Source organism: Mytilus galloprovincialis, chromosome 7 (assembly GCF_965363235.1).
Source record: "Mytilus galloprovincialis chromosome 7, xbMytGall1.hap1.1, whole genome shotgun sequence".
Classification (NCBI taxonomy): Eukaryota; Metazoa; Mollusca; class Bivalvia; order Mytilida; family Mytilidae; genus Mytilus; species Mytilus galloprovincialis.
The window spans coordinates 26,364,264-26,508,442 of NC_134844.1; the positions used below are offsets into that span (position 1 = coordinate 26,364,264).

At 31.6% G+C, this 144,179-nt stretch overlaps 2 protein-coding genes and 2 long non-coding RNA genes across 12 annotated transcripts; 1 reads left to right on the top strand and 3 right to left on the bottom strand.

Annotated features, from left to right (window-relative positions):
- Nucleotides 1-4,814: 4,814 nt before the first annotated feature.
- On the bottom strand, nt 4,815-8,472 carry LOC143081597 (uncharacterized). The gene is made up of 3 exons (XR_012979981.1): nt 8,323-8,472; nt 6,009-6,071; nt 4,815-5,539 (listed from the first exon to the last, which is right to left on the bottom strand). It is a non-coding gene; the product is annotated as an uncharacterized LOC143081597 (long non-coding RNA).
- Nucleotides 8,473-38,561: 30,089 nt separating this feature from the next.
- LOC143082646 (putative 4-coumarate--CoA ligase 1) lies at nt 38,562-66,953 on the bottom strand. Of its 3 annotated transcripts, none has more exons than XM_076258442.1 (12): nt 66,861-66,953; nt 63,538-63,836; nt 62,841-63,048; nt 62,287-62,405; nt 61,030-61,235; nt 58,756-58,930; nt 58,081-58,249; nt 49,710-49,807; nt 46,251-46,392; nt 45,517-45,599; nt 43,783-43,951; nt 38,562-43,121 (listed from the first exon to the last, which is right to left on the bottom strand). In XM_076258442.1, exons 2-12 carry the CDS (start codon nt 63,811-63,813, stop codon nt 43,015-43,017), a joined length of 1,752 nt encoding a protein of 583 aa, XP_076114557.1. In that variant the 5' UTR covers nt 63,814-63,836; nt 66,861-66,953; the 3' UTR covers nt 38,562-43,014. The 3 variants fall into 3 exon arrangements, with proteins under 3 accessions (XP_076114557.1, XP_076114556.1, XP_076114555.1); XM_076258441.1 differs by lacking the exon at nt 49,710-49,807 and adding an exon at nt 51,976-52,073; XM_076258440.1 differs by lacking the exon at nt 49,710-49,807 and adding an exon at nt 56,620-56,717.
- Nucleotides 66,954-67,189: 236 nt separating this feature from the next.
- LOC143082648 (mediator of RNA polymerase II transcription subunit 25-like) lies at nt 67,190-106,062 on the top strand. Of its 7 annotated transcripts, XM_076258443.1 has the most exons (24): nt 67,190-67,342; nt 75,883-75,928; nt 78,186-78,310; nt 79,974-80,078; nt 81,214-81,334; nt 81,549-81,614; nt 82,530-82,620; nt 83,683-83,736; nt 84,369-84,530; nt 85,594-85,937; nt 88,148-88,231; nt 89,317-89,463; nt 91,511-91,535; nt 91,867-92,085; nt 92,580-92,685; nt 93,619-93,790; nt 94,362-94,520; nt 95,011-95,112; nt 95,631-95,696; nt 97,252-97,299; nt 97,805-97,862; nt 99,123-99,161; nt 103,140-103,261; nt 103,950-106,062. In XM_076258443.1, the coding sequence occupies exons 1-24, from the start codon at nt 67,224-67,226 to the stop codon at nt 104,148-104,150; spliced, it is 2,781 nt and encodes a 926-aa protein (XP_076114558.1). In that variant the 5' UTR covers nt 67,190-67,223; the 3' UTR covers nt 104,151-106,062. The 7 variants fall into 7 exon arrangements, with proteins under 7 accessions (XP_076114558.1, XP_076114559.1, XP_076114562.1 ...); XM_076258444.1 differs by lacking the exon at nt 99,123-99,161; XM_076258447.1 differs by lacking the exon at nt 89,317-89,463.
- A 4,482-nt stretch (nt 106,063-110,544) lies between these two features.
- On the bottom strand, nt 110,545-116,805 carry LOC143082647 (uncharacterized). The gene is made up of 3 exons (XR_012980427.1): nt 116,636-116,805; nt 115,001-115,135; nt 110,545-111,459 (listed from the first exon to the last, which is right to left on the bottom strand). It is a non-coding gene; the product is annotated as an uncharacterized LOC143082647 (long non-coding RNA).
- Between the last annotated feature and the right edge of the window lie 27,374 nt (nt 116,806-144,179).

Below are 144,179 nucleotides of genomic sequence, written 5' to 3' on the forward strand. Positions count from 1 at the left end.
ACGTTATGTAATACGTTGTTTGTAATATCATTATTGGCGCCGTGTAACAACACTAGAGGTGCATTCAGACAATTGATGTCTCTACATCGATGATCGATGTCAAAACATCTGATTGTTTAAAAGGAAAAATATAAATATAAATTAACCTGAAATATTTAAAGTTATCCTATGTAATTTCATGTTCAAAGTGTTTTGATATAGAATTGATGCGGGACATGAAAAAAGAATCCATAGTTAGTGCATTATGTTCCGCATTCCTTCTCCTACAAAAAATTTTTTTTTTTACCTAATTTTCTATTACGATAAAGAACTTTTTTGGATAAACACCTCAGAAAATAGATAACTAGAGGCTCTAAAGAGCCTGTGTCGCTCACCTTGGTGTTTGTCCATATTAAACAAAGGACACAGATGGATTAATGACAAAATTGTATTTTGGTGTCAGATGGTGATGTGTTTGAAGTTCTTACTTTACTGAACGTTCTTGCTACTTACAATTATCTCTATCTACAATGAACTTGGCCCATTAGTAACAGAGGGAAATATTTTGTAAATTGACTATAAAGGGCAATAACTCCTTAAGGAGTCAACTGACAATTTTGGTCATGTTGATTTATTAGTAAATCTTACTTTGCTGAACATTATCGCTGTTTACAGTTTATCTCTATCTATAATAATATTCAAGATAATAAGCAAAAACTGAAAAATTTCCTTAAAATTACTAATTCAGGGGCAGCAACCAAACAACGGGTTGTCCGATTTGTCTGAAAATTTCAGGGCAGATAGATCTTGACCTAATAGATAATTTTACCCTTTGTCAGATTTGCTCTTAATGCTTTGGTTTTACAGTTATAAGCCAAATCTACATTTTACACCTCTGTTCTATTTTTAGCCATGGCGGCCATCTTGGTTGGTTAGCAAGGTGACGCCACACATTTTTTAAACTAAATATCCCAATGATAATGGTGGCCAAGTTTGGATTAATTTGGGCCAGTAGTTTCAGAGGAGAAGCTTTTTGTAAAAGAATACTAAGATTTACGAAAAATGTTTAAAAATTGACTATGAAGGCTAATAACTCCTAAAGAGGTCAACTGACCATTTCGGTCATGTTGACTTATTTGTAAATCTTACTTTGCTGAACATTATTGCTGTTTACAGTTTATCTCTATCTATAATAATATTCAAGATAATAACCATAAACAGTAACATTTCCTTAAAATTACCAATTTAGGGGCAGCAACCCAACAACGAGTTGTCTGATTCATCTGAAAAGGGCAGATAGATCTTTACCTGTTTAACAATTTTACCCAAGTCAGATTTGCTCTAAATGCTTTGGTTTTGGAGTTAAAAGCCAAAAACTGCATTTTACCCCTATGTTCTATTTTTAGCCATGGCAGCCATTTTGGTTGGTTGGCCGGGTCACCGGACACATTTTTTAAACTAGATACCCCAATGATAGTTCTGGCCAAGTTTGGTTTAATTTGGCCACGTAGTTTCAGATGAGAAGATTTTTGTAAAAGTTAACGACGACAGACGACGGACGACGGACGCAAAGTGATGGGAAAGGCTCACTTGGCCCTGTGGGCCAGGTGAGCTTAAAATGAGATTTTTTTTAAGGTGGTACCTTACACTACAGGGAGATAACTCTGTAAAATCAGCTGAACGTTTTAATTACGTTGTGTTGTTAAAGGAATATTAAGCTTCTCAATGATCAAAAGTAGTGTTTGTCAAACTGCTTTTTTACCAGTGTTATTTTTCTGATAAAATGGTTGGTTCAAATTTTTGGAAATTTTTATATTTTTGTCATAGGGTCAAAGTGAATCATTTGTCAAAATTTTAAGAAAATTAAACGAGCCAAATAAATTTCAGTGAATGTGTTGGGTACCACCTTAAATGAACAGTTCGAGAGTTATATTAGTACCATGTTACATCTTCTTTTTTTTAATGAAAATCAGCCCATTGCCAAATACAATTATGACGAATAGACACTAAACAGTACACAACTTATTTAAAAAAAAGGCAATAAGAACACCACAAAACCAGAGGTAAAATCTTAAATCACAAAAAACTTAAAAATGATAGTACCTTATCAAATGGCAAAATCAAAAGCTCAAACACATCAAACGAATGGATAACAACTCGCGTGTAATAGATATAAATGTAGTTTCTTCTCCACAAGTTACATCTCTCGTTTAAATCCTAATAAAAGTCAATGATGAGTCAAATCAAGTGGTTATGCATCATATATTAACATTGGTGAATGGTTTTTTTTTCCAAAAGAAAATATCATTAAATTGATGAATAATCAGTTATGATATTTTCTTTCCCTAAAACATAATGTAAATGTTTGCTGAACATAGGATAGAAAACGCAAAAAAATTCAAGAACCCAGTATGCAGGACGAGAAAATATAATGAAATCAGACACAAAAAATACAACCGAAATCCATTTGCAATTCTAAACAGAGAGTGTGTAATGTAGCACCAACACCGGTGAGGATCCTACTTCTTGCTAATCACATACAAATACTTGAAGTACAACAATCCTATGGCACTCATTAATGTATCTTTTTTGGTTCCGAATTGGTTTGACCCGCATTATTGTACGGATGTGAAACATGGAAACTCACAAACCTTTAAGAAAAGAAACTTAATACTGTACAACATCAATGCCTAAGAAAGATCCTTAAAATAAGATGAGAAAATAAAACATCAAACAAATCAGTAAATGACATTGCTAGCACCACTCGAAACATCAGTTGTGCCGGAGACAACAACAGTTATGTAGCACTACAAAGGGCCCCGAAAGGGAAGAGATCTAGAGGAAGGTAAAAAAAACTATATGGAAAAGAACAACAGAGAGAAAAAGTTGGAACGTGGCCAGAACAGCGGAAAAAGATATAAAAGGGTGGAATAGCAGCGTGGAGGCCTTATGAGACTTCTGACGTGGGAAGCATTAAGGTTACGGTAAAAATTAGTTAGTACTGGTTTCTCAAGATTCATATGTGGAAAGATTATTTATTATTGTAAAAGTGCGTCTATTTTTACACCGTTGTGGATTAACTATTAGTCCCATTTGGTATCATTAACTCAGTTGTCAGTGTTGCAGACAATTCCTGCAGGATTTATATATTTCACCGTTGACTTAACTAATATTTCAGCTCCTCAGAAAAAGTTGAGCTTACATGAATTTGGCTACTTAATTTTTAGGTCTCTTTTAGTAATATATGTTATTTGTCTTATACATCCGTGGTTTTTAATGTTTGCGTTTGGGCATTCATAGGAAAGTCCTTCTGACGCACAAAGATCTTAAAGGGGCACTAGCTACGAGATATATAAAAAAAACTAAAGTAAGATTTTTTTTTGTTCAATCAATAATGAAAGTGAAATAGTGAAATAATAATTCACTTTTAGCAGCCAAAATGGTTCAATTTTGTCAAATAAAACGAAGAAACATTGATAATTACTCATTCACTTGCAAGTTAATAAGTCGACCTCATTAAATCCGTATTCATGTGAACTTCAATTTAACCCCTTGCTAGAGATTGACAACACATGCATTGTACGTGTACTTGATATTTAAGAAAAAGAATGTTAACAATGAAAGTGAAACTACGGTAAATCATTTGATTACTGATTCGATCCATATAAAAATCATTCTTATACGGTTAAAAACAATGAGAAACATATATTTTTAATCTATAAAATAAACTCAAACAAACCAAAAAAATCCAATTACACGTGTTGGTTTAATCTATTCATAGCTTTATTAGTGTTTACATCGCTTATATGGTCATCTGAGGTAAAATCGATAGTAAATTAGATGGCGTCTGGACTAAAATACACACGAAACGAACCTACATATTATCTACCCCATGCTCTGTAAACTGTTTATTTTAGACTTTTGGTAGTTTGGATAAATGTTTTACATTATTATAAATCAAATATGAGAATTTGAGTCAAATCGGTGACCACGAATTTGACAGCTAGTGCCCCTTTAAGAGTTTAATATTTTTTTCATAAGTCTAGAATACCAATCACACATAAAACTTCTAAAAAAATGATCAAAATAGAATTTGGAAAATATTTAAAGGAATGTTAATTATAAGGAATTCAATACAAACAGATACATTTTTTTCGGGTGTTTTTGTGAGTATATAAATAAGGATACTACAAATGGTCTTCCAATTGAAGACCTACTGCTAATGCAATCTGTAAGTTACAAATACAGATAATTTTATTAACCCATCAAGGTGCCTTTTGAAGGGCCAATTAATTACAATGTAAATATTCATAACACAATAATCAAACTAAACAATAGAATACATAATAATCGTATTGTTTGTTAACAATCTTGTATCTTAATCATAAAATAGAAATGTCAACATTGATGTATATTTTTTTCATATTGAGTATATCCAGCTAGATTTGGACAAAGAGAGATAAGTTCATACTCATATTTAAGATTTGGGTTTGATTTAGTTATGCAACCCTATTTATGTTAATTGAGATACCATATTTAGTACAAGTTATGTTAGTATGTCAGTTGTGTTTTAATTGTTCCGTTGACATATGGCGTTTGATTTGGTCGGTTTTCTGGACTTCTCCTTTGAGGATTTGCTTTGAAGTTCGGTATTTGTGTAATTAACTTTCATTAGTCTTTAACAATTACAATTTATTCTCTGGAGAAAGGTTGATTGTATACTTTAAATTCGGATCATTGAATAATGGCTTTCAATTGTTTTTAAGAACAGGACAGTCTCATAAAAATACTTCTCGTCATCTACTGAATCGTTACATAATTTATATTTTGCGTCAAATTTCGGTATTTACCCCTTTGTATATTTAGGTTATGATCATTTAATTTTGGCAAAAATTGTTTTCTTTGCTCCTCTGAGCCCATAATTAAGTAAGGTTTTAGTTCATATATACTTTAAAATTTTTGGTAAATTCCAATCTTATTTGCAGTTTCATTACAAATTAATAGGAACTATCAAACTGGTCTACGTTATTGGTCGTTTGGCACTAGTTCTAATTTGATGATTTTAGATTTTCATAAATCACGATTTGTTTTTTAGAAGTGCCAGGTATTTCCTCATAGCCCGTGCTTTCCTGTGCATCCACGGTAGCGTATTCATGCACATCTATTTTACTTTGTACGAAACCATGATACGGATGTAAATAATCTTCTTCGTTGAGGTTTTGAGATCTGGAAGAAAGTGAGGAAGACGACAGACTGGGACTTGTTTTGCTCAATTCACTGTGTTTGTCATCGGAAGTTGTATTCTGCAAGTCTTGTAGAATTTCAGACAACAAATGTAGATTTCTTGATTCTTCATGTACATCTTCTCCATCATAAGATACTTCCTGCATTTCAATGTGTACCGGTGAGTGTCTAACAGCGTCTGTTTGTGTCACTGGGACATCCTTTTGTTTATATTGTATCCGGATATAAGCATGACAAATCAGTGAAACTATAATCAAAACCAAAACTAGAAGCACAACGACCACGCCATAAATGATCTTGTCGCTAGTCAAAAATCCTGTAAAATAATAGGTCATTAGAATTTTTTAATTGCAATCACACATATAATTATTCTTTTAAGAGGAAATGGTTAAAAGTATTTCGATAATAAAGTTTCAATATTTTAAGAGTTTGTTGTTTCGTTCTTGGTACATCTTTTTGTTTGTTTGTTTTTAAATAAAAGTAGAAATATGTTAATATTATACCTTGATCTTTGTTAATATCATAAGTTTTGATCACAAAATTGAAATCAAAACCGTAAATTTACCCTAAATGTATTTGGATATTATTCTGAGGTTCATTTCGATCATAAAACTCCTGGTGAAGTTAAATCTAGAAAATCAGAAAATAAAATACCCCCAATCTTTGACAAAGTATTAGTGTGTAAAATGAATATAGACACCAATTTCAATTTGGTAGTCTTCCAAACATCTGGTATTCAGAGTGTTCAATAATGTGCCTTAATTACTTAAGAGTAAATATCTTACCTCCTGAGCACTGTGGTATAACAGTTGTTATTGGTTCATTGCTTTTATTTGCGATGGGACGGTCTATTAAATTAAAGAATACAAATGGAGAAAATAAAGTAGTTTATGTTATACGTAAAATATTTTCACAGGTAGTAGCATATGAAGTATTGCGACATAGATCGAACAAGGTTAAAACATGAACGGTAACACTTTTACTAGATGTATTTAACCATTTCTTTATTTGAACCATACTGATGTAAATATTCATGAAAAGTAAAATAAATATAAAACGAACTCCATGAACAGTTCAAAACGGAAAGTTCCTTATCAAACACTTACGCACACCAAAGAAATGGAAAACAATGGTCATATGCATGACTTGATACAGGCATTCCCTTATGTCAAAAATGTTGGATTAAACCTGGTTTTAAAGCAACATGTAGATATAACAGCTCCCGAAACGTGTGAATAATTACTTGAAGTTATTGATTACATATATTTGTACATTATTATCCAGTTTATAGAATACAAAAAAAATATAGTCCGTTTTAAATGGAAAGGTTATAGTATCGTTATAATAATATTTCGAAACGTGTGTCTGGCGCAAAAAAAAATCAATCCTGATATCTTTGATGGGCTAATCTCATCTCTGTCATCTTATAAAAGGAAGAATAGTTATATTGGTATACAAACCACAAAACAAAAACTAAAGAATAAGCAACACGAATCCCAGAAATTAACCTAGGCGATCTCAGAAGCTCAATAATGGTAAGCAAATTAATCACCACATTTGGCCTCTTCGTCTTATTGCTCCTTTCACATCGTCGTATATGGCTTAACGTGGCCTAAAGACATTATAGTATTTGCTTCTCCAAAAGTCGTCATAGGTCAGAGGCAAATATATTAACATGTTTCTGTAGCTTTTGTGCCTCATTTAAGCTCCAGCAGTGTCTCATCAATTTCGAGTTATGATTGTTTTGTAATCGCTGTTGCTTTATTTAGCTTTTCTGTATGACTTACATTTATTCTAACGGTATGTTTCGGGATAAGATAACTACAGTAGTGCACATCAATTAGCGCAAAAGATTATGCATCAGAATTATTGACCACCATTTGATTCACTACTAATACACTGTTTGTTACTGGTAATATTAGGTGCCCAATTGATTTCGGAAATAGTAGTCTTTGTTATTTCCGAACTTTTATTAAAACACTGAAACAATTTGCAATTGGAAAAAAGTATGACTACAATTATTTCAGTCGATGTTTGGCTCGTAGATTATTTTCTCTTTTCTTTTCGGAACCTTCTTGTTATATTACCCCATACGTTATTTTAAATTAATTATAAAAGGTTTTGTTTTTAATATTTCTGATGAAGCGTTCCAGACATTTATTCAAAAAATTCTACGATTATAGGTCAAAGTACTGTCTTCAACACGGAGCCTTGACTCACACAGAACAGCAAGCTATAAGGGCCCTACAAATGACTAGTATAAAACCATCCATATGGGAAAACCAACGGTCCAATCTAAATATATATATATATATATATATATATATTCAACTCGTCTAAACATCAACCCAACAATGTTAGATCTGTAAATTTGCTTTCGCAAATTTTTGGTTCTTCCCTCGCCGGGATTCGAACCCATGCTACTGTGATATCGTGACACCAAATCGCCTGCACTGCAGCCGTCCCGCTAGACCACACGACCACCTGGGCTCTCAAAAAAAGAGCTTTCGCTGGCCATGTGTTACCTTTCCACGTCAGTTTTAATCTAGCGGCGTACTACAGTACATGATATATAAGGCATGAAGATGTTATTGTTACAGATCAGCTAAATTATCTATAGTAAAGGATCCTACAAATTAATGTAAGATATAGTCACAGAAAATAATTTAAAAAAAGTACGTCTGAGTCAGTGACAACCCTACAACAGATGTATCCATCGGATCGCCATCAATGATGGTGATACATGGCTGTGTACATAATGTATATACAACTCGTCTAAACATCAACCCAACAATGTTAGATCTGTAAATTTGCTTTCGCAAATTTTTGGTTCTTCCCTCGCCGGGATTCGAACCCATGCTACTGTGATATCGTGACACCAAATCGCCTGCACTGCATCCGATGGATACATCTGTTGTAGGGTTGTCACTGACTCAGACGTACTTATGAATATATTTATATATATAAAAAAAGAGAAACAAGAAACACTTATGAACCGCATCAACAATGACAACTACTGAACATCAGATTCCTGACTGAGTGCATTAAGTCGAATAAATCTTCTTTCTTTTTTTAAAGCCAATATTATCTGAACTTTACCTTTTATAATAAGACGAAACAGCCACGAAGTTAAATGCTTGTCATGCAAGCACTGGTAGGTTCCATTATCAGCTTTAGTTAAATTCTTTATCGTCAAATTAAATTCTCCTTTTTCCTTATTAACATCGACCGCTTTATTTAGTGGAAAATTGGTGGGTTTTCCTTTAGTTCCTGCATACAGCATTGTTATAGTATTTTTAGACACATTTCTCCTGAACCAACTGATAGTTTTATTAAAACCAGCTGGTGGACATGATAAGGTTACGTCTTCTCCAATACATACGTAAATTGTTGTATTATTTTTGGAAGACAAACATGCTGAAAGTAAATGTTAATTACATTAAGTAATATGCTTGCATCATTGAAAGAAGAAATAGATTAGTGATAGTTCAGTGTATAAACACACTCTTCAAATTTTAATCCTGAAAGTTAAGAACATATGAAAATAAGCAGATACGATAAATTGCCAATAGACAATTGCTACCTGAGAATAAATGTCGTAGAAGTTGTCTAACAGCTTACTTATTTTTTTCGTAAAAAGTAATTATATATATGATATGCAATATTTTATTGGAGTAAGATTTGAGATTGACTCTTGCACATACCTTTGAATACACTTATGATTACAGCTATTTGTAGACATCTGAATTCCATTTCATTCCGCCTCTGCAAGCACAATGTATTTTGTTTGCATAAAGGTTATTTTTAAACCAAAGATTTACAGTTGCAGTTTATAAGAATATATGATATTAGTTATTGTCAAGAACAACGATTTCTTTTTATTCTAAATATGACGTTACGAGCATTGATAGCTCAGACAAACAATTTTAGACCTCGTCTTATCAAATACAGAACTCGATCAGCTTCCTTAATTGAGATCTTGATCATACAATTCGAAGCCTAAATAAAATTTAAAGAGAACTATGTTGAAAATGAATATTCAGTGTTCCTATGGGGCATGCGTATTTCATCATCAATTGATGTGACATCTTTACATTTTAATTATCTGCAGATGGGAAATAATTGTAACTCACAATCAAAAGTCGTACATGAATTCCAATTACATTTGCTAGAATATAAACAATTATAAATTATAAATTATAATTATAAAACACATTATACTTTCCCAAGTTTTATGGTAAGGTTCGTGTTGTTCAGACTTGAGTTTTTTTTATGAAATGTTCAATAGATCGTTACTTCTCTTTTTGTCGTTTTTCATTATTTTTTTTTTCTTGCTGTGATTTTGTTGGTCTTATTCGGCCAATGAGTTGTGATTCTCCAGATAACGACTTTCGAAGATGGTAGCTAACTAAAAATATGCACTTATTTCAATAATAGAAAACAGCATTTCAATGTTTAAAAATTCCCTAACTGTAAAATACAACATTTATATTGCCTAAAAAAGAGCATATGTGTACACAAACCCACAATAGCTTACCTCGTTTAAGAACTAGACAACTAGCTGTAACTGTCATACGTTAAAATTGAAAGTTTGTATATTTCTAAATATACTCATGACCTGATATTAGATTAACAGAATAATTAAGGAAATTGAATTCAATATATTCAAATCAATTCTTTTCCATAAAACTAACGGAACTAGAATAGTTTAGAATAGTAGATAAGTTTATTACTTATATTTACTTCAATACTCAACACTTTCAAAACTATTTAGAAACCTTCATCTTCAGCTTTTTTTTTAACAAAATCTTTTTGTATTTAAATATCTAAGGTATCCATTAGTAATTGATATTTTAAAGCACATAGAAGGTAGAATTCCTAATCAGAATAAAACTATGTACCACTTGTATTTGTTTCTATCAATAGAAAGGTTGATTAACCATTACTATTATTACATACGGATATACGACCTTCTCATAAATAGAAACATGTACCTATATGGTATGTAATTGTCAATATATGTCCTTGACGGTTGAGTAAAAACGACAAATGCACAAAATTTGCTGTCTTATAACAAGCTTCTATGAGACACAAAAATAACACAAACTGACAAAGAAATTGATTTTGCACACCTTTTGGAAAACGTTTTTGTCAACCTTCTTGGTTATTCCGTCCAACTTTTTTTAGATTGTCCTTTCAGCTGCTTGATTCGAGTGCCGATGATCAGTATTTAGACGAAACATAAATCTTTTGTTATAAAACATAACCCTTGAATCCTTCAGGATCTTTGATGAAAATAACATCTAAGAGGGTACAACAACTTTGAAACTCATAAATAACACCAACTATTGTTAAAAGCCATATGATGTCCGATTGTTGCTAATTCCTGCCTTATTTAGTCTCCGGCAAAGAGTTGTCACTAACTTGTTTCATTGTTAATCATACCAGATCTTCTCATTAGCAGTAAAAAAGGAAACAAGACATTTGTGAAAATGAATTTTCGACGTATTACATTCATTCAAGTTTCAGGGTTTTCATAATTGTTTTTATCTCACGATTTGACTAGAATAATTGATTGATCCCTACTGCATGATCTTAAGGCACCACATTTAACTAACGGTACATTTTTGTAACACGATGTGTGTCACTAATGAAGCCGGAACTACTTGCCCTTCCGGATCGCATGATTCCATATCCGGCTTTTGGTAGAATTCGTGTTGCTCAATCTTTGTTTTCAGTGTCATGTTTTAATTCATTGTCTTTTCTTCGCTTGTCGTTCTGCCATATTTAGCATTGTTTGGTTTCCTCGACTTATAATATTTTTTGAAAGATTTGAATTTAATCTAAGAGTAGTTTGCAGCAACTCATTAAATGGAGTATTTGGGGATTTTACAAAATTACAAAATAGATGAATTATCCCCATTAGGAACAAAGGAAATAATTTCTCAAAATTCTGTGTACTGTAAAGAGGGTGCTTCGTTAGTTTTCGATGTTCTTTTATTCAAAGAGGACCTCTTTAACAAACAACAATGTCTAAAATTACTTTAAAAAAATGTGACCTACCGAATTAGACTATTTACTGGATTTGTTATCACATAAGCAACACGACGGATGCCACATGTGGAGCAGGATCTGCTTACCCTTCTGGAGCACCTGAGATCACCCCTAGTTTTTTGTGGGGTTCGTGTTGTTTATTCTTTAGTTTTCTATGTTGTGTCATGTGTAGTATTGTTTGTCTGTTTGTCTTTTTCATTTTTAGCCATGGCGTTGTCAGTTTATTTTCGATTTATGAGTTTGACTGTCCCTTTGGTATCTTTCGTCCCTCTTTCATACATTCATCTGATAAAGACGATGAACTGACGATGAAATAAAATATGCACAGAGGATCGATGTCCTCTGTGTATCGATCATCTGTGTCTATAACATTTTCTGCTTGCTCTTCAACTTCGAACTTTATTTGGCCTTTTGAAAAATATGATTCGAGCGTCATTGATGAGTCTTTTGTAAACGAAACGCGCGTCTGGCGCAAATATAAAATTCTAATCCTGCTGGTATCTATGATGAGTAAATCCTGTATCAAGTCTGAAAAAATCGCAGTTATTATCCTACAGTTCGTTTATTGGTGTGTTTGATTGTTGTTTGTTTTTGTTGCACTTCAGTGATTCTGTTGTTTCGTTGTTTTATGTCAGCACTTCGGTGTTGACATGAATATCAATTATATGGTCATTTTTATAAATTTCCTGTTACAAAACTTTGAATTTTTTGAAAGACTAAGGATGTTCGTATTCCAGGAATAGATTACCTTAGCCCTATTTAGCACAACTTTTGGAATTTTGGGTCATCAATGCTCTTCAACTTTGAACTTGTTTGGCTTTACAACTATTTTGATCTGAGCGTCACTGATGAGTCTTATGTAGACGAAACTTGCGTCTGGCGTATTAAATTATAATCCTGGTACCTTTGAAAACTATTTCCTCTTAAAGTTGATGAGTTTCCCTCGGATTATGTTTGTAACCCGGTTTTGTTTTCTTTCAATCTATTTATGACTTTTGAACAGCGGTATAGAACTGTTGCCTTTGTTTATCTGCAGAAACTATTTTCCCGCGTAATGAGTTTAAATACAAATGCAACAGCATGCGCATGACAGCGTCTAAATGCAAGTCAAGATATGAGGCAGACTTATTTCTATCTGTTGAATCCTTATGTTATGTTCAATGAGTAAAACACGTTTAGCATAGTCACCACCCTTTGAATAGTTTAGTAAAGGGACATCGTCTTCAAAGCGAAACGTGACGCTATGAAAAGTGCTATATTGGTTCATTCCTGTATAAAGTTTGCCTCATACAATATAAAAAAAACAAGTCAGCAAGAAGAGGAGAAAAGTATCGTCTTACAACTTTCTTGTACCTACTCTAGAGTGTATGTTTTGTAGTTGATAACAATGCCGAAAATAAATAAAGCTTTTGTATTAGTATCGTTTTCTATTTTGTGTGTATACTAAGAGATCTTTGGATTTGTTTTTAGTATTCAAATCTGATACCATATTTATATCGGGACTTTCGTTGTTCTTTCAATGTTTCTCGATTGAAATTTTATGAAGATGATTGGACTTTTTTTCTCTTATAAAATCTATCTGTAAATTCTTCTGTAACCATTGTTATAGTTTCATTTGTCTTTAAACTTGTCCAAAATGTGTCTTTTTTTTTTTAACTTTAAAAAAAATACTAGAAACCTTGTCATTTTAATTTGGATACTTTAGTAATCAAATTAGCTTTCGAGTGAATAAAAGTATTTTCTCGTCGCTATTATTTCCTGTTAAATATTAAAACAATCGGCAAACACATCCTGAAAAGTTTATTTAGTTTATGTACATCCTGAATATTATACTTTTCAAATATTAATTTCAATTTTCATTTCCGTATCTCAATGAACCCACCGAACCTCTGACAGATCTAATAAATCACATGTTTGGATATGCGAATGTTCCTTTCTGAGTCAAATAACTATTTAAACTTCATTTATAACATATCAATACTATTTACACACAAACAATTTTAATTTCCTTTATGTTGTATTGCAATACAAAATATTATGAAAGTAATAGAAAATGATGATGATGATGGTTTTTTAACGTAATGTGTCAAATTAAATACATGTTAAGGGCAAGAAAAATATTAATATGAAGTACCAGTAAAATCCCTTTTTCATTGAACGACACGCTTAGACGGATTGCTTGATGCAAATATTTTTCAACCCCAGAGATATGACATCTCTGTATAACAAAACACACGTATAGAACTATACATTGCAGCTGTGTATAACTCGATGAAGCCTCAGAACATGTTAAATTTAAAGCTTGAATATATAGGTAGTAAGTGATGAAATTGAGAGTATAAAATTGCTTGTGTCTGGCGGACTTAGTTTAATTCGTATGTCAGAATTAACAGTATCGTATACTAGTTCAATCAATATAACCAACTTCGTCTGATGAATAATTTGTTACTTTAAGCTATTTTATGTTACAGTATCCTTTCACATTTCCTTGTTCGTGGTATCATTTCCGAATGGGTTTCATTTCGTAATCATATTACTAATAACAATGAAATAAAACCCATGTTATATAATTATCATCTTCCATTCCCACTACAAAAATGCAAACAACAACAACAACAAAGGAAAGCCGAAATCAATTTATAATAGTGCAATTCACGGCCGTACTTTAACCTATAATGGTTTACTTTTTAAATTGTTATTTGTGTGACAGTGGAAAAAGCAGCTTCGTTTATTATTTTGGACTTTAATACAAAATTCTCAATTGTGATATTTTAGACTTTAATTCTCTGTTTTTTATAATTCATTTTATTTTATAATTTCGTTTCTATTTACATTTCGTATCCAGGACTTAAAATCAACATGCTTTTTAATTCTTAGTTTGGACATTGAGTGACATGTTTCAATCTGTTACCTAATTAGTGACATTTTACCTTATTCATAATGTATGTTCTTAATTGTCATAATCAGATTATCATTTAATATCTATTCTTCAAGTTCTAAAAATAGTTTAATCTTTGTCAGTGAACAATATCACTCAAATTAATTGTTATTTGTTATGTCTATTCTTGTCATTTCAATTGTGTATAAATACTTGCTTATTGAAATTATAAGCAAGTATTTATACACAATTGAAATGACAAGAATAGACATAACAAATAACAATTAATTTGAGTGATATTGTTCACTGACAAAGATTAAACTATTTTTAGAACTTGAAGAATAGATATTAGATGATAATCTGATTATGACAATTAAGAACATACATTATGAATAAGGTAAAATGTCACTAATTAGGTAACAGATTGAAACATGTCACTCAATGTCCAAACTAAGAATTAAAAAGCATGTTGATTTTAAGTCCTGGATACGAAATGTAAATAGAAACGAAATTATAAAATAAAATGAATTATAAAAAACAGAGAATTAAAGTCTAAAATATTACAATTGAGAATTTTGTATTAAAGTCCAAAATAATAAACGAAGCTGCTTTTTCCACTGTCACATATTTGTCACCGGGGAAATGAGGGTGACTTGTTAGGATGTGTAACAAGAGCCTGACTGAATGGCCGTGTTACTGAAACTGTGTGATGCACCTGATCACACAACGAATGATTGCTCTGAATAGCAATGAGAACTCTGAGACTGAAACTCTGGTGAAAACTAACTACTGAGACTCTGGAACAAGCGATGCATAAACCAATAATTCAGCATGGAATACTAATACTTTTATTACAGATGGACTGTGTTCAGTGTAAAGTCCTGAGTCCAAATCTTGCTTATTGAAATTATAAGCAAGTATTTATACACAATTGAAAATGACAAGAATAGACATAACAAATAACAATTAATTTGAGTGATATTGTTCACTGACAAAGATTTAACTATTTTTAGAACTTGAAGAATCCACCAATCTGTCACCGGGGAAACTTGGTGACTTGTAAGGTCGTGTAACAAGAGCCTGACTGAATGGACTCTTGTTACTGAAACTGTGTGATACACCTGATCACACAACGAATGATTGCTGTGAATAGCAATGAAAACTCTGAATTCTGAAACTCTGGTGAAAACTAACTTTTGAGACTCTGGAACTAGCGATGAATAAACCAATAATTCAGCATGGAATACTAATACTTTTATTACAGATGGACTGTGTTCAGTGTAAAGTCCTGAGTCCAAATCTTGCTTATTGAAATTATAAGCAAGTATTTATACACAATTGAAATGACAAGAATAGACATAACAAATAACAATTAATTTGAGTGATATTGTTCACTGACAAAGATTAAACTATTTTTAGAACTTGAAGAATAGATATTAAATGATAATCTGATTATGACAATTAAGAACATACATTATGAATAAGGTAAAATGTCACTAATTAGGTAACAGATTGAAACATGTCACTCAATGTCCAAACTAAGAATTAAAAAGCATGTTGATTTTAAGTCCTGGATACGAAATGTAAATAGAAACGAAATTATAAAATAAAATGAATTATAAAAAACAGAGAATTAAAGTCTAAAATATCACAATTGAGAATTTTGTATTAAAGTCCAAAATAATAAACGAAGCTGCTTTTTCCACTGTCACATAGTTTCTATTTACATTTCGTATCCAGGACTTAAAATCAACATGCTTTTTAATTCTTAGTTTGGACATTGAGTGACATGTTTCAATCTGTTACCTAATTAGTGACATTTTACCTTATTCATAATGTATGTTCTTAATTGTCATAATCAGATTATCATTTAATATCTATTCTTCAAGTTCTAAAAATAGTTTAATCTTTGTCAGTGAACAATATCACTCAAATTAATTGTTATTTGTTATGTCTATTCTTGTCATTTCAATTGTGTATAAATACTTGCTTATAATTTCAATAAGCAAGATTTGGACTCAGGACTTTACACTGAACACAGTCCATCTGTAATAAAAGTATTAGTATTCCATGCTGAATTATTGGTTTATTCATCGCTAGTTCCAGAGTCTCAAAAGTTAGTTTTCACCAGAGTTTCAGAATTCAGAGTTTTCATTGCTATTCACAGCAATCATTCGTTGTGTGATCAGGTGTATCACACAGTTTCAGTAACAAGAGTCCATTCAGTCAGGCTCTTGTTACACGACCTTACAAGTCACCAAGTTTCCCCGGTGACATTTGGATGGAGAGTTGTCTCATTGGCACTCACACCACATCTTCCTATATCTATTTTAATTCAAACAATACCTTTCAGGGAACCTTAAACAAATATGTAGGTCTTTGTTTTGACTCCACCGGCAGTTTAACCATTGGCATCCCGCACTCGAGGAGAGCAGCACACTAACACCAAACCACAGAGAAGGTTAAGGGAAAAGATGCTAAAAGGACAATAGAAAATCATAAATCCAAGAAAAATGGTCGACACAATGAAACAAAAACAAAAATGACGAGAAGACAAACAGCAATAACAAAAACATCACAGTGAAAAACTAAAGATTGAGCAACGTCATCCTTAAAAAACACTGGAGATGAACTCTGTGGGTTCTCCAGAAGGAGAACCAGTTCCTGCTCAACATTTAACACCCGTCGTGTTGGTCCTCTGAAAACAAGTCAGCTTATAAGTCGCATTCGATAGTTTCACAATAGAGAAAACAAGAATAAGATTGTGATTATGAAACATGGAAGATATTCGTGGTCTAATGTGACACAAGTATTCCTCAACCCAGATGTCGAAGTCGACAAAGAAAATGATAGCAATGTGTAAAAATTGTTTAGGTAAAACAATTCAAAAAGGATTTTGATCATTGTCAATGGGCTTTACGTTCCGTCCTATCAAAATTCAGATACTAGGATTTTAGCACACACGAAAGAAGAAAAAGGAAAGGAAAGGATGTATAGGCAAGGATAATTGAAATACGGAAATGAAATAACAGAATATTTCAAATGTTCAACCTCACTATATAGTATAAAAAGTAAAATCACAAAAATACCGAACTCAGAAGAAAATTCAAAACGGAAAGTCTAAAATCAAATGGCAAAATCAAAAGCTCAAACATATCAAACGAATGGATAACAACTGTCATATTCCTAAATTGGTACCAGCATTTTTTTATGTGGAAAATGGTGGATTGATCCTGGATTTAGAGCTAGCTAAAACTATCACTTTTTTAAACCATGATATTATTCCTGTTCTATAAAATGGCGTTGTGATGTCATTTGAAATATAAATCATCTTCAATATGTTTAGTTCCAATAAATAGACTAACATAGCTTTGTATTTAATACGTTAAATTAGTATTAATACAAAACGTACTGCCTTTCTTGTCTCTAATGAATAGCCTAGAGTTCAGATCTAAGTTATTTGATTACAGCATGTGTGTTTTAAATCTCCTCATTAAATGAAATGCATGTTCTGCCACTGTTGGAAGGCAGATACAAATTTGCTTCCCTTTTTCGTAATTAGAATATGATATATGTGTCATGCAATAGTTTCTGAAATGACGATTAACGTTAATTTTGAATTCTAAGAGAATCGCATTTGCTTCAAACAGAGCAAGTCCTGATAAGGCGAATAGGTATAAAAGAAAAATAAGTTGTCTTCCAATTATTATAAAGATAATAAGTCAATAGTCAATGCACGTCAGTTATTCGTTATATTATATAAAGAAAATAAGTTAAATACTTCGCACTAGCTGTCAGTAGCTGTACGATTTCTTTAATATAGAATAAGTCGTTTTTATTGTATTTTTTTGTCATCTACTGTTAGTGTTAAAAGTTAATACTGATTCTGTACTGATATTGTATTGTGTTCTATTTGGATAAGCAGCCATTCTGGAAAAATTATACGAAAATTTACAACAGACATTGAAACAAAATACAGACTTTAAATGCGAAAAACAGACATAAAAATGTACACTAAAATCTTAAAACATAGGTCTTAAACACAAACAGACGTCATGGCCGAACACGCACAACAAATTTTACCAAACGTTTAAATCAGAAAAAGAAATAAAAAATCAAACGTGAAAAAGATTAGAAAATTGACCTCATTAAAGTACAACAGAGATCAAACACGAAAACAGACAAAATACAAAAAAATAATAGGTGTCGCCACTGCCTCTGATGAATACCTTGGCGTAAAACATGATATAGCAAACTCTAAGCACAAACAAATAATAGAATGCAGGAATAGTGGAATATTACAAGTTCACATCGGTTCCTCTCATAATCATAAGATATTAACAAAAAGCATAAGAGGTATAAAAAAGAGATGAAAGCAAAGAACGAATCAAAGTGCTTGTAAGCACCACTGAACGATAGAGATTGCTTCAATTTATTAGTGGGAAGTAAAATTAATTATTGCATTGTTGTTACTCCAAATTTTTCAAAGATTTTAACAATGACATCATTCTATTTTTAGAACAGATATAGACTCCTGCACCTTGCAAAAGTTATGTTATTTTCTTGATAAGTGTAGCATCATTGTGTGCCTTGAATATAAGCAAATATATAGTACATTGATAAATTTCTGAAAATGTTGTATAGAATTTTATCATCAATGCACTATCTTTTGTGTATCAAAAAAGGTCGTGATAAGCCTTGGAACATTTAGATATCAAGTCAGTCCCATCGGCGTTTTGCACTTGCGCCGATCTGCATTTCATTTGCGCCGATTTTTTCTTTCATTCGCGCCGATTTTTATTTTCATTTGCGCCGATTTTTTACAGGTAATTTACAGGTTAATTACAGGTGAGTAGATATAAGAAGATGTGGTATGAGTGCAAATGAGACAACTCGCCATCCAGGTCATGTTATTTTTCATTTATCCTTATAGACCTCTTCCGTCATCCAGTTGCACACTTTATTCACATTCTTTAAAATCAAGAAGTAAAAACCTTAGATAAAAGCACTCTGGTTTATACTAAAATGACGAATTGAAAATCTATTTACAGCATTCAAATCCATAAAAACGGATTACATTAAATTCATAAATCTGTTCTTGCTGAGTATTTATAGGCAACACATCTAATATATTCCTTTCTTGTGATTTCGTCTCTTCTATATTTGTTGTAATTGTCATTAACGAAGTCCATCTTTTCTTTGTCTGGCTTACGTACTTATGTGTATGGCCGTCGATGGTTAAAGAATTGACTCCTCGGCTCGTTGCAGTGTGCAATATGTCCATCAATTTACAGCACAGTTCAGAACAATATGAATCAAAATTAACTAAAACCTATGTTTATAACCAGATTTTACCAATATACCTTCACGGTATAGTACATGTACAAGTATTCTCTTACCTGTTAATCCAATTAGGAGCAAATATCAAATCGGCGCAAATGAAAAAATGAAATCGGCGCAAATGAAAGAATGAAAATTTAGAATGTCATACGCCCAGTCCCATAAGGTGTTGATTGCATTTTATGCAATATTTACCTAAAAACTATGAATACATGCTATTTACTGGTGACGATGAATAGTTTAAGTTAATATCACAATCTTTTCGTTGAGATTTAAAGAAATATATATAATGACAAAATACGTGGTACACATGTAAAAATCAGGTCAACAATTCCCCTCATCATAAAATGCGTCTCTGGTACCGCGATAAACAGTAGTTTCGACTATGTCAAGCATACCATTACATGTATGTGTTGTACATGTTTGGCTTTATCAATATTTCAATTTGAGCGTCACTGATGAGTCTTATGTAGACGAAACGCGCGTCTGGCGTACTAAATTATAATCCTGGTACTTTTGATAACTATTTAAACCACTGGGTCGATGCCACTGCTGGTGGACGTTTCGTCCCCGAGGGTATCACCAGCCCAGTAGTCAACATTTCGGTGTTGACATGAATATCAATAATGTGGTCATTTTTATAAATTTCCTGTTTACAAAACTTTGAATTTTTCGAAAAACTAAGGATTTTCTTATTCCAGGCAAAGATTACCTTAGCCGTATTTGGCACAACTTTTTGGAATATTGGATCCTCAATGCTCTTCAACTTTGTACATGTTTGGCTGTATCAATATTTCAATTTGAGCGTCACTGATGAGTCTTATGTAGACGAAACGCGCGTCTGGCGTACTAAATTATAATCCTGGTACTTTTGATAACTATTTAAACCACTGGGTCGATGCCACTGCTGGTGGACGTTTCGTCCCCGAGGGTATCACCAGCCCAGTAATCAACATTTCGGTGTTGACATGAATATCAATAATGTGGTCATTTTTATAAATTTCCTGTTTACAAAACTTTGAATTTTTCGAAAAACTAAGGATTTTCTTATTCCAGGCATAGATTACCTTAGCCGTATTTGGCACAACTTTTTGGAATATTGGATCCTCAATGCTCTTCAACTTTGTACATGTTTGGCTGTATCAATATTTCAATTTGAGCGTCACTGATGAGTCTTATGTAGACGAAACGCGCGTCTGGCGTACTAAATTATAATCCTGGTACTTTTGATAACTAATTAAGATAGGGAACGTTTTATTCTAGGCATTTTAACTCTGCATACACAATGGTATAGCTTTAAATATAAATGGATGTATTTACCAGCATTGCTAATAATCGGAAACACAGCTAAAGACTTATTTCAAAATGGATAGAAAATAATTCTGTAATTGCATGCAAGTGAATTGACGACATAAGATGAAGTCCATATAATTGATTGCTGTTAAGGTAACGTGACATTTATTTCAAAAACGAATCTTCTCCGTTCAATTGCGATAAAGAATTATAAAACAGAATGGGAAATTATTTCACCAAAATAAAGGATGGAAACGTTTATTTCTGAACTATGCTGGGGATTGTATTTAGGCGAGAGAAAAAACACACGTACAGGCACACTTGATCGTCCAGGACGTTTTACAATTCAAATTATAGAATTATATAATAAGTAGTTTCATCCTTACAAATAACATGACACACTTATTCGCAGATAATTTTGGTTAACACTACAAAATTGGCATTCAAAGGCTTGGCATCAACATTTACCAAATAGTTAAACCTTATTATAGGATATTTATCACATTCGTAGGTAGATATTTCCAATGGTATATCCGTACTATGTAATTAGAATTGATTGTAACAATTAACCTCTTGAGAAAGGAACTACTCTAAAAAGCCATCGTTTGTTTAGTTATCTATCAAGTCACGAAAATCATATCAAAGCGGAGTAAAGATGATTTCTATTTTCTTTCCATGTCAGAATTAATCTTTCAAGAACATTGTTCGATTTTTGCTTGATTAATATTTCCGTTATGTGTGATACCGTTGTTTCAGCAGGTGTCCTTTACCTGTTCATTTGTTATTAATTCGTTGCAACTTCTATATTCAACCATGTATCTTTCATTGCCGTGGAGTTTTGTATCTTAGAAAGTATTATCTGAAACAGCAGTGACTTACAGACTTATAATCCAGAAGAAAAAATAAGGAGAATTTTGATTGTGGACTTTCTAATTGAAATTATTTTTAAAAAACTGGACATAGGTTAAATTACATATAAGGAATATGATGGCACAAGAATTATTATCAACATTGTTTTAAATTCGACAGCACCAGAAAAAAATCGACAATAGTAAAAGCAACAGAATTTTTAGATGTAAAGCTGAATGGAAATACTGTTTCGAATTTGAAGGAAAATTGGAAAGAAAATGAGCAGTGAAAATGGAATGACCCCTGCCTTAGTGACCATTGTATCAATGCCATTTATTGTACTGATGTTAGCATTCTGTTTCGCCTGCAGGACGTCCTACAGGACAGAGTCCAGGCCCATACAGGACATAGTAGAATCACTAAGAACCATCAAAATTCAGAAGTTTAATGATCAGCAGCAGAATACCTAAAAGAAGGATTATATTTTATATATTTCTATATTGTGTTTTTATTTTTGTTCCTTCTGTTGTGTTATTAGATTTTGGATTTCGAAAAACACAGAACATAGTTTATATAGAATTGTATAGGTAAGATTTTGCTATAAATTTACATCAAAGTTTTACAATTTAATAACAATGGGTCCTAAGAGAAACATTCCTTCATTAACGTATGTATTGTTGTAGACTTTGTGCTCTTTTTTTTTTATTTTTAGCTGAAAATCATTATTTCATTTAGGTTGATGAAAAAAACAATGTATGATGCCTCTCAAAAAGTACTAGAATCAATATTTTTTGTAATTTTATAAATCGCCATTTCTGCAAAAATCGAATGGAATTCATTCGACTTTTCGAATAGATATAAATTAAACAAGAAGATGCAAGACATAAAATTAGCATATGGCGACTATCATGTTCTGAGTCCTTTTATTTTTTGTAAGTCAAGTTTGAATTGATACGACAGTTTCATTGATTTTAATCGTATAAAAATCCAGCTTTTGTCACCTGTAGATTTTTTTAGACAAATTAAGCGCTTGATTTCAGTTAAAGGTAAATTAGAAATTTGGAAAGATGAGGGATATATCAGAGCCGTTGTTTATTATGAATCTACGGTGACAAGAATAACAATCTACAGATGGTATACTTTACAATTACTCTTCAGAATAGCCAAAACAGTGTGTCAAAGAACGAAACTGTGGTATCGTTGATGTTATTCGGCGCTTTGCATTTGCGCCGATCTGCATTTCATTTAGGGCGATGTTTTCTTTCAATTGCGCATTTTGTGTTCAGCTAAACTACAGGTAAATGTGGTTTTCTATTTATCATTATAAATTTCTTCCGTTAGCCAGTTGTTCATATGTTGTGAATTGTCATTTATAACATGCATATAACTGGTTTCCCCTGCCCAACACGGGGAGGTGGAAGTAGGATTTCGGGCAGGATAAGTAAAAAAAGATAAAAGCAGTTTTCTGTTCACATCCACTAAAACCATAGATTAAAAAGCACAATATTTAAAAAAATAAAAATAATACTGAATACAATAAATTATAGATCAGTTCTTGCCGAGTATTTATATGCTACAAATACCAATGTACTTCTTATTGTATTCCATCTAGTCTATCGATGATCAGAGAAATGACCTCTCGGCTCGTTTCGGTGTGCAATATGTCCATCGTGTAACAACGAAGTTTCCTAACAATATGAACCAAGATTAACTTAAACATAAGTCAACACCGCTTATATCCAGATTTTACCAATATACATTCTAGGTAAAGTACATGTACATGTATTTACTTACCCCTGTTAAAATACAAGTGCAGCAAATATAGAATATCGCTTGTGTAAAAAAAAATTAGATATGCGCTAATAAAAGAATTTAATCGGCGCAAATGAAAGATCGAACATTTTTTAAATCGATGCAAATGTCATTCGCCCATGTCAATAAATTCCAAAATGTTAAAACAGGATGACCTACATTTAAAAATTCATGGGTCATCTTTTTGTGTCAGCATACAATTTTTTTTTAACAAAAGGCCTCGAAGACATATCCTCTTGTCTTTCTTTGGATAAAGTCCTACATATGAAGTTCATAATTCTCATAATAAGAATAAAAATGAATAATCTTTCAGCATTAACATTTTTTATGCTTGCAGAAAATATCTTTTTAATTGTCTTATATTCATTTAAGCACTGTTTGCACTAAGAGGAATTAGTGAAAAAAACGCCTGTATATTTATTTGATATATGTTTTGCAGTACAATTATAGATTTCTCTTCCTTATAATATTGTCTTGTCTTCTTTTGTCTTGTCTTATAGCTGAAAATTAGCAGCGACTAAAGATTTATTTTCAGAAACTGAGAAAATTAATTAAACTTTGAAAGGTTCATTAGTTTTTATCACATAGAATACAATTAATCACAATAGATAAAACTGTATTTAATATTGCGATACACGTGTCATAGGAAGTTATGGTAAGAGCTAATTACGTCTACCTTATCGTGCTAACTCAATCAATTACAAGAGATATGTTTCACAACAATGGCGTTTCAACTATTCGTCCGTATAAAATGAAGCAATAGTTTTAGTTTGAAAAATCTATACAAGATATTTTAGTAATATGCAATATGGTAGTTTGCATGCATATTCCCCTATTGCATGTTCAAATATTTCGCTTGCAGACAATTTAAGAGTTATTTTAATAATAATAAGATTTTGTATGATTGGCAATAGGACAACTCTCCACAGGAGACAAAACGACACAGTAATTAACAACGAAAGGTCACCCCACGGCCTTCAACAATGAATAAAACCCATACGACATTCAACAATGAACAAAACTAATATCATAAATTAAAATGTCTTAAGTTTAGCTCACAACAAAACGACAGCTAGTTTATATTCCTTGTAACAAGTACAAGATACATTTCCATCCGGCGATTTGCATTTGCGCATATCAGCATTTCTGTTCTTTCGATTTGAGACCCAAATATCTCGAAAAGGATCCCAATAACCTTTCAATATTTTAAACTGTTTTTGGTTCCTTAACTAATGATACTTCGACTTATAGTATCAATTTTAATGTCTTACATAAAACGCAAATCAAAAGGAAAACGAGTTCAAACCGGCTTTCACATAAGATGACCGTCATGTGGCAATGTTACAATGACACCGTTTAAATCATTCACGATCACTTGAGGAAATATTTGATGACTAAAAATAATGAGCAAAATAACCACAATGAACACAAAAAGACTTGCTAAATCATTCAGAAGCATCAAACAATGGTCATGTAAACAAAAGAAACGCGTTAAGCTTGAATTCATAGACATATTTGAATTACTTCAGCATTTTAAACAACAAATTTGAAGAAATGTGCAACAAAATTCAACAGATGAATAACATCGACGAGATTTAAAAAGATAATTAAAAAATCCAACTTCACATGACAAAATTGACCTTCAAATAATGTGGGTTCACTTTGGTAATATTGCGCAAGACCCTTTCGTATACAGCACGTAGATAGTTTTTATCACGTGACATCACGTAAAACAGATTAGGGTTTTGTGACCGTGACTGTTATCGACATTATCATACATACATATGTATGAAGGCATCAAAACATATAACTAATAATGTTTTAGGTATAGAAAGCAAAGGAGAGAGGCACGCATTGATGCAACAGAGAAGAAAACCCACAAAACAAAAAAAAAACAACCAACAAACAGATTTTATTGATTGTACTGTACACACACATGAAGTTGTCGGTGTTGTGTTTTTTTTTTTTTTTTAACTAAACACAATTTTAAACTCTTTGTCTTCCTTGTGCTTTTATTTTTTATTTATTATTGGAAATTGTTATCTTATATAATTGTCAAGTACCTATTCTGTACTTTAAAAGTGTACTCCGAGATTTTTATATATATTGGACATGATTTTAACTTGATTTGACTTACAGTTGAAAATCGGTTTATTTCAAATACAATTTTCCACCTTACGTAAGACTGAAACTAACACTGAACAGCATGAACCACAATAAAACCGGTTTAGAACTCAGGCTTTCAATAAAATGCTAAAGTAGTATTCCATAATAAGTTAAATACAGTGGCGGATCCCAGGGTGTGTGTGTTCCGGGGGTTGGAACCCCCCCTTTTTGTTGGACGATCAATGAATTTGAATGGGGACATATAGTTGGAACCCCCCTTTGTCCTGGGTTGGGAACCCCCCTTTTTAAAATTGCTGGATCCGCCCCTGTTGTCAGAAAACATTTATTTCACCATGACTTGTTTTCTATTAGACAAAACAATACAATATCCATATATACTATATAGACCTCAAGATCTGTAACACAAATGTAAAGAAATGTAAAGAAATTCCACGATGTCTCCATAAATCTTTTAGAGTGTTGACATCAATTTTATTAATTACTTAGATTCTTTGGTTAACAAAGCTTCCTTCTTTTACAGAGAAAATATTCTTTTATATCTTAATAATCGTTTTATACCTTCAAATATAATTTGTCTTAGTTGGATATTGCCGTCGTAATGTCATGTGTAAAGGTCTTTAAAAGACATTACGTGCTGTGGTACTCCTATTTTCATGGCAATTGTTTTAACATTTCATTTAAGCTTTAATTTTCTAAAATTCTTTCCTTAAGATTGAAGCGTGATTGTTTTCAGAGAAGAATTCTCATCAATTATGTGCATGGCTTACAGGTAATAACAATATATTGAATTTCATAACCATATAATGTTGATGAATGTGAGAGAAATATAATACAATGTATTGTATATCTCTGGTAATGTATCTAACCGTGCTGATCATTTTGGTATAAAAACACTTCGAAAATAGTTCTTTTTTTCATTTATTAAATACGCGTAGTTAACTGATTAAATTCAAAAGACATTTAACAACAGAACATTCAGTAAAATGCATAGTAACATAGCTAAGAGGAAGAAAGAGCTTCAAAGGAAGCCGCCTTTGATAATGTTTTCTTGGGATAACAATCTACTCTATCAACCTCTAGGCTTTGTGATATTTATATATTTCCATAATAGTGATGATGATGGTGATAATAATAATAATGACAATTTTCAAATTCAGGGTTTATATCACGACATGGTTATAATAATAGCCATTTATGTGAATAATGCTATATGATTGAAACCTAATTAACCCAAGGGAAATATCATGCCAACTTATTCTCATAAACAATTGATTCAGCGACTGGCATTATTTACAGTATGGTTGACAGACCTCTGTAATGTTGTTTTTATTTTCAAATATGTAAATATAAGTAATTGAAGTTTGAAGGTGATATCGAAGAAACAATCATTCGATAGATGCACATCAAAAATGGGAGGAAAAGATAATATAATAAAGGGGGGAAAGATAATATAATAAAGGGGGGGAAAAGATAATATAATAAGGGGGGAATATAATATAATAAAGGGGGAAAAGATAATATAATAAAGGCTCAAATCTATTTGTGCTGTGGTATAAGCAATGCATTTATTTACAACACTGATTTTCAAATTTGTTATTAAATTGTCTTGTTTAGCATCTGTTCTTCGTTAAAAGTAGAATGTTCTCGAACTTGTGAAGCATACCCACATTCTCTTTGTGCGTGTCCAAAGTTAGGAGACTGCAAATCTGTAGAAGTCGTTGGTTTATAATTGTAAATGTCTGACATGTTTGCTTTTCTTTTATTGTTAAAATATAAATTAGGCCGTTGGTTTCTTTTTGGACTGTTTCTAATTTTGTAATGCAGAAACATTTTTAACTTGCTGTACGGTATGATTATAATTGCTCATTGCCAAAGGCCTACAGTGTCGTATAGTTGTTTGTACCCTCGTTATGTGGTAACACTCAATCAAACTACACATCACTTTCCCTATATAGAGGGATCAATAAGGGAAACTGATGTAGAATAATATCTTTGACTTTCATGGCACCGACGACCTCAAAGTCACGAAAATAGTAAAACCTTAGAAACTCGGAAAACACATGCGGAATTTACACTTTAATTTTCTGTGTAGTATAATGTGGACTGTTGCTTGTCTTATTTTAGTATCTATTTAGCCATAATATTGTCTTGTGTTAATACAGCTTATGGTTTTGTTTGCTTTTTGGTATCTTCTCGTTCTTTTCACCACATATTCCTTTGACTATTTCTGAACACTGAACAAGATAGCGATTGGTGTACTGTGTGGGATGTTGCTGTTTATCATTCACACATAACTAATCCAATGCCGTAAAGTAATTGAGTACAACGACATAATTTCAAAAATATATACTCCCATTTTGTTTTAATTCTAAACTGTTATTATAAAGTTGATTGCTTTCCTTGTATTTTTTTTTTATTGTACATTGTTTTATATACCTTTACGGTAGTTAATTTAAGGTAGCACTACAGTCTTACAATGATTTTTTGAAGATAATTTTTTTATCACATAATTTTGAAGTAAGTATTATTCTGCACAGTTTGTAAAAATCCCAAAATCATTATCATATTACAACAGGGAGTAAATTGATAATGAACTTATGTAAATAAAAGCACAAACAAATGGAAGTTTTTAACGACCTTGACTGGCTATACAGCCCTTGCACGGTCGGCCCTGGCTTGCGCCTTTTTGGACATTAAATAATTTAAATTTTACCATGTGGTAATTGACATAATTTAGAATGATAAATAAGTTTAATAAATAATTTAAAAAAGCAAAAATTTGAATAAACAAATGAATAAATTAATGACTAAGTAATTAAATTAAAGAAAAATAAATAAAAGAATATAAAAATAATTTTGTTTAAAAATAAAAAAAAAAATTAAATAAAATAAAATAAATAAATAATTAATAAACACGGTGCCACCAGAAGTAGGAACAGGAGGAAAGCGAGGCCAAGCAAACAGCAGTGAACGGCAGCAACGTTGTCCTGGTACACCAGCAGCCAAGTAAAGAGCGGATAATTTTGATATGCCAAATTGTGTATGGGAATTTATAAGCCAAATATTTTGTATAAACCGAAATAAGCCTAAATTTGTGTATGTGAGTTTTGCAAAAATAATTAGTGAGATGTTTTGTATGTCAAAAAAAAAAAAAGTGAGTAAAAATTAAATAAGATAAAATAAATAAAAAACCAAAGGGTGTATGTAAATTTTGACTGCTTTGTGCTAGCCTACCGTAGTTGCAGGACTTTATAGTGCTAGTACACTGGAACAACTATCCGCAATAAAAGCACATGGTAATTAATCTAAATATATAGGCATTTGGGAGGGGCTAATATGTCAATCATCTGTTGATATCAGTGTCCAGCTGTCCATGACCATGACCACAAGATAAATATTGTAGCCTTATCTCATTGTTTTGCAACAAAAATTATTTATATAACATGGAAGTGAACAGAGAAAAAGAAAAAATCTAAGGAGAAAAAATATATCAAAAATGAAAAACAAATACTATGGAAAAGAGTGGGAAAGTATTTTTGAAAGCCTCTGCATGACTGCCTGTATAAATTTCTTCTCTTTGATCTTCTTCATTTAAATACAGATTTATGCATTTTAATTAATTTTCAGTTGATGTGTAATTTTTCAGTTCCATTAAATTAAAAAATCATGTGGAAAAGTATATTTTCAAGAAGAGGGTGGTCTTCATCTTTTTATGAGCATGTTTTTTTATCCATACGTTTGATGTTCTAGCTAATTTCAGACATAGTTTATTTTTTTTTTAAATTCAAATAAAAATTATTCTTTATATAAAGAGAATAATGATGTTAAACATTGAATTATAATTATATGCAGCTGGTCAATCATGTTATTCTCTTATCTTAGACTGTCTGGAAAGAGGCGGAGCTTTGTCTATATTTAATTACTACATCACAGATGGTGGTCAAATCTGTGACGTCAAATTCCCGCCAAATGCCAAGTTAGTGTTGGACAGTTCAAATATAATGCAAAATTTACAGTATTAGAGCATCAAAGACACAAAGTGTGTGGTTCTACTGATATGGTAATGGTATCAGAACACTCTTGGGGTGTTCCCAGTGGAATATTTGTATTTATATTGACTTTATAGGGGTTCTAAGGGGGAATTCAGTTTTTAGGTCATTTCTCAGAAGAATTTTTCATGAGAATTGTAAGGAAAAAATTAAAATAGAAACTTAATGGGTACCCCCTTTGGCTTGACTTTGATATATATGATTAAAGGGTGTATTTTCTACAATACTGTGTCCCAGATTGGATAATTTGTTTCTAAATGAATTTATAGGTCTCCAAAGATGAAAGGTGAAATGAGGTTTGGCACCCAGCAGTTAAATCAATATATCTTCTTACTGGAGGCATATATCAAAAATCTAAGACACGGTTTTGGAGATTGTATATGGTTGATTAAAGTGATGAAAACAAATTTTCACTACCATTTGATATGAATGTGCCATTATCATCAATGTTGGAAGACCACTTTTTTGGCAAATAATGAGCTATATTTTGAGATTTATCAAACCAAAAATAAATTTATATATAGAATAAAAAAGAGTTATATTTAAGCTTTAAAATGAGTTAAAGATTTTAAAAATCCATTGAGTAGTTTTGGAGAAATTAATCTTTAAAGACTGTCGATTGGAGTCAGAAAATTCTGACTGTAGTGCTACCTTAACTGATCAAAATTGAGCGTGGAGGGTCGAGGCCCCACAAAGTACAACAGATAAGTCGAAAACAAACTGGTACTACAATCTGTCAATACCTATGTTTTGGCATTGCACAATGTCATATATTTGTCTAACTGTCAATGACGTCTTTACACTAAATCGGTTGCATGTTTCATGTGTAATTTTAATGATATTTCAGTCTTAGAAGCATGCCTTTTTCTTTTATTAGTTGTTATTGGCTTTGAACTAGCTGTCAGTAACTGCGAGTACTCACATATCTGTATTTTCTGTTTCTGTTGTTGTTGGGGAAGTATGAATGGATTTATATTTTTGTCTGATGTTTTTGTTTTTTTGAGAATCGTTCTGATGATAGAGTTAAGCCTATTTCAACTGTTTTTTATATGGTGTTGATAGCATTTATAGCATGTTGTGCTGTAACACCACTGTCCCATGTAAGGGGTGGGTTGAGTGCTCACAAACATGTTTAACCTATCACATTTTGTATGTGCTGTCTCAAATCAGGAGCTAATTGTTTGGTGGTTGTCGTTAGTTAACGCCTGTCATGTTTGTTTTTCGTAAATTGTTTTGTTATGAACAGTGCTGTTAGTTTTCTCAATTGATTTGTTTTTCGATATTCATCATGTCGGGGCCTTAAATAGCCGATTTTTTTTCAGTATGGTTTATTCTCATTTTTGAATGCCGTACGGTTTCCTGTAGTTGCGTAAATGCAATTTAGTTTAACTTTGGTGAATAGAAGTCTCATTGGCAATCATATCACATCTTCCTTTTTTTTCATATTCACAATGTCATGGCAAAAAACGAAAACGGATCAAAAGGACAAACAACAGTACACAAAATACAACATAAAAACTTAAAGATTGAGCAATACGAAAACACAAAAAAAACAACCGGTGACTTTTGAATGCTCAGGAAGAGTAAGCAGATCCTACTCCACATGCGAACCCGTTCTTTAAGGCTGACTATGAAAATTTAGAATAGAAACACGTTTTTTTTTCTCAAAACAAAGCCAAATAAGACTGTTTACGAAGAACACCATCCTCGCCTCATGTTCATGTTGCAGTAATAAAACCGTCACCTCGTCATCAGTTGTTTTTTTTAATATCATCTTTTTTAAATTATGGAGATTTTGTGTTGTGGTAGGTATGTGTCGCTTAATTATTTTCTTTTCAGACTCGGGTAAGAAGATTTAAAGGTGAACATATTGTGAAAATACATATTGTTGAAGATCGTATACTTCCTCAGAGGAAAGCTGGGTGTTTTTTGTTTGTTGCTGTTTCATCGACGTAAAGTAACCTCATCTTATATCTATTAGTTCCCAATCTTGCATTAATAGTGTAAAGAGGCATGACTACTTTTCTCTATCTAATTTCGAAATGTGGAACAAACCATGGAATTTGACTCCAAACACAACAATAAGAAGACATTCAAGTAAGGCAATAAATATGGTATTTTACATTTATTTACATCAAAAACAAAATAAATATAACAAGTAAATACATTTTTTAACAAAGCTAAAGCACATATTGTATCAAAAGTTGGATTTCATGTCATCAAGTACTAGTATGTTGTACTGCCTGTGGAAATACACTGCTGAGAAGCTGCTGACTAACCAGAATATACAAATGGTGGCATATGACACATAGACGGTGAGAACACAGGGAATGGTGAGTATGACTGCTGACTAATGTTACTATAGGATTCTGTTGTACTAAACCTTCGGGGACCAGGTTTACCAACACCAACGAACTGTGACAACTCTGGTGAACCGTTATAACTTTTACTTTTGATGTGACGCTTTTCTTTCATTCTTCTATTCTGAAACCACCATTTAATTCTATGTTGACCGAGCTTGAGTTTCTTTGCAAGCACTGGACGGTCTTCTATCTGGAGGTATTTGCTGTTACTGTAGTATCGTTCTAATTCAATCAGTTGTGAGTTTGTGAAGGAATTTCTGGCTCTCTTTGTTAGCTGTTCTGACTTTGCTGAATCATCAGAGGAGGAAACAGGAGAAGGACATTCTCTTAATGTAGAGTCTGTAGAACTGAAACTGTTGTCTTCAGAATGTAACGAGTCTTCGAGTCGTTTCCTTTTGTATTGAGTACGTTGATCTGAGTTAGTAAGTGAAATCATTATAAATGTATCATCTGCTGTACATGACTGGCTGATGTTTGGTAAATATCTGTCGTGGATATTGTTGACAACTGCGTCAGTGCAGCCGGGATCTGGAACTCTGCTGCTCTTTGACAGTTCTTCAATGCTGAAGGACATCTTGGTTTGTGCGTTCTGTCTATAAGCCATTTGTGAATATTAGTAGTTAACTGTTGGAAGACACTTTGACAATGAGCTGCTCTTGTCGTGTTGCCTGTTTTATACTCTCTCGAGTTGATTACTCATTATGAGTCATAACAGTTCTATACAAACAATTCAGTGGCAAGCTTGTGGAATCAGCTTCTATTTCACAAGGCAACACAAGCCTTAATGATTGGAATCTTTTCAATTATCATTAACAATTTCAGGCGCATTTATTTAATCATTGACGCTAATTAATTATGTCAAACAATTAAACGATTTTAAATCATTATATTTGATAGGTGATTATGTCACCCAAGCCAACTTTTTGCTTGATAATAATTCACTTCTGACCTGTCAAGTTTTTATAGACGTGTTTAAAGGCTTTTATTATGGGAATATTTATATGTTTATTTATTCTATTTTATTGTAATTCTGCAATTTGTTTTTTGTTTTGTTTTGGGTTTTTCTTTGGTGGTGGGGTATATCATGAACAGATAAAGCACTTTGGAATTTTGCTTGGGACATTGCACTGTCTCATTTTACGGATTTATAACTCATTAAAAGAGTAATAGGACAATTTCGGCTTTGTGATAATTTATTTGTAGATCGTGTCTTGTTAATTTTTTTCACGGTTTACTGTTTTGTTTAACTTATGTTTCGTAAAAAATGTCAAAAATTGGAAAACGAATTATTTATAGGCAACACATCTAAGAGTTCACAACAATTTGGCCTATGCTGACCTTGTTTGCAGTTATTTTTTAATGAACATTTTTTGACTTCTTTCATTTTTTTCTTTATCTATTTTAGTTTTTGCATAATATTGGGAAAAAGGTAAAATAATAGTCTGATATTTTTGGTCAGAGTTGATATATTTGTAGATCATTTTTGCTGTTAACTTTTTCTTGATCAAATATAGTTTTGGCTAAAAATGCAACAAATATAATTTGAAATCATCGTTTAAGTTCCAATAATGAATTAAGGACTTAAATTCAACTGATGTTTATGTCATATTGATAAACTTGAAGTTACTGTTTTGGTGATCATATTTGCTGTTTCCTGTTTTTTCTTATTAACTATGATTAAGTTGATGTAAAAAAAAACCTAAAAAATAGTCAGAATCATCATATAGGGGCAATAACTCATGTAAGCAGACCAAACAATATTGGTTTTGTAGACACATTTGTAGGGCTCGATCTTCCCTGTTGATATTTTTTTTTCTTTTACAAGTTTCTCTCCATGTATTTATCTTTTCAAAGTACGTTGTTGAAAAAAGTAAAAACCCAAAATATTGGAAAACATTATCTGTTAGGGACAATAACTCTTCTTAAGGAGGCTCGAGGGTATAAAAATTTCAGAAAAAAATAAACATTTGTTTTTCATAACAAATTTTATTTATTACCTTTAGTAGTTGCTACTTTATCATATGGTACAAAAATAATTAAAAAAAATCAATTCGTGTTGGCCCCAGATGAATTTTAAAATGTAGATATCAAATTATCTCCCTTTGGTAGAAAAATGCCAGTGTTTGGCATTAAAATTGAAATATCTTTTTTAACTCATAGGTGACCTATATTTTTTATTATTATTTTCAATTAAGCTATACTAAAACTAAACTATTGTTAAATTTTAGCGATTTCTGTTATTAATTTCTTTTTTTATTCGATATTACCTCTTTTTCTGCTATTAGTTAAATAGAAAAAAAGGTAACTTTACAAAAATGTATGCTTCTTTCGAACGCAGATTGTGAGTGTAAATAAACGGTGACTTCATTTTTTATTTTATTTTTTTATTAAGTTTAAGATAAAGTTCATTTATAGAAAAATATAGCGATATCCTATGTAAAATTTAAAAAAAAAATGATTTAGACCCGCGCGCGAGCCACCTTAAGAGTTGACTGCTGCTATTTTAATCAATTGATATATTGGTTGATACTGTTTTGCTAATCATTTTTCAATTTCTAAAAGTTTCTCATGATTTTTAAGGTAAACAGATTTTCTTTAAATTGATAAAAATCATATTTCTAGGGCAATTGACTCCTAAATGGAGTTGTCCGACAGTTTTTGTGTAAATGTACAAAAGAAAGATTTTGATGTTTTGAATATTTATCTCCTGTTAATTTTCCATAAATCTTGATAGTTTTAAAATAATTACACAAATCATGCATTTTCCACATTGCTCTATTTTTCACCATGCCTGCCATGTTGGTATGCAATCTGGATTATAGTTCACTATTCTTAACTAGATGCTCATTGGCACTCTTACCACATCTTCTAATATATAAATAAAATGAATAAACAGTTAAAAACAACAGTCATCATCACACTCCACAGAAAACTAAAGATGGAACAACAAGACCACCACCAAATAGAAGTGGTGACAACATCAAAACTATGAAACAACAAGACCACCACCAAATAGAAGTGGTGACATCAAAACTATGGAACAACAAGACCACCACCAAATAGAAGTGGTGACATCAAAACTATGAAACTACAAGACCACCACCAAATAGAAGTGGTGACATCAAAACTATGAAACAACAAGACCACCACCAAATAGAAGTGGTGACATATAAAAACTATGAAACAACAAGACCACCACCAAATAGAAGTGGTGACATCAAAACTATGAAACAATAAGACCACCACCAAATAGAAGGCGTGACTTCAAAACTATGGAACAACAAGACCACCACCAAATAGAAGTGGTGACATAAAAAAACTATGAAACAACAAGACCACCACCAAATAGAAGTGGTGACATCAAAACTATGAAACAATAAGACCACCACCAAATAGAAGTGGTGACATCAAAACTATGAAACAATAAGACCACCACCAAATAGAAGGCGTGACATCAAAACTATGGAACAACAAGACCACCACCAAATAGAAGTGGTGAAATCAAAACTATGAAACAACAAGACCACCACCAAATAGAAGTGGTGACATCACAAGAGTGCACACGCTGAAATGTCTCGCCTTCTTTACTTATCATTGATATTATGTTGATAGACCTAAATATAAAGCTTTATTACAACTGTCACATAAACTCAACATTAACCAAAGAAAACGAAACATTGATCAATGAACCATAAAATGAGGTCAAGGTCAGATGAACCATTCCAGGCAGACATGTACAGCTAACAATTCTTCAATACAACAAATATAGTTGACTTATTGCTTATAAATTAAGAAAAACAGACCAAAACACAAACACTTAACACTTAGCAATGGACCGTGAAAATGAGGTCAAGGTCAAATAAAACCTGTGTAACAGACATATAAATCAAGTAGTCACTGAACCATGAAAATGAGGTCAAGGACATTGGACATGTGACTGACCGAAAGTTCGTAACATGAGGAATCTATATACAAAGTATGAAGCATCCAGGTCTTCTACCTTCTAAAATATAAAGCTTTTAAGAAGTTAACTAACGCCGCCGCCGCCGTAGCCGCCGCCGCCTGATCACTATCCCTATGTTGAGCTTTCTGCAACAAAAGTTGCAGGCTCGACAAAAACTATGGAACAACAAGACCACCACCAAATAGAAGTGGGGACATCAAAACTATGAAACAACAAGACCACCACCAAATAGAAGTGGGGACATCAAAACTATGAAACAACAAGACCACCACCAAATAGAAGTGGTGACATCAAAACTATGGAACAACAAGACCACCACCAAATAGAAGTGGTGACATCAAAACTATGAAACAGCAAGACCACCACCAAATAGAAGTGGTGACATCAAAACTATGAAACAGCAAGACCACCACAAAATAGAAGTGGTGACATCAAAACTATGGAACAACAAGACCTCCACCAAATAGAAGTGGTGACATCAAAACTATGAAACAACAAGACCACCACCAAATAGAAGTGGTGACATCAAAACTATGAAACAACAAGACCACCACCAAATAGAAGTAGTGACATATAAAAACTATGAAACAACAAGACCACCACCAAATAGAAGTGGTGACATCAAAACTATGAAACAATAAGACCACCACCAAATAGAAGGCGTGACTTCAAAACTATGGAACAACAAGACCACCACCAAATAGAAGTGGTGACATAAAAAAACTATGAAACAACAAGACCACCACCAAATAGAAGTGGTGACATATAAAAACTATGAAACAACAAGACCACCACCAAATAGAAGTGGTGACATATAAAAACTATGAAACAACAAGACCACCACCAAATAGAAGTGGTGACATCAAAACTATGAAACAATAAGACCACCACCAAATAGAAGTGGTGACATCAAAACTATGAAACAATAAGACCACCACCAAATAGAAGGCGTGACATCAAAACTATGGAACAACAAGACCACCACCAAATAGAAGTGGTGACATCAAAACTATGAAACAATAAGACCACCACCAAATAGAAGGCGTGACATCAAAACTATGAAACAATAAGACCACCACCAAATAGAAGGCGTGACATCAAAACTATGAAACAATAAGACCACCACCAAATAGAAGTGGGGACATCAAAACTATGAAACAACAAGACCACCACCAAATAGAAGTGGTGACATCAAAACTATGAAACAACAAGACCAACACCAAATAGAAGTGGTGACATCAAAACTATGAAACAATAAGACCACCACCAAATAGAAGTGGTGACATCAAAACTATGGAACAACAAGACCACCACCAAATAGAAGTGGGGACATCAAAACTATGAAACAATAAGACCACCACCAAATAGAAGGCGTGACATCAAAACTATGGAACAACAAGACCACCACCAAATAGAAGTGGTGACATCAAAACTATGAAACAACAAGACCACCACCAAATAGAAGTGGTGACATCAAAACTATGAAACAGCAAGACCACCATCAAATAGAAGTGGTGACATCAAAACTATGAAACAGCAAGACCACCACAAAATAGAAGTGGTGACATCAAAACTATGGAACAACAAGACCACCACCAAATAGAAGTGGTGACATCAAAACTATGAAACTACAAGACCACCACCAAATAGAAGTGGTGACATCAAAACTATCAAACAACAAGACCACCACCAAATAGAAGTGGTGACATATAAAAACTATGAAACAACAAGACCACCACCAAATAGAAGTGGTGACATCAAAACTATGAAACAATAAGACCACCACCAAATAGAAGGCGTGACATCAAAACTATGAAACAATAAGACCACCACCAAATAGAAGGCGTGACATCAAAACTTTGGAACAACAAGACCACCACCAAATAGAAGTGGGGACATCAAAACTATGAAACAATAAGACCACCACCAAATAGAAGGCGTGACATCAAAACTATGGAACAACAAGACAACCACCAAATAGAAGTGGTGACATCAAAACTATGAAACAATAAGACCACCACCAAATAGAAGGCGTGACATCAAAACTATGGAACAACAAGACCACCACCAAATAGAAGTGGTGACATCAAAACTATGAAACAATAAGACCACCACCAAATAGAAGGCGTGACTTCAAAACTATGGAACAACAAGACCACCACCAAATAGAAGTGGTGACATATAAAAACTATGAAACAACAAGACCACCACCAAATAGAAGTGGTGACATCAAAACTATGAAACAATAAGACCACCACCAAATAGAAGGCGTGACATCAAAACTATGAAACAATAAGACCACCACCAAATAGAAGGCGTGACATCAAAACTATTGAACAACAAGACCACCACCAAATAGAAGTGGTGACATCAAAACTATGAAACAATAAGACCACCACCAAATAGAAGGCGTGACATCAAAACTATGGAACAACAAGACCACCACCAAATAGAAGTGGGGACATCAAAACCAACCAAGAACATTCAGGGATAACTAGCTTTGCCTGTGCTTGTTGAATGTTTGAACATTTATTTTTTTAGTATAAGTCAACATGCCATTCAAACTTTTGGGAAACCACTATAATCATAGGCATCAATAACTCAACAAATTCCTATCATTATATTTATTGATAAAGTTGGATATACTGTATAGATAACAAAAAAAATCATATACACTAAGTAACAATAACAATACATTATAAAAAGTGTGATAATTTGTGATTGTATAATTAGCATTCTAAGCAGTGATTGAGCTTAGGTCACTATCCAAAATAAAATAATTCAATTGCATTCTTCCCTTTGCAGATTTGTTTTAAGTTTGAACTTTTGGTTTCAGTTTCACTTAATCTACATCTCCTTTTATTCACATGAAACATCCATATTTGTTTGTATTTGTATTTTGATAGTTCTAAAAATCTATCCAGTTCTTGTCCATTCGTTTTTGATGCGTTTTGTTATTTGATTTTGCCATGTGATTATGGACTTTCCGAATTGATTTTCCTCTGAGTTCAGTATTTTTGTGATTTTACTTTTTTCCAATACTCATTCGACTGGGTTGCACTAAAATTTTTGAGGAATTAAAAACTTTTTGTGAAATTTCAAAAAACTGAGGTTGGTTTCACAAAAAGTCTTAGATTAAGATAGATCTTTAGTTATGAACAATTCAGTATACTTAAAATAAATTTTAGTCATAAGATTTTTTGTAAAACCAAGTCCTGGGTTGGAAACAAAACAAGGAGCTCTCTTGTTGACAAAATAAAAATTGTGAACTAAGATATTAGAAACATTTAATTTCTTCCAATACAAAAACTGTTTGATTTCATTTAAGGCACTAAGACAAAAAAAATATTTGAGCAACTCTATAAATAACTCCTGAGAACTTACATATATATCAAATGTAAAATTACACAATTTGTTATTAATTTGAAATGATTGATAACACTTGTCTTTTGAAAGAATATTCTATTTTGGATTTCATATTTCGTATATAAAAATTGTACACATGCTAAATTGTCTTGCATGCTTAACAGATCAGAATTGAATTTATATTCTTTACAATAATTGGTTTCACTATAGATATCACATAAATTTTACATCACCAATTATCCTAATATTATATAAAATCAAGTTCACCTATGGTGTCTGAGAAACAGACATAATAGTGAAAACTTAATGTTGACATAAGAACCATGAAAATGAGGTCAATGTTAAATAAAGTTCCCAAATGTACATGTTCAACTTAATCCACATTTATTACACCAAATATAATTTGACTCATTGTTTATAGTATAAAATGTATGTGAAACAGAACTAAGCACCAAAACATAAAATTGACGACCAAAGAACCATGAAATGGTCAAGGTCAAGATTATACAAAATTAAGTATTCATGATCCTAAAAAAAAAACCGAAAAAATGCTATTTTACTTCATCTAAACATTTTTCTCAAATGCTATACAATTGATTAAATCAAACTTGTTTAACTAAATATATTGCTGGTTATATTTTGAAAAGAAAAAAACATATCTATCAAAAATGTATAAATACATCATAATAAAATATTAATTCAAAGTTTCATGATAAAATACATATTTAACTGTAAACAAAAAAATGTCTATCAAAATATTTATCAATACTGTTATGGGGAAGAGCATTATTTGAAAGAAATTCTTTCCTTCATTTAAATCTCAAGTGAATTTTAATTTCAGAAACTAGAGACAATGTCAGCAACACAAAAGACCATGCATAAAGCATGCAGAGGTTCACATGTTGTGACTTACTGTAAAGTATATGAACTTTTAATAATTGACATCTTATCTTGTTTTTCATACTTATTGTTTGGTTGTTGCATGGCAGTCACAGAGGTGTGCTTCAGCTGGCCCCTAAACAAAAATCTGTACTAACTCAGTACACTGAAAAAGCTGGATAGATTTTGTGACAAATGCATGCTAGTTCTGACAGACAAACAACCTCATTCATATTTATTACTTTTGTATAGCATTTAAAAATGAAATTGTGCTATGAGGACATGAGAAATAAAAATACTGATTAACACCCTAAAAGAGTAGAAAAAAACCTAAGCAACACTGCAAAAACAACCTTTGGTGTCAGTGATAATCATTTTTTTCTTAAATCAATAAAACCACGTTTTAACCTCAATAAAAAAGGTATTATGGTGGTGACAAGGCGGGTATGGAAATTCTACCTTTTCTCGTATAACAGTAATTAACACATATATTTATCAATGTAAGGTAAATATAATATTAAAAAAAAATACACAATACAATTTTGCAATTTCAAATTACAATGTACAGCTATTTGTTGAATATCACCCATCACCCATTTTTCTCAATTGAAACTGTGTCATTTAATTCGGTATTTTGTGACATTAAAATATGTACATTGATTCAAACAAAAAATATACAAATCATCTAGAATACAAATATTAGAGTTTAACTGTAAATTTAGTCTGTAAATTGAAATAAAAGGGTTCAACCCTCTCTTAAATTTCATTTAACTAGAGGCTCTCAAGAGCCTGTGTCGCTCACCTTGGTCTATGTGCATATTAAACAATGGATACAGATAAATTCATAACAAAATTGTGTTTTGGTGATTGTGATGTGTTTGTAGATCTTACTTTACTGAACATTCTTGTTGCTACATTTATTGATAAACAATTTTACACCTTGTCAGATTTGCTCTAAATACTTTAGTTTCAGAGATATAAGCCAAAATCTACATTTTACCCCTATGTACTATTTTTAGCCATGGCAGTCATCTTGGTTGGTAGGCCGGGTAATCAGACACATTTTTAAACTAGATACTCCAATGATGATTGTGGCCAAGTTTGGTTTAATTTGGCCCAGTAGTTTCAGAGCAGAAGATTTTTGTAAAAGCTAACAACGGACTACGGACAACGGACGCAAAGTGATGAGAAAAGCTCACTTGGCCCTTCGAGCCAGGTGAGCTAAAAAAAAACTGCAGCTTGCAAATTTTAAACTTTTTGATAGATTATAATTTTATCACCATTTTTTTTTTAATTTTTTTGTTTTTGATTTTCCATATCAAGCTTGACAACTGGGAATGTTTTTTCTAGGTCAGGAAGGGGGAGAACCATAATGATACCCTTTGATGAGATGAAAGCCTAGATACTCCCTTTCATTTATAAAATCTTAAGATAATAAAAAAATCATAATATATAAATACCATATTAGTTAAGGATAGGTATTATAGGTAGGTTATTCATTTATCAAATGTAGGTGAGAAAAAAAAGAAACCGTATATTGACCCCTAGATGTCTTCTATTTCTGTGTCATTAGGTTTCTACTTCATTAAAGTTTATTCTACACTTTATTTAGTCTAAACTTTGAATTATTAGAATTTTTAAAAAATAAATTCTTTGACTTGCAAACATAACATATATGAAAAGCTGTAGATCTTCCACAGCAGTTTGGTAAATTTCTTATGTTATAAAATGGTTCATCTTAGAAACATATTAATATAGAGAAAATATCAAAATGATAGTTTTCCAAAATAAATCATCTTTCAGTTTTAACTCATTTAAAGTCTACTTTCCCTAAAAATTTACAGACTTCTCTTTACAAAGTAAAAAAAATAAAGATTTCCTTGTAAACTTTTTACTTACAAATAGACTGATTCTAAGGTAAATAAAATCATAAAGTGACAAAAACTATCTCAAAATGTAAGACTCTCTTGCTTACTAACTGTCATGGGAAATATAAGAAATTTGCCTATTCAGAAATGTATAAAAATAATTGTAAAATCAATAAGTTTAATTCATAAAATTATAAGTGCTTCCTTTGACACTGCCTTGATGGAAAAGATCAAAATATCGCAGTAAACAAAACTGACTACATCTTACATATTCAGATAATACAAAATACATAAATAGTGACAGTAAAAAATCTAATCTAATTCATGCAAACACAATATTCACTTACATGTTCGTATTTTCTATTTTGAAATAGTAGTTGGATTTCATGAAGTTCTTTGGTATAATATTAAAATTTGGATGAATAACTACTGCATTTTTGTCATTGTCTTTCAACTCACAAAATTCATGTCTTTTGACATCACTATTTCATTCTCTGTGTGTTTTTTATTTCAAAATGGTACTGACTTAAAAATATGTCATTATAAAAAATGGTTATTTTCAAACCATGAATACATGAATGTATGAAGCATAAAAAAAGTGTTTCATATTTATCCTAATATTTGCCATAGTTTATTATTCAACTGTTATATCCTTCTTAATTTAGAAGTACATCAACTATTATAAAAACAAAATGATTTTTTTTTATAAGAGATGAAAAACAATATATATATAACAAAAATCAAAAAAGAATTTCATCCTGTTCAGTTTCCACAAGCATTTCTTGTGAACAAATTGAAGAAATTTATACAAATTTGGTAATTATTCTTAAACCATACAAATATTGTACATTTAAAATTTTCTAGGAGATCACTTAATGAACAATCTGTATCTTCCATGCAAATTCACTGGGATGTAAAAAATTAACAACCACCTGTATCTTCCATCTGATCACATATTTTTGACTTCCCTCCTGAGAATTTTACCGCTGGCAGTTTTTGGTATGCTATCAATAAGCTTAACACCTCCTCTTAACTTCTTGTATGGTGCCACATTTGCTGTAATAGATAAAATATTTTATATGCATTTTTATATGTACATTTATCATGTATTTTTGTTTACTCGTCCTATATGAAATTTCGTTTGCATGGTTTGTATTTTGTACCAGCCAAAATCTCCTGGAACAATTTAGAGTTTGGCATCTAGGCATCATGATCTTACAGGTTGTCAACACTCATTTCAATCCAATTAAAACCATGAGGAATAGCTACTGACAACATCTATAAGTTTTACATATGTTCAAAGGGACATAACTTGAAAGAATTTCAAATTATCAAATTCCTGACCTCATCCATATATGCTATCAAGATCATACAATGAGTCAACTTTCATGTAATGTTTGCAAAACATTATGAAAAAGATCAAGACAGTGAGCCTGAGTTTTTCGAAAAATTTTAAAGTTGTATTTCTTAGATAAAATCATTAAAGCATAACTTTTAAAGTTTGAAGTCGAAAAAATTAACTATAATTTCTTAAATCAATGTCACTCAACTCTGGTAGATAGCTGTTTCATATGCAATCATACCACATCTCCATTTCTTATACCAGTCTCAGTTTGGATAGACAGATGAACCTGAAGACTTATTCCCAGTCCCTCACAATTTTATGGGGGTTAAAAAATCTAATACAGTAATACATATATTGACACTTGTATCTTACCATCTACAAAGTGTGTTATATCCTCCTCCGTCAGTGTTACCCCAGGTTTAGGTACAACATAAGCCTTGGGTACCTCCCCTACATCCTCTCCAGCCTGGACACCTATCACTGCTACGTCAGCAACAGCAGGGTGGGTACAAATTAAGGCTTCTAGTTCTGCAGGGGCAACCTACAATAAATTTCAATAAAATTAAAAAAACATGCAAAGGGAATGATGATGATGGGAGTTTTAACAACCTTGACTGGCTATACAGCCCTACCACAGTCGTCAAAGAGGCAAAGGAAGGGACATTTATCTCTACTTTTAAGACATTTTCTGTGTAGTTTTTTTCTTTTGGAAATGCTATCAAGCAGGATATTATGAGGGTCTAGATGGGGTTTACAGGTTAGAGAATAATTGTCAAAAAGAGCAGAATAAATGGTAAAAAATACAAAGAATAGAGAAAATAGGCTAAAAAGAAAGAATATAGAAAATTAGGCTAAAAAAAAATAAAGAATAGAGAATCATGGGTTGCTGCAATATAAGAGATAAAAGGGAAAAATAAACTTAGAATAGAGAAAAATGGTCTAAACATTACAGAATAAAGAAAGGAAGGACCCTCATCAAACTCTCGTATCATAACTAAAAATAAACTGGCTTCGAAGAGCCCTCCGGTAGTCGTTAGTGCATCGGACTACTCACACAAAGGTTCCTAGTTGGATTCACGTTTCGGGATGAAAATTTCAGGGACTGAATTTTCGGCTCTTTCTTGACACCATTTGCGAGTATGGTCTTGAGGAAATGATTATAGTCCGTCGGATGGGGACAATAAATGGCTGACCCGTGTTATGAGAGAGCCATATCTCTTGCACATTAAAGACACCCTTGTAGATTTCGAAAAAAGAGCAGACTAATGCCGCTACAAGGCAGAACTCTCACCCGCAAAGTAGAAAGGCATAAATATAAATTGCAAAACTTTGTTTCACAATCCACTATAAATAAATCCATGTTTAAACTAAAATTCAAGCTTGATCAAAATATGTTGTACCTGGGCTCAAATTGAATGATAACTAAGTTGGAGATAGTGAGGCACTGCTCATACTTAAATAAACGTGACAACATATATATTTGTACTTTTTCTAATAAAAGTACTATTTTTCCTTGGTGCTAATAACAACTAACGTCATAGTTAGAGTAATGATAAACAATGTGTGAATTTATTAAAGGCTGATCTGTAAATTCAACACACCTGTTGTTCTAAAACCTGAAATAATTTATATCATATTATCTCCTAAGTTCAAATGTTACTTCAGGAACTGAAAAATTAGATTTTTGTAACAAAGAAATTAAAAAAGTTAAAGATTATAAAAATCTTGGTTAATGTGATTCATAAAATTCTGGTGAAGATTAGTAAATGGTAAAAAGAAAATGTTCTCTTCAACACTTTACAAATTGGTGTTATATATTTCAATAATTAAAGCTTTGAAAGCCAATGATGAAAAGGCATTTTGTGACTTTAATGGACTATCAAATGTATGGATATCAAAGGACTATTTCTGCTCAGATTAAAAATGGTGTAGAACTTAGACTTGAAGATACAAATTTAAGCAAGAATAGTCATTTGAAATTTTTATATCAAATTTCAGGAATGAGTTCTGTTTTGTGCATATTTATACTTCCCTTATATCCGTAATGTATCTTTTTATGTGAATTTATATGAGAATGAAAGAAAAATTGTAGTTATATATATGTACCTGAAATCCTTTATATTTAATTAGCTCCTTTAGTCTATCTGTTATCATAAAATATCCTTCTTCATCAAAATGTCCAATGTCACCTAAATAATAATTTTACAATTATAAAACTTTCAGAAAGTACCATGTACAATATAGTAAACAATGTACTTCATGTACAAATAAAAATATACTTTTCACCCCTTATATTAAGATTAACATCTTCTTTTCTGAAGGCATGTTCTAATAAAGCAGCAATCAGTTACATTTGTCATTTCTGGACCTTTTAAAGCTGACTATGCAGTATAAGCTTTGTTTATTGTTTAAGACTCTACAGTGACATATAGTTGTTAGTTTCTGCTGTCATTTGGTCTCTTGTGAAGAGTTGTCTCACTGGCAATCATACCACATCTTTTTTGACCGTACAATTGCAGATCAATAGCTATCTTACTTGAATCTTACAGAACTGTTAGTCGATTCTAATTCCCAAAATGAATTCAGTAAAGCAGTGGTTTCAACCCAGTAGTACAAAAATAAGGAAATATGGTATGATCAAAATTGACACCACCATCAACCTGAGGGACCAAAGTACAAGGATATTAAACATCTATATGTCACTTTTCACCCTTCAACAATGAGCAAAATACAGAGTATGAGACAGGATATTAGTTCCATAAGTGGAGGGTTACCTAACAGAACTAGTTTTGTAGCTATTCAATCATTTACTTCTACTATAGACATAATATCCCACTTACCACTATGAAGCCATCCATCTCTCACCATGTCATCAGTAGCAGACTGGTTCTTCAGGTAACCTAACATAATTTGTGGTCCTGCTAGGAGCACCTCCCCAGTCTCACCTGCTCCCAGAGTCTTACCAGTGTGCACATCTATAACCTATCAGTATATAATGTATACTTATAAATTAAAAAAGCTACATATAAGAAAACAGAAATTTGAACAACACGTGAGTTAATTAGACAAGCCTTGATTAATTTACATATATTTCCATCTTTGGAATTTTTAAACTGTATAGAATTTCCAAAACGTGCACTAAGAAAACTACAAAGATGAACAACATTTATTATATTTCATGATGCACAAATTGGTCAGGAAAAACCCATGGCAATTGCAAAATTAATTTGATTCCTGGTACATAAAATTCCTCCCAGTGAGCTGTTTAGTATGTTAATTTAACTTGGTCAATGCTAGCAATTTTTAGCCAAAATACTAGAAATATGGTATTGGATGCGACTGTGATACAAGTGAGAGATTTAATCGACCATTTCTACATAAGAAAACGCCTGTACCAAGTCAGGAATAAGGCAGTTGTAACGTTGTTATCCATTATTTAATGTCTTTAAGCTTCTGATTTTGCCGTTTGATTATGGACTTTCCATTTTGAATTTTCCTAGGAGTTCAGTACTTTTGTGATTTTACTTTTTTCTGATGATTTATTGTTGAAAATTTTTATAATATATCATATTTCCATTTCTTACAATTCTGTAAAGTTTTATTCTTTGAAATAGATTTGTTTTGTTGTAAATTAAAAGGCTTATTCTGTCATTACTTAATACACAGACCATTATTTTTCAGTTTTTTTATAACAAATAGCAACAATACACACAATGTATATTACATGTATATGTAATGAGATTAGATATACAAGTGGCGAGAAATTAGTAAGGAAATATTAGTAGTGACTTAGTGAAATAAAAATATTGCATTAATTAGAGAACTTACATCCACTACACAACAAAAAGTAAGAACTACAGTTTTTTTTTTATACTATTGTTATTTGAGCGGTGTCTTCCCGATTGTCCCACTTTTTTAAATTACAGGTAAAAAGGTAGTGGAATTTTGTGGGACAATCGGTAAGATGTTTGTGGGACAATTGTGAAGTTTAATTGTGGGACAATCGGGAATTGTTTTAATTGTAATTAATCTGTTTTTATAGTGTGCAGTAGGTAATTACAGGTAACTAATCATTTTTCTTGTAAAATATGAAAAAAACAAGAACATAAAGTGAGTATTAAATATTTTGCACATATTGATATGAAATACATGTATCATCAAACATAGAATATAATGTAAAGTAAAAATTATCAGATATCAAGCACGGGCCGTCAAGCACTACTCATTTCTTCATTATATGATAAAGGGTTTCAATCAAGCATTTTAGAACACAATTGATTATATAAAGCACACATATTGTAGAAGGTTCAACAATAAAGCATACATAATACATAAGTATATCATTAAAGGATAATCATACATAGCACAAGATATCATAAAATTGCAACAAATCTAGTCCAAACTGTAACAAATAGGTGGCAGTTCATACAAAAAAATAATTACTAAGTTTAATTAGATTATCAAATCAAATTAAATTTATTTATACTCTTCAACTTCGTACTTTATTTGGCCCTTTTAACTTTTTGGATTCGGGCGTCACTGATAAGTCTTTTGTAGACGAAACGCTAGTCTTACGGGGTGCAGAATGGGACTCCGTATCCGTACGTCTGGCGTATATACAAAATTTAGTCCTGGTATCTATGATGAGTTTATATACAACTACTTGGTCGATGCCACTGCTGGTGGAGATTTATTTCCCCGAGGGTATCACAGGCCTAGTAGTCAGCACTTTTATGCTGACATGAATTATCATTGATATGGTTATATTTATAAATTGACTGTTTACAAAATTTTGAATTTTTGAAATACTAAGGCTTTTCTACCTCAGGAATAGATTACCTCAGCTGTAATTGGCAAAACTTTTAGGAATTTTGGTCCTCAATGCTCTTCAACTTTGTACTTTATTTGGCCTTTTTAACTTTTTTGGATTTGAGCGTCACTGATGAGTCTTTTGTAGACGAAACGTGCGTCTGGCGTATATACAAAATTTAGTCCTGGTATCTATGATGAGTTTATATTTAACTAATACTATAATGTAAGCATTATTTTATTACTTATTTAGAATTTAAACAAAAAATATTACTTTTATTTGTACCTTTTTTCTTTTAAATGTAAGCATTATTTTGATATTTATTTTGAATTTAAAAAACCAATATGATCATAAATGTTGGTATTTGTATTTGTTTTATAAATAAAAGTAACATTTTAGATATATTTTTTTAAATACTAAATGTTATATTATTTAATGAAAAGTGCATTCATTTCAACAAAAAAAATCATATTTAATACTTAAAAAAATTGATATAATCCAAAAATAATACTTTGAATAGGTAATAATTAATTCTTGTTATTTTAACAAAATAAACACCAAGTCTACTGTTTATTTAAGAACATTTCACATCAAAAAATAATGTGGGACAATCAGAACTTTTCATGTGGTACAATCAGAACTATAAAATTTTAATAAACAGCTGCGCCATGAGCATATGATATGCCAGGACTGAGTGTCGTCTTGTGTGAAAATTTTATGCAATAATCATAAATAGTTTCTGAGAAAGTTTTAAGGAAGCTGGCTTGTCATGTTTTGGATTTTTTGTCAGATTTTCAAAATCCTCTGTTTTTATCCATTTGAATGCCTTGAAAAAATTTGAATTATTAGGGTTAGTTGTCTCATTGGCAATCATACCAACTCACAAACATGTTTAACCCCGCCGCATTTTTGCGCCTGTCCCAAGTCAGGAGCCTCTGGCCTTTGTTAGTCTTGTATTATTTTAATTTTAGTTTCTTGTGTACAATTTGGAAATTAGTATGGCGTTCATTATCACTGGACTAGTATATATTTGTTTAGGGGCCAGCTGAAGGACGCCTCGGGGTGCGGGAATTTCTCGCTACATTGAAGACCTGTTGGTGACCCTCTGCTGTAGTTTTTTATTTGGTCGGGTTGTTGTCTCTTTGACACATTCCCCATTTCCATTCTCAATTTTATGATACATCTCCTTATTTTTATACTGAAATTGCTACTAGCTAGGCTATACTAGAAAGCTTGGAATATTTCAAAACTTTTATCTAGCTGTAACAACAATCATTGTGTGTGAAAAAAACAACTTCCACTCTAGCAGAGATAAAGGACAACAATGGGCTTTTTCATTATGGTATTTAAAAAAGTATTCACAAATTGACTAAAGTAATAAGTGAAGGTTAAAATTTTTAGATGACAGTGAAGATATTATTGGGATCAAGAAACAAAGATATCGCCCAATTAGAAAGAAGAGGAAGCTATGTCCTAACCAATCACAAACCTTTGATTGTGTGTTAGGAAGAGGATGGCCTACAGTCCCAACTTTTGAGGGATTAGTATCATAATGAGAAACTGGGCTGGTTTCAGTTAATCCATATCCTGGAAAAATAAAAGCAATTGGCAACGCTTAAAACCTATTAATTTCTCTTCTTGTTACCTTTGACCCCTTTAAATAAGTACCAGGTCATTTTAATTAGGCTGAAGATATTTTACAATAACAAGTTACCTGTGTATAGCATTATCACATGTACATATATAATGATCTGAAATGGGTTTACAGAACAGAGACTATAGGGCAAAAAGTGCAGAATTATTTGACAAAAAAAATGAAGAGATTATTATGCCAAAAAATTAGGCAATATATAACTGTAAGAGTATAATGAGGTGCTGAAATATAAAGAATAGAAAATGATGGACAAAAATAAATTAATAATTTTTTATTTATTTAATGATTTAGTCTTACATGTATTGCTATAAACAGTATTAGTTCTCCACACTTGCTCCTCCTTATGATTGGTTGTTTATATGTCACGCTCAGATTGCAAGAAGTCAGAACAGAGTTAATGTCACAGAAAAAGAGTTATTGTTTTGCAGGCATCATAAGATTGGCATAAATGTGAGCTTAAAATTCAGAAACGCTTAAACATAGTTCAGGTGTATTATGCATGCATAGATAAACATATTGATAGATAAAATAAAGATATGCTATCAATAAAAGACCTTTGGTCTGATATAGTGCTTGCTCAAAGGAAAAGGTATTATAAGACCAGTCCTTTGGACCAGATGAAAATGAAAGTAAAAATATTATGATAAATTCATATCAAATAATATTTTTCTGATGTCCACAAAACAGAAATCTGTATCATATCAGTACTTTTAACTTTTGACTACCATTGTTCATGTATAACCATAATCCAAGGCTTATGACAACATGCAATTAGAAATGAGAAAAATATCTTAAACATGATTTTGCTACAAATATATCTGATATGAAATTGTTAATGTGGATATTATCATTAAGCCTTTCCTTTTTAGCGATATGAAAAATACTATTAATTGGCCATTATCAATTTTGACATTTTTATCACTTTAATAACTGTGACATAAAATTTCTGAACTGAGTGCAGATTAAAAAACAGAACTTAAACAAAAGATTGGAAAGATTCAGAAATTTTACTACCTATTTTTGCAATTTGAGTGGAAAAATGATTAGGGCTTACCTCATAACTCTGCCTTTACAAGTACAAACTGACAGACTTAACTAGTGTGTCATCAAAATGAAATAAAACTATTATCAAAATAATTTTTTAACAATCGAACAATATGTCTAGGGTTTTACTAACTACTTAAAGAGTGCATGTTTATAAGTAAATAAAAAGGCGTGTGTTGACCAACCTTTCCTAGAGTGTTAGGAACTAAATGACCAACAGTTCCTATTTTAGGTGGACTTCGGTCATGGTGAGACACTGGGCTTGTCTCTGTTAAACCATAGACTGGAAAATCAAACATTATTTCTAATTTTTTTTTCGTACTCAATCTATGAGAATGTCTGGTAGCGATATATTTGAGTTAGTCAAATACAATACATAAATCTATGTACACATGGGTCAATTCTTTTTATATACTGATATTCTTCTAAACAAACAAACTGCTCTACTCATAAAAAAACAAACTGTCTAAATCATGTCTTCCCTATTTTAAAACAAAGTAATCTCTTTAGATGTTGACAGGTTCAATTTTTTTCATTAGTCATATCATGCTTAGTAACCAAAAAAGCATGCAATGAGATAAGTTAGGTCTCAGATGAATAATTTGATTAAAAAGTTAATTTACATACAGATTGTACAGTCATTAGAACAGAAACAAAACAAGTTTGATGTTGCATCTTTTTAAAAATCTGATTGAAAATACAGATCCTCTGTCCAAGATTTGCTTATAAGATCTGACAACACTTAGTTTGAAATTTCAGCCTTAATATTTTTGAAGGCATACATCAATTTGACAAAATCAGAGCATGCTCAAAGGACTTTAAAAACAGAGAAAGTAGATAAGGGTGTTTTCAAGTAAAAATTGACAGATTTTAAATTGTGCGTCATCCAAATGAAATAAAACTATTATCAAATGATTAATCTTTATAATTTTTTAACAATCAAACAATATATCTAGAGTATTACTAACTACTCAAAGAGTGCATGTTAATAATGGATTTAAGTACATGTTAATTGGTGTTAGGATTTACAAATGCATGTGATCACATATTGACCAACCTTTCCTAGTGTGCTAGGAACTAAATGACCAACAGTTCCTATTTTAGCTGGACTTCGGTCATAGTGAGACACTGGGCTTGTCTCTGTTAAACCATAGGCTGGAAAATTAAACATTATTTCTAAGTTTTTTTCCATCTCAATCTAGAGAACGCCTGGTAGGGATATATTTGAGTTAAATACAATGTATAAATAAATGTACACTGATGATGATGGTCAAATCTTTTTCTTCTAAACACACAAACAACTCAACTCCTTAAAAACAAACTGTCTAAATTATGTCTTCCCTATTTTTAAACAAAGTAATCTCTTTAGCTATTGACAGGTTTCAATTTTCTTTATTGGTCATATCATGCTACTAAAACAAGTGGTTAAAGGCATGCAATGAGATAAGGTAGGTCTCAGATGAATAATTTGATTAAAGAGTTTATTCACATACAGACCGTACAGGTATTAAAACAGAAACAATACAAGTTTGATGTTGCATCTTTTAAAAATCTGATTGAAAATAAAGATCCTGTCAGACCTGTGTCCAAGATTTGCTTACAAGGATCTGACAACACTTAGTTTGAAATTTCAGCCTTTATATTTTTGAAGGTGTGTATCAATTTGACACAAGAGTGCACACACTGAAATGTCTCGCCTTCTTTACTAATCATTGATATTATGTTGGTAGTCCTAAATTAAAGATAAAGCTTAATTGGTACATAAACTTAACATTAACCAAAAAAAATAAACATTGACCAATGAACCATGAAAATGAGGTCACGGTCAGATGAACCATGCCAGGCAGGCATGTACAGCTAACAATTCTTCCATACAACAAATATATTTGACCTATTGGTAATAGTTTAAAGAAAAAAAGAACAAAACACAAAAACTTAACACTGATCAATGAACCGTGAAAATGAGGTCAAGGTAAAATAAAACCTGTGTGACTGAACTATGGTCATAAAATATTTCCACACACAAAATATAGTTCACCTATTGCATATAGTATTAGAAAAAAAGACCAAAATTCAAAGACTTAACTTTGACAACTGAACCATGAAAATGAGGTCAAGGTCAGATGAACCATGCCAGGTAATAGTTTAAAGAAAAAAAGAACAAAACACAAAAACTTAACACTGAGCAATGAACCGTGAAAATGAGATCAAGGTCAAATAAAACCTGCACGACTGACATATAGATCATAAAATATTTCCATAAACCAAATATAATTCACCTATTGCATATAGTATTAGAAAAAAAGACCAAAACTCAAAGACTTAACTTTGACCACTGAACCATGAAAATGAGGTCAAGGTCAGATGACATCTGCCAGCTAGACATGTACACCTTACAATTATTCCATACACTAACTATAGTAGACCTATTGCATACAGTAAAAGAAAAACAGACCAAAATACAAGAACTTAACTATAACCCCTGAACCATGAAAATGAGGTCAGGGTCAAATGACACCTGCCAGTTGGGCATGTACACCTTACAGTCCTTCCATACACCGAATATATAAGACCTATTGCTTATAGAATCTGAGATATGGACTTGACCATCAAAACTTAACCTTGTTCACTGATCCATGAAATGAGGTTGAGGTCAAGTGAAAACTGTCTGACGGGCATGAGGACCTCAATGTAAGGTACGCACATACCAAATATAGTTAACCTATTACTTATAATAAAAGAGAATTTAACATTACAAAAAATCTTTACTTTTTTTTCAAGTAGTCACTGAACCATGAAAATGAGGTCAAGGACATTGGACATGTGACTGACGGAAATTTCGTAACATGAGGCATCCATATACAAAGTATGAAGCATCCAGGTCTTCCACCTTTTAAAATATAAAGCTTTTTACTATACCTATGTCGAGCTTTTTGCGACAAAAGTCGCAGGCTCATTAAAAAATAACAGGTTCAACTTTTTGGAAAATTTTGAACATGTATAAAGTTTAAAAAAAAAAATATTTATAAATTTAATAATATTAAATACAGTATGTTTGCAATAAATCAGGAAAGGGAGACAACTTGAAAACATGAGATAATGTATGTATAACAAACATTCTTGTACAAGAAGTTAGGAATTTTATACATGCTAATTTATATTGAAAATAAAAGGTATGCTTTTCATTGTTAAAATTTCCACCTATAACATGATAACTGGCTGAAAATTAGAGATCAACATGTTAAATTTACAAAGCATGAAAAATCAAAGACTATAATAAAATAAAACAAGAGGCTGTCACAACGACAGCAAACCAGATTTATTAACATTTATTTGTGTCCTGGGAATATCACAAGAACTATAACTGATGAACGGTGAAAGTGAAAATCATCAATATCAAATTTCACCTCCATTTTGTCATCAGTATCAACATATTAAAATTTGAAAAGCTTAGGTTGAATGGTTCATGAGTAAATACAACATGAATGGAAACACCATTTTTTAATCTTTCAAGAACCATAACTCCTGAACGGTAACAGTCAAAATCGACATTATTGAACTTGACCTCCATTTTGTCATCAGTAACAACATATTAAAATTTGAAAAGCTTTGGTTGAACAGTTCATGAGTAAATGCACAGACACAACTGGAAATGCCATTTTTCAATCTTTCAAGAACCATAACTCCTTAACGGTAAAAGTCAAAATTGTCATTATTGAACTTGACCTTCATTTTGTTGTCAGTAACAACATATTAACATTTTAAAAGCTTTGGTTGAAGGGTTCATGAGTAATTGCACGGACAACATTTGGTTGTCGCCCGCCCGCCCGACTGCCCGACCGCCGTACATCCCCAAATCAATAACTGACATTTTTGTCACAAAAATCCGGTTAAGAATGCAAACCTACAAGGTAGGATTAGCAGCACATGTACTACAAGACCATATAAATAGTTCTTACAAACAATGATTGTGTACTTATGTTTTCATCTTTCCATTTGAATTGTTTAAATTTAGTGCACTAATATGATAGGAAAAAGTGTTTTCGAGGATATCTGATTATGGTATTATCAATTGCTCAAGAATTCACTCCTTCTTGAAATCTTTACAAAAATAAGCACACAAAAATAATTGTAAATGCACAGTACTTTCTAGCATGAACATCTACTATGGAGTGTTTGGTTGCTTTTGCTAACAATAATATTTGTGATGGATTGTAGTCTTATAGCTTACCGTATGTGGTAAGAAAGAGTGAAAAGATAAACAATTCCATTTTTTTCCCCTTTAATTTCTGACATACATGACATAACTATCAATCAAATCCTGTGAAGTCCAAATGGTAATGACATAATGAAATCTAATAGTTTATTCATAAAACAATGCATCTTTCTTTATCGAAGATTTCAGCAGGCATGCATATCTCTCAGTCATTCTTAAGGCACTTGCATAAAAAAAATTATTTGTAGTCCCGCTGAGATCGTCCTTACTAATTATAAATTTGTTCATTTTCTTAAGTCTATGTAGCTTCACACCTGCCAGGATCTCCCCAGGTGAACATTTTGTAAAGTTTAAAGTTAGTTATAAATAAGTCTTGTGTATAAACTGTGAAAGATAAATACTACCCTTATGTTGAACTTCAACCAAATAAAAAAATATGAACATGTTAATGACATATCTCGCCTGCTCTACTGATCATTGATTTTCTGTTGAAAGTCTTATAGATAAAGGTTCTACTAAAAGTACCACCTAAACTTAACATTTTTAAAGATCTATAACAATGAGGTCAAGGTCAGATAAATCCTCTCAGCCACACATGTGCACCTTATCATTATTCCATACTTAACACATCATATAGTTGACCAACTGCTTATAGTATTTGAGAAAAGACCTACTAGAATTAACATAATTTTTAACCTAAAATCAATTGTCAATGAAATGAGATAGATTAGGCTAACCTTGTCTAAAGAACATGTAGACTTTACAAGAAACTCATATTACAAAATATAGTTTTAAAACTATTACTCATAATAATTGAGTAATTCACAAGACAAACAAAATAAAACATTTTAAGCAGTCCTTGAACCAGGAAAATGAGGTCAAGGAAAATGGACATATGACAAAAGGAAACTTCGTTTTCTGTGAAGAAAATAATAGCCAAACATACCTTCACATTTAAAGTAAACAATTTCAGTCACATATTAAATTTAGGAAATCTTAAAAACTTAAATTAATGGTGTTTTTACAGGTCTAAATAATATCATTTTTTCTTGTAAATAAATATCCTGAACTTTCTACCCAAAATTTTATCAGTTTTTTCAGTTTCTTTTTTTAATAAAATCAAAAGTCAATAGCACACATTGGCATAATAAACAATGGTTCCTTCATCACTATCAGATCATGCTTAATAATCCATATGTTAAATCAGGACTTTTAAAAACCTTAAATATGGTGAACATTGACCTTAAATTGTTCACATACACATCAGGTGGTCTCTGATGGATAGTTATGTCATTGGCAATCATACCACTTTTATAAAACATTAATTCAGTTCAATATTTCTTTCAAAAAGATTAAATGGACTCAATATATATTTTTTAAGACAAAATGAAATCTTTATTCTAGACGTATCCATCACAAACATTAATGTCAAGATAAGGTGTAGTAGCATTGTGTACTGGATTAGTAATAGGAGTCTTAACAAACCTTGCCGAGCGTGTTTGGGACAAGGTTACCAATGGTTCCTAATTTGGGTGGTACACAATCATGGTTTGTAACTGGGCTGGATTCAGTTAACCCATAAACTGAAAGTAAATGTCAACTAAACTTCAAATAAGCTATTAAAAGTGTTATCATTACACGGAAAAACCAAAATTGCCAGCAATGTATTTCTATAAATAAAATAAGGAGGAGGGAAGTATTAAATTTCTATGGAACAAACTAACAAATTATACATAGACAAGAAATGAGTAGTCAAATTGACAGCAAGCTTGGTTTTCCAATATATCAAGGTCCATAACTCCTGAATGGCAAAAATGAAAATTCTTAATATCAAACATGACCATCATTTTATCATCAGTAATAGCATATTAAACATTGAAAGGCTCATAAATAATTGCATAGACACAACAAGAAGTGCCTATTTCAAGTAGTCACTAAACCATGGAAATGACGTCAAGGACAATGAACATGTGAAAGATGGAAACTTTGTAACATAAGGCATCTATATACAAAGTATGAAGCATCCAGGTCTTCCACCTTCTAAAATATAAAGCTTTTGAGAAGTTAGTTCAAGTCACCGCCTGATCATTATTACTTAGTCAAGCTTTCTGCAACAAAAGTCCAAGACACAACAAAATAATTCAAATATCAGCTAAATATAACCATATCCAGCATATTCTGTGTGTTCTGAATAACAAAATTGTGATATTTTTGTGGAAATTTTGGGAAATTAAGCCTTTTCCAGTAGATGGCCATTTATAAGCCTTTTTCTTGGTTCTATCAAAGATTGTCGTGCAGTATAAGGATATCAATGAACAAGAAATCATGAAAGTCGTAATAAATCATGAAAGTCATAATCAAAACCTAATTATGCCCAAAAAAATGTTTTTTGATATTTGATATTTTTGTCATAATAAGTGTCATAGATGTAGCATTTTCATTTTCGTGAAACAATGTTGAAAAAATAACCACCAGTCATCTCCACAATTCTTTAGTTTCTTAATTTTAATCCGTTAAATTATATTCTTTTTTTTTATTCTTTTTTTTTCAATTTCTGGCATGTAAACTGAATCTGTATGGTTGCTAAACATCATTCACTTCAAAAGTAATCAATAATTCAACACCTGTTTTTATGACAATCATATAGAAAGATACAAATGAATGAAATTCTGTCAAAAAATCTAAATGTTAGATTGAGGTCATAATTCTGAAAATATAATATAGATTTCAGAGGGAAACATTGTAAAATAAATACATATGTAAATAAACATAACTAATAATAGACAATGATAATATAGACAATTAATGGTTCTAAACTTAAAACAAATGAATAGAAAATATTGTTTTAGCAGTTATTTTAAAAGGCAATTCACAGCAAAATCATAATATCAATAAATCAAGCAAAGTGAAATAACACTGAAGACAACATGAAGAAAAACTATGTACCTTGGATAACATTAGCACCTATTCTATTCATGAGTTCCTGAGTAAGTCCTGCTCCAAGAGGGGCTGCCCCAAACACCATATTCTGTACTGTACTGACATCAAAGTTTTCTACTAGAGGACTCTTGGCCATGAACAAGGCTAATGGTGGTACCAAATGCATATAGGATATCTGGAATAAAACACAAATTCCTCAATGTTTGAAAGATTTACAACATTTGTAATCAATAATAGAATTTTGTGATATTTTTGCTATCTTTAGTAAAAATAGCCATCAACATATAATTCTCTCTGATAACCAATCAAGAAACCTTTCATGTACATGTATGTATGTACATCTGTTTACTACCAACATTCTCAACTTTCTCATAATATTTTTTAATTTGTCAATGTTTTCATATATAATGTTATTTTGAAACCCATTTTGTTCAAGTCCACTTTATAACCTTCTTTCCTTTTCCATTAATAATTACCAAACATGGTGACATTGTTATGCCTAAATTAGTACAATCTACGTCCGAATTTCGTACTAAAAGAATGTTTTCATATTGTCTTTGTCATGAGGGTGCTGAAACATGTCCACTTTATTAATCTGCTCTAGTTATTTGAGTCTTTTTCATAACTTACAATAATTTGGTAGTCATCTCCTTTTACAATGATCTAACATTCTAAGTATACCTTGTTTTGTTGAATTGCACTGAGAAAGGGCTCTGGTTCAAATTTAGGTATAGTAACCAGCTTGGTCCCCAAACATATAGATCCAAACTGGACCACAACCATGCCATAGATGTGATAGAATGGTAAAACTCCTATCAAACTGTCTTTTCCAGCTGTAAGGTGGCTCATTGGTCCCCTGTTAAAAGACGGATTATTATAAAGGGAGATAATCTAATAGTATTATATATTTAAACAATTTCATATACTGTGGATTCATTTATTTTTCATGTGTATCAATTTTCATGGATTGCTGAAAACTTGCTTATTCGTGGATATGTGATTTCGTGCTTTTGCCAATCTTTGTATACAAAGCCTATTGATAATATGTTATTTGATGAAAATTTGAATTCGTGGTTCACCTGTGCCCACGAAACCCACGAAAATTAGTACATTCAACGAATAATAATGAATCCAAAGTAGTAGATTTATATTTTAATCCTAGATTATAAGTTCTGTGGACTTTGAGTATATATAATCCATGAATTTCAAATTACAAATTTCCGAATAGTCTAACTTTGAGATCCTGTTATGCATGAGTCAGCTGTTACACCTTAATGATTTAATGAAAACTATGCTATTGCAGGTATATTAAAGTTGTCTATATACTGGTATACAGAATTTATCAAAAACCCTGAAATGAAGTAAGATCAACATGATCAAGTTACAAAAAAAAAACAATGTTTTCCTCAACTTGCAAATATTTTTACCCACAAAATTGAAAGAAATATACCATATGACAATGCTATGCTATGATTCTTAACAAAAAAAATCTTCAATACAATGAGGGGGGCAGGACCTTTTTCAGGACGTTGGGATGTGGTGTTTTTAAGCTTGGGATTTCGGGATCCGGAAAATCTTTTTTTTGAAAAACGGGATATCTGGATTTCAATTTCTTTAAATTTGGGACCTCAGGATTTCATGTTTTTAAGCCCAGGATTTCAGGATTAAGACCCTCCACCCCCCTCTCTATAATGTATTCAGAATTTTTTATTCATAAATTTTTGGTTTCCTTTTGATAAAGGTATAAATTTTGATGGATTTTTTTAGCTCTCTATATGGTGTGAGTTTAAGTAAGTTTATTAATACAGTAAGCATCAGTATTTTTTTTATTCTTTTTATATATTCCTGATATTTGGGATATTGCTTCCTGTCAATTAACACATTTTTCTACAAATTTATATTGTGAATGATATCAGCTGCAGGTGTTAATTTTTCGTCTAAAATTTCATACAAACAAACAACTTGTTTTGATTCAATCATGAATAAAGTTGATGTTTGGCTTACTTTAATACAACAAGACAAAGTGAAGACATCTAGAGGTCAACATAAAGTCTTCAATAATAGAAAACGATTATCAGTATTTTGTTTTATTCCCTAAATATATTTGGGATATCAATTCTTTTACATTAACACATATTTCTCTAGTTTTACATCATTAATCTCCTCCTTTAAAATCTTATTGACACAAAGTTTATACAACAAAATTTGCACCATTTAAATTCACGACTGACAATATCAAATAATAAAAGAGGTGGAAAATACTAAGGAGATGTTCAAAACTTATAAGTTGAAAGAAACGTCATGGCAAATAAAAGAAGACAGCGAAAAAGACAAACAAGTTGACAGTCAACTACATAGATTGATAAGTGTTAAACAACATTTTCAGCACTATTGTGCTATTTTGTGGCTGTCAGTTTTTATTAGATACGTTAGATGAGGAAGCCGGGGTGTCTGGAGAGAACCACTGACCTTTGGAAGTAAAACTGACAATTCTAATCAATTAAGATTAGAGCCCATTGCACCTGCCACGTGAGGGATTCAAACTCACATCCTCAGTGTTGACAAGCTAGTGATACAATAGTTTTATAACTACAAAAAAGTATAACCATTTTGTGATTGTGTCAGCAAAACTTGCAAAGAGATGATTTCAACTTTAGCACTTGGATCTCTGAGTTTAAAGCTTACTTGCTAAAGTATGATAAGAAGAAGTGGAATTTTTGCAATTGGATAGCTGAAATCATCCCTTTTGTCATAGTTTTGTTCTGAACAAACCCTCATTGACAATTTCTAGATGTAAGTCAAAATATCAGGTACACTTAAAGATTTGTTACTGTATCTGATTTGAGGCATGCATGGTATGCTTTACTTAAAAATTCTATGGGAAAGATGCATTCATCATAGTTACAAAATTTGAATTACTTAGTGAGAGGACAAGCTTTATTTACCGTTACTCACCTAATAAGCTGTTCAATGTTTGCAATGATATTATAATGTGACAACATAACACCCTTTGGAAGCCCTGTGGTTCCACTGGAGTAAGGCAGGACTAGAATATCTTCTTTTGAATTGATATCTGTGTTCTCAGGAAATGCTTTCCCATCATCCTCCATTAGCAAAGAGAATGGGATTGCTCCATCAGAATTCCCTATGCTAATTATCAACTAAAATAGAAAACAAATAAAATTAACATGTATTTAGCTTAATCATGTTCTATTAAACACAAAATAATATAATGGACTGCAGAAAAGATAGTATAATTACAAAAATAAGAAGATGTGGTATAATTGCCAATGAGACAATTCTTGCACCAGAGACCTAATGACAGAAGTAACATATAGCCATAATAGGACACAGTAAGGCCTAACCAATAACCTTAAAGTAAGAGGATATTGGATAATTGGATAAATTACTCTATTTGTTTTACTGGTCTGAACTAAAAACTTCTTATTTCTCAACTGTGAACCCTACAATAACTCAATTAAATAAAACTGTCATTAGTCAACTAAAATAATTAATTGATTTTTTTCATTTATTTTTGGTTCATATGTACTTTAAGATGTTAACTTTTACATCATTAGGTCTCTTGTTGAAAGTTGTCTCAATGACTCAAAAATAGTAATCTTATTGTAATATTTACATTAAAAAAATACATCTATAAATATCTGATTGATTCATTTTTACATGACATTTAACATGTTTAAAAAGCATGTTAATGTTTTTTTTTTAGTTTCTAACACCTGCGACATTGAAAGACTGTGAATGTCATAGTAAACAGAGGATAAGCATTGTGAATCCTCACAGAGTGGATGGCTTTTCCATTTTTTTTATGTGTGAATATATTTTAATGTAGATCAAGTCTCTATTTTTTTAGCATTTCTTTTTGGCAGTATCATTCAATATACAACAGAAATATCTAAATTGAAAATTCAACGACTGAACTCTTGAAAAATTAAGTGACTTTGAGTTATTTAAAATTTACAAATTTATTTTTTTTCTAAATCAAGGGCAGATAACTTATTGAATTTGATAGGAAATATGTCTTCTCTTGATTTTTTAAGAAAATAGTGCGAATGGCATTCTTTATTTTATTTGGTATCGCAGCAGTATTCATTAAAAGCAATTAAATTTTAACTGATTAAATCGTTTAATGCTTCCTTAATAAGGAAAACTTAAGTATCCCTTATTATTATGTGTTACAATGTAAACTAGTACCTTTACTTGCTGCGCTATTTCTTTGGTTGAATTAACAGCTTTCACAGCCGTTGGCATCAGACCTGGTAATGTTACTATGGCACTAGATTCAGAGTGTAATATCTGTCTTGCTAACTCAGCTGGAACAATAATTTTGGCATATCATATGTTCTATACAAATTACTGATAAAAAAATATTTGGAACGTGTGAATTGTAAGACAGTTAAAATAGTTATACTCTATCTTTTTGTAAATGCTAATCCATTTGTCATGAACTAATTTATGATTTTTGAAAACATTGCCTATGACACACTAGAACACTCTTATTTCACAAGAAAACCTAAGACCAGAGTTCATCAATTCATAAACATAGGCCTCACTAGTTAACTAGATATCGCAAAGTTCATTTTCTGATATATGACCATAATCCATTTTTGTTTTAGACATGTTCAATGGGGTTTGATTAAAAAATAAATAAATATGTAAAGTGATTTGTCTTTTATTAAAGTGCATAAATATCTTGGACAATTTTTCACTAATACTTTAAAAAGCTTTCTCTTTATAATATTTCTTACCATCTGTATATACAGGGTTGGCAGTGCTAACAATAACTCCTAGTGCACTACAGGCCATAAACATGATAGCATACTCAGGACAATTGCTACAAAATATTAGAAATCTATCCCCTTTCTTGAACCCCATTTTGGTCAATGCACTAGCTACTTTAATGGAATATTCCTTTAGTTGCCTTCCACTGAAATGTCTGCCTGATGTATTATCAACCTGAAAAAAATATACAAATTATCGATTTATCATACCACAAAAAAGGAAACACATCAATAGACCACTTTTAAGTTATGTTCTTCACTGGAAAACTTCATCATTTATACGCTCCTTTATTATATGATGTCATTTACGAGATAGAGTGGATCACCTATATTACTGCACTATCAAATTTCATCAAGAGTTTTCATGGTTGTCATTATGCAGGATTTTGATTTGATTAGCAGTTGCATTTAGATTACAGTAAAAAAATCAAACACTTCAGTACAATTTAAAAATTAACTGTATGTATAAAAAATGAACAAAAAACTGTGCTATGTACATATGTGCTTGTACATGTATAATATTTCCAATCCTTAAGTACATTTTGTACTTACAATTTGTAAGGAGTAACATGCTTTTAAATTACTATTTTTTTTTTTTTATCTCCAACCATTAAAACCCCATTCATTTGCCATTGTAAACCTGTGAAGAAAATACTTTACACACCATCAATGCAAAATCAGAAAAGTTATCGAGCTGTTCAAACACATATTCTGCGAAGGAACACTGTGGTATTGAGAGATCTGGATATGGACTCCGTACTATTGTCTCTCCATTGACGTTAGTAATAGGAGGTACACTCCTTTTGTCTGTACTGTAATGTAAACATGTGGACCTTGCTTGTGACAATTTATTTCTGTGATGTGGTTTTGGAAACAACTGTCTTGTTAAACGAGTACATGAAGCAGGAAATATTCTTAAACTTCTCGGTATTGCTGCCATTTTGTTAACTGTATATCATCTAACTAAAAAGAAAACATGGAAAGTATTAATAGTATATAAATCAAACAAGAGGCTCCCAAGAGCCTGAATCACTAAGCAGGTATAAATATGTAACTTAGATATTCATCTTACTTTAATTGCGATCAGTTTGATTATTTGCCAATCTGATTGCAAGACAATGTTGTACATGTTAATTGTATTAATGAAATTTGTTTCATACTTATCTAGTAATCTTTTGAACCTAATGGGCAAAATTAAAGAAATTATTTAAAAAAACAATCATTTAAGGGCAATATATCCAGTAAGGAGTCGGATAATTTGGCCCTGTTAAATGTTATCTTGCTGATCAATTTTGTTTTTTTTTAAATTTTCTCCCTAACCACTATAGCATGTATAGCCTATGACTAAAAATTCAAAATGTTGAGTAAATCATTCCTCAGGGGAAATAACTCATATTTCAATTGACTGTTTTGGTCATGATGATTTATTTGTAGGACTCATTTGCTAAACTGTAAACATTTTTGCTGCAAACCATTTCTTTCTATTTCTTATAGTTTCTGCAACAAAACCAGAAAAATGGGTACCAAGAGTGCACACACTATAATCATAATGTCTCACCTGGTTTTCTTAAAATTGCATTAATGATGAAAGTCGATCTGTAATATGAAGATCTTACTTCATGTACTTCAAGTATCACATTAAATTGTCATTATGAGTGATCCATGAAAATGAGATGAAGGTTGTATAAACCATGCCAGACAGACATGTAAACTTTATATTCATTCCCAACACCAAATGCAGTTTACCTATTGCTTTTATTTATATTTTTCGTAATGAAAATATTACATTAATTGAAATCAAGACAACACTGCAAACCTTCATGTATACATACATCATTGCACATGTATTGAACCAAATTTCATTTCATAAGACATGTACATCATGTACATGATGTAAGAGGGAGCAAACCAACCATCACAAGTATTAAATTACATGTAAGAGTCAGTTTAGGTAGATAAATAACATGTATAATTAAAAATGTCATTTGAATATTATATATTTTGCAAAAAACTAAATTGGTTTACACATAGTCATGTGTAGCATTAGATCTGCCTTCTCATTCATAGCACCTGAGAATACCCCCAGTTTTTGAGAGGTTCATGGCTCTATGTCTACATGTCTAATGTCTAAGTTTTCTATGTTGTGTTTCGTGTACTCAGGTCTTAGTCTTGTCATGGTTTTTGTTTTTTCCCATGGTGTTTTCAGTTTGTTTTCCATTTTTGAGGTTGAATGTCCCTTTCTCCTCTTTTTCACATAAAATACATGAAATATATCGTTTTATATAAATATCTGAATGTATTGACAAAAATACGAAGTTCAGATATGAATTGTGATTCATAACAGTTAAAGGAATAAATCTGCAGATGCACACACAAATACAAAATAGAATAGAATATTTTTATTCACCAAATTAGGACCCCAGGAGGCCATATATGCATAAAAACAATACATAAAAGCTTTGAAATACTGAATTTGCTTTTAATGTATGTCATGTATGTAAATTCATAAATTACACTGTATTGAGAGGTTTAAATTAATGCTGATAATGTGACAGGGGCAGTATTGCAATGAACAGAACTCAAATTCTAATATCTGATGCATGTGAAATTGTGAATGTTTAAAGCTTTTCCTGAATTCACAATAGTTATTAATAAATCTTGCATTCATCATGTTACTGGCAATTCTATAACAAAAGTAAATGTATGCAATATTTCTGAATATACTGTAATAGACCACTTTCGAGTTTGTCCTTCATCGAAAAAACTATGAGCGCCTTTATGACATTGTTTACCAGATAGAGGGGATCACCTGTATTCCTGCACTATTAACTTTCATCAAGAGTCTAAATAAATGTCATTGTGCAGGATAAAATAGAAATAATATTCGTTCTGTAGGTACTTAATCACAATTCCCTAATGACAGTAGTGCTGATTGTCAATTATGAGAGTTCAGTTTGCCGAATAATTTCAAATTTGTGCAATACTGTATAGCAGGTTATTTTTGTGGGTGTAAATTTTCGCTAATTTTTAGCGGATAGAACAAAATCGACAAAATAAATTCCACCAATTTAAAAATGCACATGTAAAAGTATTGACAAAATTTTTGAATTCAACAAAATATTATATGCCAAAATATTTCGTATACCTTATTCAACATTTGTTCAATGAAAATCGCGAAATTTTACACCCACAAAATTAACATGATAAACAGTATATTATAATATAGCATCATACTTTCATAGTCTTCCAACCACTAAATCAACATTGGAACTGAAGTGATGATGCCTTAAACACACCAATGTTCACTAAAACAAAAGATTTTGTCGAGAATGCATCAAACTCAATAGTTGTTTTTTATCGACTCCTATTGAATGATGGACAGTCAGTACGTGAATTTTTCTTGCTACGTGATTGGAAGATATTACGAGACGTGAATAATCAAAGTTTATTGATTGGTTAGGACAATCCAAACCTAGTAAATGTCCTTCAATCCCGTAGAGTATCGGATTTGTCCTCTCTATTTTAGCAATTAGATTTTGCCTGGTCATTAATCATGCATATTCATGATATTGGAACACAGGTAACTTTTATCTATAAATAGTCGAATCTCCAGATCTGGAGTTTCATAAACAACAACGTTAAACGATATATATACTACTTCATAACGTGTGACCTCACGGTGTGGTAAAATTTGTTGATTGATGCACGTGGCTATTCTAGTAAATGAATTAATCTACAAAGCGAGAGCACTTTCCATTTTCATCAGTTAAGAGTCGACTAGCCCTTTTTGAAAGGCTAATGCTTGTTGATATTGTTGTTGATTCACGTCCAGTGGCAAATATTTCATCTATCAACCAGAGACATATAAAAACCCAAAGATCTTATATGTAAGGATAAAAATCATTGGCATTATTAAAAATCATAAAACTGTCGCAGATTTTACATTCCTAATTACTTAAAACAACACCAATATCTCTTAAGAGCTACCTATATAACTGTTTAATACCCTCGCTGCAAACTGAAACAGACTAAGTGCCAACTTTTGACCTTTCGCCTATTCCGTAATTTCACCCGTTTTCGTTTCGAGTTTTATTTTGTAGAAGAAATATATTTTTGCCAAATAATCGTAAAAAACTAATATTTGTCACAAAAAAATTTAATATATGTCCATTATACTGAAAATTTACGATGTAATATACTAAAAGATGCTTACATATGAACATTTCCCGAAGAAGAATAAGAACTATATTTAACGGTTTCGTAATTCATGCGCATGCGGAATAACGTAAAAGTATCTGTCAATCGCCCTACTTCCGTTTTCAATTTCCATATGCTAGAAAGAAACGGACGATGGTAATCTCAGACAGTTTTAAAAACCCGTCAGATGTTGTATTTGTTGTTGAAGGAACTGCAAATCTCGGTGGATATATTGACGTCTTAAAGGAGAATTATATTATCCCCACTTTAGAGTAAGAGAATGTTGATTGTTATTAATGTTTTTAATTTTGTTTGACATTTATTTATTTCTTAGTTCAAACTTTGGGGATTCCCCATTTACTTTTGGGGAATATTATACTTTAAGGAAGTGTTCTTTGGAATAACCTGTGTCTGTAATAAAGATTAAAACTACCATTATCAATTCTAAGAAGCATAGGCACTTGTTTTTATCCATTGGAAGCCCCACTATCAACGTATATTTACGAACGTTGATAATTGGACTTTCAATGGATAGAAACGAGTGTCTGTGCTAAGAAGTGTGTTGTTAACAGGTTAACACGAATAACCAAAGAAAGATATATATATATATTAGCAAAATTGCCCCCCAAAAAAGAAAGATTAAAAAATTAGTTGTGGTCATGTTTGTTTCTCAGTTAATTTAAGAGTGTGAAGACATTGATTGTATTTGAGTGTATAGAATGATTATACATGTACAATGTAAGGTTTCATAAAGCAGACTCTTGACAGGGTTCATCTGACTATTACCTTATTTTTTTGTTTTATTGGAATGGTCATCAACATTATTATTTTTTTTGGTAATATGGTAGTAATCACCAAAAGCTTTTGAAAAGGACAGGGTAATTTTTTGCTCAAAGAGCACTCTTAAGCACTATTCTAACACTTAGCTTAGCTTCAATGGCTTCATTTTTATGACACCCTTATTAAAGAATATAAGCATGATAAAGGCACTGTAATCATGGTTATGCAGGGATCTCCATGGATGAAAATTGAACGATGGAGGAACTTTTACCATTACAAACCGTGTCTAAGCTGTACAGTGTAGCGCGATCGGAAGTATTTTATCCCTCCATACAAGGAATGGTGAACGTGCTAATTCATTGCTTATTTAAATTATATTTATTTGAATTTTCATTATAGAATTAGAAGTATCAATATTTTCATTTATTGCCGTTTTTATGCAGTTAAGCTGCATTATGCGAGCGCCCTAGATTTGTGTTCTACCCAATAAATGCTGAAATACTTGCCATTGTTATTATTTAGCTCGCTACTATGTTATATATAACTAATTGAACACTTTTTTAATACTTTTTATTCTGGATTACAAAAAATATGACCAGAAAAACCTTAAATGATCGTCGATTTATCCAAAAGTTTTGAAGTTACACATAGGAAGTAGTGCTTATTAAGAACCCTTGTGTAGTTCATTATGACTTGTGCTTTTAGCGAAGATGTCAAAGAACAATTGTATGAAATATTTAATCGCCGAAAATCTCTTAAGACAAGTAGTTTAGATTTCCCAAATGGCAAAAGTCATAGGGATATTGTTTGTCATCAATACGTAGTACAATTACGTCAGTAGTCTATTATATAATAAGTTCAACTGTTCATGCTGTTGGCGGCAATTTCAAATTAGAAAAAGAAATTTTCGTAGCTTTTCAATTTGGAGGCAGGTGTGCAAATTAGCGGTGGTCCGAGGTCCGCGACCTTCCACTTTTGCAAGCGGAATTTCGACTAGGATAGTTGGTTTCTAGCTACGCCCAACGGTCACCTTCCACTTGAAAGAAAATAAGAAATTACTTTGCAAACCTTCCATGCAAGTCACCAAAGTCTCCAATTAAACGAGCTAAAAACTTATTTTTATCATTATTATTCATGACAGCGATGTTCATTTTGTTCAACCGCTAGCTTTATACAGAAATTCGCCGACAAATATTGTATAAATTCGAGTAAAATCGTATCTGATTGACAAAAACAACAATGGTGACTGTGAAGACAAAATTTTACAATATAGGATCCGATTCCGGAAGCGGATAAGGATAATTCCGGGTTTGGCGATCATTTACAAAATAAATCAAAGCAGATGAAAAAATAAATCTATGCATGGTAAATGAATATAAACACTAGAATTGTAAACCAAAAGACATATGTAAAAGAAAGAAAAAGCAGAAAAATATTTTATACAGAAACCCAAAATTACTTTTTGACAAATTTTAATTTAAAAATCCAATACAACGTGACAGCTGGGAACAGTATATCTAACAATATACATGTTCATGGTCACAGTCTAAATTTTCTTTATCAGTGATAAATGATGATAATGCATGTGAGATGCTTTTAAAGTGTAAACATATTACTGCAATTTCGAAGGGTTATTTTTTTTTCTCAATTTTGAATGGTCAATTAAAGTAGCTGAAAGTTTCTTTATTTTCACAAATAATGCAACAATAATATATATACCTAAATATAAGTGAATCATATGATATATAGGTGGAATTCTTTGGGCCACTCTACCCCCTCCTGTTTGATAACTTGGAAATGGTCAAGCTCCCCACCCCTAAACCATATGAGGGGCAGATCTAGCATTTTAGGTAAGGAGGGGCACAAACTTAAATTTTCGCCGAGCAGAGCAGGAACATATATATTAATATTATATATTAGATATACTGTTCCCAGAGTAGAGCGAGGCTAAAAAAAATTTGAGGTAAAATTATCGGAATATTCTTTATTAAGCTGAGAACAACCCATGCTTTGCAAATTTAAGGGGGGTGCAAGCTCGCAACACCCCCCCTGAATCCGCCCCTGCATATATTCAAGTATAGGACAATATAATAAATAAAATGAAATATAGGGGGAGTCCCTGGAGTTACCCCACCCCCTCCTGTTTGAGAACTTGGAAACGGTCAAGATCCACACCCCTTAACCATATATATTCATGTTTGTGACAATATGAAAAATCAAATGAAATATAGAAAGAGTCGCTGGGGGTCACCCCACCCTTCCTGTTTTAGAATTTAAAAATGTTCCAGATCCCCACCCCTAAACCATATATATTCATGTATGGGACAATATAACAAATCAGATGAAATATAGGGGGAGTCCCTTGGGTCACCCCACCCCCTCCTGTTTGAGAATTTGAAACCCGTTGAGATCGCCACCCTTTAACCATATATTCATGTACGGGACAATATAACAATTCAAATGAAAGATAGGGGAGTCCCTGAGGTCACTGTTCACCCTTCTGTTTGAGAACTTGGAAATGGTCAAGATCCTTACCCCTAAACCATATATACTCATGTATGGGACAATATAACAAATCAAATAAAATATAGGAGAAGTCCCTGTGGTCACCCCAACCCTCCTGTTTGAGAACTTGGAAACGGTTGAGATCCCCACACCAAAACAATATATATTCATGTATGGGCCAATATAACTAATTAAATGAAATATAGATGGAGTCCCTGGGGTCACCCTACCCCTCCTGTTTGAGAACTTGGAAACCAATGAGATCCCCACCCCTAAACCATATATGTTCATGTATGGGACAATATAACAAATAAAATGAAATGTAGGGGAAGTCCCTAGGGTCACCCTACCCCCAGTGGCGGATCCAGAAATTTTCATAAGTGGGGGCCCGCTCCAGTCACGCTTCAGTGATTCCCTATATAAGCAACCAATTTTTTTCCCAAAAAGGGGGGGGCCTACCCCTACCTGTTTGAGAACTTGAAAACCGTTGAGATCCCCACCCCTAAATTATATATATTCATATGTATGGGACAAAATAACAAATCATTTACATTTACTATGGGCAGGTCAGTCAGACCTCACCTTTGATCCCTGTTGTAGTGAACATTTGTCTGATTCGAGTCTCATAACTTTTGTACTATAGAACACAAACTCAGTTTTCTCTCCAGGGAAACCAGTCCATTCATACTATTACAAGTTCATACTAAGTCAACTTGAACTTCTAGCAGTCAAATAAAACCAAGGTTAACTACCAAGTAGAACAACTGCAATCATTGGGAACTTGTACCACTGCAGACTCACCATAAAAAAATATACATTGATATACATGTATGCATTGCTTTTGAAACCTTGATAACATATAAATTATTTGCCTTAATAAATAAATCATTAGATAAACATGAATGTACTATATATGAATGTTTAATGTTGAGGCAACATTGCCACAGTTTTCATAATTACCGTTGCCTTGGTTTTTGGTTAACTGCCTTCAGCGCTTACAGCGCTTTGATTAACTATTCAAATGCCAAGTCTTCATGGTCCCCCTAGTAGAGAATGACTAAAAGCTGTCATGAAGGTCCCCGTGTAGATTTCTTGTATTTTTGGTAATTGTTATGGGGGTTAAAAATCATATGATGTGGAGCTTATTTTTCATGGAACCCATTACCAGTATGGCTGATTTGCAGCAACAAGAAAACATTTCGTACGGGTTATGTAAAAGGTTAAAGAGATTTGTAAAGCAAACGTTGACAAATGAAAAGGTTTTTAATGACTTTATCTGGCAAATTGATGCTGTGCAACATGCATCTTTCGAGTCTGAATAGAAACCGGAAACGCGGATGTTACTGTATCAATTTGATTGTAATATACGAAATGAATTCGGAATTACGATACTATATTTCTTTACAGGAAATATTTAAGTTTTTACTTTTAAACTTTTAAAGTAATTCTAAATTATCGTTACAGCAGTACTCGAGTTATTTGCGATGAAATAATATTTACTGTTTTGCGTCTTATTTTGTACTTCTTAAAAAAGGGGGATGCTGATTGCGTAAGTCAACATAAAGCACGTGTTCGACTTGTTAAACTGTTTTCTTTGTAACTGGATTATTAATTTATTTATTTAATCTAAGTTATCATAATCATTTGCTGAAACTTAGTTGATTAATTCGACAAATGGATCGTCTATCCTCAGACAGTATTCTCCTGTCTGGTTTGTTGATCTACCTGTACAAGCTCAGGTACAAGTGATTAGCGATCTTAATCATGTTAATCCGGATATCCCTCAGGCCTTAGAACTGTATTGGAATATTGCATAACCCTTTGACTTTTTATGTTATAATCCAATTCCATTGGATTATAACATAAAAAGCCAAAGGGTTATGCAATTACATGCATTTGATTATAATTGATAAAAAAAATGGCGTCTGGCTACAAAAAACGATGGCGCAAGACAATTTAACAATGGCGCGAGTCATTTGACGATGACGCAAGACAATTTACCCGATGGCGCGAGTCATTTGACGATGGCGCAAGACATTTGAACGATGGCGGGGCGCCGTCGTTAAACAGGCCATGGAGATCCCTGGTTATGGACAGATATTTAATTAATTTTGGTGCCAATGTTTCATATTTCATGATTTTCATCTGACATGTTCAGGTTAAAAAATATAGATTTTATTAGATGACAATAATTAGGACATGTAGTGTCATTGTTTTTTGTGATAAAACAATTTAACTAGCTTCATTTCTTCTTGTGATAAAAATATTACTAGTACTGCTAGACTCAGTTAGTGGTTATCATACAAAATGAAGCATGCCTCCATGTGCTGGATTTTCTCGCTGTATTGACATGATTGAACCCATTGGTTGCCTTCAGCTGTTTTCTACTCTATAGTCAGGTTTTAGTCTTTTGACACTTATTTCCATTCTCAATTTTATAAACCACCTCTTAAAGTTCCACTTTTTAAATACAGTGTTGTTAAATTACCACAAAATAGTGTGAACAACCCAAGCAGATATAATTAACCGTGTCGGTAAAAAATTGATAAATTGAATATACATTTATCTTTCAGCAATGTTCAGAAAGGTGTTTTTATTGTCGCCCTAACTTATATTAAAGTGTTGAACTGTCAGATAATAACAATGTGACAGCTGGTCAATGGTCATGATGGTCATGCATTGCAGTTGTAAAGCCAATAAAAACTATGTCAGCTATTCTACTAGTAAATTTACATGAAATTGTAAATCAAAATGATTGTCTGCCAGCTGGTTACCCTTTAAATTATACATGTTATAATAAGTTGATATGCATTTTAAGAATTGCAGAGGTACAAAGTTGCAGAACTTTGTCATAGTCTTTTAATTCCATTCAATAATTATGATACTCAACCATATAACAAAATGTGCTGCAGTACAAAGCTTCACTTTCGTAGAAATAACTCAACATGTTGGACTGATTAACTAAAAGATACATGTACAAATGTAAGTCGCAGTACCAATCATAAATTACAGCAGGGTTTTTTAAATACGACAAAAGAGGGTGCAAAAAATGTCTACTTGTAAAAAGGATGATTGTGTACATTTTACATGTCCATCTGACAGGGTTTAACATGGTTTATTTGAAGTTGACCTCATGTTTATAGTCTATTGTGAACATTCATTTTTCATGCTTTAAAGGTCTGTTTCTCAAATTCTACTAGTCTACTTATAATAGGTCAGCTGTAATACATGTACATGATGTAGGTCAAATACAAGTTTTACAGTGTCAGCTGTAATACATGTACATGAATCATGATGTAGGTCAAGTACAAGTTGTATATTGAGTAGAATGATTGTATGATAACCACTAAATGTTGATAAAAGTAGAGAGTTTATAGTAGTGTTCAACAGTTGAACCGATGCTAAATAAATACATACAGATGTGACATGATTGTCAATGAGACAACTATCCAATGAAAACCTGACGAAAAAGATGTTAACAGCTACAGGTGACCGTGAATCATAATGTATGTACAGCCTTCAACAATCAAAAACAAATCCCATACAATTGGATTGGTGCAAAATTTGTTTGTTGTTATCTTGTATACATTTATTATACATTGTATGTACTGTTTTGGCCTCAGTGGCAGAGTAGTCTAAAGTAAATAGTCAATCTACTGTGTCACTAGCCTGAATTCCCAACATGGCAGGTTGTGCTCTTGATTCTAATATGCTTAATGAAAATTGACTAGGATTGTTATTTTTCCTACTGAATGTTGTTGGTTTTCTCCTGGCACTCCAGTTTCTCTACTTTTGAAAACTGACCACCACAAATTAGGCTAGCACAATAGTCATGATAGTGTTGAAAGTGGCATCAAACATCAATAAACCAGTATGTACTTTTTACCTGACTAAAGACAGTGTTTGTGGTGTTAAAAAAGATTACTCCTTTCTAGGAAGCCCTTTTAGCATGTTTAGCCAAAAACATTTTTAAATAAGACAATATTATATATCAAAACTATATTCATGATATTGGTATCTTTGTAATATATTCATGTAGACTCATCTGATTCATCTGGGACTCACCACTTCCAAAAGTGACGAGTCAGAGCACTCAGCCCCCTTAATCTATCCTAGTGAAAATAACTTTACTAAAATCATGAAAATAAAGATTAGTTGATAAACAGTAAAACCATTGAGAAAAATAATTTGAATTATGATCATCATGTCATAAAAAAATTCATGACATGATAATGAAAATATAATTTGAGTAAAATTTTAATATACATGATATATGCATGATATGTACACATGAAACATGTATATATATATACATGATACATGTATACATGTATTATAAATACACATGATTGATATATATACATTTTTATATGAAAATATCAAGTACCACTTTTCTTTAGTTCCTTTTTAACAAGGTTAAGTAATACATTGTCATGATTGTTGTTATATTGATTTAATTGTATCATGTGTATTTATAAGTCTTGCTAATAATAGTATTGCATGGTCATTTTTGATTGAAGATATCTTGACTGAATTACATGTAGTTAATATAACCACTTTTACATTTTTATCAAGTACATTTGCTCATAACATTTTATAAAATGAAACTTTCATATTTACATTTCAATACCACATCTAGTGGAGCACTATTGATATGACCTTGACCATCTGTTTGTCATGTTTCTACAACAAATATTTTCATCACTCTTTTCTCAGAAATTACATAACTGAATGACTTAAAAGTGACTGCATTTGAAGTTTAAAATGTGTACCAGTGAGCACTTTTCAAATGTCAAATATCTACTGCTTGTTTGTTGATGCATGTGATGATTTGAATTTTTATAGACAGGTTGAATTTTTATAGACAGGTTGAATTTTTATAGACCGGTTGAATTTTTATAGACAGGTTGAATTTTAAAAGTATTGAGGTATGCCATAATCAGCACTTTGTATGAAAAGTCAAATTTGTTTTAACAATTATCATGTAAATTTATAACAACTAGTCAACAATGAACATAGGATGGAAAAAAGCTTCCTACTGATTTTGAAAATTTAAGCTGTGTTTTTCTTGAAATAGGGAAGTTTTATTTTCAAAGTATTAGGCAATTTATTACATCTATACTGTGCTATGACTCCAGTTTGAAATTAAGGAGATGTGGTACAATGTATGTCTTGATTGAATTCCTCAAAACTTTATTCACAAAATGTTTTGAAATACTGTAGCATTTTCTATGTATTTCTTACAATTCCTGATGAAATGAGTATAAAGATTTGGAATGAGTCAATGTTACCAAGGTTACAAAATTGTTCTTCATGGTGTTCTTTAGCACATACTTCATTTACTTTGACATGTTTGAATACATGCATGTTGAATAAAAAAACAACTTTGGTTGTTGTCATGTAATTTTGGAGTTCATCCAAAATGTACTAAGTCAAACTTTATCTTGTCCTCAATAGAAATTACTACTTATCTTGAACTTTATAATTTATGTATTATTTTATTTATAACAACTTATTATTTTTCCAGAGTTTTTAATGGAGGTCCAGCTGACCCAACAGATTATGGACGTGATGTATGTATTATTGTATGCCTTAAGAAATATGTTTTTGCTTAGTATTTTATGTATTTATCTTAAATATATAACTATGATACAAGTTTCTTGGTAAAAGACAGTATATAAATGTTAAAGCAGGCATGACAAATATATATACATTTGTACATATATATGGAACGATTCCTGCATATGTTCAGTTAAAGGATCTGGAAATTTTTTCACCTAATTTCGGTCATTTTCATATAACTTAAAAGTTGGTGCCCTTTTTCAAAAAAAGCTTGTGATAAGTAGCCAGGTGTGAATTAAAAACACGGGTAAAGAGATAAGCGGTCATTAGTCAATAGCTTCAGAGGCATTAATATAGTTATTAGGAGGTCCCTCAGGATTATAACACTTTACTAGACATGCTAGAGAGGCAGTTTAATTACAGGAAATCGATAACAAAACAAAAATATGTTCAAAATGGCGATTTTGAAACTCCATCTCAACAAAATGACCAAAATTATTTCTGTTGAAAAATAAAATTTGACCTAAATCCTGATTACATGTTAAGGACAAAATACTTACAGTTTAGGACAAGACTGGCAAATATGACCGTGTTGAGACCCTTGGCTTGGTTCAGTTCTAAAATTATCTAAACAGTTGTCTTAAATCACCATTTTCAATAATCATGATAATCTTAGTAAATTTAAGATCAGGGTTCATTTTTTAAAGATATTTATATTGTCTTAAAATGAATTCCTCATGTCATGCTATTGTACATGTTGTAATATATATCATATGGAAAATGTAATAATGAAAATTTTTGAAACTACATGTACAGCAGTATAAATATAACTCTGGTTCTGTGGATTCATTTATTTTCATGGGTACCAATTTTCGTGGATTGCAGAAACTTTGCATTTTTCGTGGATATGTGATTTCATAATTCTGCCAAAGTCTAGATACAACTTTTATATTAATATAATTACATTAGATGTATGTTTCATTATAATTAGTTATTCTGATTGGCTTACTGCCCATCTCACGTTATTCCGTAATCAATTGCATTACACAATAAAATTAAACATTCATGATGACACGAGGTTCCACAATAAAGTGCACAGGTGAATTAAATAAAAACTTGATAAAAATCGTTTTTTCATGGTCGTAGCTAAAAAATGTAATAATAAGTATTGAATGCTTCTTTTTGTAACTTCATAGGGTTGTAAAAGCATTAACCATGCTCACATTTTTAAAATAAAGGGCTTCCGCGCTACATACAAAATGTACTTCGGTCAACGCTTTTACACCCCAATAAAGTTACAAAAAGAATAAAATTGAGAATGGAAATGGGGAATGTGTTAAAGAGACAACAACCCAACCATAGAAAAAACAACAGCAGAAGGTCACCAACAGGTCTTCAATGTAGCGAGAAATTCCTGCACCCGGAAGCATTCAATTCTTAATTATATTTCATTGAACATTTCAATTTTTGGTTTTCTTGTTCCCACAAAACCCACAAAATTAGCTATCCAACCAATAATAATGAATCCACATTATTTCATATCGGTTAAGAATAAGCTTCTCCTATTGGATAAAAAGAGGCCACATGACATTCATTATTCTTTAGTAATACATTCAATCGGTCATTAACAGAACAAAACGGACCAGAAAACTGGTCGTTAACAAACTTTTGACATGATAATGACCGGTGGGGCGTGATTTCCGTCTGATAATGACCGTTGGGGCGTGGTTTCTCTGTTAATGACCGGTGGGGCGTGGCGTCTCTGTTTAGGGAGATGTCCCTCTTATAAAACATTTTCCTGTTTTCAATAGAATATTTAAGTTGTTGAATTGTTTACTATATATTTTCGTTAATTATAAAATTATAGAGAACTTGATTAAGTATTTATATACTGAAAAATAGCACTAAAAAATGGCAGTATTACTACGACTGGTATTCACTTTTTGTCATAGAAATCGTATAACTACTCGAGTTTGCTTTAGGCATTTTGAATTTATGAGAATTTACCAAAACATGGTTTCTCAATGAAATAAACATAATAGTTCTTGAAAAAAACTGGTCATTATCGTGATACAGGGACTGCCCGTAGGACAGTGGTATTAACTGCGACAGCGATAATGACCTCGCCTCCGGCTCAGTCATTATCACTATCTTAGTCAATACCACTGTCCTGTGGGCAGTCCATATATCACGATAATGACCAGTTTTTCAAGAACTATTATATAAGTATTCTACATTTTTCATGCAATTTATATTTTTTCGTTACAGTACAGCTGTACTCTGTACAACATGGTTACATTCTACAGTGCTGATATTATGCCAGACCCTGCAGCCAGATGTTCTGATGTGACAACAAACATCCATGAATTCTTAACATGGCTTGATAATACACCGTATGTACAATTATATGTGCAGTAACAATATATCTGTTATAATTTATTACACTATAATAATTGTTAAATGATATTATGAGTAGCATGCACCTTGAGGGTCCATTATATTAAATTGGTCAATAAAAATCTTGTATTGTTGTCTGAGTGGCTTAGATTGACATACTAAAATGATAAAAACATACTTTGTTGGTAGATTTTTTTCAACATGGATGTAAAGTTTACACAAAGAATGAATGAAAATTATGCAATTCTCTTAGTTTTAAAATTTTATCCATACTTGTATATTGATAAACTATATATACATGCCATAGAACCCATAACAATATATTTCCTCTGTTATAATTAATTTTATTCCACTTTCAGCCAACTATCGTACAAATAGCAGGTTCAAAATAAAATTTTTGCTATAATTATAATTCGTAAGATTGCACCTCGCTTTTCGTCTACATGGTCATGTTTCTAAGCTCTTAATTTTTTTTTTTTATATTTTCAGACTATGTACATAAATTGTATATAAACATGTATATGAAGTAATCGATTGTTTTACATTGGACCTTATCCATTTTAACACCAATTACCAGTTAGTTACAAATATGTCTGACATTCACATGAGCAGGTGTTAAAGACTTGAAATAAGAAAATATATCTAAATATATGACTGACTGACATCATTGGTGACATTTTGTTATTGTTCCTTGTAAGATAATGATTTCTAGGGCTATTCTCAAATGTGTTTTTGTTTGATTTTTGGCAAGCTAATAGAAAAAAGTAAAATCACTAAAATACCATGAAATACTGAAATTCAAGGGAAATTTAATATGAAATGTCCTTAATCAAATGGCAAAATCAAAAGCTCATACTCATCAAATGAATGGATAACAACTGTCATATTCCTGACTTGGTACAGCCATTTTCTTAAGTAGAAAATGGTGGATTTGTCCTAGTTTTATAGCTAGCTTAACGTCTCACTTGTATGAGGGGTGTAAAAGGGGGGGATATCTGCACAGTAAAAGCGAAATGAAAGTGCCATTTTCATGATTTTACGATGAACGAACATTTAAAAATTTCTTGCACATTGATCTTTTTACCAATTTCATGAAACACAGTGAATAATGAACCTTTTTCACGGCTGCACATGAAATAAAAATGGTAAAAATTATCCTTTACCACCCTCTAGTATGACATTCGCATAAAATTCCATTATATTGACAATGTATTATGTTGTGTGAACAAAACAAACAGTCATAGTATGTAAACAAAATTAAAAGAATGTACTATATTTCAGTTTAATATGTGATGATTCAATTATCATGATTATAGATAAACTTGCTTAAATGTACTTTATTTGAACTGTGGTCTGATTACTGTAATTTGAATAACTATTGCAAGGTTTTTATTTATGCGAATAATGCCACTGCATGAGTATCGCGATATTATAAGAACTCACATTTTGATATCTTAAACATACATTTGTTATGTTTTATGGAGATTTTCCTGAAATCGAATAATTAATCTCACATTTTTGTCCATTCTTGAAAATCGCAATAATAAATGTATGCAATATTTTCTGGATTTACAGTATAGTCAAGGACTATAAATGTGATAATTTGACTGACATCAATTTATTGTAGTTGTACTATAATCATTTTCTTTTTTATTGTAGATTTATTGGTGGAGGAGGAGAGACCTGTAGTCACATAGCAGAGGGACTTAGTACAGCTCTCCATGTTTTTGATGACTTAGCAAAACTAAGAAAACAGTCACCTGGGTAAATTCATTGCTTTTCTTTTCACGAAAATGAAACAATACAGAATAAAGTATATGAATTTGTAATGTTGTATTACCACATATGCAAATAGCCTACATCTCTCAGGTATAAAGTGTATGAATTAAATAATAAACAGGCAAAAATAGAATCTCAAATAACCCCGTTGTACAGGAATATTAAAAACCATAGTCTAATATTGATAACAGCATTGAATGAATCTGAAGCATTGAAAATGTACGTGAAATAGACCAATTTGATTTAATCTGGATCATTGTGAAAAAAATGGTGAAATAGACTTTAAACCCAATACCACATTGATTCATTATTTTTTTGCCCTAGTTTGCATACAAACCTATTAAAAGTTAGTACTATGTTGAACAGTTCAATTCATGGTAGACCTATACCTAAAAAATCAACTCAAATTTGGTATCCTACCAATTCATGGAATTATAATGTTTACACAGTATATACTGAATCGAGATCATTACAAAATGGTGAATTAGACCCTTAAACACTATACCAGTTTTGACTGAATCTGTGTAATTGAAACAGTATAGATAAAAATTAACTGTTATTACACAATGTTACAGTGAACTGTTAAACATCTGTGAAATACTAATACTAATTTATAGAGACATGGACCATACAAAACTTTTGATTACTGATTCATATATAGTCTTGCAGAAACATTGAACATTATCCAATAAGATGCATGTATATATATCTATTTTATGATTATACGCTTTACTATATGGTTAAGTGTAGTATTTGTGGTAGTTTGTTCACCTCAAGCATTTTGTCCAATGTTGAATGTTGTTGGTATAACCTGTGCAGCCAAAGACCAAAGATTTTATTATGTTGATATTGTACCTGTTAAGGAAAATAAGCTTAGAGAATGAAAAATTAGTCTCTGTATGGTCATATTTCTTCTTGTAAAATGGTACTTGGTGCCCTACCATGTAAAAATTCCAGCCTCAGCTTATGCATGGTATCCTTATATCATATAAATAAATCATAATCCTAAATATGTATGTAATATTTGCCACTGGAGGTCATACAGCATTCAGTCAATAACATTTTAATAAATAACCTGTTAATAATATACAAAAAAAATGTATTGATCTTTATATTACAGAAGCCAAGTGTCCAAACATTGCATCTTAGTATGTAATTCCCCACCTTATCAGATGCCCAGTCAAGAAAGTCCAAGGTACTTAGGTTTCACATGTGATCAACTGGCAAGCATGATGGCTCAGGTAACTACCTTTAATATCAGTTCGTTGAAATCAGATCCGAGACCAAGTACAAGATTATACCTTTTTGTTACATGATGAGTATATGTTTTATAAATAGAATAAAATTGATAAAGTTAACATTACAGGATGAAAATCAGAGGCCTTAATAAAAAAAATGCTTTACCAACAAATGTTTAATAATATGACTTGATAAAGATATTTTGTTGTAATTCAGAGGAGAATCAATCTAAGTATTATTTCCCCAAGGAAGATAGCAGCATTACAGAAAATGTATGAAGAGGTAAAATATAGTTATATCAAATAAAAACATTTTGAAACCTATTTGGGGTAAAATGTAGTTATATCAAATAAAACTATTTTGAAACTGGTTTGGGGTAAAATGTAGTTATATCAAATAAAACTATTTTGAAACTGGTTTGGGGTAAAATGTAGTCCATAAATTTAGGTTCTTTATCAGACATGCAGCAATTTCTTGAAAGCTTAAGTTCTTTAAAAATCTTAATTTATGAATTCTCATGACAAATGGAGTTCAAATTACATTTTTACAATTTTGACTGTTGCCATAAGAAAATATTGGTTATTAATTGATTTAATAATGGTGCTTTATATTGTTTGTAAGAAGATATGATTGTCAATGATACATATTTCCACCAAGGTTCTACTTAAATATATATGAGCAATGATTGGTCACAGTACAGCCTTTATTCAATCAAATGACAATGACCAATAAAAGAAAAGCAGACATCAGTATTTCAAATACCAAATGTAACGGGTTAAAATATGTTTATATAAAAGATGATGTGGTATAATTGCCAGTGAGAACTCTCCACAAGAGACGGAATGACACAGAAATTCACAGGTCACTGTATGGCCTTCAACGATGAGCAAAGCCCATAGGGCATAGTCAGCTCTAAAAAAAAACAACTGTCAGACCTCAACTCTTCCCTTATCTGAGACAGTCATGACAGTTGTGTAAAAGTACAACAGAACAACTAAAAATCAGTTTTAAATGTCTAGACTTATCAGATCTGCGTGAAGCACAGAAAAAACAAACAACAAACATAAATATTCAGAAGAACGAATCTAAGAAAAAATTATCTTGTTTGATCATACATTCTCTTAAGATTCAAAGTTTGCTTTACAAAAAATTATATAAGTTATTATGTATGTTAATAATTGGTTTATGATTTTATAGTCAAGCAATCAAGAAATGCCCATGATGTCGAGTAATAATTTCACTGTTGATCCACGACATCACATATTATTACATGGCTATCAGCTGGAAGGTAATATGGTTTATTTCATCAATTAGTTTTATAGATTTGTTTTGCAATCATTTGTTTTTGAAATGATTGTGAACATATATTAGAGAATAAATAAAGAGCTGCTGAACCAATGTCTCCTATGTTTTGTGCTGATAGAGTTCCCTTATTTATAAGGGAGAAAAAAAAAGAATTACAGGGTATGGGTGAATGGGCAAGAGAAAACATACCCTACAATATACTACGAATAAATCTTTATCAAAGGAAAGATCACTGATGTTCTTCATTTTTCATACAGTGCAGAATTTAAAAACTTGTACACTTTACAACAAAATAAAGATGGTCCGCACTCAGCTGTAATCTAGAAACAAGGAAACAAATATTGCTCATCTTCTCATATCTATACACAATTGCATGTCAAAATCACTTAAGGATGTACTTAGGTGATTAAAGTAAAATTAAATTAATCATGAATTTCTATTTTAAGCTGGAAAAGTATTAGTTAAGAATCAAAATAAGCTAAATATATTGAAAGGTCATGGAGCTACTTTTTGAGATATTTGATTTATAAAATATGACGAGGGAAAAGGCTGACTCGGGCTTTTACCTTATATTTGCATTGGTATTACTGATATTTGGGTCTCAAATCAAAAGAAACAAAATCAAGAATCTGCTTAAATTTTGTCAAATGACCTTTTCTGAGCTATTAGTCTTATGTTAACAGATAAATAGGTTTAATGGGGCAAAATATATTACCTTGTATCCTATGGAAAAACACAAGGAATCCAAACATTTTAATAGCACTTATTCCAAAATCTCACCTAAGTATAATTTTAATTCAACTCTCCTGTTAAGATTTGTTATTGATTTCTTTCAGAATACAGTATAAAGAACAAAAAAAATTCAAGAAACTGAACCAAATTAAGATAATGATTTTAAATAAATATATATAATTAATTGAAAAATAGAATAAGGGAAGCGATATATATATCATCTTATAATTTATACATGTATTTAAATGGATCGCAGTAAAATTTAAGAAAGTTTCTCATTTTGTATATTGATTGCATTGTTTTATATTTACAGAGAGATCTTTAAGCCCTTCAGTAGATTCTACCAAAGATATAAAGTTAGACCAAAGTATGTATATTTAACATTGAAAACATTAAATTTTGAAAAATACAGAGTTGATTTGACTTTGCTTTTGTAGTCTTCAATACATTGATACGTACTGATGAGTATATTTGTCTATAAGTAAAGTGTAAACTTCAAATTTCGAAATGATTACAATGTTTTTATTAAATACGAAAAATATGACAGTATCAGTCATCTTCTCATTAATTAAACCTTGCATTCATAATTTCTTTCATAGAATTGTTGCATTAATTAGATTTGATGTTTTTGCCATTGGTCAATGATTCACAATAATAAATACACACATTGATTTCTGAAATGACAGTAGTATATTTGGAAGACTTTGCCTTTAGATTTGGCCAGAGCTAATGCTTGCTTACTTGTGATACTTAATTAAGTTCCATTAGTTATAGATCAGGATAATATATATAGTATAACTTGAACACATAAACATGATAAAGAATTTTTTCAAACGCAAGAAATATCTTTCTGACTATTTTACAACTGAACCTATGCATGGACAAAACATAAACATAAAATAATAAGACACAAAAAACATTCTATATAATATTAAGATTAATTATTATAAAGTGGATTGGTTTATGACTGAATAAACATTATATTTATTATTTTTTTAGGATCTGAAGTTTGTCCTTCCCCACCTTTCTCCATTCCTAATGCTCCACTCAGTCGTGCTTATTCACCTTCGAGTACAGTTGTATTTAGTCCAGCAGATGGAAACCAGTCTCAGCCACAGGATCAAAATCTCTTCAAAGTTCCCTCTACAGCACCCTCATCAAGTAAGTGGGCCATGATCCAGGAGTCTAACTTGGTACATTTTCACTCTATAAATGTATATTATGTATTTCTTCAGTCCATTAGAAAATGTTTTTATTTTCTGGTTATTAACAAAAAAATATTAAGTTTTGATTATGAACATTAGCAATTATTTAAAATACTTTGACAAGTTTGACTTTATTATCCGACCCTGCCTCTGACCAAGCATTCATATAATAAAAAGGTTCATAATGAATTATAGATAGATTGATTTAGAGGATGATGGTCCCAACTGTTTAGGAATTAGGGGCCCAAAACATGCATTCTTCTACTTTCAGGATAATAACTTGTGTATAAGTATTTCAATTGCTCTGAAATTATGCCACAATGTTAAATACCTCAAGTAAAAGGTTTGGGTTCACTTTGGGGGTTATGGTGCCAATAGTTTAGGAATTAAGGGCCAATAACAAGCATTTTTGTAGTTTCTGGCCAATAAAGTTTAGTGTAAGTGTATGGATCACTCTGACATTGTACCTCAAGGTTCCATATCACAAAAGGAAGGCTGGGATTATTTTGTGGTAATTGTCCAATTCGTGCAGGAATTAGGGGCCAAAAAGGGCCAAAAATAAGCATTTTTCTAGTTTCCAGACAATAACTTGTGTTTAAGAGTATGGATCTCTCTGAAATTGTACTACAAGGTTCCATACTACAAAGGAAAGACTGGGATTGAGATTGGGGGTAATTGATCAAGGGAGAATTCAAAAAATTTGGGGGGGGTCCAATTTTTTTAAAGGGTTCAATTTTTTTTTATGAATCTTTAATAGTATTGTGCAACAGATTTGTAAGATCTTGACATTTATTTTGTGTCAGAAACCTATACTATGTCAAAACTTTTATCACAATCAAAATACAAACAGTATCAAGCTTAAATATTGTGTCCAAATTTGCCCTAGCTGTTCAGGGTTCAAACTCTGTGGTCGTATCAGGCTGCATTTAGTGATGCAATTTCTCCTATATTTTGCTGGGTTTATACTGATTTTGTGTCATGAATAAATACCACATGTCCTTTCTTTTTTTTTTATATAGATCCAAACATGCAGTCTAATCTTCAAGGCATGCCATCACCATATTCAGCCAATTCACCAATCAACCAACCTCCAACATCACAATTCCAACAACAACAACAACAGATTTCAAACTTTGGACAACAGCAAAATCAAACAACACAGTTGACAATTCAAGGTCAGCAAATAGGACAACATCCATCACAACAACAACAGCAACAACAACAGTCACAGCAGAGCCAACAATCACAACAGAGCCAACAACCTCAACAGCCCCAAATGTATGGTCAGGGACAGAATCAACAACAACAACAACTGCAACAGTTTCCGAATCAGTTTGGCGGTTTGGACAACATTGGACAACAGGTATGAGCATGTTAATTTGATATAGATTCCTTGATTTACAAAGCAGAAATAACATAGATAAACAAATGCCTCAATGAAGTCTCAAAAGCCAGGCTTAGGTATGCTGTTCCTGCTTCAGTGGCATCAACATTTGTATCATGCTATAGAAATTCTATACAGGCGAGGCATATCTTGGTACAGTATATTTATATTTTTTGTGTGTTTTTAATTCATTCAAACAACTGACCATGCATGTTTTTGTTTTGTAAAACAAGAAATCTTCAGAAGTTTTATTCTTTGTTTACCTTCACATTGTTTTAAAAATACATAAACTTCATTTTCTGTAAGTAATTCATTAAGGCCAAACATATTCTTAATCTTTACAGGCTTTTTATTGAAGTGAGAAAAAAAGTATGAGCAACAATTCCTCATATTCTCCTTAGGGAGATGAATTTTAAAACTTTAATGAAAGTATTTAGAATTTAAAAAGGAGGTAGATTTTAGTTTTTAGGGTGGTAAATATTTTACTCACAAAAAATTATGTTAACAGTTTTAGACAGTACAGATTTTACCACTTTATTAATATATAATAGCTGATGTAACCATGATAACAGCTATACATTGCAATGCCTGAGAAGTTAGGACATATTTTTGGCCATTTCATATTTTGAATTCATTTTTTCTTCTTCATTTTTTGCATCTACAAAAAATGATTCTGCTTTATCATGTTTACAGTACTTAATTTTAACAGTTCTAACTTCAAACAAGAACCAAAAAGTTAAGTTGTAATGCTAATTGATTTTTTTTGGTAAAACTTTGAAATTTGATTTCACTAGTTTTTCAATACATTAAGATCTAGAAATACTAAAATCAGTGAAAATAGGAAGAAAAATAAGCACATTTATCAGCTTTTTTGCCATTAATACAACTGAAATTTTTGTTTCATCATTCGAGCAGATTCTTTTGATGATTAGAAAATCTTTTTTGTGGATAGAATTATATTTTACACTTAATTTAGATTAATACAATAGAAATATGACTTACCTTCAGAATTTTTTAAAGAATTTTGGAAAAACAATTAACTGAAGAAAATGATTTTGAAATTTCAACTCAAATGTGAATATTAAGTATTTTAGAACAAAACAGGAACACCATCTAAGGAGCAGTTTTCATTTTTTGTTGATACACTTTGTGTTACTATATTGAGGATTAATTTAATTTCATGGATATAAGTTATTTGAGTCTTAGATTAACATGTGTTGTTAACAAATAAGGGTTCTTTCTGGTTTTGTTTTCAAATAGCACCATGTATTTCAAATTATACAAATATCACAATTTCCCTCAAATTACAGCACCATATTTATAATATATTCTTTTATAAAATCTATTTAGATAGTACATGTTGCACACTGGTATAGAACAATATTGCACCATGGCACCTAATTTTGAAACAGTAAAATTTTGTACCAGAACAATAAGAAACCTGCAGTTTTTGCATCAGCTGGCTTAATTTTGATATCCACAGATTGAATGAGTCCTCAAATCACTTAGTATAGGTTGTAAACATGTGTAGGATGAAAAACAATTATTACCAGATAGTATTTGAATCATTATTTTTTACCTGATCATCTTTAGAATTAGATTTGCATTTAAATGTATTTATTTGAGTATAGTTCATTTTATTGAGATGTCTCTTCTGTGGTGTTAATGAAATGTTTGGTAAATATCATTAAAACAGTAACAACATCATTATTTAACCAAAAAATACTATGCTGTTTATGTAAGTGTAATAAGAAATAAAGTACAAATAGAGTAATGCTTAATGAAATAGTGGGCATAACATTTTCAAAACAGAATATTTTATTCATACCGAATTGTGTTTTAAAAATAATCATTCCAATTATATTCAAAGCAGAATATTTAAAATACACAGATCAGATTATAGGAGAATGAAGTATACTCCAAGAATTTCTTTTTTTTCATTAACTATTCAGTTACAATAGTTTATTAAGGTAATTTCCTCTCTGTGCCATGTTAAAACTTTTAATGTAAAGATATACATCTAGCACGAAATAGACATTTATTTCATAAAAAAGCAATATTATATCACAACATGAGCAAGGAGAGGGAAATACACAGTGAATTTACCAGTGCATGGTGGTGGTTGATCTTAGTCAGTCAGATGTTTTAATTCAATGATTATCATCCTCTTTATATAAAACATTTAACAGAACCAGTTCCATTCCATGTCTGCATCTGTTACCATGCCAACCAGTATGCATGTGTCTCATCCTGGTATGGCACAGCGTTCCCAGGTATATTTAAATTGACAGATTGGAGTTAGATTAGTAACTGATTTTAATGCATGTTGTAGATTTTGTTAGCTTACACTAAAGTGTGAAATCATGTCACCTAATACAAACTGTATTGGGAATTCTCTATATGCAGTCTATTCTTTTTATGACAAGCACAGATTTAACAAAAAGTTTACAAGTGAAAGCAACAGTTTTATAATAAATAAATATTTTCCAATCACATTTAAGCAGTAACTATTCTCTTGAAAAATTTAAAACATTTGTTACGCTCTGATCCAATTGTATTTGTCATAAAAAGAGTCGACTTTATACACCATATTATCTCCCCTTATGATTCACTGATCTGTGTACGGTAGATTGTTACCATTAAATTAGTTCTTTGAATGATACATAAACACACATGTAGGAAAGTATATAAAGTTTATTTTTCACACATAAACTCATTTACAGCAGATATTGAAACCTCCTCACAAAGCTTGTCAACTAATGCTTGTAATAGTACAACAGTTTCTGTTTAACTTTTTTTGTAATAATGCTTTTCTGTGCTTTTCAATTAATCAACAAATATGAAAAAAATGGCAAAATAAGTTTTTTTTACAGTGATATAATAAAAAAATACTTAGTTCCTCATGGCAATGATTTAGGATTGTCAAATTTTCCTGTCTGGAAATTTTTAAGTCAGAATTTTTAAGCAATTGTAGTACACCCTCATAACTTGTCATTTGGACATAGTGTTAATTAATTTCATCTAGACTAGGGAAGCTTTTTGTCTCTTGGTCTTTTTAACTGACTGATATGTAGAGGATTTCTCTAAAAATAAACTTAATAATCATTTTGGTCATGCCTTTAATGTCTTCCAATGCCTACACTTTTTTGTACAGATATTGAATCATCTTTTTACACAGTTTAAAAATGTTTTGCTTTTAACAAATCGTATATCAATATTGCTGCGGCTTAATAAAATTATATCTATCTTTATCAACCAGGTTAACAGAAGCTTTTGTGTTGCACTAGCTGTGATCAATCCATGATTTATCAACTATTATTGATATTTGTTATGAGATTGCATTATTTTTATTTCAAAGCCTGGTGTAGGTGATAACCCATTTGGTTTTACACAGAACAAAATGAACATGGGACAACCAACGTCCACCGTGGGGTTTGGTAGTCCATCCATGGCAGATATCATGACAACACCTTCATCTAATATGGCAGGCAATAATTTGGTTTCTGTTAGTAGTTTATTATTATATTTGTGGTGATGTCTTGAAAATCATCGGAAAATGAAAATGGTTGGCAAACATTACGTACTGAATTGAATTTATGAAAATCAGCAAATTATATTCAATATTTTACCTTTATTTTTAGCAAAATGTGATTTTACTTAACGAATATAATTTTTCAGTAGACATCCATCTTCACTTTTTATACATTGTTATATATGTGTTTGTACTTTTTTGTACTGAAAATAGTTTATTTTCTCAGTTTCAGTTGAATTAATTATTGTTTGGTATAATTGCTTGTAGAAACCAAATGTTGTTGCCCTCCCCAAAATATCATTTTGATTCATCAATATGACTGACAATTGAATAAACAACTCAAAATGAAAGTAGTTTCTACATTTCATGTTTCAAAAATGCTAAATTTATTTTCTTTTTATCGTATTTAGGAATGAAAATTTGATAACGTAATTAATTATATGCAGTCTTCATCATAAAAAAAATCTTCAAAGAAGCAGGCTATAAACATGATAAAAGACTCTTCATCAGTGAAGGTTAAATAAAGTTGAAGAGCATTGAGAACCAAAAATTTCCAAAGGACAATTGAAGTAAAAAGATTTTGAATATTACAGAGATAAATTCCTTAACCCTTTTGATTTATTTTATGCAGATGGTTTGTTCAAGTTTTATCAGTGATTGTTATTATAGTCCAGCTTTACAAAAGCTGGGGTATACTGTTTTATCTCTGTCCGTCAGTATGACTGTCCCATGAATATTTTTCGTCGCAGCTCTCTCAGGAATTTCTGAAATTTGGTTTCAGGTTTTATATAAGTCTATACTGTGTGATGCGTTTTCAGATGCATCAGTAAACAACTTCCTGATAACCTTATACTTTTAGCAGGCAGGGGTATCATTAGTGATATTTATTGCTATTATGAAAATGTTGTTCAAATTTCTATACATATTGTTATTGTAAAGAATCATTTGAAAGGTGAGAGGTAGTAATTTTTTAATTGCTTAAAAAAATGTCCAATCTAAGCTTTCGTACTATTTTTTTTTGTTGAAAAGTGTTCTATATCCATAAGAATCAGACATGGTTAGAAGTACAACTTGTTAATAAGTTACCATGGGAGATTATCTGAAATCATTGAAATCATCTCCCTTTCAATCTTCACAGAAAGTATTAAGCTTTAATAATATTTCAACAAGTAATCTAGATTTTCATTTAAAGAAAGCTTTCTAGTATGCATAGAAAACACTTTTCTAAAAGAAATAATTAAAAAATTTCAGTTTTGACTTTTTTTACGCAGTTGAAAAATTTATACTGGAGCAAGAGTCACTGACTTTTGCTGGAATATATGCATCTGCTCATAGTTGATGAAGAGAAAAGTGTTTGTTAATAAAATAGGACTAGAGATTTTGAAATATTTTTATGTTGACATGGTTGATATATTCTAATTATATTTTTATGTAGACAACTCTATATAATCCCACCCACTCATATGCACATTCATTTAATAGCTTATATAATAATAGCAGTAGCATTCACACGCTTCAACACTTTAAGGTGATTTAATAATAAAATCTTTGCAGTTATGCATTTCGGTGAGAAAAATAATTTCAGACATCTTAAATGTCAACATAGGCAAATTTCTTTATTACTCAACAAACAAAAACTTTCAAAATGAAGTGCTAGATTTTCAGATTTTTTATATTTTTTTTTTATCATCTTCAATTGTTATAGCCTTGTATAAAATACATCATTTCCTTTAGTTAGGTTCTTTGATCAGACTTGTTTGTATCATATGTTTTAATTTGGAAATCAACAAATTACCAAGGGAAATAACCCCAATAATTTCAGATTGAAACTATATATAACAAAACAGCAATCATACACTGGTATATATGTATTATAGTTTATAAAATCACATTTTCACACCACTTTCATTAATGAGCAAGTGTTATATATCACACCAGATGTACTCAATATTTGTAACTGTAGAAAATAACCTTAAAATGTTGTCGTTTATTAAAAAAATGAAATGTTTATATATTTCAGGGGGATTTTAACAGAGGGAATCAAGGTAATTGAAAATAAAATATTTTGAAATGATATATTTTCATATGCTCTTGAGAGGGAGCGGGAATCGTAATCAGATAAATTTTGAAATGGTTTGAAGCGAAACATATATCATATTCATTTGGACTTGTGCAAATTTGTATCAAACAGCTTAAATAAAATAAAATGTCCAAAATGAAGTTTCTTAATTACTGATTAAATATTTGAGTAGTTTAATGATGATCTCAAAGACTAATGATACTATTTTAAATTATAGTTATTATCCATATAGACACAACGCATTTCCATTGGTCTTTATATCTTTTTAATCACTAATTTGTTGTTATTGCTTTTAGCCATCAGAATGCCAGCAATAAATCCTGCAAACACCATGCAGCAGAGCATGGGATCACAACAGGGCATCATGTCAACATCCATCCAATCACCACAGCAGGGTAACCAGCAATCTGGTTCCCAACAACCAATCCAGGCTGGAATAGACCCTGGTAACCTTCCCATCATTCCAAATCCTCCAATACAAGGACAGAACAAAGACAGGAAAATCATATGGTCAGGTAATGTGGACAAATTGTTAAAAAAAACATACAGTATTAGATATTCATGTTAATAGAGTTCTGAATTATAGATTGTGTTTAGAATTACAGCACAAATGGTTCCTTTACCACTATTAAATGTTGTAAAAAGGACAAACACATCACTTGTATACATTGTAGCTGTGGAGTAAATAGTGCTTATAACATAAGTTGCACTATTATTGTAAATTGTATTATCTCTCCATTATAAAAGTTCAAGAAAATATCAACAGCTGTCAGAATAAAAAACCCAGTAAAAGAACACACAATACCATGGCAAAATAAAAGAGAAGACACCACACAGAAAACTTTGAAATTTGAACAAACATGAACAAAACTAAAATCGTTGTGAGAAATTGATAATATGAACGAAATAGCAATCTGCTCTACTAGTTGTACATAAAATATCCTTTATGAAGTGAAACAGATTTTTTTCTAAAGGATATCTAATTTATCTAATTTTTATAAAACCTTAGGTATGCTTGAATATCAGGAGAAGATTAAATCAAATGGTCCAACACAGCCTAAAATGGCTCGTCAACTACAGTGTCAACTCTCAATAGGGGCTGCAGACCCAGAAATGTAAGTATTGGTCCAACAAAGCCTAAAATGGCTCGTCAACTAGTGTCAACTCTCAATAGGGGCTGCAGACCCAGAAATGTAAGTATTGGTCCAACACAGCCTAAAATGGCTCGTCAACTACAGTGTCAACTCTCAATAGGGGCTGCAGACCCAGAAATGTAAGTATTGGTCCAACAAAGCCTAAAATGGCTCGTCAACTAGTGTCAACTCTCAATAGGGCCTGCAGACCCAGAAATGTAAGTATTGGTCCAACACAGCCTAAAATGGCTCGTCAACTACAGTTGCAACTCTCAATAGGGGCTGCAGACCCAGAAATGTAAGTATTTGACCCTACAGAGCCCAAAACAAGCTTCAATATCTATTCTCAGTAGAGGTCACATACCAAAAAATCTAAGTATTTGGTCCATCACAGCCTTAAATGCTCCCAACTTCCTGCTCAGGCTAAGTTTTTTTATTACACACTGATAGTCAGAAAAATTTGCATTTGAAAAAGGAATGAATGGCAAAATTCTCTTACTAAAGCAAGTTAAGATTTATTTGATTGGGATCCTTAGCAAATAGGGTCTAGTAGCTAAAGTAGAAGTCATGGAATTCTAGAACTTAAATAAAAAAATGTATCCTTTAGAAAAATATTTCAAAATTCATGCAAAAATTTACTTTTCTACTTTCCTGATAAAGAATATTGGACCAGACTTGTCAAGATTTAGCATCTTAATGACTAATCATCTTAAAGTAGGATTTACAACTGAATTTTACAGATTACAAACTATGAAACTAAACGACAGATTTTTAATAAAGACTTAACAACAGATATTTTAAAAAGACTAAGAGACACTGAGACTGTTTAAAAAAATATATTAACATCAAAATTATGGATTAAGTAAGTTTTTTCATGAAAATCCTTTATTCACAGTTTTACTTGGTGTATTTCAGCATTACTACAAACTGGCCAAAGGAACTAATAATGCAGTTGATACCACAGTCTTTGCTTAGCTCTCCACAGTTACAGCCATTGTTTAAAAGTTCTCGTCAAGTGGCCTTTCACTTCGGTAACCACAACGTGGACTCTTTAAGGAATCTCCACAGAACAATGGGTTCTGGTTTTGTAAGTAATAAACAATTTAATTGTATGAATGTGATGAAATAATATAACTGATATAATACCAAAAAATATAACAGCTTCAATTCTATACTTAGTATTTTCAGTTTTGTTGAAATTAATACAACATTAAGAGTTAACAAAAAAATTATAACTAGATTTTCTTTTTTAACCACAAAATGAATTGTATAAAAATCATATGAAACATAAGGAATTATATTTTAATATTAATAAAGTTGATGTTATTTTGAATATTTTAAGTAAATCAATCAACTAACCACATATTCCATATAAGAAGTTTAGATATAAAAAGAAAATACAAAATTACCTCCGTTGTTCTATATTGTGGTGACAGTACATGATCTTGTCAGTCAAACAAATGATACAGGTCAATAGTACAGCGTGTCAATGTAAATGTGTGTAATATCAGCCAGTTTGTAATAGTGGTAGACTATTCAGATGATAGCTGTATGTTTTGATGTACATGTGTAATCTGGCTCTTGGACCTGGCTTTTGGATTGCAATGTGTATAATAGAGGGATATAATTTATATTTTTTTACTCAAATTTAATTTTAGGCTGGTTGTGTTCATTTCCCCCCTGGTACCCAGTGTGATGTACGAGTATTACTCCTCCTGTTTAGTAACAAGAGGAAGGCCTTCATAGGACTGATCCCTAATGATCAGAAAGCATTTGTTGATGGTATAAGAAATGTGATATTTACCCATAAACTGAAGGTAAGGTATCTGCTAGTTAGATAACATGCACTGCAAATTGAAAAAATAGTGCAACGTTTATATGATTGCAAATAATGCTTCAGAGTGAGTACTGCAATAATAAAAACTTACATCCAATATCTGATACATATATCTGAATCCATATTTTTCAGAAATTGGCAATACTAAATGCATGCAATAATTTGTGCATTTACAATATATACATAGACTGAAATGTTTTCTGAATTCTGATACCTCTTTTTGTTAAATAATTATTTTCAATTAAAATCCTAGACTAAAAGCCTATTGCATTGGTTTTGTATCCCTATATAGTGTAGGCAATAATAAAAGACTTATAATTGATAAAGGCAGAACTTTATACAATGATTATTTGGGTATACAGCCACACATTTTAATGGCAAATGCCTAGTCTTTCTCACAAGCTGATTTATCAACTGAAATGGTTTAAACTTATTCCCCCCCTTGATTATTCTATCACTATGTTTTACAGCAAGCACAGGCCCAGCAGCAGGCTGGAGGAAGTCCACAGCAATTTGTACAGCAGCCTCAAGGTGGTTTACAAATGGGACAAGGCATGGCAAATTCCCCACAGGTAATTATTGTTCAAAGTTTTAGGTGTAATATTTTACCCCTATAGTTATTTTATGAGAACTGAAGAATATATGTGCCTATAAATTTTATTTACCAAGAAGATTTTGTGTAAAAAAAGATTATTATAGAAAAAAACACCGGAAGGGTTAATTAATTAACAAGAAAAACATCTGGTTTAGGATAAAATTCTGGTACTTTCACTAGTTTTCAGTCAATTATAAAAAACTAGTGTCCAATGTTTGGAGTGTAACAGTTGAATAGTTGGATCCTTATTTTATTTTACTATTACCTTTCTTTTCAGGAAATTAGTAGAATTTTATTTGAAAGGCAATAACTCCTGTCAAATTAGGTACAAATCCTGGGTCTAGAATATAGGGAAGGTTACTTTATCTTTTAAAACCAAAAAAAATAATCTGCGATTTGTTTAAATAATTTTTAAATCTTCATCATGATAAGAGTATATTGTTGCATAGAAACAAAAAATCATCAATTAATAAGTGTATTTGACATTTTTTTCAGATGCAGCAGCCTGGACCAACTAATACAATGACATCTACTGGCATGGTTACACAGACTTCAAATATGGTACTGACATTGTTTTAATTTGTTCAGTTTCTGCTTTATATAAAGTAATAGCAGCATTGCACATATATGTGTTTTTATAAAAATATATACCGGTAAAGAGATAAAAGACTTGGCATAGACATTATTAATGAGGGAGTTAAATACCTTATCAAATATAGTGAAACCTACCCTTATCTGAAACCTGACTAAACTGCAAACCCTATTTATCTGTTTCAAATTTGTTAATGACTTATAATTTATAATATAACAACAACGGAAGTACTTTATCATACTTAAAATTCATCAATTGTCTATTCTTCAATTTTTGTAGCTAAACATTGAATCTTTGTACAGTTTCTGATCAATACTACATGATATATTAAAATTGGTTTTTGTTCTGAGGATAAAATATATAAGGCCAATTAAAATTAATTGATAAATTTTCATCCCCGCCCGCCCCTCTGAAATCGCCCCGCCCCGAATTTTTTTATTTTATAAAATTTACGATTTCCGGATTTTGTTCATTCCCGTTTCCGGTAACCGTTAAAATTTCGTTTCTTTCAATGCTTCCTGTTTCAAATTTCGGTTTTGTACCTCGAGTAAATCTAACCAAAATGATTTAAGTTGACCTTTCCGCTGCTCTATGATGACAACATCATCTTCCGAGAGAAAAGATTGATAACGAGAATGACATGAAATATTGGTGTTACGAGAAAAACACTGTTTCCAAGACTGCAAATCGCGGTATGTCACAAATTTCTGTGATTAGAAGAAAACTGCGGACTTTTTTATTTATGCAATGACTTTGTCTCAGGAAATTTAAACTGTAAATGATACCCAAAGCACAAGATTCGTGGAAACCATTGATACAGAAAACATGACTGGATTATAGATATTGAAACACAAGCACGAACTTGTCAGATTTATGACCGTTTATTGAATTTAAAAAGTTGACTAACATACGCATTTTATTTATGCAAGCCCTTTGATTTTACCCATGGCTGTCTTTTTATGTTGACAAACAGCAAATGTCCAAATACACCCAAAAAGACTCCTTAAACAACAACTTTTTTTTCATTATTAAGTTCATGTTTTACATGATAATTATATTTTCATCTTGCATATAAAGTACCAACCCTATTATTTTCAACACTCTCTGAGTTTTCATTTTATTCTGTACTCATAATAATTGTGTTGCATTCCAATGCATTTGCTTCATTTTATGGTAATACAAACCATTGTTTAGAAACCAAAATACATTTTGTGTAGGTACATGTAGTCTAACTGAAGAGAGTATTTCTCACACGTTTTTGTTGTTAAGTTTTTAAAGCCGCAATTACATATATTTATTTAAGGATTTGAAATATTATGTAAGATTCCTCATACTTGTGTATACATGATATAAGCTTATTATTACACTTGCATATATGAAGAACTCGTCACAAAAGGGTTTCATATGAAATAAAATTTATAAATAAAATCCTCCCACCCGCCCCATTATTTTCAAAAATTTGGATGAAAATCTACTAATTAATTTTAGTTGGCCTAATATGACAATAATTATTTATTTTACTAGGTGCCACAGGCTGGGAACATGCAGCAACTTCAGCAACAACAGGCGATGGTAATTATTGAATTAAAATATAGCTTTAATATTTGGGTCTCACTATTGAAAATAAATCATTGTTATGCTGTGAGTTAAACCAATTCTCTTCAACTTTGTACTTGTTTGACGTTATAACTGTTTTGATCTGAGAGCCACTGATTAGCCTTATGAAGATGAAACTCGCATCCGGTGTACTAAATTATAAGCCTGGTACCCTTGATTACTAAATAAACCAAAAAAAGTTATTATTTTGTTTCATAAATACTCATATAGAATCATTGTATAGAAAAACATTATGAAGAATCAAAAACTTTATAAGTTACAGGATTTATGTATAATGCTGTATCCATTTTTATTTTCCCATTTAGACATTCACTAATTATCATAGTTCAATGGTTTATGTTTATATTTCTACATTAAATATATAGCAGATATATGTCAGTCAGAATAATACAATGGAATCATTTTGGGAAGACAAAAATTATTCTTTGTTTTAATATGATTTTTTTTTAATTCTTTATAGCAACAAAAGATCCAGCAAGCAAAATTACAAGAACAACAAAAACAACAACAGTTATTAGGTAAGTTGGTGTCTGCTTAAAAAAATGATGTGATGTGTGTTTTATTTTATATTAACATTTTATTGTTTCTGCTTTATTTTAACTTCTGTTTTTAAGATGTTTTAAAATAAGTTTTGGAATGAGCTTGTGACAATTTTCTATTCATATTTTATGTCAAAATGTTTATTAGCCCAGCTTGTCTGAAAGGCCATGTGATTGAAAACCATAATTTGGTAACCATTGTGTAAACATTTAAATATTCCATTTTTGTGGTTAAAGCAAAAACAAATTATATGCCTCATTGAGTTTTAAAAACTCCATAAGCCTTCTGGAATGAGTTTTGTAATTTTTTCTGAACATGAAAAACTAAATCATTTCAAAGTGGACTTTATGCATGGCCTCTATACTCTATCATGTCATGCTTATTATGTGGAATTCATGGCAGCAATGATAGTACATACAACATTGCATTGAGGTTTTACCATTTAGGAGAATCACATTTGATTTCTGACAATACCTTGCCCCATCATACCTAAACTTATAAGGAATAATATATGGATGGGCCTTCATATTAGAGAAATCCACTTTCATTTTGATCGAGAAAAAAAGTATTTTTGATGCAATATTGCATTTTGGTCAAATTGACGCATAACTCCTTTAATATTGAAGTTATATTGCCCTGTAATGAAGATTCCCCCCTTTTTTCTATTGATTGAAGCTTTAGATAGCAGCCTGCCTTTTAATGCAAATTTTTACAACTTTTTTTGCATTTTTGCCTTTTATCTTGATAACTATTTTTGATACAAGTACAGTATATTGATACAAAGTTTTAAAAATCGAAAAATGACCAGCAGGACTATTTACCAATTTTCCTCCATAGAGTTGTTGCCTTTCCATAATTTTTTCCGACAAAAAGTGGCCATTGTAGGTAAGCTACACAGGCTTTTCAGATCCTTTAGTATAAATTAGAATTGTTTTAGAACAAACAAACAAAGGTACCTTAATTTTTTTTTCCTAATTGGTTTGTAAAGTGGTGTATAAATGAAGATCAGATTAGAAATTAAAGATTTGATAGTCAATGTTGAAATATTATTTTATTATTTAATATCTTTAAGGTTTTGATTTCATATATTAGAAACCTTTCTCTTTTCTTCAACCCATAGAGATATTTTATGTTTTATTTTCATCTATAAAACAGTAGTATTTTTGTTACATTACAACTATTTTTAGAATCCATCTTCTTTAACATTATTTCTCTTATTTCCTGCTGTATCCTTTTAGATGAGATATATTTTGGTCCACCGCCAAATATGTATAGTGGTAGGTACATTGTCGCTATGGTGATGGCTATCCCATGATGCATGGCAAGCATCCCATACTATGCTAAATGGATGGTGCATGACATTTTATTTCAGGTCATTCTAAAAATACAATCATATTGGAGATATGGCTTTTGGATGAGGAAACTGTATCTTATAATTTGACTTCCTTTCCCTCTGTTAATTCTAAATATAGGGGACATTGGGTATTTATTATAATAGTTAGATGGGTTCTTTTCTATGTATGCTAATGTGAATTAAACATATGATAAAAAAGTTCTTTATTGTGTATGCTGATGTAAATCGAACAATTATAAACAAGGTTTTTAACATATGCTAATGTGAATTACTGTAGATTCAGAAATTAATTCACACATTTATTATTGTGATTTTTGAAAAGTGAACCAAAAAGGAAGTTTAATTATTGAGATTTTAGATTAAGCTACAAACAGATATATTCACACGATATCAGAATTTGAATTCTTATGATTGGGATACTTAAGCAATCTCATTATTCATATTAGTGAAAATCTCACGATTATTTCTGAATTTACTGTACAAAAATGATAAACTATCTTCAGCAAACTGTTGTCCTGTTACTGATAAATTTTCTTCCTTATATGATTGTCATATTTAAAATAATTGGTGAATAAAACCCCTTAGAACCCTTAAGTGAGAACAATTGAGATTCATTCCTTTTGGACAGTTCTTTCGCATCCGATCTTTTAAAAAAAAGTGACTATGATGTCAGAACAGTCAAAATAAAAAGCCAAAAAAGTAGTCAATGTATGATGTTAATGTAAGGAAGGTATCAATAACTCTATTAATGGGATCTTATAATGATGTCAGTATGTTAAAATACAAAGGCGAGCAATATTAGATGACAGGGATACCATATTCTTCTACATAAAGATGTCTTAAGTTAAATCTCATTTGCTTACCCTCCCTTATATACAAGATGCTGTGGATAAAATTTCATTTGGTACCAATTTTCATGGATACAGGAAAAATAGTATTGTAATATGGATATTTTATTTAATGGATTTATTAAAGTCACTGTGCTTAAGCGGCTGTGTTAAGTTAAGCTTAAGTTACCCACAGCCCAAGATGGAGCTCCCTGGTGTCGGGTAAGAAAGTTTGCTCTTATATAATTACAATACCATGAGCATGATGAGTACAAAAGAAATTTTCAGTAATTAAAAAGTTATATCAATATATTAGGGAAAGTTTGCAATGTAAAACATGATTAAATACTTTGAAATAAACTATTGCAGCTCAATTTTCCAAAACACTTCAGATGTACGTAACTTGAAAACAACTTGTCCGTAACTTTTTTCAATATACCAATAGTGATGTCCGTAACTTTAGCATGATATCTGTTATTTGCAAAGAATCAATATTCATGGATGTAAATGTTTTAAAGAAATGATAAATAACAAAAATACTGAACTCAAAGGAATATTAAAAGCTGCAAGTCCTTTATCAAATTACAAAGCCAAAAGCTCAAATTAACACACCAAATGAATGGAAAACAACGGTCATATTCATGACTTAGTACAGGCATTACAAATTTAAATCACAAAATACTGAACTCCGTAATGGTATCCGTATAATCTATACTGATGGTCCTTCCTTTTAATACCTGCTCACGATCTATTGTATTGGCGGAAGATGAAAATCGGGAAAAATTAACGGTAAATCTGTGACACTCTTTTTAAAAGCTGTGTTCTTTTTGTCTCTTTGTTAGTTTGTAGCATATCGTAATTGTATAAATCTAGGTAATAATTAAGGGGTTTAATAGTGTTTAATGTCCTTAATATTGTTGAAATTGTCAATCTAATAATTTTGAAAAAAAAGTTATCCACATTCGAGAATTAAGTTACGGACAGTCTGATTATTTTTATGCCCCACCTACGATAGTAGAGGGGCATTATGTTTTCTGGTCTGTGCGTTCGTCCGTCCGTTCGTCCGTCCGTCTGTCTGTCTGTCCGTCCGTCTGTCTGTCTGTCCGTTCGTCCGTCTGTCCCGCTCCAGGTTAAAGTTTTTGGTCAAGGTAGTTTTTGATGAAGTTGAAGTCCAATCGACTTCAAACTTAGTACACATTATCCCTATGATATGATCTTTCTAATTTTAATGCCAAATTAGAGTTTTTACCCCAATTGCACGGTCCACTGAACATGGAAAATGATAGTGCGAGTGGGGCATTCGTATACTGAGGACACATTCTTGTTTACTAATAAGTTACAGACATCTTATGCATATTTTAAAAGTTGTCCTTGCGCAAATGTGAACTAAAAACTAACAAATTTATGTTGATGATAAGTAATTTCTTTATTCTATAATCCTATCAATATTTACATAGAGCATGAAAAACGTCACAAAACGTAGATTTTGTATCAATTATATATCAACGAGTTTAGAGTCCGCCATCTTCGACTGTGAATTACCCACAGCCGTTTAAGCACAGTGAAAGTTTGCTTACAAGCCAGAGCAACCTTTACCCACTAAATCAAAGAAAATGGAAATCCCTGAAATAATTATGAATCCCAGTATTATGATTTTGTAATACACACAGGGGAATTAAATTTTCAATCTTACTTGAACTTTTTTGCAGGATTGAAATAAGAAACTATTCCACAATGGTTGGAAGATTTTGTTGACATTTTATAGTTGTGAGGACTTTTCTGCCATTAGAATATTTAATCATTTCAAATCTAAAACAAATGGTCACGGACACTATTCATACCATGAATTACAATTTTATAAGCAGAATAATTTACTAACAATGTTTGAAAATAAGACTTAAAGATCCCTCAATTTTATACTACAGTAAGCTGCAGTCAGTAATTTATTTAATTTATCTTTGTTTGCACAGCTCTCTGTCTCATAGGCATGAATCATATATGGTTTCTTTCTGTACTTAGATCAATACAGAATTACTTAGACTTGCATATATATTATATATATGTTGTATTTGAATCAGCTTAAGGTCATCTGCAAACGTGTTGTAAACTATAGCACTCGTGTGTTGAGTCTGTAGACTTTTTGCATTTCTTTTAAAATTAAAACTATCATGCAAAAAAGGTAAACATTTAAAATGTAACATAGAAAAGCAAAACTTTCGTATGAAATGATTGTTTTAATACCGTATCTTAAAAGCTCACTATAATCATAATATTCAAGGTATTTTTTATTTTCAACAGAAGACTGTAAAAAAACTATATACATTTATATAAATAATACATGTCATATGTCTTAATCAATTGTTATAAGGATTTAAAAATGTGGAGTGGTTTCATTATATCACTGGATTGTAATAACCTTGTCCAATTATTTTCATCGCCCTTTTCTTAGAAAATAACTGAAAAGCATGACTTCATATTGGGTCCACATCTTGACAGTAATAAGAAATAAGTATTCATTGTGAGTGGTTTTCAGATATATGAGGTTATCACATCCTCTTTGCTGATACTTTGAATTTTTCAACATATTGAATAAAAACAATTTTTTTGCCACAGAACTTTCGGAAATTAATTAACAGATTGTGACTTTATATTTGATCATTAGTTTAAGAGTGATGAGTTGTACATGTAAACACTTTTCAGATCTGTCAAACACAAAATAATTTCTGTTTGGAGATGAAAAATGATATTTTCTTTGAAGTAATCCCACCATAGCTTTTAGTATACTCAAGTTCAATAGCTGTATTGAGCATTTGATGTATATAAATGATATCCATGCATCAAAATGATTTCCAATCAAAATTCAGGTTTTAATTTAATTTTTATAAGAGTAAAAAATGTTCTATACTAATATCTGAAATGTTTTTTATTATTTGCCTGTTTTTTCCCCAGCATAAATCAGTTTTAAAAAGACAACAACTAAGGTTTAATACAGATCTTAAATTTTGTGTAAAACCATATCCAATTTCCGTAATTTTGTTTAATGAGTTAATCAAACCACCTTCATTGTTTTCCAGCTCAACAAAGGCTTCATCAACACAGATTACAGCTTCAGCAGCAGCAACAACAACAACAACAACAGGCTAATCAACAACAAGTCAGTAATCATCAACTTCAACAACTTTTGCTCAGTCAACAGGTAAATACCTACATAAGCCAATTAATAAAGGTACTACTTAGACAACGGGTAGGTAAAATCAAGGGTCAATCAACATGTCAGTAATCATCAACTGAAACAACTAATCCTAAGGCAAAAGCCATTGAAGTAAGTAACAGCAACATGTGTCAATCCATATCAGTAATCATCACTTACAAGAACTTACACTGAGTCAAAAGAAATTTGGGTAAGTATCAACAACAAAGATTTATCAACAAATCTATGATTATCAATTACAACTACTGCTTAGTCAAGAGGTAAGTTACAACAACATGAGCTTATGAACAAGTCAGTAGTCATCAACTACCTTGGAGTCAGCAGGTGAGTTGAAAGAACCTTAGCCAATCAACATTTAGTCAATAGACATTACAGTAAGCTACAACAATAATCAATAACAAGTCAGTAATCAATAACTCCAACAACTATATCCAAGTAAAAAACACTCGAGTTAGTAATAATAAGAAACAATGAAGAAGTCAGTAATCATAAATTACAACAACTATTTCTTTGTCAAATGTATTCAGGTTAGTGACAACAAGAGTCCATCAACAAGTGAGTTTTCTTCCAAGTCAAAATGCAAGTAAAAGCTGTTTTTTGTGTGGATTATTTAGTTATACTAGGAGTTGATATGAGTCATTAAGATTATTAATTTTCAAATTGATTATTACAGCAACAAGGCCAGCAGATTAGACAGCCACCAATGATGATGCAGCAACAGCTCCGAGGACCCAATCCACAGGGACAACAGAACGTGATGGGAGGGGCACAACAGATGATGCCTAATTCAATGCAGATGGGTCAGCAAGGTCAGGTCATGGGTCAAGGCCAATCAAACTTATTAGACAATTTCGACTTCAATGATTTAATTTAAAAACTTGTTTTCTGTTATTATGGAGGAAGAAAATATCCAGAATGAGATTACATATCTTGTGAGGTAGAAGTGCAATTTGACATTTTTCATAAAAAGATTTTATAATGACCAAGTAAATAAATGTTTTGTCATTTTATAGATTTGTGCAAGTATTTAATATTTATTTGTATGAAATTTTTATCAAATATCATTAATTGCCTTAGAACAACAATGCTTTCGTATTTAGGTATATTGTTATAAGTGAGTGTAAGATTATCTGGTTTCTGAGTTGTACCAGACCAAACGATAAGTTGTAATACAATATTAAGCCAAAGAAAAGTCATCAATCATTTATAGTTTTGCCTAACAACGAAGCTGTAACCATACAAAGGAATCACTTCTTTTGTCAGGTATAATTGTCTTGTTCCACACTTTATTTCAATCATCAACTCCTTAAAATTACATAACAAAATTCATCTACAGGACATGACATGATGATGTGTACCATCTTTTTTAATTTTTGAGGTTTCCCATTCTAGACATTTACGACCTTGTTTACTTATATTATATTGAACACATGCATTCTTAGATAGAACTGCACATTTAATTGTCAATTTTTTTACATGAAAATGTTTGATCCTTCTATTCCTGTGATATAGTCTTGATGTAATCACACAATGGACATGTGTTGAAATTGAAGGACATTAAAATATCTAGAAAAATCAAAAATTTAACATTGTCTCTGTTATAATTCATATTCCACTCCTTATTTTATCATTCATAGATTGTTATTTATCTTGTATTGTATTTGCTGAAAGTACTGAAACTATTACACAAGTTCTGTTAAAATATGCTGACTATTATTTATTATTTATTTATTATTTTTGTAAAATGAAATGCCTTTCATTAGAATTACATATTTTTATTCTAGCCCATTACATAAAAAAATCATTGATATATCATATGAATTTAATTTTGAATCATTATTACATGGAATTGTGTATGTTAAACAGTTCCTTCATAGTTTATCTTGCCACAGTTACTAACATTTATTTTGTAGACCCACCTTGTTCTTGAAAAAAACCCACAGTATTTGTTTACAAGAGTTGTGATGCACATAAAGTAATAAAAGGATATAATTGTCATTCAGATAATTATATGATCAATGATGTTTTTACGCTGTATATTGTCAGTTTACATTGTTAACTCTCTAATATGTTGGTTTACATTGTGAACTCTGTAAATGAACTTTACTTTTCTACATTGGTTAGAGGTATAGGGGGAGGGTTGAGATCTCACAAACATGTTTAACCCCGCCGCATTTTTGCGCCTGTCCCAAGTCAGGAGCCTCTGGCCTTTGTTAGTCTTGTATTATTTTAATTTTAGTTTCTTGTGTACAATTTGGAAATTAGTATGGCGTTCATTATCACTGGACTAGTATATATTTGTTCAGGGGCCAGCTGAAGGACGCCTCCGGGTGCGGGAATTTCTCGCTACATTGAAGACCTGTTGGTGACCCTCTGCTGTTGTTTTTTATTTGGTCGGGTTGTTGTCTCTTTGACACATTCCCCATTTCCATTCTCAATTTCATCATAGATAATATGTTGGTTTACATTGTCAATTACTGAATTTTGTCAGATTACATTGTGAACTTTATATTTTTTAAGCTGACATTGTTAACATTATATTTTGTCAGAACATTGTCAACACTGTATTTTGTCAGTTCAAATTGTCAACACTATTTTTTCCTGACATTGTTACAGTATTTTTTTGTTGACGAGTAGACACATTACATTTTGTATACATTTGTACATGTTATTTATGTCATCTCATGAAGTTGTTTTATATTGTTGATTGCTATATTTGTTAAAGTGCTTTAAAATAAACTTGTTGTACATTTGAACAATTAAATTTGTTAGCTTTTATTTTTGAATCAGTGTTTTATTTTTTTAGTGCATAAAACACAAAGAGGCAAGATTTTTCCTGTTTATATATAGATATAAGAAAATGTGATATGATTGCTAATGATACAACTCTCTATCCAAGTTGCAATTAGTAAAAAAATAAGCCATTATAGGTTTACGTACAGCCTTCAAATCAGTGCCTTGGCTTACACCGAAAAGCAAGCAATAAAGGGCTTCAAAAATGACTGATGTAAAACCAACGGTCTATCTATATAAAAAGAAAACACTTTTGAACCACATCAACAAACAACAACCACTGAACAACAGGTGCAAACAAATGCAGCGGGTTTAAATGTTTTAACAGGTGCCAACCTTCATCCTAACCTGAGGTAGGGGTTTAACATTACAATATAGGGAGACACTATAAAATATCTATTAGATGGCTTAACTCGATCAAAAACACATATCACCAAAAGCATGTAAACATACACTGAACCAATACATATAAGTTTATTTGAGATACTTTCTTTTTAAGAAGAACTTTTGAAATGGTTATTTAACTGAGAATGTAACCAAATACCTTGGACATTTTTAAATATATTTCCTTTAAACAAGATGTACCAAATCGTGAAACAGAATCACCATCAGATAGACTATTAATCTTCAACAAGGCCAACGAAACAACCAAGTGGATTTGTGTTGTCCCACAACATTGCTCGCTTCACAAAAGTTACAAATTGTCTAAAGTATTTACTGAATGTCATCACGCTCTTTCACCAGATTGTAAATATTTGTGTAAACGAAAGAATCTGATAAGCAAGAGTGCACATAATGAAATATCTTGCCTGTTTTATGATCACTATAGATTTCGTGTTGAAAGTCTTGAACTATAAGTATCATAAAACATCACATTATCAATGAGGTCAAGTACAGTGGAAGATTGACATTTACATCTTTTTAATTACATAACATTTTGAGGTCAGCTTATTGGTACCCAATTGGATTCCTACTCTTTTATCAAATAATTTTGTTTCAGTTTTTTTCTTAAAGCATCAATCTCATTTACCAGGAATCAATTAACACTGATATATACTTCCAAATTCGTTTGATGTTCTCACTATATCATTTACAGAGATGTGCACCTTGCTCAAAACCTGCTCAAACAGCTTTAAAATTTCCATCAGAGAGAGAACGACTGAAATAATACTTTTATGTTTTATGGTCACCATCACAAATTGGTTGTTCAATGCTGTTTAATGCCATGTCTTGGTGTCACAACTCATTAGCAGCATAATTTCTCTGTCTTTTATAGTAAGAAACAGGTAAAGTTGTCTGATATGTATTTTTTACAGATTGTGTCCTATTCTGGACTGCATGCATGTTTACTTTTTAATGTGAATTGGTATGGGGTGATGCATGCATAGCTAGCTTCTTTTGAAGTTCATGAAATTCTTTCATTTTCTGTTTGTTACCTTTATTTTGCCATTCCTAATGGATTTTGAAATTTGAACTATGGTCGCCTTCATTACGCAATTGAACAGACATTTTGTTACACAACTCAATACTCAACTTTACTCACCATGTTATTTTTACATTAATAGTATACTAGATAGTGAATATGCACATACGATTGATAGGTTAAGTTATTTACAGATTATTACTACACCACATAACATAAATTTTCATGTAAACTGTGTTTTATGTAAATGGCTAAGGCTGACATGTACTAAATAGGTTTCTTTTCATGGGTTTCTTTTTTCTAAGTGAAGACCCCGAACAAAATCTTTAAAACATGTACACGTAAGCCGGATATCTTTATTTTAAAATGAGGGCCATAATCATATGATACTAGTCAATGATTTAGGTTAATCTAAGTTATGTAAGTTACACTTAGTAGTTATTTGCTTTAAGACCAGAGCATATTTTCCATGTTTTTTAACATTGTTAGTTACTTCAACGTTGGTTTTTTTACGAATATAGGAAATGTATTTTTTACATGTATAAGTTATAATGTCACAGTACCCAAATTGCACCCATTTAGCAAAAATGGTAGTGGAAATTTTACAAGTTTTCTTAAATTTGTATTTGAACAATTTGATATTAAATGTAAATGTTTCAACATATATTTAGATATAAACATTAATTTCACTGCAAAAGAAAAATCAACTTTTAACATGAGCAATTAGAATATGTTATCCAAGGACATTTCTTGGAAAAAATAAAAGGAAGCATGAATTATTGTCACATTGTTTTTATACGACCGCAAATTTTGAAAAAATTTTCGTCGTATATTGCTATCACGTTGGCGTCGGCGGCGTCGTCGTCGTCGTCGTCGTCGTCGTCGTCGTCGTCGTCGTCCGGCGTCCGAATACTTTTAGTTTTCGCACTCTAACTTTAGTAAAAGTGAATGGAAATCTATGAAATTTTAACACAAGGTTAATGACCACAAAGGAAGGTTGGTATTGATTTTGGGAGTTTTGGTCCCAACATTTTAGGAATTAGGGGCCAAAAAGGGCCCAAATAAGCATTTTCTTGGTTTTCGCACTATAACTTTAGTTTAAGTTAATAGAAATCTATGAAATTTTGACACAAGGTTTATGACCACAAAAGAACGGTTGGGATTGATTTTGGGAGTTTTGGTCTCAACAGTTTAGGAATTAGGGGCCAAAAAAGGGCCCAAATAAGCATTATTCTTGGTTTTCGCACAATAACATTAGTTTAAGTAAATAGAAATCAATGAAATTTAAACACAATGTTAATGACTACAAAAGGAAGGTTGGTATTGATTTTGGGAGTTTAGGTCCCAACAGTTTAGGAATTAGGGGCCAAAAAGGGACCCAAATAAGCATTTTTCTTGGTTTTCGCACCATAACGTTAGTATAAGTAAATAGAAATCTATGAAATTTAAACACAAGGTTTATGACCATAAAAGAAAGGTTGGGTTTGATTTTGGGAGTTTTGGTCCCAACATAATAAGGGGCCCAAAGGGTCCAAAATTAAACTTTTGTTTGATTTCATCAAAATTGAATAATTGGGGTTCTTTGATATGCTGAATCTAACTGTCATGACTGTGTATGTAGATTCTTAACTTTTGGTCCCGTTTTCAAATTGGTCTACATTAAGGTCCAAAGGGTGCAAAATTAAACTTAGTTTGATTTTGACAAAAAATGAATCAGTTAGGTTCTTTGATATGCTGAATCTAAAAATGTACTTAGATTCTTGATTATTGGCCCAGTTTTCAAGTTGGTCCAAATCGGGGTCCAAAATTAAACTTTGTTTGATTTCATCAAAAATTGAATAAATGGGGTTCTTTGATATACCAAATCTAACTGTGTATGTAGATTCTTCATTTTTGGTCCTGTTTTCAAATTGGTCTACACTAAAGTCCAAAGGGTCCAAAATTAAACTTAGTCTGATTTTAACAAAAATTGAAATCTTGAAGTTCTTTGATATGCTGAATCCAAAAATGTACTTAGATTTTTTATTATGGGCCCAGTTTTCAAGTTGGTCCAAATCAGGATCTAAAATTATTATATTAAGTATTGTGCAATAGCAAGTCTTTTCAATTGCACAGTATTGCGCAATGGCAAGAAATATCTAATTGCACAATATTGTGAAATATCAAATTTTTTTTTAATTAGAGTTATCTTTCTTTGTCCAGAATAGTAAGCAAGAAATATCTAATTGCAAAATATTGTGCAATAGCAAGATTTTTTTTTAATTGGAGTTATCTTTCTTTGTCCAGAATCAACTTAAATCTTTGTTATATACAATATACAATGTATATTCACTTTTTACTACCAACTGATAAATTAAAATAATCTTTACCATTCAGTGATAACAAGCAGTTTTTTTACATCTTAATATTTTATGATGTATTTAAATGAGTAGTTATTGTTGCAAACTCCATTAGAAATTTTAATTGAGATTAGTTTTGGAATAAGGGAAAGGGGGATGTGATTAAAAAAATTGGGTTCAATTTTTCTCATTTGAAATTTCATAAATAAAAAAGAAAATTTCTTCAAACATTTTTTTGAGAGGATTAATATTCAACAGCATAGTGAATTGCTCTAAGAGAAACAAAAATTTTAAGTTCATTAGAACACATTCATTCTGTGTCAGAAACCTATGATGTGTCAACTATTTAATCACAATCCAAATTTAGAGCTGAATCCAGCTTGAATGTTGTGTCCATACTTGCCCTAACCGTTCAGGGTTCAACCTCTGCGGTCGTATAAAGCTACGCCCTGCGGAGCATCTGGTTAGTATTTGATAAAACAACACATTAGTTATTGGATTTTTACGGATGTGAATTTAATCATGAATGCAATATGGATATTACTAATTACAGAACCATGGATCGTTTAGAGGTCGGTTCAAACCTATTTTCTGTGATTCAATATGGATTGCAAATTAGGTGATCTATATAGTAAATAGGTATACATCTATAAATTAAACACAGAAATGAAACCTCTGTATTAATCGTAAAAGAATGTAAGTGAAAACACCTGTTGAAATTTGTTTAATTTTATTACCCTCACGTTAGACATCAGTCAAAGTACGTTAAGCGTTGTCTACTAAATGTCTTTCATTGTAGATCTGCCTCTGCCTCTATTGTTGATGAGCTTGACTCTATTTCATCAATCTCTGGCTGATTATGACTACCCTTGGTATGGTTAACTCTAAATCCGTTGCTGAGAGTTATTTGTTTTGCCACTTCATTAACGGTAAAAACGGGATTTGCAACAATAGAAACATTTTTCATTCCATTAATGAGATTTTCAATTTGCATTTTGTCTTGCATATTGTCTTGTTGAAATTTCTTGTTGATAAGATTCATCTGTGATTCAGAAAAATCGAATTCTTTAATGTTTTCTGCTGTTTTTGTTCTCTTCTGTAAAACATTTAGTTTGTGTTCTATCTTTGACATATTCTCCTGAACGATTTGTTTGGAAGTTGTAAATGCTATTTCATATTTTTGTCTTACGTCATTTTCTATCTCATTTAGGAAATGTTCTACTCGTTGTCGACCAGTTATCATTTCATAATGAAAGAGAGTTCTATTTTTTTCCAAGACTGAGCTATCCAACTGGTTATTGTGTAAATCTGTTCTAACTTTTTCAATCGTTGTCGTCATTGTTTTAATCGTCGAACTCAAATCTTGTCTGATATCTTTTTTCTTCAAACGGTCCTCTTTTAATTGGACATTACGCCCTGAACCACGAACCTCTTTTTGGGATATGGATTCTGCTATACTTGAGCCTATCATGTGGTAATCGTCTATACTAAGTAGTTTGTGATCTTGGGTTGCCTTGAGAACTCTGTGATGAACAGAACAAGTCTGACATAGTAATTCTGGACAGCTGGTACACCAGTAAGCTGCATGGTTTTTATTTTCTTGCTTGTTGCACGGCCGGCAGAACTCTCTGTAAATACGAATAATAGTGAATATATAAATACGAAATTCGGCTATATATATACTGTCTCCATGGAAAAGATAATTGCGGAGCAAATTTTTGTTTTTCCCTGGCCGGGATTCAAACTCGTGCTACTGAGATATCCTGAAACAAAATCACCTAGCACTATGCTCGGCACACTAGACCACTTGACCACATAGGCTCAACAAAATCAAGCTTTCGGTGGCCGGGTGTTACCTTTCCTCGTCAGTTTTTATCTAGCGTCGCACATGATATACAAGGCATGAAGATGCAATATTGCAGATCCGCTGAATTATCTATCGTAGAGAATCTTACAAATTAATAAAAAATGCAGTCACATAATTTAATTATCATATAAGTACGTCTGAACCAGTCACAACTCTACACCATAGTTTATCAATCAGATCACTAGTGATGGTGATACAAGGTTGAAAACACATTCTGTATATATGTTGTGTACAAGATGTAAGTTTGTACAAATTATAACTTGTACAGGGTTTTTGTACAAGTTACAAGTTTTTTGACAAAGACCTTTTTGCACTAGTAGATACTATAAGTTATCTACGTATATATCCGTAGATATGGATATTTTAACACCCTGAAGTACCCAAGTACACCATGAGGCGTAGCCGAAGGGTGTACAGGGTACTAAAGGGTGTTAAAATATCCATATCTACGGATATGAACGTAGATAACGAATTTATCCTAGGTCTTAGTCCGAATCGGGCGAGTTTTATGGAAATTCGGGTACAACATGTAACGTGAAAACAACGTTTTTTTCATTATCTAAAAAAGTTTTATTGAAATTTGGAAATTTTACATAGTTTCTACGGGGTGTGGGTACTACCTTTGGTAGACTGTCCCTTTGGTAAATGTAAATGATCGGCATAATAGGACAAAATCGTTAATGAATTAAATATTTAATTACAAACATCATGGATAACCTACAAAATTCAATATTTCACATGGAGCAATCACGGAACTAAGGAAAACTTGTGTGAAGTTCCCCGGGATAATAGTTAGCAACGTCCGGGGATATGGGTTAGCAACACCCAGGGGCTATGGGTTTTGTAACGACGTGTGTTAACCAATCAAAACCCTAGATATATACTAAGCCGGGGATAAAAGTTTATCTTCTAAGATTTATTAGCTTGACGTCTTAAATTCAAATCTATATACTTCAACCTAACTTTTAATGCTTTTCTCATTGTTCTAAAACTGTAAATTAGGATACCTGTATGGTTTAAATTCTATTTTTATTTTTCTCATGATACAAAAGTATATCCATAAAAAGTCGTTTTGTGCTCTTTAAATATTTTTTGTATGAATGTTCAATATAAGACTGTATGTATCATGAAGTCACAGAAATATAACAGAAATATGCAAAAGAAAAGACTGTGTGCTTGTATAATCCATTTGTGTTCAGCGGTTCATGAAACACTTACAACTTGTACAAAAATTCTGTACAAATTATAATTTGTACAACATTACAATTTGTACACAACATATATAATTCGTCTATAACAGCCAAACAATTTTAGATCGGTAACTTGGCGGAAGCAAACTTTTGTTCCTTTCCTTCCTTTCACATAGGTCTTAACAATAATCAGGCTTTCGATGGCTGGGTGTTATTTTCCTCGTCATTTTTATCTAGCGTCATAACACTGTACTTAATATATAAGGCATGAAGATAGAATATTACAGATCAGCTGAATTATTTATCGTAGAGGATCTTACAAATTAATATAGAATGCAGTCACAGCAATAATTGTATGATAAGTACCATGAGTTCGAATCCCGGCCAGTGAAAAACAAAATTTGCTTCCACAAAGGAGTAGGTTCAGTAAGACACCTTTCTGCCCCTAAAATATAGCAGTTTCACAAAATTGTGAAAATGCAATCTTTTAGCTATTTATTGGAAAGTAGAATGCTTCTGCTACACAAATATGGGCTGTTTTTGACAATACAATGTACATATATCGGGTACTAACATCATTAAGTCATGCCAAATAACTGAAATATTCACAATTTTAGTATTCTTGTTAAATTTTAGACGGTTTCCGTCTTATATGAAAGTGGGCGCATTCGTGTTCATTCATAATATTGAAATGGAAGTTGTATATGATGATAATACATAACATATATAAAGGTTGAGGATGAACACGGATGCGGCCTCTTTCATTTTTGACAAAAACCATCTCAAAAGTGACTATTTTTTGCATATTTGATAGATTTTTCATATTTAAGTTTGAATCGGAGCGTTTTTAATGACTTAATCAGTTAAAATCTTTCACATAAACTAATTGAATCAATTGAAATAGACACTTAAGTGTTTAAAAAGTGTCCAAAATATTTCGTTAGATGAACCTGAAATTTGAGGCCAAAATCGGCTCTTACCGGACCTACTCCTTTACAGGTCTAAACATAGTTGGGCTGTTATTGAGACGAATATATACAGAATGTGTTTTGCAGCCTTGTATCACCATCAATGGTGATCCGATGGATAACATATATCGTAGAGTTGTCACCTTTTCTTTTTCATTATTATGAATGGATTGATGTGTGGGCTAAATCAAACAAAAACAGTCGCATATCAATGACAAAACTATTAAGGGCATACGATACAGTTTTGAACCTGTATTTACAAGTTGATGAAAATTTGCATATAGGCTATTTTTTACCTCATTAAATCAAATATGTAATAAAAAATATACCTTCATGTGCTACTTTTTGAGTAAAATGAGGTCGAAAGTTTTGTATATTTGCTCAAAATTCAGATTTGTGTCCGTATTTTCTTTTTCGAAAGAAAGACATAACTTTTTTGTTTTAAAAGATAAACACAAAATGGTTTTTGTTAAATAATCGGTAATTTCTGTATTTTATAAGTATCATTAAAAATTATGCAATTTTTATTCCGAAATAAATCTATATTTACCAAATGTTCATGAATAAAGGAAAAAAACGGCATTTTTTGCTGCATGTTTATCAAAATTAAAAAAATTGCGCTATTTACAGTTTTATAAAATTTGGGTCACATAATCTCCTTGCAAAATGAAACAAATTGCTGTTTTAAAAAATAGGGGCCCATGCACTCGTTTTCAAATTAAATCAGTTTGAATGATAAAAATCAGTCGAAAAATGCATCTTTTACCGATACATGTCGGAGTTTGACGTCGCGAAAATAACATTTTACGTTAGCAACGTCATTACCTTCCCTGTAACTGTATCGTATGCCCTTAAAGAAAACATGACGGACTTCAACCAAAATAAAGCAACGAATAACAGACGTCTGCCCTGTTGACCATCATAATTAAAAAATATTTTTTTTAATAGAATTTTTACTGAGCATAATCCTAATAATAGTAATAGTGTAAAGCACCTGAATTATTTAATACGAAAATCACAAGTGGTTCATACTCAAGTTTCAAAAAGACAGACCCGATAGACCATAGCTGAAAAGATAAGTGATGATTGGTAAATTACTACAAAATATCACACAACGAGCAATAAATCAATGTCTAAAACTTGCACATTATTTGAAGAATCAAATGGATCAGCTTCAACATTACTACAATTACTGGTATCCGCTTCCACAACAGTATTATTATTACACATGTCAGCTGTTGCAACAATACACTCGCCAGACCAAAGTTGGAAAAAGAATCTGAAATGTAACATTAATATAAGTTTGAAGGTTGTATTTGTAATTTGTTTTGGTTACTTAGATATATATTTAATTAAACTCGTCATTCGGTTTATATAACATGGAGTTCTATATCTCACTGAAGAGAAGTAACGAAGTAGATAAGAGTAATTTGTGGAGGAAATTGGTTGTTTTTTAAACCCATCACAGAGTTAGAATAAAAAATACCCAGTAGAACGTGGTTTTATATCCGTTGATTACAAGAGGAATAAATTTAAATCAATAACAATTTTGCAACTCAAGAACAACATCTCACACAAACTCATTGCTTCTAACAAGTCTCCCTCATTCAACTGTATAATATAGACAGTACTTAGTGAGAATACGGTCAAAATGTGGGAGTTCTAACCGCAACAAAAGTGTGAATTTTAATGTCTTCTGATAAGATTTTTATCATTTCCTCTTTTATGTCTTGTCTGTGATATACTCTTGCCTGAATACAATCCTCATATTTACATGAATTAAGGAGGCTCGAGGGTATAAAAATTTCAGAAAAAAATTAAACATTTGTTTTTCATTACAAATTTTATTTATTACCTTTCGTAGTTGCTACTTTATCATATGGTACAAAAATATTCAAAACAATTAATTCGTGTTGGCCCCAGATGACTTTTAAAATGTAAACATCATTGAAAAACTTCCAAATTATCTCCCTTTGGTGGAAAAATGCCATTTTTTGGCTTTAAAATTGAAATATCTCTTTTAACTCATCGGTGACCTATATTGTTTAATATAATTTCGATATATGCTGTACTTGAACTAAATAATTGTAAAATTTGAGCGATTTCTGTAATAAATTTCTTTTTTTATTTCGATATTACCTTTATTTCTCCTATTAGGTCAACAGAAAAAAAAACTTTTACAAAGATGTATACTTCCTCCGAAGGCAGATTGTGAGCGCAAATGAACGGTGACCCCATTTTTTTATTCTATTTTTCTATTAACTATAAGATAAAGTTCATTGATAGAAAAATATAGAGAAATCCTATATAAATGATTTAGACCTGCGAACCCCCTTAATTAGGAAACCGGCCCACTTACATGCAATAATATGTATAGTAACATGGAATTAAGTATCAATAATAAACACAAGTGGTAACAATTTTACCGTACCAGATCCGCATTTTGACAATTAGTTTCTTTTAGTTTGATGGTCGTGGCAAAATGATTAAAAATCTAAAACTAAATACAAAAGTTGAAAAACTGATTTAATTGTTGTACTTAGTGAGAAGATATGGTCAAAATGTACATAAGACCATCTAATTGATAAAAATGTTGCATGTACAACAAAATCTGGATATTTGACAGAAAAACATTCACCTCTGTCCTACCTTTAATAATATGGTGTTACATATTACCGGTTATCATTTAATAAGTGTTGCGTTAGATCGATAATATTCTGACCTTTTTTTGTATACCTATATACACAGTAGATGTCAGTAAAGTATGCGAGTAACTTACTATTTGATATTGAGCTTCCCGAATATCTGTCTGTTGTGTAGCTGGTCTATTGTGCTGTTGATTTCCGAAACACGAAAACAAAACTCTACTACTTTCCCAGTTGTGATTACGTACAGTCAATAGTCTATTTAGGTCGTGTGCAGATGATAACCTATCTGTACATGTAAACAAGTGATTTTCTAAATGTGTATTTACGAAAAATTATTATGTGACATAAGTAATATTCCGATTTATTTGTCCAATATTTCTCTTCTTAACTGTTCCGTTTGTTTTAAATCCTTGGCGTTTTACTATTCAGGTTTTACTGTTCCTGGTGAAGACAAATCAAGAAAAGTGCTTCGAATGCATGAAATTTATAAACTTGTTTTCCTGTCTTGCGGTGCTAAGTCATCAGTATTTTAACACTGACATGATATATAGCAAACCTTTCATAAATTGATTGTTTATAAAGTAAACAATTATAAGAAACTAAGGTTTGAACTCCGTCAGGCAAAGTTGACTTTTGATGGATTTTTTTTATCTGTTTGGCTATTATTTCAAGGTCATTCTTGGTCATGACGTTCTTCAACGTTATTAGTTTTTATACATTCTTGACTTTCAAAATTTTAGTCTCTGAGTGGTTCTAATAAATCTGAATCTAGGAAAGCAATAAGGATGCATGACAGTTTTAAAGTGTTCTTTTCATATGTTTGTTTTCTTCAAGTTATACCATCCACAGAATCATATAATTATCATCCAGGTCAACGATAGATAAAACGACATTTTATGGGTAAAATATTCAAATTTTGAGCTCTATACAATTCTTTGTTTTAAAATGACAGCTTTATTCCTCTTATATCCCTTCTACTATTCAGAACATACGAGGAACTTTACCATTACATTTGTTTAGGGACTTTTCATTTTGAATTTTCCTTGGATTTTTTGTAACATTACTTTTTACCAGAGGATTACACAAAGGTACACTGGTCCGTTGATCGCAAATAAAAATATACGAAATAAAGCATATACTTAACGTCACGGTACCCAAATTGCAACGAGTACTCAAATTGAACCTATTTAGCAAAAATAGAGACTTAACAATTTGTATTTTTAGGATTTGATACTATGCATGTCATTCAACATAGTTAAACATATTTCGACATACACAAAACGTTCACAGTATTTATCAACCGATAAAGTGTTTACTGAAAAAGCAAAATATACGGAAACGTCGCCATGCGACGTCATCAAAACGTCATCTTTTTAAATTTAGCAAAATTCAATATGTTACAAGAATCAATTTATTAAAAAATGAAGAGTAAGCATGGACTAATCCAATTGTTCAAAATATTTGAAGAAATTAAACAAAAACTCTGTTAGTCGACTTTTGACGATGCGAATATAAGCATGGATGAAATTTGGGTACTCCTCATTACAGAATCATTGAAGGTTTGGAGGAAATTAGAATTGGTGAAACCATATAGCAAATAATGATACATCAACAAAATAATCACATAATTAAAAATTTTGTCTGAAGCATAAATAAACGTAGGTTAAACAACTGCCAAAATAGGTGCAATTTAGATACCCCCACGTTAGACATTTACAACGATTACGAGATTAATTAACCCTCAAATTTGAAAATCAAAACATTTTCTTTAAAAACAGCTTATATTATACGATTGATACGATATTCCCGTGCTTGCATTTCCTATCGTGATTTTCTTGATAGAGGGTTGCTGCTCACAAGGAAGCTATTAAACCAAGAGTTCCAAATGGTGAAGTTGAAATCATCCCTTCGTAAATTTTACGGACGCCATCACGAGTTGGTTGACCGTTATGGAATAACCGTTTCACAAATGATATCGGGTATGTTCCTTTCGTCGTAACTACAATCCCCTTCCCTTTCCTGAATGTGACCTACCGAATTAGACTATTTACCGGATTTGTTATCACATAAGCAACACGACGGGTGCCGCATGTGGAGCAGGATCTGCTTACCCTTCCGTAGCACCTGAGATCACCCCTAGTTTTTTGGTGGGGTTCGTGTTGTTTATTCTTTAGTTTTCTATGTTGTGTCTGTGTGCTGTTGTTTGTTTGTCTTTTTCATTTTTAGCCATGGCGTTGTCAGTTTGTTTTAGATTTATGAGTTTGACTGTCCCTTTGGTATCTTTCGTCCCTCTTTTATAGTTGAACCCGGGAAAACTGGATTTGTTAGAAGAAAAACCAACGCACTGAAGAACGGTATATCCAACATCCAATATTTTTTCCGACACATGACCAAATCACAAAAATACTTATGATTGATAGACACAAGAAAATTTTACACACAGGAGTAAGTAGCATATTTAATTTATTGCGACAATCTAACTGCAAGGATACCACAAATCCGTCCAACATCAGAACGTCTTTGCGTTAATGTATAATAGTGACCGGACATTATTACCGTACTCCAGATGCACTACCTTTACCAAAAAAACAAATGCGTGAAGCGTTTTCTTTAAATGTAAACGGTGTAAATTTTACAGGACAGGTGTGTTAAAAGTTAGGGATAAGAATGAAATAGACATTAAGGCATACATATGTCTTTTTACTTGCGCAAGCATCGAAGCAGAAAAATTACAACTAGTTACAGTTTCAATAGAGAAAAAGTTTATTTAAGCTTTTCGTAGATTCTCAAGTAGGATATAAATATCAAAACTCATGGGTATCCGATAATGCGACACGAAACGCGAAATCAGCAAAAGAAATCGAAAAGCACTTTTGTATGGCATTTTTTGAGAGAGACCCATCGAACTTACAAATTATTGTGTCAAACAAGATTATGATTATCTTATAGGAGCTTATTATAGGTAATTTTGAATACTACAATAATTAGAGTAGAGGTGATCCGAAATTGCAATCGGTAGACATACGCATTTACAGATCCGATATTCGAGGACCCACTGACATCATCCAACTGACGTCATCTCAGTATCATAAACGTAACATAGCAACTTATACGTCGATGACAACCTTAAACAAGAATTTCCACGTCCTCTCGATAACAAACTGTATAGTCAGTACAATGCCAGATAACTTAGCATATCTGATGCTGATGGTATAAGTAATATTTAACCGCCTTATGTGAATTTCATCGCATCAATAGTAATTATAAACAGTAACTAAAGTGGTTATATTATTCAAATATACGATGAAACTCGGAGAACTAATTGGCAACTGGCTATTATAAAAGAACGTGAAATTGGATAATATGAACTAATGAGTTCAGTCGTGTTGAAGACATTTTTTTTTTAAAGCGGAATAATATCAAGGCAATTACAGATGATTAACTTTTTAAAAATAAGTACGCATGAAATTTATTCATATTACACAAATGAACACAGTAATGATTTTGCGTTTATAAAAAGTCCGAGTCCAATGTCAAAATAGGTAACGAAAGAAACTAAGCAAAATGACAATGATAAAATTGAGAATGGAAATGGGGAATGTGCCAAAGAGACTACAACCCGACCATAGAGCAGACAACAGCAGAAGGTCACCAACAGGTCTTCAATGCAACGAGCAATTCCCGCACCCGGAGGCGTCCTTCAGCTGGCCCCTAAACATATATATACTAGTTCAGTGATAATGAATGACAATGATACATACATAACTACTAGTAGTTCCTGACATGTCAGCTCCAGACCTAAATACAACTGATTGAAAGATTATCTCTTCATCATATGAAAATCAAGAACAATCCCTTTCGTTAGTGGTTTGGTATATCATACCATCATAAATTGTACGAGAAGAACATAACCAGTATCATGCCAACAACTAGTTTTAGAATGGCAGTATCTACACCACAATTGCAATTTAAAGACCTGTCCACCGGGTGAAGTTTTGGAGCATGACTGGACCATAGATATATAAAATTTAAATGGATTTTCAGTTTTAGAATTATTAAAAACGTTACTGGATTTTGCAATTTTTTCCATTCCTGCAGAAGGTGCCAAAATAAATTATTTTGACAGAGATTTTTGAGAAGATCCCATCATATAAGAAATGTTGTGCAAACAATAGGTGATCTTAACTATGTAACTGAGTGGACCGTATCAACTGAAATCCCTGTTATACTTTATTTTCTTGTCTTTTGAAAACTGGACAAACATGCACAACAGTATCAAGGTATCTTTTCCTTTGTCTGAAACATAAACTTCATCTAACTTTCATACATCTAGGTCCAGCCATGCTTTACCATTTTCCTAGAAACATCGGTTTGACTTTACTCAGAGTAGATTTAGTGGTGAAAACACTGCCATATTTAACAATTCTTTTTTATCAACTTTTGGATTTTGTTTGTACATGTTTTTTCCAACTTTCTTTTATCGTTATGCAGTAGAGATTAACATTTATTAGATTTCAGCTGCATTTGTGATGGCGTCCGTGAAATTTAAGAAGCGATGATTTCAGTTTCACCACTTGGAACTCTTGCTTTATCATTTCCGTGTAAGCAGCATCTCTCTATCAAGGAAATCGTGATAGGAAAGTCCAGCCCTTGAATATCAACTGGGAGATATATACTCTGTATGCATGCGCTACTTGAATGTTGCTTCATAGAAATGGAAGGTTCACAATAGAAAAGCTGAAATCTTCTCTTTTGTCATTTTGTTTTCAATCGACCCTCGCAGTCAATTTCTGGATTCGGTAGGTCATATTCAATAAAAGAGGACGGGACTGAAGTTGCGACAATTGGAACATATCTTCTATCATCTGTGAAACGGATATTTCATAATGGTCCACTAACTAGTGATAGCTAAAATATATGACACAATACAGAAAGACAAATTAATAAGAAATAATCCAAACAAGAAAATCAAATGCCTATATTAATAAAAAATCAATAACGAAAAACCAAGATGACAGACAACAACCAAAATCAATAAATAACAGCCTTCTGTCCTGTTGTCTGAACATAATTATAATGACAGTAATTTTGAATTACACAGAGAATAATTAATAAAATCCGAAGTGGTGTGTACTTAATCTCTAATATGACAGTCATCCAATAGACCATGTGTGAAATTATTAGGGATGATTGGTAGAATACTACAATAATTTCAAGCAACGAACATCAAATCAATGTATTATAAAACTTTTTTTCTAAACTTACATATTATTGAAAGAATCAAAGCAGTATTGCTATTACCCATATCAACTTCTGAAACAATATATCCGCTTCAAAACCAGTTCTCACAATTTGTAGAAAATCTAAAATAAACATTGATAAAAGTTTGTATATGTGATGTATTTTGCAAGCTAGATGCTATATTCCTAGTTTTCCCTCGTCCTTCGGTTTATATAGCATGGAATATGTTGTTTAATCGACGAGAAGTAACATATATAGGGGATAGATCGTCTGAGAGCTATTCGGTCGAGCATATTTTCCTTTAAATTGTTAATTAAACCCATACATAAGTTATCTAGAAAAATGTGGTAGCTACATCCATTCATGACAAAATAGACATCTGAACAAAATTCCTCTTAGAAACCAGACTTATATGAGCACTGCTACATGTAATGAAATGCTGTTACAATCGTAGAAGAAGAACGTTCACCAGCTGAATACAAGAGGAATAAACTGTTTGGCAATTTCTGAATCACATAATAATATTTAATAATTCTCTTTCTGCAAGTCTTCCGAGTTCAATAAATATAATACATAATCCCATGTTTAACTTTCTAGTACTTCATTGTATCTTTTTTAATTGGCCGGTTTTATTTCCGGTTGATGTAAATTTAATAAGCATAAGTTTTGACAGGAGTGCTACCACAGATATGAAGTAAATAATATAATGACATTAATAAGTACAAACATTTTTATGAATACTTTGCGGTCACAATTCCTACAGCTTAATTGAACCTTTTCATTATATAAATAAACTCATCATAAATACCAGGATTAAAATTTAAAATTTGCACCAAACGCGCGTTTCGTATACAAAATACTCACCAGTGACGCTCGAAAAATGCTAACAATGGCAAATAAAGTCCAAAGTTGAGCATTGAGGACAAAAATTCCCTAAAAAGTTTTGCCAAAGATAGATAAGGTTATAATGAATTAGATAAGCCTTAGTTATTAAAAAATTCAATGTTTTGTAAACAGTTTATTTATAATTCTGACCATATCAATTTATCTCAACACATAAATGCTGACTACTTGGCTGGAGATACTCACGGAAATATTTGGAATACTGTGTCCAAAAGTTGACCCCTCCAACCCCTTTTAAGCTTTTAAAATGTACAGCTGAACCTCTTGTTGTAATAAAACACACATGCACAATAAATTCTGGGATATTTGACAGATAAAAAAAGGTTGTTTTGCATTTCAACATGGATTAGGTTTCGATTGATATCTAACAATGATTAACCTTTGCAAATCTGTGTGTGAGAATGATTTTTTTTGATTTTTTTCATTCTGATCGAAATTTAATCCAGTAAGTCCGAACCAGTTTCATATTGAAAACAATGATAACTTGTAATGTCCAGTTCAAAATAAACAAGAATTTTACATTCTCGTGTTTAAATCTGAAAACTTTTAAAATACTAGTTTTATGATAAGATCGGCGATCTACCATCGGATAGTTAATGTCAGTAGTACTATAAGTTTTGCGGTTTGCTAGGAGTAAGGCTTTGAATTTCCACTTTGAATTTTATTAACCCTCTATTGCTGTGTAAGTGTCAGTAGCAAAAACGAATCGTATAACGAATTTATCGGACTTTTGGTTTAAAAATGAAATACGATAACAATAATTGTAGACATGAAGTCATGATACCCCTTTGAATCCACTAGCTTTATGGATTTGACCCCGCTATGACTACATACAGGGTCACCTCGAAACCAGCATCATCGTCATTAATTTACACATGGTGCGATAATGTTTCATCTCTAGAAACCACTGTCATAAATTAAATGACATGAAGATACGTATTACCGGTTATCAGCCATACAATGTCTAGTTATAAATCATTCCATATCTTTAAGTACAATTTCAAGATTTCATACATGTAAATTTAAAAAAGATATGTACACGTATCAGTAACCTACTATGCTATTTTTGTTTCGTTGTAAAAATCTAATCCTTAAAGTTTGTAATATTCATGATAATGCATGTACCTGATCCAGAAGTCAGAAGTCATGAAGAAATGGCAGAGTGGTGTTGATCTATTCTGATTACACACTGACACGTATTTTTTGTTATCTATAGATATCACTGTTGGTTTCACATTATCAGTTAGATTCAAATAAAAATTAAAATAAATATGGGATTTAAGCTGTTCATATTTTCAGGATACAATAAAGGAGGCTCGAAACGAGATACTTGTATTTATTTGGTCACTAACAATGTAGACGTATATTAAATACAAATAGGATGTAAGATAACAAAAGGAGACAAATTAATGAGACACAAATCCTTGTTAATATAGTGGCGGCCGGAAACCTGAAATGAATGAAATGAGTGGCATAGAGAGCGTTTGCCCGTCCTTTTGATTGGAAAATATATAATATTTTTCACAAAATCGTCCCAAAAATGTTAAAGCCGAGCTGAGCAAATAAAAAAATCGTTCCTGTAACTAGTAGTTAATTCGATCCGATCGAAATGTGCTTTAATTTTCCTATATCTCAACTTCAAGAACTTACTTTTGTTTTTTGATTAATAATAATATGTTCAATGTAAAATGATAATAGAAAACGGGAAGATTTTAACTTCCCAATTATCAATTCCCGATTTCTCAGCAGTAACATACCCTCTGCTACGTCGGATTGTGTTTACATCTTCAATTGATTCATTATGCTCGTGAAGCTACACACCCAAACTGAATTCATATGCAGGAGTTTAATCCTTTTACAGAAATTGCTCCAACAGAGTTATGAGGAGGAAAGATTAAAAATGACACTCCGTTAATTTTATGGACACCACCACGAATTGGGTAATCTATACGATAAACCTGTGTCTAAACTAACTTATTACATTTTTACCACGATTTAGATTGTGGTTTAAGATAAATTTTGTTTGTCTGCTAAGTACCGAACGCGGCCTAATCCCAAATCAGCTGCACGAGTAATCGAAATATTTAGCTTGTAAATCAATATTTGAGTATTGAGGAGTTACACACAAACGTCAAACAAATTATTAATATATTATAAGATGTGACATGGTCCCTCTTTTACAGCCAATCTTTAAAACCAATTCTTTATCTATTAATTATTTTTTTTAATTTGTGATAACAGAATCTTTGACTGAATAATTCATCAGTAACACAGAAAGGAACATAAACGCACAAAGAGGAAAACTAACAAAGGAAACGAAAAATCTCCTTTTGTCGTGTTTTATTTGTGTAGAGTTTTCCAATGTTGAAATGAAATATCTAATCAAGGCAATGTCATTTATTGCTATTCTTGTTTGATTTAACAAAAGTGAGTTTATTTTGGTAAATTTGGACTTTCCTTGATGATTTAACGAAAAAAAGATAACGCTTACTGTAGTTGAATTTTACCAAATTAATGGAATGTAGACAAATATTTAATGAGCTTGGCCATAAACTGTGATTCATAACAGTAGAGGAACAACAATAAAGGCAACAATAGTATACCGTTGTTCGATAAGTGGATATAAGAAAACATAAAAACTGTCGATATACTTTATTGCTGAAATGTAAAAAAAAACCTGTCAAGGAGATAATTTGCAGCTTTAACTTAATAGGATATTATTATTTGATAAGATTGAGTGGAAGTGTAGTGAAATGAGTAAAAAGCCAAAATTATAAACTGAATTGAAAGGACAACCAAAAGCACATTACCATGTGGAATGTAGAAGAATAAGTAATTTCATTCTTAAGAACTTCCGTGTACAATGGTGTAGTGTTTTTGTCATAGCCCATTATTGGTTGCTTTGTCATCTGGTACAAATACACATCGCATTGTGAGTAATTAACGGTTGTTTCTTATTCGAAAAGGAGGCGTATTCTTTCGTCTTTTTTTATTTTAATTTTCTGCTTGTTTTAAACTGTAATACTAAACAGCCACAATCTACATACATTTATTCAGTAAGAATCATGAAATTTGATATATTTCTTCCGTTTGCTACACTTTTTAAGAAAGTCGTCTTTAATGACCAGCCGACACGGTTTCTAATCTATTTTGGATGGATTATCATAAATTGGTTCTTTTTCATATTGTTTTCAATCTAATTATGCCGTTGTGCCCGTAGGGATCATGGAAACAATATCTTAATTCGATGATTCGCAGTCTAGACGAATGCGCACCATTCCTTTATTTTCATGAAGTAATTGTCGTTTAATTATAAAATAAGCTTCGTGCAATTGGATTTTTGTATGTATAAGAAATAATGCGTGGTTATATATCTAAACAAATAGGAGGAGCTTAAAAAACTGTAATACGTCATTTAGAAGGAGTTGTCAATACAAAATGAGTATACTGAAATAAAGCAATTACAAAGTACGCAAATTCACAAATCTATTCTGATAAAACAAATAAGAGGTGCATAAAAGTATTACCGTATATGGATAAGATTAAGAAAAAGTTTTGATGAGTTGTAATGAAGGGTCAAGGAGAACTTGTGGATACAATACTAGAACAACAAATTAAGTAATGAGTCATTGTGTGTCAGGAAAACGCACATAAGAATAGTTATCAAGATAACAAAATACAGGTGTACAATAGCATGAATTAAAATATACAAACACTAACTTTTTTTCTCCTTCTATCATTTGTGAAATTCAACATATTTGAAAAAAAAAATCCATCTGAGCATTATTTCAAATAGTTGATATAGCTTACTTTTTTATATGTTCATTTGACAATGGATTTTAGAATAATAAAAAATGTATTACTTTCTTAAAATGTTATTCGAATTTTTTAAATCATAACTAAATTATTTTGAATAGTGTATTTCAATAATCATTGAAGTTTCACGAATAGCGATTGTCAGTTTAACCTAAAAGTTAACACATTTTTACAAGTTAAGATTATTGTAAATATTTACTTCTTTGCCATCGTTAATGATCAAAAGTCTATTTCCATTATCACAACAGTCAATATTTAGTGGATTGTTTAAACCATCATTTGCAGTTAAAACCGTAGAAAATGTCTTTGTTGTGTTGTGAAATTTAATAACTTTAGAGTTATCGATGACAATATATACATTCTCGTCTTTATCGCATGCTATTCCATTAACTTTTCCCGAACATTCGAAATTGAACAGTTCAACCTTTTTTCTGTCAATATAGTGGCATTGTAAAGTGTTTGAATTTTCATCTATAACAGAATAAAGTATGTCAGTAACTGTTGTACAAATGTATAAATGTCCTTTGATATACGGAAGAGTTTGCAGAATAGTTCCAGAAAGATCCATTATAAGAACGCCTTTGTGTTGCAAGCATGCATACATTTTGTTGTTCGCGTACGAAAGAGCTTCAATGTAGTCATCCAGAAGTTTCTTTTTTTTAATCCTCATCTGGAGAACATCTAGAAAAACAATTTCATTCTCTAAAGACACTGCAATGTACGATTCATCAATAACAGTCATTTCATCTGCGGCCTCTTTTAACTTAATCTGTCCTACTTTAGATCCGTTTGTATTGTAAACTAGAACTCTAGCAACGAAATCATCTGTAAGTACTATTTTATTACTTGACAGAAATCGTACACATATAACGCAAACATCTTTATTACCACGCTCAATTAGAAAATGATCATTTAACTTATAGTTTTCAGATTCTTTTGTGATAATGTTTTCGGAGATGTAATCATTTGGTGTAACATCCTTTTCTGAACGGACACATTTGTCTACGGTACCCTCATCTGCTTCTACTGTAGATGAGCTGAACTCAATATCATCAAACTCTGGTTGCTTTTTACCGGTAAGACTATGACCTACACCTCTAACTTCATATCCATTTCTGATGGTTATTTGATTTGCCTGGTGATTCAAATCATACATTGGTTTGGCAACAAAATGAACATTTTTCATTTCCTTTAAAAGACATTCAATTTGCATTTGGTCCTCGATGTGATCCGTGTGAAATTTGTTTTTGATAAGAAACATTTGAAATCCAGATATCTCGGATTCTTTTATCTTTTCTGCAGTGTCTGTTCTTTTCTGAATAACATTTAGTTTCTGTTCTATATTTTCTTTATTGTCAATTAATGCTTTAGTAGCGGCAGAGCATGTTAACTCCAAATTTTCTTTAACACCCCTTTCAAACTTGTTAAGGAATTTTTCTACTTGTTGTCGACTGTTTTTCATTTCATCAAAAATTATTTGCTTTTGATTTTCCAAATCGGAGACACTGCAGAAATCATTAAGCAAACCTGTTCTTATGTTTTCAACAATATGAAGATTCTCTATAGATTTCTTATTAATAATATAGCTAACAGATTGTTTTGCCTTACCACTATCCTAGTTAAAACCACTACAAAATTCTAAAAGTCTGAAAAGACCAGTTTTTGTCTTAATTTGCATTCTCCAAAAGTATGACTTGTGTCTTAATTTTTTTTGACAAATTCTCATTGATACGATTGAATTTGTATAAAATTTACTCGACATATTCTCGACATTCTGAATATGGTCTTAAAATTTCTGGACAAGTTCTTGACATTGGAATACTGTCTTGAAATTTCTCGACATGTTCTCGACATTATTTTGTTTTCTCAGTATGGCTTGACATATTCTGAACATTTTGAATTGTGTCTTAAATTTACTTGACAGTTCTGAGCTCTACAAATCAGTACCAATATTCATGATATAACGTTAATCTTTATTTCTTTTTATATGATATAAATAAACTCTTCATAGATACCAGGACTAAATTTAGTATATACGCCAGACGCGCGTTTCGTCTACAAAAGACTCATCAGTGACGCTCGAATCCAAAAAAGTTAAAAAGGCCAAATAAAGTACGAAGTTGAAGAGCATTGAGGACCAAAATTCCTAAAAATTTTGCCAAATACAGCTACGGTAATCTATGCCTGAGGTAGAAAAGCCTTAGTTTTTCAAAAAATTCTAAAATTTGTAAACAGTAAATTTATAAATATAACCATATCAATGACAATTCATGTCAGCACAAGAAGTGCTGACTGCTGAGCTTGTGATACCCTCGGGGAAATAAATCTCCCCCAGCAGTGGCATCGACCCAGTGGTTGTAAATAAACTCATCATAGATACCAGGACTAAATTTAGTATATACGCCAGACGCGCGTTTCGTCTACAAAAGACTCATCAGTGACGCTTGAATCCAAAAAAGTTAAAAAGGCCAAATAAAGTACGAAGTTGAAGAGCATTGAGGACCAAAATTCCTAAAAGTTTTGCCAAATACAGCTAAGGTAATCTATGCCTGAGGTAGAAAATCCTTAGTTTTTCAAAAAAATTCAAAAATTTGTAAACAGTAAATTTATAAATATAACCATATCAATGACAATTCATGTCAGCACAAAAAGTGCTGACTACTGAGCTTGTGATACCCTCGGGGAAATGATGTTCATCGCATTCGGCTGCGATGAACATGGTCTGGGCCACCACTTAAAAAAAGCAATTGTACTGCTTTCCTGGGGTAAGTTATTGAACTATTTAGTGAGAGAACATCATCTTTATAGCGGAAAGTAAAGTTAAAAGATGCTTCTAATTTTTGTCTCCTTCTTGTGAAGATCCTGTATGACGTCAGCCTCATAAGAATAAAGGAACCAGTAGGCAAGAAGATGGGCACAGTTTGTTCCCATTGGAATACCAATAGTTTTTTGGAAAACACGTCTACAAAACGTATCAAATAAGGTGTCAATCAAACAATCAAGGATCTTGATAATGTCGGTTTCATAGAATGTTTTGTTTGAATTAGAGTGATGTTTTACAAGGAAGGATATATGCCCCCTAAACAAGATACTTGTATCTACGTTGGCCATTCTTTTTTATGAAACAAAGCAATACCAACTCTTTCAATTTGTCTGTTAGGGACCGTTCAATATTTATCAGATGGATGGGCCGGTGCAAAATGGGGCGGGGCAAGCACTTTTTTTGTGGAAATATTTGAATGGGAAGAACTTTTTTTTAAATATTTAGTGGATGGGCCAGAACATATTTTATAGAAACAATTTTGCTATCAATTTTATTGGTTTGTAGGATATTTCTTTTGCGGGCACTCAAAACATGTCTCAACAAACTGGTAGCTTGGCTCATTTCTGTCAATTTTAAGGATTTAATTAAGGAATAAAAAGCTAGAATTTTCTGTTCAGACTATTTTTTTAAATTATTTTGACCTTACAGAATACCATATTGTTTAATAGTTTGGTTTATTGCGGTAAAATTTATGGATTTAAGTAATAGGCAAGAACAAAAAGCTCAAATATTTAGATAAGGCTTAATTCAGATAGTAAACTTTAAATGTTTTTCTAACTTTTTCAAATCAACTTGGATTTTCCTAAAACTCTACAGCTATCTCATTTATATATTGATCTTATAGAATGCCAGGTTGCTTGGTAGTTAGGTGTATTGCTGTTAAATTTATAAGATTTAATTAATAGTAAGAAAAAAAAGCTCAAATTTTAAGTTTAGGCTGAATCTAGATAGTCATCTTTGATTTATTTTATAACTTTTTTAACTCAACATGGACTTTCATAAAACTCTACAGGTATTTCATTTATATATTGATCTTACAGAATGCCAGGTTGATTGGTAGTTTGGTGTATTGCTTTCATTCTTATGGATTTAATAAAAAAAGAAAAAAAAAAGCTCAAATTTTCAGTTTAGGCTAAATCGAGATAGTCATCTTTAAATTTGTTTATAACTTTTTCAAATCAACATGGATTTTCATAAAACTTTACAGCTATTTCATTTATATATTGATCTTATAGAATGTCTAGTTGTTTGGTAGTTTGGTGTGTTGCTGTCATTTTTATGGATTTAATAAAGAGGTTTAAGAAAAAGCTTAAATTTTCAGTTTTTGGTTATTTCAAGATAGTCATCTTTAATTTTTTTCATAACTTTTTCCAATCAACTTGCATTTTCATAAAACTCTACTGCTGTATCATTTTAATATTGATCTTATTGAATGTCAGGCTGTTTAGTACTTTGGTTTTTTGCTGTCATTTTATGGATTTAGTTAATAGGTTGAAAAAAAGCTACAATTTTAAGTTTAGACTTAGTTCAGATGGTCACCTTTCATTTTTTTTACAATTTTTTCAAATCAACTTAAATTTTCATATAACTGTACAGATATATCATTTATATATTGATCTTAAAGAATGCCAGGTTGTTTTATAGTTTTGTGTTAAGCTGTCAAAAAAGGCTGCATCATTAAAGTCAAAAACATGTCTGCCTATATTTGCTTAAAAAGACCATATTAAGGTAGCACAATACAACGATTTTTCATTCCCAATCAGACATCTTTAAACTGATGTAATTCCACTCATCTTTCTTTAAATTTTATAAATGAGGTACCAAAAGAAAGAAGAAGGATTAATCTTTCAAATTGTGATAATTTCATTATGACATAATTATTACATAATTAATTGTTATGTAATTAGTTGCCATTCTGTGATGTCCATACTTGAATGAATTTAGCTTCTTTGTTCTTCATAGCATCCTAAAAATTTTTATAGATTCTGCACAACACAGTTTGACCTCCAAAACTATGTCTCAGATTTTTCCTATTGTATTTCATTCTCTCATAAATCTTCAATGAAGTTTGCAACATCAATTCATTAGAGACCACTAAATTCAATTGGGTATAAAAATTGTTCTATTAATGATTTTGGAAATCTGAGACACAGTTTTGGAGGTCAAGCTGTGTTGTACAAGAATCTATAAAATATTTTGGGATGCTATGAAGAACAAAGACGCTAAATTCATTCAAGTGTGGACATCACAATATAGCAACTAATTACATAATAATTAATTATGTAATAACTATGTCATAATGAAATTATCACAATTTGAAAGACTAATCTTTCTTCTTTCTTTTGGTACCTCATTTATAAAATATAAAGAAGGATGAAATGAATTACATCATTTTAAAGTTGTCTGATTGGGAGTGAAAAAATCTTTGTATTGTGCTATCTTAAATTTCTTTTTTGAAAAGTAGAATAGATAAAGGGACATTGATATTTAAACTATAAACATGTTCTGTTATTAGTAATTCAGTATATGATAATATGTTTACTAGTCCAAGAGTTATTATCCCTTAATTTAAATTATTTCCTTTATTTTAAATCAATATTGTATTTGAGGCTGTACATATAAAATCAAATCTGTACATGTTTATCATGTATATTCATACTGGTTTTGAAAATCAATAAAATGTATGGTTCTGATACACACATAGATATATACATATAGAATTAACTAGCACATTTTTAATTTTGTATAAAGTCTATTCTTTGATTTCAAGACATAAAAATTTAAAAACTTAAAAATAGAAAAAGAACCTAAATCATTTTTGATTGTCTTAGAGTTTTAGAGGGGCAAGGACTTTTTTTATAGATTTTTTTTAGATGGGCAAGGACTTTTTTTCAGAATTTAAAAGGATGGGCAATAACCTTTTTAATGAAACAATATTAAGAATGCACCGACCCATCCATCTGATAAATATTGAACAGTCCCTTAGTTTGGAATGGGAATACTTGTGCAAAGTGTAGAAAAATCAACTGTTTAAAAACCATTGCAAGATGAAAGAGTCACAGACTGTATGTGCATGTAGTCATTTGGAACTTAACTTGCATTCCTTTACATTACTTATAGTCTATCTGTATATCTCACTTGTAAATACTAAATTACCAGAAGATTTATTGTCATGACACAAATTAATTATTTCATCATAAAATTTCTTATCTACACTGTTACACTTTAGTTGTAACTACTAAACTGTAAAGATTTGCTCATATATTTTTTTTATATAAAAAGTACTCACATGTTTAAAGTTTATAAGTAATTATACATTATTGTTTAATGGAAAACGATTTGAAAATAGGCCATGTTAGAATAATGCTTTGTACAAGTTGGCTTCATACAAGTAATTACTTGTACAAAAGTTTGTACAAGTAATAACCTATACAAAATAATAACATGTACACGACATATACACAAATGAATGATTGTGAAAAGGGTTGATTCAGTGCATTTGCCATCGAGGCAGCCATCATCAGTAAATTTATCGGTAATCTGCAGACGTCCATACGGTATTCAACAACAAGCAAAATCCCATTTATTAAGAAATCCTTAAGGTTCATGACCCCTTCTTTATCCACTTTTGTACGAACTTTTCAAATTTTAACAGTATCAAAACTACAGATATAATGAATAATAGAAATAGGCCATTTTGTACATATACCAAGGGGAAACTTGATGCAAAGCATTATCATTTACTGTTTCATTGCATTTAATAGAAATAGAGGAGTTTGTGGCAAATAAACCAAGATTTTTATAGAAAATCCACAGCCTTTAATACAGAGAATTCTGTTATAAAATTTGAAACATAGATTACTCACTTGTTTTTCTATGCTGTGCTAGCGTTTTGTTTTTTGTCCATGGATTTATGAGTTTGAACAGCGGTATACTACTGTTGCCTTTATTTATTGTTTTCAAAAACTTCTAAGCAACCTGTAAATTCCAAAACACCTCGTGCTGAGTCACTAAAGTCGAGCGCACCTTAAAAGGTGTACTTGATTTAGTCCATATTTATATTTGTTTTAACCAATAACTACATTGATAAACTTGTTTTAAGGAAATCAATGCTAGCACTGCATGCAATAATCCTATATCTATCAGTCACCAAATTGCCAAATATGAGAGTACAAGGATAAAGGATGTGGATTTTCTATAAAATTTCCATATGTTTAGCATTGAATCAACACAAGGGTACGTAGAGCCAAAATTTATTTAAGACTACAATGCAAACTTTTTTCTACAAAAACATTAATCACAAAGAATAAGACCTTTACAATCAAGTTTGACTGAAAAAACAAACAATAATTTCAGACAATACAAAATTGAAAATCAAAATTAAACATGTATCTACCATAAGTTCAACCTGGAAATGAACAGCCTTGGTAAGAGCTACTTCCAGGTCTTTGGATCTCTTCTCAAACTTGTCTGCCACATTTCCTAAGGTTAATTGAAGGTCGTTTACATTTTTTTCCACCTCTGGTCTTTCTGGATCCCCACACAGTGATACAAGCTGGTCCCCAGTCTGACTGACATCTTCTATGTCTGCTTGAGTTGCTTCAATGTCATCTTTCAGTGCCTATTGATGAAAAAAAATTGTAAATAAAACATTAACGGTACCAATTTTTCTGCACCAGATGCGCATTTCGACATCTTCAGTGATGCTCGTGGCCAAAATATGTAAAATCCAAAGCTTATATAAAAGATGTAGAGCTATAATCCAAACGTTCCAAAAAGTATAGCCAAATCCGTGAAAGGAATCAGAGCTTTGCATGAGGGAGATACATTCCTTAATTTATAATATTTTTTAACATTTTGTAACAGCAAATTTAATAACACAAAAAAATCCGTATTTTCATGCCAGTACCGGAGTAATGGCTACTGGGCTGGTGATACCCTTGGGGACTAACAGTCCACCAGCAGAGGCATTGACCCAGTGGTAGTAATAACATTAACAGTATTTTGTAAAATATGAGGTTTCTTCAATTAATCTTTTCCTCAATGTTTTACAAAAATCAGAAAGGATGTTAAATTTTGAACAAAACATGCATTTACATGTACAATACACAAAAGTATACACATTTTTTACTTAAATATCATAGATTATATTCAAAAGCAATACAGCTTACAGAATTCTGTTAGGGAAACATACAACTGATTTGGAAAAAGAAATAAAATACAAGAAAAATTATATCATTTGAATCAAATTCTGTGAAAGTTCACCATCCCAATCACTTCATACTACAGCCCCCCTGATAATGATAAACAAATTTAAAAACACATTTAGACTTGTCAGCGTAATACAAATACATAAGATAACTTCTGATAAAACTTACATAACATTTAATACACCAGGAGTTTCGACCATTTTATGACTGTCAACGTCCGCTTCCGAAGCTTCCATAATTTGAAGAATATCTATAACATAACAATGACGAGGTGTATATTTTGTGAATGTTTATGATAAGCTAGTTGTGTTTTAATACTGTATCATTTTAATACTAGCAGAACAGAGAATAAATGCAACTTGAAACTGCAATATATATATAGGTTAGTATCATTAATACCTTTTGAAAGAATTATTGGCCCGATATACATTAAATTTGAATCCATTTTATATATCGCAAAAAAATTGATTCTTTTTGTTTACAAAAGATGCCAGAATAAGAAGGGGATATGTTTAGATATTTAAACACACAGTGACGAACACTTTCAAATCTCAAGGTCCCACCACTCTTTTATTTTCCCAGGTGCACAGGTTATTCTGAATAAGTAGACAGTACACTATATTCTCACTTCCTTGTGGTGGACCTTAACTTTTCAGCGATTATATTTACATATATGTATATATAGATCTACCGAGATACATACGAGATGGAGGTAACTTGAACAAAGTACTAACTTTACTTACTTTTTACTTTTGATCACTATAGTTTGCATCGACGCCCATATTAGAAAAGTGCAATCCAAAAGCTGACAAAATGGTGGAGTGTTGTTTGTTTTTACGGACAACTGACACGTCATTGGTATTTACTAACAACAAATTAGTTTTAGATAATAAAGTTAAACTGTATTGACTCGCTTTATCGTATTGAAAAGATTGGTAAATGTTATAAATAAACTCATCATAGATACCAGGATTGAAGTTTTGTATTGGCCCAGACGCGCGTTTTGTCTCACAAAGACTCATCAGTGAAGCTCGAATAAAAACAAACGTTAAAAAGGTCAAATGAAGAACGAAGTTAAAGAGAATTGAGTACCAAAATTCCTGAAATATTTTGCCAAATACAGATAAGGTAATCTATTCCTGAGGTAGAAAGGCCTTAGTTTTCAAAAATTCAAAAGTTTTGTAAAGGGTTAATTAATAAATATGATCATTTCAATGATAATTCCTAGGATTGTTCTTAGTTTCGATGACTTCCCCAGATATAATGAACTCAATTACTTTTATGTTAAGACGTTTTATTTTAAACCAAAGTTAACATATAAAGATATCAGTCGACAAAAAATCAACCTTACCATATTAGATTAGGGAAACAATTGGTCTTTTGAACTAAATTGGCGCAAGCTCTGAGCAGTATTTATCTAAACTTATATTTAGATCAATCAAAGGATGATCTTTAATTACAAGCACAAAAAAACATGAGCTAGAAATATATTTTTGCTCGAGATATAGTTTTTCTTATATGGCAAATAACAAACGGAGACATTATGTTTTTCTTAAAATGTCCTGTACCAAGTCAGGAATTGGCAGTTGTTACATAATAGTTTGTTTCTATGGATGTTGGATTGTAGATTGTGTTTTGCTGCACTTCAGTGTTTCTGTTTGTTTCGTTGTTTTTCTCTTATAGTTGATAAGCTACAATGGTTTTAGTTTGTAACCCGAATTGGCGTTCTCTCAATCCAGTTGTGACTTTTGAACAGCGGTATTCTACTGTTGTCTTTACTTAAATAAGGAAAAATGTCATTACTTCATAAAATCAGCTTTACACAATTTTTTCTTATACCAAATTCTGACAAATCTCTGGTAAAGTGATATTTATTCAATGTTTTAGTTTTGACATCATTTATTTAAGAAAAGAGAGGACTTTGCCACAATTCCACAGTTATTTCTTCACCAAGGAGCAAAACGAAACAACAATCAACCAGGTGCTCCGCAGGGCGCAGCTTTATACGACCGCAGAGGTCGAACCCTGAACAGTTGGGGCAAGTATGGACAAAACATTCAAGCGTGATACAGCTCTGAATTTGGATTGTGATCAAATTTTTGACATTACATGGTTTTTTTTTACACAAAACAAATGTCAAGATTTTACAAATCAATTAAAGATTTCTTCTTCAAACTTTTTAAATCTAAAATTAAATAGTTGACACAGCATAGGTTTCTGACACAGAATGAATGTGGTCTAATGAACTTAAAAGTTTTTTTTGCCTTTGAACAATTCACTATGCTGTTGAATATTAATCCTCTCAAAAAAATGTTTGAAGAAATTTTCTTTTTATTTATGAAATCTGAAATGAGAAAAATTTACCCCCCCCTTTTTTTTCACATCCCCGTTTCCCTTTTTCCAAAACTGATATCAATTCAAATTTCTAATGGAGTTTGCAACAATAACTACTCTTTTAAATACATCATAAAATATTAAAATGTAAAATAAAGTGCTTGTTATCACTGAATGGTAAAGATTGGTTGGTAGTAAAAGTGAATATACATTGTTTATTGTATAAAACAATAAAAAAAAACTTCATCAGTAACATTTTATATTGGCAAATTTCCAATGAAGTTATTTACATAAAGTTATTGGCAAATAAAAATAGAAAATGACATCATAGTCATGTCTGGCAAATTTCCAACATATATTATCAACTACTATTCTATACAAAGAAAGATAACTCCAATTGAAAATTAATTGCTATTGCCCAATATTGTGCAATTAGATATTTCTTGCTATTGTGCAATACTGTGCAATTGAAAATTTCTTGCTATTGCACAATACTTGATATGGAATCCTGATTCGGACCAACTTGAAAACTGGGCCCATAATCAAAAATCAAAGTACATATTCAGATAAAGCATATCAAATAAGCCCAAGAATTTAATTTTTGTTAAAGTCAAACTTAGTTTAATTTTGGACCCTTTGGACCTTAATGTAGACCAATTTGAAAACTGGACCAAAAATTAAGAATCTACATACACAGTTAGATTTGGAATATCAAAGAACCCATTTATTCAATTTTTGATGAAATCAAACAAAGTTTAATTTTGGACCCCCATTTGGACCAACTTGAAAACTAGGCCAATAATTAAAAATCTAAGTACATTTTTAAATTCAGCATATCAAAGAACCCCAAGGATTCAATTTTTGTTAAAATCAAACTAAGTTTAATTTTGGACCCTTTGGACCTTAATATAGACCAATTTGAAAACGGGACCAAAAATTAAGAATCTACATACATAGTTAGATTCGGCATATCAAAGAACCCCAATTATTTAATTTTTGATGAAATCACACAAAGTTCAATTTTGGACCCTTTGGGCCCCTTATTCCTAAACTGTTAGGACCAAAACTCCCAAAATCAAACCCAACCTTCCTTTTGTGGTCATAAACCTTGTGTTAAAATTTCATTGATTTCTATTTACTTATACTAAAGTTATTGTGCGAAAACCAAAAATAATGCTTATTTGGGCCCCTTTTTGGCCCCTAATTCATAAACTATTGTGACCTCAACTCCAAAAATCAATCCCAACCTTCCTTTTGTGGTCATAAACCTTGTGTTAAAATTTCATTGATTTCAATTTACTTATACTAAAGTTATTGTGCGAAAACCAAGAATAATGCTTATTTGGGCCCTTTTTTGGCCCTTAATTCCTAAACTGTTGGAACCAAAACTCCCAAAATCAATCCCAACCTTCCTTTTGTGGTCATAAACCTTGTGTCAAAATTTCATAGATTTCTATTCACTTAAACTAAAGTTATAGTGCGAAAACCAAGAAAATGCTTATTTGGGCCCTTTTTGGCCCCTAATTCCTAAAATGTTGGGACCAAAACTCCCAAAATCAATCCCAACCTTCCTTTTGTGGTCATAAACCTTGTGTTAAAATTTCATTGATTTCTATTCACTTTTACTAAAGTTAGAGTGCGAAAACTAAAAGTATTCGGACGACGACGACGACGACGCCAACGTGATAGCAATATACGACCAAAAAATTAAAATTTTTGCGGTCGTATAAAAACAAGAGGCTCTCAAGAGCCTGAATCGCTCACCTGGTAAACAATGCCTTCGGCCATGTTTTTTGACGAAATAGAAAATAAAACACAAACTTTATTTTATACACCCTACTGATCATTCAAATGAAGTTTGGTTGAATTTGGTTGAGTAGTTTTAGAGGAGAAGATTTTTTAAAGTTAGCAAATATGATGAACAACCCCTTAAGGGGTCAATTAACAATTTTGGTCATATTAACTTATTTGTAGATCTTACTTTGCTGATCATTTTTGCTGTTTACAGTTTATCTTTATCTATAATAATATTCAAGATAATGACCAAAAATTGCAAAATTTCCTTAAAATTACCAATTTTAAGTGGCAGCAACCCAACAATGGGTTGTTTGATTCATCTGAAAATTTCAAGGCTGATAGATCTTGACCTAATGAACATTTTTACCCCATGTCAGATTTGCTTCAGAGGAGAAGATTTTTGTAAAAGATTACTAAGATTTATGAAAAATGGTTAAAAATTGACTATAAAGGGCAATAACTCCTAAAGGGGTCAACTGACCATTTCAGTCATGTTGACTTATTTGTAAATCTAACATTGCTGAACAGTATTGCTGTTTACAGTTTATCTCTACCTATAATAATATTCAAGATAATAACCAAAACAGCAAAATTTCCTTAAAATTACCAATTCAGGGGCAGCAACCCAACAACGGGTTGTCCAATTCATCTGAAAATTTCAGGGCAGATAGATCTTGACCTGATAATGAATTTTACCCCTGTCAGATTGTCTCTAAATGCTTCGGTTTTTGAGTTATAAGCCAAAAACTGCATTTGACCCCCATGTTCTATTTTTAGCAATGGCGACCATGTTTGTTGATAGATCAAAACTTCGGATACAATTTATAAACTAGATACCCTAAGGAACATTCAGTTAAAGTTCGGAAGTATTTGGCCTAGTAGTTTCAGAGGAGAAGATTTTTGTAAAAGATTACTAAGATTTATGAAAAATGGTTAAAAATTGACTATAAAGGGCAATAACTCCTAAAGGGGTCAACTGACCATTTCGGTCATGTTGACTTATTTGTAAATCTAACATTGCTGAACATTATTGCTGTTTACAGTTTATCTCTATCTATAATAATATTCAAGATAATAACCAAAACAGCAAAATTTCCTTAAAATTGCCAATTCAGGGGCAGCAACCCAACAATGGGTTGTCCGATTCATCTGAAAATTTCAGGGCAGATAGATCTTGACCTGATAAACAATTTAATCCCTTTCAGATTTGCTCTAAATGCTTTGGTTTTTGAGTTATAAGCCAAAAACTGCATTTGACCCCTATGTTCTATTTTTAGCCATGGAGGCCATTTTTGTTGGTTGGCCAGGTCACCGGACACAATTTTCAAACTAAATACCCCAATGATGGTTGTGGCCAAGTTTAGTTCAATTTGGCCCAGTAGTTTCAGAGGAGAAGATTTTTGTAAAAGATTACTAAGATTTATGAAAAATGGTTAAAAATTGACTATAAAGGGCAATAACTCCTAAAGGGGTCAACTGACCATTTCAGTAATGTTGACTTATTTTTAGGTCTTACTTTGCTGAACATTTTTGCTGTTTACAGTTTATCTCTACCTATAATAATATTCATGATAATACCCAAAAACAGCAAAATTTCCTTAAAATTTCCAATTCAGGGGCAGCAACCCAACAACGGGTTGTCCGATTCATCTGAAAATTTCAGGGCAGATGGATCTCGACCTGATTTGCTCTAAATGCTTCGGTTTTTGAGTTATAAGCCAAAAACTGCATTTGCCCCCTATGTTCTATTTTTAGCAATGGCGACCATGTTTGTTGATAGGTCAAAAGTTCGGATATAATTTATAAACTAGATACCCTAAGGAACATTCAGTTAACGTTTGGAAGTATTTGGCCTAGTAGTTTCAGAGGAGAAGATTCTTGAAATACTTTACGACGACAGACGACGGACGACGACGGACGCCAAGTGATGGCATAAGCTCACTTGGCCCTTCGGGCCATGTGAGCTAAAAAGCGCACAGTATTGCGCAAGAGAATTTCAAGATTATTTTATTTGTGTCAGAAACCTATATTATGTCATTTTTTTTTTATATCAAAATCCATATTCAGACATATAGTATCAAGCTTGCATATTGTGTCCAACTTTGTTGAAACTGTTCAGGGTTTGACCTCTGCAGTCGCATTATTTTAATAATCAATATCGGCTGACAAATTTGACCTTGCTATTTTAATAGTATATATAATTTATGTGTGGAAATATTTACGAAGAAAAACAAGAGGCCTTCACAATAAATTATATTTCATTTAATTATACATTGTTATATAGTCCACGTTTTGTTTACTAGGGAAGTTGCTATGAGATAGACATCCAAAGTGACAGAAGACTACTTTATACTAGTACAAAGTTGTAAATAACACTTTTAAAAGTTGGGGGAATGTACTCTCCCAAGTTAAGCATACACAAACTTTTCAAACAGATCAATTTGGTTCACCATACTCGCTTTTCATCTACATACGACTCATCAATCTCTTATCAACACAGCTCGGAAATTTCAATTCAGAACGAGATTGATGAGCATTGAAAACCAAATGTTCCGAAAAGTTATAACAAATACGGCTAAGACCATCTATTACTAACTATAACTATTGTTAAGACTAACCTTATATGTTTCGAATAATTCAACATTTGTATAAACAGTAAATTTACACACAAAAAAGAAACATTTTCATGCCATTACATGTCAACACAAAAGTTCTCACTGAATTTATTTATAAATGCTTTGAACTATGAATAAGTTTATTGATGTTTGCCTCCTTACAATATTAAACGGGTAAGCAAATACAGCTCATAGCATTAAACAGATACACGATTTTTATACAGTTTAAATATCATATGCATATACAGCATTAATATCATAGACTATTTCTAACATATAGCGAAGTTTGGCATACAATTTACATTGGTAATAAAGGTACATAACAAACAATCAAATGTTACGAATTTTCTCTGCCTCATAAAGGTATTTACCAAGATTATTAAGTTCCTTAGGCCAAATAAAAATATATGTGTGGTTCCTGTAACCCTACCGTCCCTACTTTTTCGGCTTAAAAATAGCCTACCCAAAAGATCTTATTGTCATTTTTCATTAAGCACTGTTGAAGTCAGAATGTTGCTCCAATAAACTAAATGTAAAAAAAAAAAAAACACCATAAAATATAAAAAACACCATAAAATATAAAAAAAAATCCCTAACTTTTTTCAGATGTAACTGGAACCACACATACTTTTTTATTAGGCCTTAATATTCCTTACAGATAATAACAGAACTAGTTTGAAAGTAGATGGGTTTTTATAATAATATAAATTAATATATTTACTTCTGAGATAGATAGTAGGAAATTTCACAATGAACTCCTATCGGTCCAACAAATTCTCCTTTGAAAACCCAACCATGTTTATATGATAAATAAAAGCGAAGGAGTACACAGTTGCATATAATAAAACACGAATTTACATAAGCAACATACATTGGTATTAGTAAAAAAAAAGAAATCGTATATAAATCTGAGTGATATATGACAGGACCACGATCAATATAGGTCAACAGAGCTACTAGAAGATAAGTTAAGATATGGTGATAAATTTAACTTGGTGACTTAGATGCAAAGCTGAAAAATCAGGTGAACGAGAATAGGCATACAAAATGTGTACCATGTACAAGTACATGATACCAACTCGTTTCTTTTTTAAATTTGGTGCGTAAAATAGACTTTACTTAACAAATTTTCAATTGAGAGGTCGAATAAAAAACTCATCGAAATGACAAAATTCGAAAACTTCAGTGAAATAGGACCCTTCACGGTTAGCTCGGCCATATTGGATAGAGCACAGATTTTCATTATGGAGGTAAAAATAATGTGAAAATACGGGAAAACATCACAATCAGCGCAGTTTTTGGAAGCCTGCATATGATTTTCCATACTTCATACTCGTGATTCTTTTTCCATCTCTTTCCAAAAATCTGCCTTACTAACCTTGAAGTGCATAATTCTAACATAATTAATGAGCTCTGGTCCAACAGATGTCGACAAAATAAGGATTTAGATATAAATAATGCACAAATAGTAATTTGGAAATATAAACTGCAGAAAAAAATTAGTCTTTTTAGACATTGGCCCGCATTGACTAACATTAATTTTACATAGTTACAGATGAAAATATTACAACTGAAGACAAAGAAGAAACGATATCGACAATTCAGTATGCAATGTGAGGCTGGTGAATTAAAAAGTTAGTAAAGTTGTATAAATAGACTTGAAAGATTATTTGCAGAATCAGTGAAACCACACAACCCGATTCTCTAGTTTAACTGTTAAGTTTTGTTAAAAATTTTCACCTCTCTTCCTTTGTCAATTGTTAAAATTCTATTTCCATTATCAAAACAATCTACATGAAAGGGATTTTCAAAACTATTATTTGTCTTTATTATAGTTGAAAATGCTTTGGTTTGAACGTCAAATTTGATTATTGCAGTATGAGCAATGGCAAGATATACATTCCCGCCTTTGTCGCATGTCATTCCATTAACTTCCGTCGTATTTTCGAAACTGTACAGTTCTTTCTTTTTTCTATTCATATCATAGAAGTGCAATTTGTTTGACTTATCTTTCACGGAGAAAATCATTTCATCATTTGGACAACAAATATACAAATTTCCTTTAATAAATGGAACAGTTCGAATAACATTTCCAGTGAGCCCCATTATAAGAATGCCTCTATGTTCTAAACATGCAAATAACTTGTCATATGCATACGAAAGACCTGTTATACAGTCACGGAGATTTTTCTGTCTCTTTGTCTCCATATTAATTGTATCTACAAAGACGAGATTTTTATACACAGCCACTGCAACCTGCGTTTCGTCAATAACAGCAATTTCTTCTGGACAATTGTCAAACTGTATTTGACCTACTTTAAATCCATTTGTCTGATATACCATAATTCTCTCATCGGAGTGTTCTGTCAGAACTATTTTATTGCTTGATAAAAATCTAATACATAGTACGGTAACATCTTTATTACGACGTTCAATAAAAAAATGTTCATCTTGCTCATATATATATTGTTTCTCAGTTATGTTCTCGTATGTGTGTTGGACATTCTCTGGTGGAATATCTCTATTAGAATGGACATCTTCGTCAACAATAAACTCTTCTGCTTCTACTGTTGATGAACTCACCTCAATATCATCAAACTCACGTTGCTTTTTACCGACACGACCTTGACCAACAAATTCCACTTCAAATCCTTTATTGAGGGTTATTTGTTTCGCCTCGTGATTCAAATCATAAATTGGTTGAGCAACAAAAAGAACATCTTTCATACCTTTAAGGAGACTTTCAATTTGCATTTGGTCATCTAAATAGTTTTTATGAAATTTAGTTTTAATAAGAAACATTTTAAAATTAGAGAATTCGGATTCTTTTATCTTTTCTGTGGTTTCTGTCCTCTTCTGTACAACCTTTAGTTTGTGTTTTATTTTCCTTTTATTGTCGCACAGAGTTTCGTTGGCAGCAGAGAAGGCTATTTCA

Coding starts and splice junctions, on each gene's coding strand:
- LOC143082646 (XM_076258442.1), bottom strand. CDS start 63,813: ATGGCAGCAATACCGAGAAGTTTAAGAATATTTCCTGCTTCATGTACT. Junction 49,808..58,080: donor AGGTGCTAATGTTATCCAAG/GTACATAGTTTT, acceptor TTATTTTTCCAG/GATATGGATTAACTGAAACC. Junction 43,122..43,782: donor TATAACACACTTTGTAGATG/GTAAGATACAAG, acceptor TATCTATTACAG/CAAATGTGGCACCATACAAG.
- LOC143082648 (XM_076258443.1), top strand. CDS start 67,224: ATGGTAATCTCAGACAGTTTTAAAAACCCGTCAGATGTTGTATTTGTT. Junction 84,531..85,593: donor CTCTACAGCACCCTCATCAA/GTAAGTGGGCCA, acceptor TTTTTTATATAG/ATCCAAACATGCAGTCTAAT. Junction 92,686..93,618: donor GGGGCTGCAGACCCAGAAAT/GTAAGTATTGGT, acceptor GGTGTATTTCAG/CATTACTACAAACTGGCCAA.